The 140,397-nt window shown below is 42.2% G+C and overlaps 13 protein-coding genes and 1 long non-coding RNA gene across 14 annotated transcripts; 5 read left to right on the plus strand and 9 right to left on the minus strand.

Moving 5' to 3' along the window:
- Positions 1-1,249: 1,249 nt before the first annotated feature.
- Positions 1,250-2,780, minus strand: LOC116702488 (integrin alpha-V-like). The gene is made up of 3 exons (XM_032536713.1): positions 2,769-2,780; positions 2,181-2,659; positions 1,250-1,424 (listed from the first exon to the last, which is right to left on the minus strand). The coding sequence occupies exons 2-3, from the start codon at positions 2,345-2,347 to the stop codon at positions 1,250-1,252; spliced, it is 342 nt and encodes a 113-aa protein (XP_032392604.1). The 5' UTR covers positions 2,348-2,659; positions 2,769-2,780.
- A 4,578-nt stretch (positions 2,781-7,358) lies between these two features.
- Positions 7,359-11,070, minus strand: LOC116703677 (galactose-specific lectin nattectin). The gene is made up of 7 exons (XM_032538587.1): positions 11,022-11,070; positions 10,754-10,816; positions 9,955-10,047; positions 9,428-9,562; positions 7,961-8,072; positions 7,760-7,862; positions 7,359-7,524 (listed from the first exon to the last, which is right to left on the minus strand). The coding sequence occupies exons 2-6, from the start codon at positions 10,814-10,816 to the stop codon at positions 7,792-7,794; spliced, it is 474 nt and encodes a 157-aa protein (XP_032394478.1). The 5' UTR covers positions 11,022-11,070; the 3' UTR covers positions 7,359-7,524; positions 7,760-7,791.
- A 2,077-nt stretch (positions 11,071-13,147) lies between these two features.
- LOC116702496 (scavenger receptor cysteine-rich type 1 protein M130-like) lies at positions 13,148-25,585 on the plus strand. Its single transcript, XM_032536722.1, has 9 exons — positions 13,148-14,313; positions 16,960-17,082; positions 17,350-17,462; positions 21,433-21,465; positions 21,569-21,862; positions 22,939-23,253; positions 23,344-23,631; positions 24,864-25,178; positions 25,272-25,585. The coding sequence occupies exons 1-9, from the start codon at positions 13,148-13,150 to the stop codon at positions 25,583-25,585; spliced, it is 2,961 nt and encodes a 986-aa protein (XP_032392613.1).
- Positions 25,586-32,513: 6,928 nt separating this feature from the next.
- Positions 32,514-54,030, plus strand: LOC116703660 (coagulation factor XIII A chain). Its single transcript, XM_032538548.1, has 18 exons — positions 32,514-32,542; positions 33,920-33,990; positions 34,438-34,534; positions 35,356-35,532; positions 36,738-36,986; positions 38,063-38,181; positions 39,087-39,194; positions 39,356-39,530; positions 40,835-40,973; positions 42,589-42,692; positions 42,773-42,861; positions 43,781-43,934; positions 44,757-44,866; positions 45,608-45,773; positions 47,428-47,582; positions 51,618-51,754; positions 52,947-53,052; positions 53,629-54,030. The coding sequence occupies exons 2-18, from the start codon at positions 33,937-33,939 to the stop codon at positions 53,662-53,664; spliced, it is 2,175 nt and encodes a 724-aa protein (XP_032394439.1). The 5' UTR covers positions 32,514-32,542; positions 33,920-33,936; the 3' UTR covers positions 53,665-54,030.
- A 3,332-nt stretch (positions 54,031-57,362) lies between these two features.
- Positions 57,363-64,330, minus strand: LOC116703671 (interferon-induced protein 44). Its single transcript, XM_032538573.1, has 5 exons — positions 64,100-64,330; positions 62,944-63,096; positions 60,976-61,144; positions 60,106-60,206; positions 57,363-57,525 (listed from the first exon to the last, which is right to left on the minus strand). The coding sequence occupies exons 1-5, from the start codon at positions 64,166-64,168 to the stop codon at positions 57,367-57,369; spliced, it is 651 nt and encodes a 216-aa protein (XP_032394464.1). The 5' UTR covers positions 64,169-64,330; the 3' UTR covers positions 57,363-57,366.
- An 8,132-nt stretch (positions 64,331-72,462) lies between these two features.
- LOC116702510 (olfactory receptor 56A4-like) lies at positions 72,463-73,731 on the plus strand. Its single transcript, XM_032536749.1, is given in 2 exon segments — positions 72,463-73,553; positions 73,556-73,731. Coding segments are annotated over 2 exon segments (939 nt in total). The 5' UTR covers positions 72,463-72,790.
- A 5,602-nt stretch (positions 73,732-79,333) lies between these two features.
- LOC116702516 (olfactory receptor 56A4-like) lies at positions 79,334-80,284 on the minus strand. The gene has a single exon (XM_032536761.1). It carries the CDS (start codon positions 80,282-80,284, stop codon positions 79,334-79,336), a length of 951 nt encoding a protein of 316 aa, XP_032392652.1.
- Positions 80,285-86,036: 5,752 nt separating this feature from the next.
- LOC116703665 (olfactory receptor 10J5-like) lies at positions 86,037-86,981 on the minus strand. Its single transcript, XM_032538562.1, has one exon. The coding sequence runs from the start codon at positions 86,979-86,981 to the stop codon at positions 86,037-86,039; it is 945 nt and encodes a 314-aa protein (XP_032394453.1).
- Positions 86,982-96,178: 9,197 nt separating this feature from the next.
- Positions 96,179-97,874, minus strand: LOC116704915 (olfactory receptor 6N1-like). Its single transcript, XM_032540671.1, has one exon. It carries the CDS (start codon positions 97,156-97,158, stop codon positions 96,214-96,216), a length of 945 nt encoding a protein of 314 aa, XP_032396562.1. The 5' UTR covers positions 97,159-97,874; the 3' UTR covers positions 96,179-96,213.
- Positions 97,875-107,140: 9,266 nt separating this feature from the next.
- Positions 107,141-108,327, minus strand: LOC116705285 (olfactory receptor 51I2). Its single transcript, XM_032541358.1, has one exon. It carries the CDS (start codon positions 108,083-108,085, stop codon positions 107,141-107,143), a length of 945 nt encoding a protein of 314 aa, XP_032397249.1. The 5' UTR covers positions 108,086-108,327.
- A 9,237-nt stretch (positions 108,328-117,564) lies between these two features.
- LOC116703749 (uncharacterized) lies at positions 117,565-117,909 on the plus strand. The gene is made up of 3 exons (XR_004335497.1): positions 117,565-117,634; positions 117,776-117,802; positions 117,879-117,909. It is a non-coding gene; the product is annotated as an uncharacterized LOC116703749 (long non-coding RNA).
- A 3,931-nt stretch (positions 117,910-121,840) lies between these two features.
- LOC116706678 (olfactory receptor 6N2-like) lies at positions 121,841-122,311 on the minus strand. Its single transcript, XM_032543627.1, has one exon. It carries the CDS (start codon positions 122,309-122,311, stop codon positions 121,841-121,843), a length of 471 nt encoding a protein of 156 aa, XP_032399518.1.
- Positions 122,312-130,618: 8,307 nt separating this feature from the next.
- On the minus strand, positions 130,619-131,564 carry LOC116704381 (olfactory receptor 52A5-like). Its single transcript, XM_032539819.1, has one exon. The coding sequence runs from the start codon at positions 131,365-131,367 to the stop codon at positions 130,624-130,626; it is 744 nt and encodes a 247-aa protein (XP_032395710.1). The 5' UTR covers positions 131,368-131,564; the 3' UTR covers positions 130,619-130,623.
- A 6,476-nt stretch (positions 131,565-138,040) lies between these two features.
- Positions 138,041-138,985, plus strand: LOC116706445 (olfactory receptor 51I2-like). Its single transcript, XM_032543294.1, has one exon. The coding sequence runs from the start codon at positions 138,041-138,043 to the stop codon at positions 138,983-138,985; it is 945 nt and encodes a 314-aa protein (XP_032399185.1).
- Positions 138,986-140,397: the final 1,412 nt, after the last annotated feature.

Consider the following 140,397-nt stretch of genomic DNA (forward strand, 5'->3'; position numbering starts at 1 on the left):
AAGAGAGAGAGAGAGATAGATAGAGAGAGAGAGAGACAGAGAGAGACAGACAGAAAGAGAGAGACAGACAGACAGACATAGAGAGAGAGAGGAGAACCATGGAACCAAACTGTGGTCCGCGGCCCACCAGGAAGTATTATTACAGCCTAACGTTGTCCAACTCCACATTGTAACTTCCCACGAAGACAACGTGTCTCACGGCGTCCAACACGTCCCCGAGAGACAATCAGCTGCTCGCACGTGCACATATCTCACGTGCACGGCTTATTTTTAGCGTCCTTTTCCCCAGTAGACCGTTGTGTCCTCTTATCACGCAGGAAACAGACGGAGACGTCAGAAGAAAACATGTCCCGTTCCATGTGGGTCTCCTAAATGTCGTTAAAGTAGTTAAGGCTGCACAATTAATCCCAACTTGGATTAGTGTACTTTCCAAATTGCAGACGGGAATACAAGTACTGATACTAATATATATATGTATATATATATATATAGAAGTTTTGAAACCACCTTCTCCTCCAATCAGATTCCTTTATTTATCTCCAGGACTGTTTCCATTGGAGATTATCTCTGAAGCATCAGAACTAGGAATGAACACATGTTCTTAACAACTAAGTTAAATAAGTGAAAACAGGTCTTATGTTCTAGTTTCTTCAGACTACCCCCCCACACCCCCCCTTGTTGATCTCTCACTGAGCTTCATGGGTAGTCCCTGAGATGGTCCCCCCCCCCCCCCAGGTGGGCCTGGTCAGGTTTCTTTGGAGTTTTCTTCCTTATTAATGGAGGTTTCTCCACTTCCTTTCTCTCTTCTACCTGTTCTTTCTTTCTTCCCTCAAGGTGAAACGATAAATCCCTCGTTAAATTACCTTCGCTGTTGGATTCAGGTTCAAACAGAAAAGGGGGCCACGCCCCCCCACCAAACCCCCCCCCCCACCCCCACCTCCACATTCCTGAATGTGTCCCGACACGAGACAACACAGCTGTCTGACTATCCCTTCACTAATAGTCTGCTACCGGGGGGGGGAGAGAGACCAGGCCTCATCCTGGTCCAGTCCTAGATACAAGACTGAGGCCTCTACTCCTAGAAGCAGGACTGAGGCCTCATCCTGGTCCAGTCCCAGAAGCAGGACAGAGGCCTCACCCTGATCTAGTCCTAGAAGCAGGACTGAGGCCTCATCCTGGTTCAGTCCCAGAAGCAGGACTGAGGCCTCCAGTCCTAGAAGCAAGACTGAGGCCTCACCCTGATCTAGTCCTAGAAGCAGGACTGAGACCTCATCCTGGTCCAGTTTTTGGTACCTGTGGTGTCGAACTCCAGCTTCTGGCAGGCGGAGGAGGTCTTCCAGGGACAGCTGTAGACCGCCCCCCTCTCCACCACGCTGCCGGTGGACGAGGCGTTGGCCCGCGGCGCGCCCACCAGGACGTCTGAGCTGGGGGGGAGAGGGGGGGGGGGTTAGCGGTTCGATTCCACATACAGGTCTCACTCGGTCTGGTTTCCCTTAACCCTCATGCTGTCCTCATGTTGTCCCCAATTTGACCAAATTTGACCCAGTTTGACCCAATTTGAGAATAAGAGGGGTAAAAATAAAGTCAAATAAGATCGGGAAAGGCTCTCCTATAAAAGTATGTTTTAAGAAGACTCACTGACTCAGCTGACCTGATTTCCTCGGGCAGGCTGTTCCAGAGCTTTATATCTTTATGTCTTTATACCCTTCTGTCTGTCTTTCTATTTTTGTCTGTCTGTCTATTCTTCTGTCTTTATGTCTGTCTTTATGTCTGTCTTTACGTCTGTCTTTCTATCTTTATGTCTTTGTCTGTCTGTCTCATGTCTGTCTCATGTCTGTATACTTTCTTTTCTTTCTATCTATCCTTCTTTATGTCTTTCTATCTTTCTGTCTTTCTATTTTTGTCTGTATGTCTATTCTTCTGTCTTTCTGTCTGTCTGTCTGTATTTCTGTCTTTCTATCTTTACATCTGTCTGTCTCTCTCTCTCTCTCTGTCTTTTTGTCTTTCTTTATGTTTGTCTTTCTATCTTTACGTCTGTCTGTCTCTCTCTCTGTCTTTTTGTCTTTCTTTATGTCTTTCTGTCTGTCTTCCTGTCCTGTTATAGCCCGACCTGCATGCCCCAGATCAGACCCCCCACCCCCGTCCCTGTCCCCATCCATCCCCCCCGTCCCCCGTCTTACTTCAGGTTGTTGGAGGTCTTGAAGAAGTCCACCGAGAAGCCGAAGTAGCTCCTCTCGGGACCGGAGAACACGGAGGGTTTCTCCGCGTCCAGGTTAAAGGACCCGCACCGCTGGAGACCGAGCCCCAGCAGAACCACTAGTCCCAGACCCGTCCGTCCCCCCACCATGGCTGCTAACACCGAACCCTCCGCGGTTAACCGACCAAAACAACCCCCAAAAAGACGCTGTCCGTTGCGTTAGCTAGCGACCGTTACCACGGAGTCCCTTCAAACTGCTTTTAACTGCTTTCTTTTAAATGCAACTGACGCTCCGCGAGCACAAGTGGGTCATAAACCGCTACTTCCGGTGGTACCGAAGCCGTTAGTGACCGTGAAGTCGAGCCCGAGTCCGGTCCGGTTCTGGCCGGCGGTCCGTGCGCTTGTTTCAGCCGATGAAAGCTGGAGAAACACGGGAACGAGCCCGGGGAGGGGCCGCGGCAGCTATGGGGGGAAAGTATGTCAAGTTACGGTAACACACTATAGGGCTTCCGGTTCGTTCCCTTCAAAATAAAAGCATCGAATATTCTGCTAGCTCTGCATACATACATACTGTATGTGTGTATAAACATGTATAAATACACACATACATATATACATATATACACATATAGCCTACACATATATATATACATTAAATACACATATATACATACATACACATATATACACATATATACATAAATACACATATATACATTAAACACACATATATACACAACATATACATTGGGTACAGATATATACATATAGACACTATAGACATTAAATACACCTATAACATATACATTAAGTACAGATATATACATATATACTCATATGTACATTAAATACACATAATACATAAACATATACATCAGTACAGATATATACATTTAATACCATATATACATTAATACACATATATACATTAAATACACATATATACAAACATATACATTAAGTACAGATATATACATATATACACACACACATATAACTTAAATACCATACCATACATACATATATACACAAATATAGGCTACATTAAATACATATACTATAAACACATAAATACATTTATGTATAAATGCATATATATATATATATAATATATATTGTGTTTGTTTAATTGGACAAACTTAAATATATCAGAATCTGGATGGATTTTTACATGGTTGTGTTATGGGTTTTATGTAATGCTTTTATTCTGAAGGTCAAATTGGCTTCCTGTGTTTTCCTCATCAACTTGACAGCAGATTTCTGACCCACAACAGGAAGTTATTTCCGCCACGCCGGACAGGAACACACAACCAGACATGGGACAGGGTATTTTATCTTTCACGGGTCAGTCTCACATGAAGAAGAAGGGACGTCCTACGAGTCAATCACGCGCGCCCTTTGAGTCCTAAATCAAGACAGACCGGTCCAGAATTCAGAATAAAGTCCAACAACTCCCAAGTCAGGAAGAACAAGTCCTGAGGCGACGTTTATAATCACGTTACACAACGTTTTAACACTTTAAGCGGAGTTTTGAGCCAAAAGTGTTTTTATCTCCAGTAGAAGAAGAACTGATCTCAGTTAAAGCCCCCAAACCCCATGTCTACATCCTGGTACTCTGGACATAGACAAGAGGCAGTTACCATGGTAACCTCATGTCTCATCAACATCCTGGTATACTGGACATAGACAGTAGGCACACCAGAGCAGGCGGAATGAGAGGGGAAAGGCCCAGTGTGTTGTGTGTTAGTTGTGTGTGGTGTGTGAGAGTATGTGTGTGTGGTTGAGTGTGTGTGTGAGAGTATGTGTTGATGTATGTTGTGTGTGCATGTGTGTGTGTATGTGTGGAAGTATTTGTGTGTATGTGTGTGTGCATATGTGAGAGTGTGTGTCCCTGTGTGAGAGTGTGTTGTGTGTGTGTCTGTGGGAGTTGTGTGTGTGTGTGTGTCCTGTGTGGACGAGTGTGTGTGTGCTGTGTGTGTCTGTGTGAGAGTGTGTGTGTGTGTATATATGAGAATGTGTGTGTGTTTCTGTGTGATAGTTAGTGTGTGTGTGGTGTGTGTTGTGTCTGTGTGAGAGATGGTCTGTGTGAGAGTGTGTGTGTCTGTGTGTGAGAGTGTGTGTGTGTGTATATATGAGAGTGTGTGTGTGTGTGTATATATGAGAGTGTGTGTGTGGGTGTCTGTGTGAGAGTGTGTGTGTTGTGTGTGTTTCATGCCTGTGTTGTGTGTAAATGAGGATTCTTTGTAACCAACCTTAAATTCCTGGGTATTTTGGGTTATAACTCTTCCTCCTCTCTGATGTTATACATTTGCAAAACTTGTCCACAGTTGTCTTAACCCACATATTTCTCAATGAATCCAGTTCACACGGAGTCCCACCTCCGGGTTTTGGGTTTTTAACTGTTTACAGTATAAATGCAGACCGTCGTGTGTGTGTACAGCAGCGAGCTGAGAGCTTTTCGTCTTATTTGGACATGAGCGGCTCTGAATCACGGCTACAATGAAGTTTGCACTCAAGAATGTGTGGCAACACTCCCCTGAGATCCCCAGGAGGGGGAGGTGTGTGTGTGTGTGTGTGTGTGTGTGTGGACTACAAAGAGTGGGTGGTGTAACACACACAGTGTGTAGTTATGTAGATTCTGTAAAGCATCAAGATAAACATGGTTAACACACTGTGGTTATAATGTGTGTCTGTGTGCGAGTGTGTGTGTGTCTGTTTGTGTGTGTGAGTGTTAGTGTGTGTGTGTGTGTGTGTGTGTGTGTGCAAGTGTGTGTGTCTGAGTGTTTGAGTGTGTGTATGAGTGTGTGTGTCTGTGCGAGGATGTGTGTGTATCAAATTTTGTGTGTGTGTGAATGTGTGTATCTCAGTTTGTCTGTGTGCGTGTGTGTGTGCGTGTGTGTATTCATGTCAGTTTCCTTGTGTGCATGTGTGTGTGTATGTTGTGTGTGAGTGTGTGTGTATGTGATGTGTGCGTGTATATGTGTGTGTGTGTGTGTGTGTATATGTGTGTGTGTGTGTGTGTGTATATGTGTGTGAGTGTATGTGTGTGTGTATGTGTGTGTGTATATGTGTGTGTATATGTGTGTGTATATGTGTGTCCGTTTGCGTGCGTGGTTTCAAGGCCAAGCTTGGTCCTGGTCTAAGTATCTGTGCACTTAAGGAATTTGTAGAAACCTCCAGAAGACACAAATCCTCTGTTTTTAACGTTTTGTTGGTTTGTTGGTTTCTCCGAGGCTTTTGACCGAGTTAACACCACAAGCTGTTTTTAAACTTGAGCCAAAGAGAGGACCGAATGGTCTAATCTGGATCCTGGTCTGGGGATCCAATCAGAGCCTACAGATCTAATGGGGGGGGGGGGTGGACTGTCTTCTCTAATCCGTTTGGTGTTGTAATGGCGTCCGTCGTGGGGTGGGGGGGGGTGGGGGGTGTGGGGGGGATACTATCACCGGCCCTCTTTAATATTTACACGGATGACCTGTCTGACCAGCGGAGACAGTGTAAGACAGGATGCATGATGGGTAACATGCTAGTGATCCATCTCATGTATGCAGATGACTTGGCTAGACAAGTGCTAACTGTTGGTTGCAAAATTAAGTATTTGGGTCACGTCTGAACGGATCAGATGTCAGATGATGAGGACATGTATAGGCAGCGTCGCATGTTGTATGTGCACGCTAACATGCTAACAGGCTAACACGCTAACACGCTAACAGGCTAACATGGTGGCCAGGAAGTCCTCCTGGTGGTCTGACACTGTCAAGATAAACCTATTTAAAGCGTATTGTTCTGCTTTTTACACAGCGTCCCTTTTTTATTATTCTTTTTGATATTTTGCCTTATGGCCTTATTTTGGGATAATAAAAACATCCCATCTTCATTCAAAACCTCATCTCTGACTCCTCTACTGGCAACGTCAACCCACAACAGGGGACTTTTGTCCCTTATAGAAAAGAACAACAGGACCAGACACCGTTTAAGACTATATGTCTTTTATTTTTGAATGCTCAGTTGATTATATAGTAAAGGAAATCAGATGAATAAAGAACCCAACACATCAGTTTTAAGAATTAAAAGAAACCAGTTCATTAAACCTTAAATATTAAAATTCTCCTCTTAGATCACAGAAAGCTCTGATAAAATATACACTTTAATTTCTATCGGGACATTTTGGATAGTCAGGCTAGCTGTTTCCAGTCGTTATGCTAAGCTAAGCCAGCTGTTTCCCCTTGTTTCTAGTCTATATGCTAAGCTAAGCCAGCTGTTTCCCCTTGTTTCCAGTCTTTATGCTAAGATAAACCAGCTGTTTCCCCTTGTTTCCAGTCTATATGCTAAGCTAAGCCAGCTGTTTCCCCTTGTTTCCAGTCTTTATGCTAAGCTAAGCCAGCTGTTTCCCCTTGTTTCCAGTCTTTATGCTAAGCTAAGCCAGCTGTTTCCCCTTGTTTCCAGTCTTTATGCTAAGATAAACCAGCTGTTTCCCCTTGTTTCCAGTCTTTATGCTAAGCTAAGCCAGCTGTTTCCCCTTGTTTCTAGCATATGCTAAGTCTTTTCCCCTTGTTTCCAGTCTTTATGCTAAGCTAAGCCAGCTGTTTCCCCTTGTTTCCAGTCTTTATGCTAAGCTAAGCCAGCTGTTTCCCCCTTGTTTCCAGTCTTTATGCTAAGCTAAGCCAGCTGTTTCCCCTTGTTTCCAGTCTTTATGCTAAGATAAACCAGCTGTTTCCCCTTGTTTCCAGTCTTTATGCTAAGCTAAGCCAGCTGTTTCCCCTTGTTTCCAGTCTTATGCTAAGCTAAGCCATCTGTTTCCCCTTGTTTCCAGTCTTTATGCTAAGCTAAGCCAGCTGTTTCCCCTTGTTTCCAGTCTTTATGCTAAGCTAAGCCAGCTGTTTCCCCTTGTTTCCAGTCTTTATGCTAAGCTAAGCCAGCTGTTTCCCCTTGTTTCCAGTCTTTATGCTAAGCTAAGCCAGCTGTTTCCCCTTGTTTCCAGTCTATATGCTAAGCTAAGCCAGCTGTTTCCCCTTGTTTCCAGTCTTTATGCTAAGCTAAGCCAGCTGTTTCCCCTTGTTTCCAGTCTTTATGCTAAGCTAAGCCAGCTGTTTCCCCTTGTTTCCAGTCTTTATGCTAAGCTAAGCCAGCTGTTTCCCCTTGTTTCCAGTCTTTATGCTAATTGTCCAGCTCAGTGAGCCAGTTTCTGTCTGATTTTAAAACCAAATGTGAACCGTTCCCTTAACTCTTCAGATAATTAACAAGTGAAAGTAAGTCATCTGTCAGCAGAGAAATGTTTCTGTCTGCAGAACAAACTGAAAGTTAATCAATGCTAGAGATTAGAGATGCATCAATGCTAGAGATTAGAGATGGATCAATGATAGAGATTAGAGATGAATCAATGCTAGAGATTAGAGATGCATCAATGAGAGAGATTAGAGATGAATCAATGATAGAGATTAGAGATGAATCAATGAGAGAGATTAGAGATGAATCAATGAGAGAGATTAGAGATGAATCAATGAGAGAGATTAGAGATGAATCAATGAGAGAGATTAGAGATGAATCAATGATAGAGATTAGAGATGTAGAGACATCATGATGGTGTGTCACAGTCACACAAACACGTTCTTGGAGCATACGAAAGAAGCCAGGTTGTTACAGCCCCAGTCGTTCCAGGTGTTTCCTGTGGAGAGAGTTAACAACCAACGGAACTGATTACATTTAACCTTTGTATTTTAAAAAGCAACAAAGAACAATATGTTTTAAATGTGTTTTTTTTACCTTGAGGCCAGTTCATCAAAAGACAGTTCTCTCCAAACCAGTTGTCAGGTTGCCCCACATTCCAGCTTTTGTACTTGAATCTGGATCCATCAGACCACAACCACGTACCCTCCTGGAGGAGAAAGACTGGTTTAAGTCAAAGTGAAATCAAGAGTTCTTGTTGTTGTTGTGTGGAATCAATCGTGTTATTTTAATTACAAAGAACATTGATGTAGGACAACATGAGGACAACATAACGGACAACATGAAGACAACATGTGGGCAACATGAGGACAACATGAAGACAACATGTGGGCAACATGAGGACAACATGAAGACAACATGAGGGCAACATGAGGACAACATAACGGACAACATGAAGACAACATGTGGGCAACATGAGGACAACATGAAGACAACATGAGGGCAACATGAAGACAACATGAGGGCAACATGAGGGCAACATGAAGACAACATGAAGACAACATGAGGGACAACATGAAGACAACATGAGGGCAACATGAAGACAACATGAAGACAACATGAGGGCAACATGAAGACAACATGAAGACAACATGAAGACAACATGAAGACAACATGTGGGCAACATGAGGACAACATGAAGACAACATGAGGGCAACATGAAGACAACATGAGGGCAACATGAGGGCAACATGAAGACAACATGAAGACAACATGAGGGACAACATGAAGACAACATGAGGGCAACATGAAGACAACATGAAGACAACATGAGGGCAACATGAAGACAACATGAAGACAACATGAGGGCAACATGAAGACAACATGAAGACAACATGAGGGCAACATGAAGACAACATGAGGGACAACATGAAGACAACATGAGGGCAACATAAGGGCAACATGAGGGCAGCATGAGGGCAACATGAAGACATCATGAGGGACAACACGAAGACAACATGAGGGCAACATGAGGACAACATGAGGACAACATGAAGACAACATGAGGACAACATGAGGACAACATGAAGACAACATGAGGGACAACATGAAGACAACATGAGGGCAACATGAAGACAACATGAAGACAACATGAGGGCAACATGAAGACAACATGAGGGCAACATGAGGGCAACATGAAGACAACATGAAGACAACATGAGGACAACATGAGGACAACATGAGGACAACATGAAGACAACATGAGGACAACATGAGGACAACATGAAGACAACATGAGGGACAACATGAAGACAACATGAGGGCAACATGAAGACAACATGAGGGCAACATGAGGACAACATGAGGACAACATGAAGACAACATGAGGGACAACATGAAGACAACATGAGGGCAACATGAGGGCAACATGAAGACAACATGAAGACAACATGAAGACAATATGAAGACAACATGAGGACAACATGAGGATATATATGAATGCATTCATGACGACCGGCTGAGAGACGAGTGACATCACTTCCTGTGTGATGATTACAGTCTCACCTTCACTGCGTCACTGCCTCCGATCCAGGTGGTTTTGTGGGTACCGGACACTTTGTTGATGAACTCTTTGAGGAATGCATGTTCTGCAGCTGAGCGGATGGACGCCAGATTCCCTCCAGCAGCGATGCAGGCGGTCTAATGGAGACAATGTCATCAGGTTAAAATGTCAAACAAAACATAATCACATTGTTAACAGATCTCAGGACAGTTACACAGTCACAGGGGACATGTCTATACTTTTAATCAGTGGTGGAAGAAGTAGTCAAATCCTGTACTGCAGTAGAACTACCAATACCACTCTGTAAGAATACTATGTTACAGTAAGAGTAAATATAGGCTACTTAGTTACTGGTTTTAATACTTTAACTAGCTATATTTTATTAATGATTAATGACGTAGTTTCAATGCAGGACATTTACTCTAACAGAGTATTTTTACAGTGTGGTATTAATACTTAAACTGCAGTAAAGTATTAGAGTTCACTGGTATTTAGCATGCATATGTTATGATAGATAGAAGTGCTGTACCTCTGCATCGAGCCAGGACTTTGGCTCGATGTAGAATTCAAAACAGCGAGAGCCAAACTGAGTCCAATCAGGAGGGCAGGCGGGGGGGGCACCCTGTGTGAACAAACACACCAGAACCAATCAGACTAGTCTATATGGACAACTGTTCATTTAATAATGTTTAATTTATGGGATTGTTCCTCTGCAGCACTGTGGAGATAGAGCTGGCAATGCAAGACTCCAATCAGCAACGCAATGAGTCACAGATCCTGTCCTGACCTGGGCCCCACGATCTGTTATCATCACAATAATATAAATTTATTATAACACAAGACTTTAACAGCCAATGACATTTAATTTTGGGGAGACTGGACTGATGTTCTACTGTTTAGGGTTAATCACATCTAACTCACGTTTAGCGTTGATGGTATAAGATTATGGTTCCTGGAGAACAGGTTTGATCAGCACACAAATGTCAATTCACATTCAATGAGTGCAACTACATTAACAAAAATGGAAAGCTGAGAGTTATTAGTAGCAGAATTAACAATGAACAGCTGTGCAGTTGACTTTAATGTGCTTCAAACAACACAACCAGGGAGTTAACATAACCACGAGTAACTAGCATCATTATACGAGCGTCTGTATCTATATGTGCTGAACAGGGCCAAGAGTTCCTCAAAAGGGAAGATTGTAAATTATTGTAAAATGTATCTTTACAGTAACTACACACCAAATTTCCATGTTTAATTATGGGACAAAGTCCAGGCAATGAGCTGCCTGAACATTTTCTATATTTATGTTTTAAGAGTGGACTTACATATGCAGCCAGCAGTCCGCTGGACAGACAGAGACACACAGCCAATGGAAGGACTGATGCCATCTGTGGAAAGATGTTAAAGAAAGTCAACAAACTGCATGCTGGGAGATAATGGCAGACACTGAATGAGTGCAATGAGTCATTCATCAAATTAAAATATCCAACTAGTTATATGTGTATTATATATTAAAGGTATATGATTTAGTATTTGTGACGAGTCCTCTCCATAAAGACAACACTACTTATTAAAATATTAAAATATGAATACCTTTGCTGAGGTGTTGACACGAAGGAGAAGATCAAGCTGATGACTGTCACTGAAAAAATGTCACAGATATGAACCGCATTATACATTCAATAACTACAAATTAAGTTCAGGTTGACCTGATTTACATCATTAATGCATTCTCAATCTGCAGTCCAGTTGTTGTTACTCAACAGGAAGAAACTCTGCAATCTAACATTAATAAAATATACCAACCAATCAGAATAAACAGTCAATGATAATGATGAGAACACAGGGAGAAATGTCCTTTAAACTCACATCAATCCTGTCTTTGATCGGCCTGGTGTGTTTGGTGTTGGAGGGAAAGGAGAGTCCCTTATATACCTTGGAAAGGGGCGGGGTCTTAATCATGATTGACAGTCCATGCGGTGGTGCAGGTAGGTTTTTGATATTTTACCAATATTTAACAGGGTGTAAATGTCAGGATCAGATGGTGTCTGGGTGTAATGAACACTGGGTTTAACTGCGTTGGGTTTATTTTATTCACCACACCGTGACCCAGGATCTCATCATGATGATTTATTCTCTCTGGGGAAAAACATTAATAAACACGAGCTCGTTACTGATCAGAACACCCTGCTCCAGCTTCTACAATACCAACAGTAACACGTCTACAGAACAATCTCAAAATTAAACTGGCTATACTAACCCTAACCCTCATGTTGTCCTATATTTTTTTTTTTTTAATTCCCCAAAATAACATGATTGATTCCACACAACGCTCTTTGCCAAGTACACATCTCTACTTTCATTAATTTTGGGGTGTCTTATTAAATTTTTAACAAAGTGAAGTGTTGTTGAAATAGTGTTGAGTAAAAGTTGACATATTCCAGTCTGTGATTATCATCATCGTCTCGATAATTCCTAATTTCTGCTTTTCTAACTCAAACATATAATTTCCTATAAATGAGGTTTATTGACCATAAATTCGAAAAATAACGGTAAAACTAAAGTTAATAAGTTAGTTTTGTGTAGCGTTCAAACGTAACAAAAAGTGACAAAACGTTGAAAAAAGTGTCAAAAAAGTGTTCATTTTCAATTTTGATGGGAAGACAACACAAGGGTTAATACTTGGAAAACAATCCAGTGGCATTAAGCTGTTGATATCAATGGGTAGAGAAGTTAGGACAGACATTAGAACATTGTAGGGAAAGTAAATATAAATTATACAAGAAATAATGGGGTGAATTCAGATAATGAATGAGCCACAAATAAATTACTTTCACCTCTCCCAAACGAGAAAACAAAAAGGGGAGAGTCTACTAGACTAGAGTCTAAGTCAAGTCTCAAGTCTCTGAGCTAGAGTCTAAGTCAAGTCTCTGAGCTAGAGTCTAAGTCAAGTCTCTGAGCTAGAGTCTAAGTCAAGTCTCTGAGCTAGAGTCTAAGTCAAGTCTCTGAGCTAGAGTCTGAGTCAAGTCTCAGGTCTCTGAGCTTCTGGCTTTTTTCCTTTCCTTACTTGTGTTATATATCTTTTTTGTGCATACAATAGGTTTACAAAGTGAAAAAGCCAAAGTCCCCCCCAAAGGTACTACTACTACTACTAGGGAGTTTCATTATTTATTCAAGGGGCAAACAGAGGAGTTTTGGGATGCTTTGTCAAAATAGACCTGACCCCCCCATTTGCCAGCGATTCATTTTTCAATGACCCTCTAAAGTCATTCAGAAATAAGACATGACCCCCCCCCCCCAAACAATTTCTTGATGCCTTATGTCCTGGTTTGTGCTTAGCAAAGACGTCCAGACAACCATTGTTTTTTACAACCATGAACTACATGACTTCACCACTACTTTCTCCTCTCACACCCCCCCCCCCCCCCCCCCCGTTATGTTGGCATTTCAGTAGATTTACTAACCCACGTTGTTGTGAAAACACAATAAAAACAGAAACTAAATGCACAGTTCCTGCTTTACTGCATTACTTCAATACTAAGTTTCTTCTCTAGAGAAAACTCAGATTCCAGTGTGCAAATTGTTGTCCATTACCACGGACGATGGTTGGCCACTCAAATGGATTTATTGCCAAATGCAGGGAGAATGATGCCTTCCCCGACTTCCTCAATTACCACCGCATAATACACCAACAAGCATTATGCACAAAAATACTCAACATGAAAGTTGCAACACTGTTTCACCTCAACGCGTCTGGAGTGGAGGATGAGATCCTGACACTGTTCCACCTGAACGCGTCTGGAGTGGAGGATGAGATCCTGACACTGTTTCACCTGAACGCGTCTGGAGTGGATGATGAGATCCTGACACTGTTCCACCTGAACTGGTCTGGAGTGGAGGATGAGATCCTGACACTGTTCCACCTGAACGCGTCTGGAGTGGAGGATGAGATCCTGACACTGTTTCACCTGAACGCGTCTGGAGTGGAGGATGAGATCCTGACACTGTTTCACCTGAACGCGTCTGGAGTGGAGGATGAGATCCTGACACTGTTCCACCTGAACGCGTCTGGAGTGGAGGATGAGATCCTGACACTGTTTCACCTGAACGCGTCTGGAGTGGAGGATGAGATCCTGACACTGTTTCACCTGAACTGGTCTGGAGTGGAGGATGAGATCCTGACACTGTTTCACCTGAACGCGTCTGGAGTGGAGGATGAGATCCTGACACTGTTTCACCTGAACGCGTCTGGAGTGGAGGATGAGATCCTGACACTGTTTCACCTGAACTGGTCTGGAGTGGAGGATGAGATCCTGACACTGTTCCACCTCAACGCGTCTGGAGTGGAGGATGAGATCCTGACACTGTTTCACCTGAACTGGTCTGGAGTGGAGGATGAGATCCTGACACTGTTCCACCTCAACGCGTCTGGAGTGGAGGATGAGATCCTGACACTGTTTCACCTGAACTCGTCTGGAGTGGAAGATGAGATCCTGACACTGTTCCACCTCAACGCGTCTGGAGTGGAGGATGAGATCCTGACACTGTTCCACCTGAACTGGTCTGGAGTGGAGGATGAGATCCTGACACTGTTTCACCTGAACGCTTCTGGAGTGGAGGATGAGATCCTGACACTGTTCCACCTGAACTGGTCTGGAGTGGAGGATGAGATCCTGACACTGCAAGCTGACATTGAACTCAAGTCTAGGGCTCATGGCCAGTTTTTGGACTTACTGACAGAGGCAAAGTACCCCAACATGAGGAAATCTGCTACCTCCTTGACCGCATTGTTCGGCTCCACTTATTTATGCGAGTTAGCCTTTTCCTACACGAAGATTATCAAGTCCAAATACCGTTCCACCATGACTGATGATCATTTGGAAATGTACTTGAGGCTGGCTGTCAGCAGCTCCTGTGCATATGGGTCAATGCAGTTATGCAAGGTACACCAACTTATATTGTACGTATAATTGTCAATATATTTATATATAAATATATGTTTTTGCATTTTTATAGTAGGTAGATCATTTCAACTTGGTAATTTTAAAAGTAGCTCGCAAGCTGAAAAAGTGTGGTCACCCCTGTTCTACACAGACAGCATGTAGTTATCTTTGTAATTAGTCTAAATTATTTTACACACACGGCCACGATATAATCCAACACTCCGTCAGGTCCTCGCCAGCCTCCTGCAGATACAACACAAACAAGTGGGGCGTTTGAGCTCGTTGAACCTGAAAAAGACTCAAGTAGAAGCCTGTGCTGCTTGTTTATGTCTAATTTCTGCATGCACAGAATTCAACACAGAGCTAAAGACCAGGAAACAAAGACATAAAAACTTGGCCAGGACACACTTACGCTCTGTAGTTGGAACAGTGCCAACTTGTCCTCAATGGAGGTTTACTTTGACAGCTTTGATGTTAAAACACACCAACGCGCATATCATATCCTTGTTCATATATAATATCTGTGTTGGCATGTTTCAACACGCCAACACGGAAATCATGTCCAATATCATATCCAATATCATATCTAATATCATATCCGTGTTGGCCAGACAAAAGTCGTAAATGTGTCCCTGCTGAACACATGACTGGTTGGAGGGGTTTGCCAGCTGAGGTGAAGGAAGGTGGATTCTACACACACACACACACACACACACACACACACACACACACACACACACACACACACACACACACACACACCACACACACATAGATAAAAGAAGCACTTTGAGGGTTTTAGGGTGGATGGGTCAAACAACACAGGACTTTCCCCCAGGAGACCGGGGTTCTGGTCCCATTTGTCCCATCTCCCCATCCAGAACCCTAACTAAGTGTTTTTACTCTGCATAATGAACAATGAGACCAGAGGTGTGTGCATACGCTCATATACGTAGAGGTTCATGCCTCTATGCAAAGGTCCAGGGTTCGATTCCAACCTGGGACTGTGTCCTGCAGGTCTTCCCCCTCTTTTTCCCTTTCTCCCCTAACATTCCTGTCCATTAAAGGCTGAAAACCCCCCAAAAAATCTTTAAAAAAGGGCTATGCAGAGGCTTAAATACTTTTGAGGATGGGATATCCTAACCCAAATTAGTTGGAAGCCCCTGAGAATGACCCAAAAGGAAGAAAGATGCAAAAGAGCTCAACAATTACCAGTAAGACACAAAACAACAGCATAGAGACACAAGTTGAATATAAGTTGTTGTCTATCACAATAACAATATATCTTGCAATAAATAAAAGTGTTATCCATTCTTCTGCTTTCAGTATTCTGTTAACATATCACAAATTGCTAGTTGAATTTAAAGCAAGTGAAAGGAGACAAGTTCCAACTTTCTTTCATTTTTCAAATTGAACATTGAATTGAAAATATAAAGCACAAATAAAAAGAGAATGACACTTCAGATCAGTGTATATGATGGTATAGAAAGTGCTTGAGGCCAACAGATTTGGACTATTACGCCAAAACTTCCTCTGGGCAGGCGTGCCCCAGACCCCCCCTTCACTAGTCAAATGTGCCCCAGACCCCCCTACACTAAGTAAATGTGCCCAGACCCCCCCAACACTAGTCAAATGTGCCCCAGACCCCCCTACACTAAGTAAATGTGCCCAGACCCCCCCAACACTAGTCAAATGTGCCCCAGACCCCCCTACACTAAGTAAATGTGCCCCAGACCCCCCCACACTAGTCAAATGTGCCCCAGACCCCCCTACACTAAGTAAATGTGCCCCAGACCCCCCTACACTAGACAAATGTACGCAGGTCTCCCATTGGGCGAGGTGCAGCAGTTAAGCACTATGGAACGAATTAAGTGTTTTCATTAGTCATAAATAACAAATAGAAAGAGGTTAGAAATTGAGGGCAAAAGAGGATGAATTTTATCTCTAATTGTTATAATTTTATCATTAAAGAAACTCACAAAGTCGTCACATTCAGAGTTATACAGTATTTACATACTAATATATCTATATACTTGTATGTATATGTGTGTGTGTATGTATGTGTGTGTATATGTGTTCGTATGTATGTGTGTGTATGTGTGTGTGTGTGTATGTGTGTGTATATGTGTGTGTTTGTGCATGTTTGTGTATGTGTGTGTGTGTGTGTGTATGTGTATGTATGTATGTGTGTGTGTGTGTGTATTTGTATGTATGTGTGTGTGTATGCACTTGTTTGTGTATGTGTGTGTGTATGTGTGTGTGTGTATGTGTATGTATGTGTGCGCGTGTGTGTGTGTGTATGTGTATGTATGTGTGTGCGTGTGTGTGTGCGTGCATGTGTGTGTGTGTGTATATGTATGTATATGTGTGTATGTATGTATGTGTGTGTGTGTGTGTGTGTGTGTGTGTGTGTGTATGTATGTGTGTGTGTGAATCAATGTTTTGATCACAAAACAATATAATGTTAAGTCCAGCTGGAGCATGTGAAAGACAGTCTGATGATGTTCCCACGGCAACAAGACGGTGCTAGCGTTAATCTGATGAAGATGTCAGAAACCACAGTCCTACAATCTGTCGTGTGTGTGCAGCTTCTTATCAGAGCATCAGTTCAGAGACAATCAGTTCAGAGACGTTCAGTTCAGAGACGTTCAGTTCAGAGACACAACAGCCTACAACCAAGATGGCCGCCAGTCTAAAACTACAACACCCAGGTGAGTGTCAGTGAGATCCAGCTGCCAGCAATCCAGCCGGTGACTGGAGTTTAACGAGGCAGAGCCCAAGACAGATGTGTAGTACTTTTATTTAGTTGTGTCTCGTGTCCACACAAGAGAAGGTGTGTGTGTGTCCAACAGGTGAGATGCTGTAGGACCGGGTTCATTCAGCACTCACATTACATCACACTACAGGACATGGATCCAGTAAAGCTCCGCCTCTTCCTGTACGAGACCCAACCTGAGGACATAACATGTGATGATCAGAGCAGAGAGCCGACAGACGGGGAAGACGGACACAGAGAGAGACCACGTCCACCTGGACATAGATCACCTGGACATGGATCACCTGCTGCAGCTGCTGCTGCTGTGGAGCTCAGGTACCGCTCTGCTTTAACCTTTATGTTGTCCTCGGGTCAAATTGTCCCATTTTCCTATATCAATGTTCTTCTTAATTCCCCAAAATATCATGATTGATTCCAACGCTCTTTGCCAAGTACAAATCTCTACTTTCATTAATTTTAGGGCGTCTTATTCAATTTTATAGTGGTTTCAAAATAGTATTGAGTAAAAGTTGACATATTCCAGTCTGTGATTATCCATCAACATCCATTCCTTTAATTTTAGTCTCAATAATTCCTAATTTCTGCTTTTCTAACTCAAACATCAGGTATAATTTCCTATAAATGAGGTTTATTGACCATAAATTCCAAAAATAACTGTGAACTTAAATTTATAATTTAGTGTTACGTGGATTTGAAAAGGTCCAAAAAGTGACAAACATTGAAAAAAAAGGGACAAAAACATAAGAAAAAGTTAAAAACATCGATGAAAAGCATCAACAAAAGTGATGATTTTCAATTTGACGAGAAGACAACACTTGAAAATCCATGCTTTTCTCGCCTAAATTTGTACCCCAAAAATCAGTGCTGCAGTTTCCACATCCTTCGGCCCTCTGGGGTGACCCTGAGGTCGTTGGGAAGTTAACACTCTCAGGTTTTTAGTTTCTAGTGGCAGTGTGGCACCAGGCCTTACTGACACAGAGCTACAGAGGTTAGAACACAGAATCTCTATTTCCGTCCAAGTAAAGCATCTGTAAAATTAATAAAAAAAACTACTGTGACCATAATACATGGTCTATATACAAATCTAGTACCTTGACAACATGTCTCAACTTAAAACAGAAAAAATCCAGAAGGAAAACACTAAAAAAATGGATATTTTATGAAGTTATTTCTCCAGATATTGATTGATTGATTGATTGATATCTTTATTTCGAACGTGCAAGAGAAAGTGTATAAAAATAAAAATAATAATAAAAAGAAATAATAAAACAAAAAAATTGGAGAGAAACATAACAAACAAAGTATCCTTCTTTAACATCCCTCTATTACATGTGCGAAAAGGAGTAGGAAGAAGTAAAACTTATGTACTCCTACCCCTTTAATTCTTGCATTGCTTTACAATATTTATAATTATGTTTACATATTACATATACACATACACACACACACATACATATATATATATATATATATATATACACACACATATACATACATATACACACACACACATACCCTCATATATATATATATATATAAATAAATAAACAAAACAAAAAACACAAACAAAACTTTCTACAGTGCTTCTTTATACTTTCTAAAACTAATTTCTTTGTACATTTTTTTGAAAAGGAATATGTTTGGGCATTGCTTTAGGTTCTCATCTAGTTTGTTCCACAATTTAACTCCGCACATTGATAAACATAATTTTTTTCTTGATGTTCTACATCTATTAATCTTAAAATGTCCTCTTCCCCTTAAATCGTACCCTCCCTCCCTTTCAGTGAACATCTTTTGAATATTCCCAGGCAATAGGCTATTTCTTGCTTTGAACATGAATACTGCAGTTTGATATTTAATTAAATCATGATATTTTAGCAATTTAGACATTAGAAATAATGAATTTGTATGATCCCGAAATCCGGTGTTGTGAATGATTCTTATTGCTCTTTTTTGCATAATGACTAGTGGCTGTAGTGAGTGTTGATAAGTGTTTCCCCAAACCTCTACACAGTAATTAAAATAAGGTAACAGTAGTGAGCAGTATAGGATGTGAAGTGATTTGGGTTCCAGAATGTGCTCAGCTCTTGCTAGGACTGAAATATATATGTCCGTGCATTTTTCTTATTTCTTATTTCCAAAAAAGTGCAAAATACAAAACCTCTCAAGTGAAAAAACACATCCACATACCTAGAATAACTCTAACTTATAGAATTAAACATCATCTCTTCTTATCATTCATTGATTCTTTACTCAAACGTTTTCATATTCACATTTCAATCTTTAAATCAGAGACGGAAAAGACAAAAAAAGAGAAAATGGATTCAGTCGAATCGTTAGAATCCTTCAGATTTTCATCAAATCAAACCAGGTTTCTGACTGGATTCTGAGTCCGTTGTTATTTCTGCAACATCCAACCTTAACGCTAATTACTTAACCAACCACTGAACTAATGATGACATAAAGTATGTATAAGTATAGTATGATAAGTTTCCGTTTGGGGACGTCATTTGAAATCGGGAAAAAATTAGCAGTTGAAAAAAAAAAGTTATAAAATGCAACATATCGCAGAATATTGCAATAGGTTTAAAATCGCAATAATTTCATATCGTGGCGTAAATATTGTGATGATATCGTATCGGGAGGCGTCTGGTGATCCCCCCCCTCCCATTCTGGACTAGGGGGGGGGGGGGGGGGGATTTAATATTTGGAGTTTAGGTTTTATGTTTTAAATGTGTTTAAGTCTGTGTGAAACTCTGCAGAGTGACATCCTGTCGTCCTGCTGATAATCAGTAATCATCCGCGTGGTTTTTATCGATAAGCGGGAATTTCTGCAGAAAGTTTCGCGGTGACCCCCCCCCCCCCCCCATGCATCATGTGATTGGTGTTGATCAGGTTGATATCTGTGTCTCCTGTTCTCTCTCCTGCAGCCGGATCTCAGCTGATTGTTAGCTGAATGCTAACGCTAACACAGCACTTCCTGCTGCTGCTCCACATTAAAACAACCTCAACTGGACAAACACAGGAGGCTTTTATTGTGAAGTAAAACAGGAAACAGTCTGGTCTAAACACATCTTTAGTTTGTTCAGCTGTGTATGTGTGTGTGTGTATGTGTGGTATGTATAGTGTGTGTGTTTGTGTGTGTGGTATGTTTAATGTGTGTGTGTGTGTGTGTGTGTGTGTGTGTGTGGTATGTTTAATGTGTGTGTTATGCATAGTGTGTGTGTGTGTGGTATGTATAGTGTGTGTGTGTGTATAGTGTGTGTGGTGTGTATAGTGTGTGGTATGTTTAATGTGTGTGTAATATGTATAGTGTGTGTGTGTGTGAGTGTGGTATGTATAGTGTGTATGTGTGTGTGTGTGGTATGTATAGTGTGTGTGTTATGCATAGTGTGTGTGTGTGGTATGTATAGTGTGTGTGTGGCATGTATAGTGTGTGTGTGTGTGTGTATAGTGTGTGTGTGGTATGTATAGTGTGTGTGTGTTATGTATAGTGTGTGTGTGTGTGTGTGTGTGGTATGTGTAGTGTGTGTGTGTTATGTATAGTGTGTGTGTGTGTGTGTGTGTGTTTGTGTGCGCGCGTTATGTGTCTAGAGTGTGTGTAATACCAACACCAATATTCTTACTTTCATACATGATTAAATAATGTGTTTATATCTGAAGTGACTTTTACCAAAACATATATGGAGGAATGAGCCATGAGGGAGAACAGGTGACTACATTATTAGGACCATGTGTAAAAGTAGCAATATTATGGGACAATTGCACGGCATTAAAATCAATAACCTGAAATACCCCACCCACACCAACCCAGATAAGTTATCTTACCCCCCCCTACAGTCTCTGGAGCCTATTGCTTTTAAAGGCAGTAATGTCTGTCAGTGTTTTCTTCTTCAAAGATGTACTGTAATGATGAGCACGGCTCGTTTTAGGGTCCATAACTGGGTCCATGTGCAGTGATGTCCCTGCAGCTGATGTAGTGCCTCAGGTGTTGTGGCCCTAGAGTCGGTGGACCAGATTAAAGTCTCCTCCAATCAAAATGACTCATTTCCCTTGTGTCATCATTACTTCCATCAGTGGAGACACCACTCGTTTTTAATCCAACCCAGTTGTCATAATGCTTTCCTTTACTAGTCTTAGTTCACTGAGGAGGTTCTGAGCTGCTAGAATGTTCTGAGCTGCTAGAAGGTTCTTCATAGAACAACCTGAGTGAGGTTGTTGTGTCCACGGCTGTGATCCAATCACGCTGCCTCATACTGATGTTTACCTTCTGGTTTCTCCTCAGGACTCCAGGCTGAAGGAGAACTCACCTCAACAGGTACACAAGGACAGAAAAGACTCAGACAGAATCAGCATTTACAGTTTCAGCTTTTTAAATTGAATTAACTAATTTTGCTGATGACTCTCTGGTTTCTGTTCAGAGTCTGTCAGGTTGGTGGGGGGGGCCAGTCGCTGTGCAGGGACACTGGAGTTGAAAAAAAGCAGAAATTGGGTTCCAGTGAGTTCCTCTGCCTGGACCCTGAAGGCAGCAGCTGCTGTCTGTAGAGAGTTAGACTGTGGCTCTGCTGTTTCCGTAGAGAGAGAAGAGTCCTCATACAGTTCTGGTTGGGAGATCAGGCCTGACTGTGTTGAGTCTGCATCTGCTCTGAAGGAGTGTACAACATCAATTTCCACTTCCACTTCCTTTTTGCCCGTCCTTAATCTCACCTGCTCAGGTAAGCCCGTCCCCATGGTGGGATAACTTACAGCTGTAATTTTTTTAACGTTAAATGAAGTTAGCAAACAGCAGTAAAACCCAGAGCAGAGCTAGACCCTGACCTCATGGCAGTGGAAGTTCCCGTTAGGTAGTCTATATTCTTGATGTTCCACTTCCAGGATTGCTTCGGTGCTGCAGGACATTCAGCCGGAGGCATGTATATTCTGTTTCCTTCCTTTTTCTTTCTGTTTAAATTTAAATAACAGTGGATTTCTGAGGACTATGGTTACCTGGTCCTCAGATCTCTGCAGGGTAAATCCAGACAGCTGCTAGACTATCTGTTCAATCTGAGGACTATGGTTACCTGGTCCTCAGATCTCTGCAGGGTAAATCCAGACAGCTAGCTAGACTATCTGTCCAATCTGAGGACTATGGTTACCTGGTCCTCAGATCTCTGCAGGGTAAATCCAGACAGCTAGCTAGACTATCGGTCCAATCTGAGGACTATGGTTACCTGGTCCTCAGATCTCTGCAGGGTAAATCCAGACAGCTAGCTAGACTATCTGTCCAATCTGAGGACTATGGTTACCTGGTCCTCAGATCTCTGCCAATCAGTTTTCTGTTTGGCATGACTAGCAGCAGCTCTGTGCTGAGTTTTGCAATTGTGCAACTTGTATTTACCTTCATGTCAGCAGCAACAACAGAACATTTAGTGGACACAATGACGATGCCCGGTAACCCTCAAACGTCCTGGTGGACACCGGTGGTCAGGGAAGCCGTCCGACTGAAGAAGGAGTCGTTTTCGGGATACGTAATCCCCGAGGACTCTGGAGGCAGTTGGAGGCAGTACACAGCGCCGGCTTGACTGACACAAATGTTGTGTCTATTTGCATATTTCTATTGACTTTAAATGTTATTGAGTCCCCTAATTCCCACTTTCCCCGGGCGGTATAAAGATGAGTTCTGGTGTTAGTGATGATCTTCTGTTGGAGCGGTGCTGAGTCCAGTCTGAATCAGTGAGTTGTTGTTTGATGTCCTCTTGTTCTGGGTCTGGGGTCTTTTCTCTTTCACTGTTATCTTCTATCATCTCTCCAGACTCTGTCAGGCTGGTGAACGGGACCAGTCTGTGCTCAGGCAGACTGGAGGTGAAGACAAACCAGTCTACCCAGTGCTGGTCCTCCGTGTGTGAACAGGACTTTGACCAAACAGATGCAGAGGTGGTTTGTAGGGAGCTTGGCTGTGGGGCTCCTTCAGTCCTCCAGGGGGCGCTCTATGGAGACGTGGAGCCTCCAATGAAGACCAAAGAGTTCCAGTGTGGAGGCAATGAGTCTGCTCTCCTGGACTGTAGAAGCTCAGGCTCAGATAGAAACACCTGCTCACCTGGAAAAGCTGTTGGACTCACCTGCTCAGGTAGAAGAGGAGCTGCAGCACTGATTGGTTCATGTCTCTTCTAATAATACTCACTTTGTTCATTTGCTGATGACTCTGCTTTCTGTTCAGAGCCTGTCAGGTTGGTGGGGGGAGCCGGTCGCTGTGCAGGGACTCTGGAGGTAAAACATGAAGGAGAATGGAGACCAGTGAGAAGCTATGAATCTACCTGGAGCCTGAAGACAGCAGCTGCTGCCTGCAGACAGATGGACTGTGGCTCTGCTGTTTCTGTAGAGAGAGAAGAGTCTTCACACAGATCTGTTTGGTGGATCAGGTCTGAATGTGTTAAGTCTGGATCTGCTCTGAGGGAGTGTGTAACATCAGAGTCCTTTTCCTCCTTCCTTAATCTCACCTGCTCAGGTAAGCCCGTCCCCTTGGTGGGATAATTTACAGCTGTAATTTTGTAACGTTAAATGAAGTTAGCAAACAGCAGTAAAACCCAGAGCAGAGCTAGACCCTGACCTCATGGCAGTGGATGTTACCCGTTAGCTAGTCCATATTCTTGACGTTCCACTTCCAGGATTGCTCCGGTGCTGCAGGACATTCAGCCAGAGGCATGTACCTTCTGTTTCCTTCCTCTTTCTTTCTGTTTAAATTAAACAACAGTGGATAACTGAGGACTATGGTTACCTGGTCCTCAGATTTTTGCAGGGTAAATCCAGACAGCTAGCTAGACTATCTGTCTAATCTGAGTTTTCTGTCACACAACTATTTTGAAGTGGATCTGTGCTGAGTTTAGCAATTGTCCAGCTTGTATTTATCTTCACAAAACTTCTGTTGTTGCTGCTGACAGACTCAGATTAATATTCTAAGTGTCTGACAACATTATGGAAAGGATTTTTGTTAAAGAGTAAGATTCATCCATCCACCTTCATCCGCTTACCTGGCATCAGGTTGCGGCGGGAGCAGCTCCAGCAGAGGACTCCTAACTCCCCCTTCCAGAGCCACATCAACCAGTTCCGACTGGGGGATCCTGAGGCGTTCCCAGGCCAGGTTGGAGATATAATCCCTCCACCTAGTCCTGGCTTCCCCGAGGCCTCCTCCCAGCTGGACGTCCCTCCACCTACTCTTGGGTCTTTCCCGAGGCCTCTTTCCAGCTGGATGTGCATGGAGCACCTCCCTAGGGGGGCCCCCCAGGAGGCATCCTTACCGGATGCCCGAACCACCTCAACTGGATCCTCCAGGATCCCTCCAGGATCCTTGCAAGAGTGAAGACCTGATCTGTTTTTCCACGACCAGGACGGAATCCGCATTGTTCCTTTTCAACTTGAGGTTCGACCATCAGCCCGGACCCTCCTTTCCAGCACCAGGGAGGCTGAGAAGTGTGATACCCCTGTAATTGGCACACACCCTCTGAATCAGAATCAGAAATATATGTATTTACGTATATAATTCTATTGACTTTGAATGTTAACGCGTCCCCAAATTCCCACTTTCCCCGGGCGGTATAAAGATGAGTTCTGGTGTTAGTGATGATCTTCTGTTGGAGCGGTGCTGAGTCCAGTCTGAATCAGTGAGTTGTGTTTTGATGTCCTCTTGTTCTGGGTCTGGGGTCTTTTCTCTTTCTCTGTTATCTTCTATCATCTCTCCAGACTCTGTCAGACTAGTGAATGGGACCAGTCTGTGCTCAGGCAGACTGGAGGTGAAGACTAACCAGTCTACCCAGCGCTGGTCCTCAGTGTGTGAACAGGACTTTGACCAAACAGATGCAGAGGTGGTTTGTAGGGAGCTTGGCTGTGGGGATCCTTCAGTCCTCCAGGGGGTGCTCTATGGAGACGTGGAGCCTCCAATGAAGACCAAAGAGTTCCAGTGTGGAGGCAATGAGTCTGCTCTCCTGGACTGTAGAAGCTCAGGCTCAGATAGAAACACCTGCTCACCTGGAAAAGCTGTTGGACTCACCTGCTCAGGTAGAAGAGGAGCTGCAGCTCTGATTTGGTTAATTTCTTTTCTAATAATACTCACTTTGTTATTTCGCTGATGACTCTCTGCTTTCTGTTCAGAGCCTGTCAGGTTGGTGGGGGGGGGCAGTCGCTGTGCAGGGACACTGGAGGTGAAACATGAAGGAGAATGGAGACCAGTGAGATACTCTGACAAGATCCTAAAGACATCAGCTGCTGCATGCAGCGAGTCAGACTGTGGCTCTGCTGTTTCTGTAGGAGAGAGACTAAATAGCCCAAGCAAAGCTATGTGGATGATCAGGTCTGACTGTGTTGAGTCTGGATCTGCTCTGAGGGAGTGTGCAGAATCAGTTTCCTCTTCCTCCTTGGTTAATCTCTCCTGCTCAGGTAAGCCCGTCATAGAGGTGAATAAATGAATAGATGAATGCTTTTCTTTTAACAATATACAAGAAAATATACATTTTATTTATATATATATATTTATATATATACTTCCGATTGGCAGGCAACCGCTCTAACACTGAACATTGATCTACTGGCGTGTTCTCCCGTTGACCTCCATGATATACTGGCGTGAACTGGACAGTTATCCAGGACAAAGAGTAGAAAAGTGGACTTGTTTCTGGAAGTTTCAAACTGTCTCTCTAACATGTCTATCTGTCTGTCTGTCTGTTTCTGTGTTTCCAGACCTGCTCCTGCAGCCGAACATCTCTGTGTCCTCCTTCATCGTCGGGGTCTACAAGGAGGACCAGAAGCAGGGGTTCCAGGTGTTCTGGGGCTCCACCTTCACCATCAGCTGCTCCATCCAGCCACAGTACCCAGGAGGCTCCTTCCAGCTCAGCTACACCTCCTCCGACTCAGCACACAACACCACACAGGCAGCTGTCAATCACTATGCCCACTTCCTGTTCCCTGCTGCAGAACACGCCCACCAAGGAAACTACAGCTGTATTTATCAGCTCGATGTTTTCTCTCATAACTTCTCCTCTGAGAGCCGGGTGCTCTCTCTCTGCATCATGGGTAAGCTGTTTACAGGATGGAGAAGATGATTGGTCCAAATGAGTGAAAATGATCAGCTGACAACATGTTGTTTCTCTGTGACGACTGTCAGTGTGTTCTACTTGTCAGATAGGAACTAGACTCATACCAATCAGCTCCCAATTAACTGAAGGACAGAGGTGTGTGGTTACGAGGATAACTCGGGTTCTCTGAGAACTGAGCAAGGTGTTTTACTAGGAGAATGACTTTCTGCTGTGACCAATCACAGAGCTCTGATCATGCTATGATATAAAGTCAACATGAAGCGTACTAAGTATGAGAGCTATGCGTCCCTGTTGAAGTGATCTTAGACTTCAGGTCAGTTTCAGCTGTTTAATGGGAGCTGTTGGACTCATGGTGTTGTGTGATGTGTTTACTGTCTATGTGTTCCATCAGATCTAAGGCCTTTAATAATCAGAGCGACCGTCCTGCTGCTGGTTCTGCTGGTGGAGAACATTGTTCTTTACTTCTACTGTAGGGTACGGACTCTCTCTCTCTCTCTGTTGTCTCCACCACTGAAGAGAGGAGTGATGCAGGAAGTCACGTCTGTGTTCTGTCATGTCTCTCCAGGCCAGCAGGGGGCAGCGGCCGTGCAGGCAGAAGAAGACTGATCTCCAGGCCAGCAGGGGGCCGCTGCAATGCAGACCGAAGAAGATTGATCTCCAGGCCAGCTGGGGGCCGCTGCCGTGCAGACCGAAGAAGACTGAGCCAGATTATTATAACTGGGGTGTCCCTGCAGCTGAAGGAGGGCCGACTGAAGAGGAAGAAGCTCAGGGAGTAGAGTAGCACCTCCAAGGACCTCATGGAGGTTTAGCATTTATGCCCCTTTTCATTCCCACTTGGAATAAGTCCATTTATTTACCCTTACAAAACTTAAATTCATTGTGAATGGCACATGTTGGGTACTTGTGTACAAAGTCTGGGGTCTCTGGGGCCCATCTGGGAGGAAATATGAATTTTAAAAAGTACATTTTACTTACAAAGTCTTATTCTTGCCACATGTCCAGACCCTGTTTTAGGGACCCAGTAGGGGTCCTTAGGATGGACCCAGAATCACCAGAATTGGGTCACATGTACTACAGAACACCTTGATTTGGAAAAGCTTCCAACTTATTTTTATGTTCTTTTATTTCCACCGAAACTCCCTGGTAGTCCCAACATGTGTAAAGAGCTTTGCTATTCACAAGCACAACTAATGGGTAACTATTGTTTCTTTCAACCTGGACCATCTGTTCCTGTGTTTTTGAGTCTAAGTGACCGATGGGAACAACAATCTCTGACATTGGTCCAGTATCAACCCTCCTAACCCAAAAACGGGTTTAAAGGATACTTATCCTAGAAAGAAGCTGTAAAGAACGGTAGTTTCCCTTTAAGGTATAACAAGGAAGAGTGGTCGAGAACCTTAAAACCTTAAAACCGCCGATATTTAGGATCCGCCCAGGCCAAACCGTCACATGCGGCCATCTCCATTTCTTTGGCTTGTCCAGCAAGTCGTAACTGGGATAAAGAAAAGAGTCTTTTGAATGTCAAGTTGAGTTTCCCAGCCCTTCCAGATTGTTCTTCCCGGTTGATGCATGTATTATTGATGTCACAACCACCACTTGAGCTTTAAAAACTCAAAAACATCCCTTTAAAGTACATTTAGAACAGATTAAAAATAAAGAAAACTATAGACAATCATGTGATTAATCCCAATCAGATGCCCTTAAAATTCATCTTTTGTAATTTGGATTTTGTAATGAGATCCCAGAAAGCACCAAGCCCCCTGCGGTTTGTAGATCCAGGTTGGGGACCAACATCTGTTGCTATGGTGACGATGTGTTGGTGTCTGGGATTAAAGAAATGCAATGAAGGACTCAGAGTCATGTAGCTCGCACACACAAGACCACATGAAAACCAGAAGCTGGTTTCACACACATTTCATCTCATTTCATAACAACTGGTTGTTTTTGGAGTTCAGGAATTTATAGTGATAGATTTTACTTACTTTTGTAATGTAATTAAATTTTACTATTTCATAAAATCCAGTTCAGCCCAAAGACAAAAAACGATACCGTTTAAGAACATTAAAGGAAATGTTGAAGCGGTCTGAACCGGCCCGTCGCCACTCGACTCAAGTCAGCTGGTCCAGTCTCCAGAGGCTGGTTTTAGGACGGAAGAGACGTCTCCTGTTCAACAGCCAATAGAGACGTCAGCTGGTGGAGTCTCCAGAGGCTGGTTTTAGGACATAAGAGACGTCTCCTGTCCAACAGCCAATATAGAAGTCAACTGGTCCAGTCTCCAGAGGCTGGTTTTAGGACGTAAGAGACGTCTCCTGTTCAACAGCCAATAGAGAGTCAGCTGGTGGAGTCTCCAGAGGCTGGTTTTAGGACGTAAGAGACCTCTCGTCCTCTATCTTTGGTCTGAACTGGACGTTAGATTTGTGGAATGTACTTATTGTGTTATGGTGGATTTTTCTTCTTTTCCTTTAATAAATGATTTTCTTATTTCATAACTGTTTTGCTGATATTAGTTATCAGGGTTTTGACTATTTTGTAATTAGCATAGTGATTAACTATGTGCTTAAAGCAACATTGTGTAACATTTGTATTCTTTGTAAGTTCCACAGTGTGAGGACAGGCGATCAGATGCAGAGGAGACAACCAGTGTTGCCAGATCTCGCCAAACAAACAACCAGGCCTGTAAAAACGAGCCCAAAACAAGAGACTTTTTCTACGGAGCCCCCCCTAAGCTCCTGGAAGAAAAAAATAAATAAACTGTGCACCCGGTTTTACAATCCGTGGGGACGGGTCGGTAAACTGTACACACAATAGAGTTTATTTATTTTCTCCCCCTGAGCTTCAGGACAATGACCACAAGAGGGAGTTAAACCACCTTTTAACATTAGAGAACTGATGGGATATCTAGTATGCACTTTTTCACTGGTTTTTAATCATTCTTTTCCTCCTTTCTCTTTCTCCCAGCCTTTGTTATATTTCTTCCTGTATTTCACCTACTTTATCCCGGGCATTTATTCCTCCAAAAACTCTCCTACAGTCCACTCACCAGCATTTTCCTAACCAGAAAAACACCAGACTGCGCTACTCTGCCTCTGATTGGCTAGGACTCGTTGCCATTTGTGTCAGAGCAAATAAGAAGCAGGAAGTGGGCGGGGAAAAAGAACTCCGCTGTCTCCACTGGAGAAAACTTTCTCCCTGTTACAGTTAGATTTTTGATTAAGTAATACATTGTTGTGGTTGTAACAGGATTTTTATTTTTATAATGAATGAATTTTCTTATTTTGTAAAAATTGTGGTTTCATTCGTTTTCAGGATTTTGGCCAATTTCTGTAGTTAATCCTTCTGATTAATGTTGCGTAACATTGGTATTTCCAGTGATATAATGCCAGCATTAGAGTAATCTCTTTATTCTCTTCTTATTTCTAGGTTCTTTATTTCATTGTTTCTATTTGTATAAGTTGACACCAGTGTCCTTATGCATCCATGTCTTGTTATTTGTGTGTAATGATGTCTAAATGTGTAGAATTATAAGTCACACCAAAAAAAATAAATAAATAAAATCATCTGAAAATCCAAACATTATCATTTGAAGTGGCCGTTTTTCTTCTGTGCTGTCAGACTTCATCTAAGAAGAGGCCGAGTGTGGGGTGACTTCAAGCGGTCTAGACCTGCTCTATCTGTAAATTATAGAGCGGTCTAGACCTGCTCTATCTGTAAATTATAGAGAGGTCTAGACCTGCTCTATCTGTAAATTATAGAGAGGTCTAGACCTGCTCTATCTGTAAATTATAGAAAGGTCTAGACCTGCTCTATCTGTAGATTATAGAGTGGTCTAGACCTGCTCTATCTGTAAATTATAGAGCGGTCTAGACCTGCTCTATCTGTAAATTATAGAGTGGTCTAGACCTGCTCTATCTGTAAATTATAGAGAGGTGTAGACCTGCTCTATCTGTGAATTATAGAGTGGTCTAGACCTGCTCTATCTGTAAATTATAGAGTGGTCTAGACCTGCTCTATCTGTAAATTATAGAGCGGTCTAGACCTGCTCTATCTGTGAATTATAGAGCGATCTAGACCTGCTCTATCTGTAAATTATAGAGCAGTCTAGACCTGCTCTATCTGTAAATTATAGAGAGGTCTAGACCTGCTCTATCTGTAAATTATAGAGCGATCTAGACCTGCTCTATCTGTAAATTATAGAGAGGTGTAGACCTGCTCTATCTGTAAATTATAGAGCGGTCTAGACCTGCTCTATCTGTAAATTATAGAGTGGTCTAGACCTGCTCTATCTGTAAATTATAGAGCGGTCTAGACCTGCTCTATCTGTAAATTATAGAGCAGTCTAGACCTGCTCTATCTGTAAATTATAGAGAGGTCTAGACTTGCTCTATGTGTAAATTATAGAGAGGTCTAGACCTGCTCTATCTGTAAATTATAGAGCGATCTAGACCGCTCTATAATTTACAGATAGATGCCGGTTTGAATCCCAAATGAGTCTTCGTCCGCTTATCTGGTATCGGGTTGTGGGGGGAGCAGCAGGAGCTTCTCTTCATGTCACACTTTCCTAATCCCTTTTGTTGCTGAGTTCAGAGATGCCAGTCAGCAAACAGGAAGTGGAACATATAGTCCCCTGACCAATCAGCAGCAGCGTGTCAGGATGACCTAACCGCCCAGCGGTCGAGGTCAGAGGAAGTTCCTGCAGAGGAAACAGCTTTCCAACATGTCAGTTCATCTTTTTGACTAAACCTCCACCAGGAGGAGAGCATCAGGACCTTTAACATTTTAACATGATGAAACAGCGGGGTTCGAAGGTTTTGGGCACCCCAGGTAAAAATGTGTATTAATGAGCATAAAGAAGCCAAGAAAAGATGGAAAAATCTCCAAAGGCATCAAATGACAGATTAGACATTTGTATAATGAGTCACAAAAAGTTAGATTAAACTTTCAAACCCCACTGTATATACACGTTGATGCTTGGAATTAAAAAAAAACCATTTTAAATGTCATGAAGTAATTCCACGTCATGGAAAAGATTTCTAGGGAGGTCGACCTTTCGCTAGACCCACCAGACTCCACGTGATAAAACAGAAATGTTAACATCGTAAAAGAAACGTCCTTCAAACCAGGAACTTTGGGTAAATCTTCCACTTTTCCAACCATCACAACTCAACTCGTCTACCAAGGTCTCGAAGAGGTTTTAAAAACAGCCTATTTCTGTGGGGATCTTTTCTACTTTGTCGTCAGACCAAAATGGACGATGCACATTTTTCGCATACGGTTACGCTGCCGCTCGGTCCGGGGCTCAGCGTTCATGTCAACCCTCGTGTCGACCTCCTGGGTCAAAAAACAACACAAATCTGACATTTTCGTCCCTTTTTCAGACTTTATTTTAGTTTTCACCAACACCACCTTACTAGTTTTATACTTTTTGGAATTCACGGTCAATGACCCTCATTTATATGGAATTATATATATATATATATATTATATTAGAGTTAAAAAAGCTGACAATATGAATTATTTTGACTGTTAGTTAGGATCAGAGGAATGAAAGTGATCAGTTGTGTTGGGGAAGAGCGTTGTGGTAATTTGGTTAAAAGTGTGGTTTAAAAGAAACCCATAATTCAGATACAGACATTTTTTAAAGGAGGACAACAGGAGGGTTAGTACTGGACCAGTTTCAAAGATTGTCGTTCTTTTCAATTTTTTTAGAGACAAAAACATAAGAAAATAGGGATTAGGTTGAAAAAAAACACACTAGTTACCTTTTTAATGTCACTGCTGATGAGCAACAGGTCAGAGTGTCTGTTTGGGTCGAGGTCACACACACACACACACACACACACACACACACACACACACACACTTCCCTGTTCTGATGATGTAATAATACCCAGGCTATTCTCATGAACCATTCGTACATTTAGCTATGAAAAGTAACTGTCATTGAATACATTTGTCGTTTATATATTTAACTGTAAAGAGAAAAGAAGCTTTCGTAGGATATAATTTCAATTGTTGTGCAGAACTTTTTGTAAGATATCAAATGAATCTGCTTACGAGAATGTGCTGCTGGAAAATATCAAAATAGAATAAAAAAGCGCACAACAACAAGAGAAAATCTCACACAGCATCAGAAAAGCATAAAAAATACTACAGTAAGAACAAAGGGATTTATAATTAGTGAGTAGTATTTAATGATGTACTTGTGTGTGTGTGTCTGTGTGTGTGTGTGTAAAAAGGGGAAGTAGTGTGTGCATATAAACTGATGCTGATGTCAATCTCATCATCATTTGATCTGATTCTCAACAGACCAAGTTCTCCTTCATCTGAGCGGTGAGACTCACACACACACACACACACACACACACACACACACACACACACACACACACACACACACACACACACACACACACATATGCACACACACGCAGACACACACTCACTCACACACACACAGTGTTGAAAATGTTAAAAAAAGCGACAAAAATTGAAAAAAAGCGTCAAAAGTGACAAGACAACACGGGGTGCCCAAACCTTCGAACCCCGCTGTATATCCATTATTAACTGATTAACCACGCATTGGTACATCCTGCATTTCACTAGCATGGACCACGCCACAACCATGTGTTAGTTAAAGATTTAATGAACGTTATGAATGTATAGGGGAACATTATGAATGTATAGAGGAGCATTATGAATGTGTAGAGGAACATTATGAATGTATAGAGGAACATTATGAATGTATAGAGGAGCATTATGAATGTGTAGAGGAACATTATGAATGTATAGAGGAGCATTATGAATGTGTAGAGGAACATTGTGAATGTGTAGAGGAACATTATGAATGTATAGAGGAACATTATGAATGTGTAGAGGAACATTATGAATGTGTAGAGGAACATTATGAATGTATAGAGGAGCATTATGAATGTGTAGAGGAACATTGTGAATGTGTAGAGGAACATTATGAATGTATAGAGGAACATTATGAATGTGTAGAGGAACATTATGAATGTATAGAGGAACATTATGAATGTATAGAGGAGCATTATGAATGTGTAGAGGAACATTATGAATGTGTAGAGGAACATTATGAATGTGTAGAGGAACATTATGAATGTGTAGAGGAACATTATGAATGTGTAGAGGAGCATTATGAATGTGTAGAGGAACATTATGAATGTGTAGAAGAACATTGTGAATGTGTAGAGGAACATTATGAATGTGTAGAGGAACATTATGAATGTATAGAGGAACATTATGAATGTGTAGAGGAACATTATGAATGTGTAGAGGAACATTATGAATGTGTAGATGAACATTATGAATGTGCAGATAGATGAACTGGTGTGGATGTGGTCTGATGGTCTGGGAGGATGTGTGATGACCAGGTGGAGGAGACTCAGAGTGGGGGTTCAGTCTCAGAAGCAGAGTTTCCAGACCCCCAGACGGTCCCTAGAGGAGACATGAGAGAGATGTGCAGCAGGAAGGGAAGAGGGGGAAGATGGATGAAGGAGAGGGAAAGGGAGGGGGGGTCAAGCAATCAGAGACCCTGGTGTATGGAGGTCTGTCTGGGGATTAGAGGTGTGGTTTAGGCGTGGCCCGGCTCCCGAACCTCAGTTAACAAATTGACAACATTTCAACATTCAAAGTTTCATATTCATGTTTCCGGCATTAAATCTTTCTCCTTCTGTGCGGGGACTTCAGTTAAACCTCCGGCCGTCATGTCTCCATCAAAGAACAAGTTCGACCACCACAAGGGGCGCTTTGTGGAGAAGGTACCGCACCACTGACAACAAACACATTACACATTCAAAACAAAGAAAGGACCAAGGCATTCTTCTTGCAAAAAGTTAAACAGCTAAAATTATGAATTATTTGGTCAAATGTGTAAGATAAGAGGAACGTATGATGATGGGTTATCACACACTGGTACATGTCAACGTTTTGAAAGCTTTGTTCTTGAATTATAATAATAATAGAAACTTCAATAGAAACTTTGAAAACGGATCAAGTTTGACCCGAGGAACACCTGAGGGTTAATTGGATGGTTGATTGGTCTGTAAAATGGTTAAAAAAGAAAGAAAGAAAGAAAGAAATCTAAAAATGTCTCCATTTAAAATTTGCTCCACGTTGATGGACTACCACAATAAAATGTACTTATATTGAATCATTCCTCTCTTTCTTTTATTATTTCTAATTTAATTTAATTAAATAATTCTCAGGTGTCAACCTCCAACCGTGTGGGTTTAGAAGAAGATTTTCCAGAGTTTGAGGCGTTTCCTGACGCTCCCACGGCCAGAGCACCTGCACCTGCAGCCGGTAAGATCCACTTCATTTATGATTGTTGTATCTGTCGGATTCAATTCAAATTCATTTAATTAATTAATTGTATCAAAGCATAACAAGAGTTATTTAAAAAAACTTTACAGATAGATCAGGTATAGAGGTGCAGTACACACTGTAATTTACAAAGACTCAACAAGTCCAGTTATTCCCCTGAGGGCAAGCATTTAGTGAGACAGTGGTGAGGAAAATCTCCTTTTAGGAAGAAACCTGGGACAGACCCGGACCCAGACCCAGACCCAGACCCAGGCTCTTGATGGGCGGTGTCGGCCGGTGCCCATTGGGTGACGAACAGTGGCGATAACAGTTACAATAAAGATAATGGACTTAGACTAGAAATAATAGTTGTAGCAGTTCAGGCTGGAGGGCAAAGCAGGTCACAGCAGAGTGTAGCAGGGCACTGAAGGGTGAATTAGGGCACTGAAGGGCGTAGCAGGAATTAGCAGGGCACTGAAGGGTGTAGCAGGGCATAGCAGGGTGTAGCAGGGCGCGGCGCAGGACCACAGCGACAGCTGCAACCATGATTTAGGTCCCACCCTAATCCAAGGAAAACTGCTGGCAGAGAAAACAAGGACTCAGGGGAACAATGAATGGGACATGAATGCACTCAGAGGGAAAGAGAGAGGAGAGAGAAGCTCAGTGTGTCAAAGAAAGTTCCCCAGCAACTAGGAGCTGGTCTAAGGCAAACCTGAGCCAGCTCTATCAGGGTTGGTAGATGAATCTAAAATAACTTCACTGATCAGTGATCAGTACACGTGCAAATATGACGTGCTCTCCCCTTCTTCATCTCCTCTCAGCATCTCTGTCGGTGCTGAAGGTCAACATGGGTCAGCAGATAAATGAACCGCAACACCGCACAGGCTTCTACGACACCCCCAACCTGGTGGTCCGCCGCGGTCAGGAGTTCCTGGTGAAAGTCACCTTCAACCGCCCGCTGGCGCAGAGCGACGACTTCCAGCTCGAGTTCCTGATTGGTGAGTTTAAATTCTGGGATAGGAAACGGATGGACAGGTTTTCCTGTAAATTAACATCAAGAACATAAAAAACCCATATTTCCATTTTTTAAAGAAAGGCTGTTCTCATGAACCATTCATATATATATATATGGCTCCGAAAAGTACTGCATGGTAATTGCTATGTACTCCACGTATTTCTTACTGTATGCAGCACTGCGTGCAAAAAGAAATCTTTGAAATTGGTCCAGTATTGAGTGACAACAATATGATCAGCAGCCGCGAACTGGTGCTGCTATATAACCCTAGGGGGCAAATGTGCATCGTCAATTTTGTCCATTGAAATTGCCACTGACAGGCTCGTTTTGTTATTAAAACTGTCTGACGACATTATGGAAAGGATCTCTACAAAGATAGACCTCTTCTAAAAGAGTGAAATCCTCTTCGTACCGAGCAATCCTGGAAGTGGAACGTCGAGAAACTAGACTAACTGTCATGTGTCGAGTCGTCACGCGACCAGCTGGCGGTCCGCGTATTTTTGTAGGATATACAAACTGTTGTACATACGTTAGGATATCGTACCGACCCAGTTAATTAGAGTGTTTGGATCTGTAACACCTGAACACTACATGTTGCATTTACTGTATGTAAGAGTGAAGATTTACATCAGAATCCGAATCAGAAATACTTTATTGATCCCCGAAGGGGAACTCTGTGTTGCAGTTGCACAAATAGTATAAATATCAGAGTAGAAATATAAATAAAGAAATATAAGGAGTGTGAATATGTTTGGTATTTACATAGTTAAGGGAATGTTATGATATAGTATTTACATAATTAACATAATTAAGGAATTGAAATGGTGAAAAGTAATAATAATAATAACAATAATAACAATTGTAGTAGTTGAGTATTGCACAAATGTCAGGGCAGTGTTATTGCACAAAACAGATAATACAGATAATAACTGCTGTGTGACAGATGTTATTTTATTTAATTATGAATATGAGTTATAAATGTTAACAACTTTACACACAGCTGCTGTGTGACAGATGTTCACGGTGTGTTTGGTCTTTCCTCGATCAAAGGAACACATTTCTTTCACATGATTAAGTACAGTACGCTCTTAATGCTTTTTTGAGCCTTTTTTTAAAATACCGCTTTCTGGAGTTTCCCTTTCTTTCCTTTCATTACTAATACTCTTCCTCCTCCTCTTCTCCCTCCAGGTAAAGGCCCTACTCCCACCAGGGGCTCCCTGGTGGTGGTTACCTTTAATTCCCGTGTTGGAGGCCCGTGGTCGGGTCGGATTGTGGGGAGTCAGGGTGTAACCGTGGCTCTGGGCATCACACCGACGCCCAACGCCATCGTTGGGAGGTATCGTACGTACGTGGCCGTCGTGATGGGAACCGGCATGCTGCGAACCAAGAGGAACGCCGCCACCGACCTGTACGTGCTGTTCAACGCCTGGTGTAAAGGTAGGAACTCCTCTGATGTTTTTCTCCTGTCTAGAAAAGCAACAGTTGTCAACTCTTAAATGAGTTGCCGTTTACTTTTGGTTAGTTGATTAATCATTTTGGGTCATTTTTAATGAAAAACAAAAAAACTTCTCTAGATTGCAGCTTGTTCTCTCCTCTGTGACAGTGAACTGAATATGTTTGAGTTATGGGCAAAGCTAGAAGTTTGAGGATGTCATCTTGAGTTTTGGGAAACACTGATCAACATTTTTAACTATTTTCAGACATTTTAGAGACCAAACACCTAGGCAATGAATCGAGAAAGAAATCGACAGATTAATCAGCGATGAAATCGTTAATTGCAGCCCAGGTCCTTTCAGATAGACAGTGTTGTAACGTAACAAAGTACAAATACTTTGTTGCTAAAAAAATCATTCTGTAACTATGTAGAGACTATCTGTATTTTAATTTGTTAATAAAATCTGCTAAATGAAATGTACAGCATATTTTACTCCGATATATTTCCCTAAAAGAACTTGTATACTTCACCCAGCAAAGTCTTATAAGTCTTAAGTCTTTGTGCTAAGTAGGTTCAGTACATCGCAGGGGAGTCTTAGAGAAACGACAGAGTGGGGGAGCAGGTTCGGGTCCGAACCACTTGGGAAAATCAGGGAACAACAACTTACACATCAACTTTGAAACATTAGAGTTGAAAGCAGGAACTGTGAGAGAGATGCACCAGAGTTCTTCATTTTACAAGTTTAGTGAGAGTTTTAGTCCAGGAGTTATTCGGGGAGATCGAGGACGACTTTTAGTGTGGTTGTTTTAACTGGGGTAAAAGCGTTAGGGTTGCTTTAATAAAAGCGTTCCTTTTGTGTTTAGAAAATTGTTGTACTGTTTAAGCTGAATGAAAAGTCTTTAAAAACATGGCCGTTTTTCTGGGATAGGTGCTTCTCACAGGAAAGTGACGCTTCAAAGACATGATGCAACATAATACTCTTCTTAAATCTTCCTTCAAGTAGCTTTAATGTTTCAGAGAAGTTCTTTTTGTTTCTTATAATGTATAATGAAAACTCTCCGTCTGTCTCTCTTTGCAGATGATGATGTGTTTCTTCCTAATGAAGCAGAGCGCAACGAGTACGTCCTCAACGACCATGGTGTGATGTATCAGGGGTCATATGACGATGTGAACTTTAAGGACTGGGTTTATGGACAGGTTAGTCTGGATCAACAGAGCACACTCCCACACTAAGCCTGAAAAGCCAGGAACTGTGGTGTGCAGCTTGTTAGAGGTGTATCACCCGTATGTCCACAGCTCACTTGAAAACCTCTGTGTTACTGGTTGTATAGACCCTATAAAAAAGCCCAGTTGGCTCTGATTGGTCAGCGTTTCCCCATCTGCTCTCTCGGAGTCTCTGCACCATCATTGCAGCCGAGGAAAGCTGGACCAGCACTGGGTAGCGGTACTTTTTTACCTATTCACATGGAGCTATATACCTATCTTTATTCAAGAGTGCATTCTTTCAATTTGAGAGCATTTGTCACTGATATTAGCTTCAGATTTTGTAATAATTTCCATCAAAACTGTGCTCTCACACTCAAATAGTCACTGCTCGTGGTTGGATTTGCTCTGCTTGTGCTCAAACGTTCTGCTTGGACTCAGATACGTTGTTGATTGGACAGACTTCTTGGTCTCAGCTTTGGCCCTTCTCCTCGCGCCTATCTTATCAAAATAGAAAACCAACAGAAGGTGTAAATGTAAAGGGGTAACGAAATGATCTCTGCCCTATTGTGTGTGTGTCTTGTGCATCCTTCTGTAGTACGCCCAGACCGCAAAGCATGCACTGTTTCGATGGTACTGTACCTCCACGGCTCCTCCACTCCCGCCATCCAGACATTTATTTATATATATATATATCATATATATCACAATATATATGGTTCTAGGCACAGTTTCTAATATGGGCTGTGTGCAATTCTTTGTGGATTGAGTGTTTTGGACCTTGCTTTATAATTAAAGAAGAAATCTTACTTTACAAATTGGGAACTTTAAAGAAATACTAACAGCCCAGAGCTTTTTTCCCTCCTATCCCCGAGTATATCTGTGTTTTCTTACTACAGTTTGAGCGTGGCGTTTTGGACGCCTGTATTTACATCCTGGATGCGGCAAACACGCCGATCGGCGACCGAGGCGACATCATCAAAATGGTCAGGATGGGAGCCGCAATGGTGAGAAAACATTTTGCAGTTTTAGTGCAGCTAGCTTGGTCCAGAGTGAAATACCTCAACAGCTGTATGATGGATTCTTAAAAATCTTAATCTTGGTTCAGAAATTTCTGATCAACAAGAGAATGAAGCTGATGATTTCCTGACCTTTCTCTTCCCCTCAGATTAACTCTCAGGACGATAATGGCGTGTGCGTTGGGAACTGGAGTGACAACTTCTCGATGGGCAGGTCCCCGACATCTTGGACGGGCAGCGTCGAGATCCTTCTGCAGTACGCTCAAACCGGAGTCCCGGTCAGCTTCGCCCAGTGCTGGGTGTTTGCTGGAGTCTTCAACACCTGTAAGAACATGCACTGTTTCCAGGATGCACTTGTCAAGGTGCCGTTTCAAGACTTACAGATAACTTCAAGTGTGGATAGCCTACTGGGCCAAGGCCACAACCACATACAGTAGAGACCCAAAACAAAGGCTACAAACAACTGCAATGAGACAAAACTGCCAAACACTGACAACAAAATGACCACAAAGTATTTCAAAACAACCCCAAACAGACCCAAACCCACCACAAAGATACAAGAAACAACTACAAAGTTAAACAGATGACTACAAGGGGTAACCCTAACTACAACTGAAAAAAATGCAGTAAACTTAAGACTACAATATTAAATATTTTGGAAATTGATCTTAATGCCAAAATTAAAAAAAAGGTAGGAAAATCAAACCTTTAATGACACCAATTTTCTTTGTGGTTGACTAATGTTTCATAAATAAATATATTTTCTTCCTTATAATACAGGGGGCATAAAGATACACCCCCCTATGTTAAAATACAGGGGGAATAAGTATATGTGCCCCTGTATTTTAACATAGGGGGGTGTATACTTATGCCCCCTGTATTTTAACATAGGGGGGTGTATACTTATGCCCCTGTATTTTAACATGGGGGGTGTATACTTATGCCCCCTGTATTTTAACATAGGGGGGTGTATACTTATGCCCCTGTATTTTAACATAGGGGGGTGTATACTTATGCCCCTGTATTTTAACATAGGGGGGTGTATACTTATGCCCCCTGTATTTTAACATAGGGGGGTGTATACTTATCCCCCAGTATTTTAACATAGGGGGGTGTATACTTATACCCCTGTATTTTAACATAGGGGGGTGTATACTTATACCCCTGTATTTTAACATAGGGGGGTGTATACTTATACCCCCTGTATTTTAACATAGGGGGGTGTATACTTATGCCCCTGTATTTTAACATAGGGGGTGTATACTTATGCCCCTGTATTTTAAGGAAGAACATTTATTTATTTATGAAACATTATTCATTCACAAAGAATATTTGTGTTGTGTCCTTTGGATTGGATTTTCTTTAGTTGTTTAAATTTAAGGCATTAAGATCAATTTTTAGAAAGTTGTTTTTTATTCCTCTTTTTAATCAACTTCAGCCGTGTGTACATTTTCTAAAGCCACTGTACATGTATATATCATTATTATTAACTGTATATATCATTATTATTAACTATATTTCAATGGAACGGAGGCATGAATGTGTGAAAAAGTGACACGCCATTAACCATGTTATATTTGCTGATAGCATGAAATATTTAATAATTTGAATATTTCATATCTCTGCAGTCCTACGCGCCCTCGGCATACCGGCGAGAACCATCACCAACTTCAATTCAGCTCACGACAGCAACGGCAACCTGAAGACCGACCTCATCTTCCTGCCTGACGGCTCGCCGGACACAGTCAACACCAGGGACTCCATCTGGTCAGTCATGCCTGTTGCTAGGAGATCGCCAGGACAGAAACAAGACTTCATATGCTCCAATGCAATATTACTCAAATTTGTACTTAATCAAATTCTTAAGTATTTTGGTACTCTCCACCCCACAGACACAAAAGTTCTACAAAGAGATGCAAAGAGACACAAAGACAGAAATGTACCAGGACGGGACACAAAGACAGAAACGTACCAGGACAAGACACAAAGACAGAAAAGACAGAAATGTACCAGGACGAGACACAAAGACAGAAACGTACCAGGACGGGAGACAAAGACAGAAACATACCAGGATGAGACACAAAGACAGGAACGTACAAGGATGAGACACAAAGACAGGAACGTACCAGGATGAGACACAAAGACAGGAACGTACCAGGACGAGACACAAAGACAGAAACGTACATGGATGAGACACAAAGACAGGAACGTACCAGGATGAGGCACAAAGACAGGAACGTACCAGGACGAGACACAAAGACAAAAACGTATCAGGACGAGATACAAAGACAGGAGCGTACAAGGATGAGACACAAAGACAGAAACGTACCAGGACGAGACACAAAGACAGAAACGTACAAGGATGAGACAAAAAGACAGAAACGTACCAGGATGAGACACAAAGACACAAAGACAGAAACGTACAAGGATAAGACAAAAAGACAGAAACGTACCAGGACGAGACACAAAGACAGGGACGTACCAGGACAAGACATGACAAAAAGCGTATCAGGACAAGACAAAAATGACTATAATGAGACGCAACATACCTAAAAAGTGATGCTTACTTCTAGTGATAACTGGATGTATACAAGTCACCATTACAGCGGTGGTACCTTCAAAGTAGCAAAACATGGGAATCCATCCATCCATCTATCCATACATCAAGTGTGGTCCACTTATCCAGGGTTGGGTCGCGAGGGCGGTAGCTTAAGCGGGCTAACCAAATTTTTCTTTCCCGAGCCACATGAACCAGTTCTAACTGGGGAAAATACCTTGAATTTGTATCTAAGCACAGTACTTGAGTAAATGTTCTTTCCACCACTGGTGAGAACCTTTCTTTATTCAAGAGCGCATTCATTCAAACAAGTAGCTTGCAAGCTACCGGTAGCTCACCAACAGGTGTCCAGTAGCTTGCCAATAGGTTGACAAACTGAGACACAAAATTACCAGGATGTTAAAAGTGAGCTAGCTGACTTTGTGGGCCGTAGACGTGTCATTTTTTCTTGGACTCTGATGGGAATGTTTTGGGGAATGTCATGAACCTGGATGTGAAGTTAAGATTTATCATAAGCTTTGGGTATTGCAATTTCATCAAACAATAGCTTCATTCAGCATCTGTGTGTAAATCAATGTAGGCAATTTGATGCGAGTAGCACTTGGCCACTTTTGTTTTTTTGAAGTAGCCGTTAGATGAGGAAAGTTTGGAGAGCCCTGCCTTAGATGGTCCGAATACTTCAATTTCTTTACTGTGTAAGGTCTGTGACAATGACGGATGGGTGGGTAATCAGACATGACTTTAAGGTATTAGAACGTGTCTAATCTGTGGTTTGGCCGACTAAACACATGCACAGAAAGGTGTACTGACAGCCCGTCTCTGTAGGAACTACCACTGCTGGAACGAGGTGTTCATTAGGCGCTACGATCTGCCGCCCGGCCTCGGAGGATGGCAGGCGGTGGACGCCACGCCCCAGGAGACCAGTGATGGTAGGACAGACAGACACAGACAGAGAAAGACGGAGGGATCAACAGATAGCTGGATGCTAAACATGATGTTTGTTTCACAGGATATTATCGCTGCGGTCCAGCTTCAATCATCAGCATCAAGGAAGGTTTGATCTATCACTCGTATGACGCAAGGTTCGTCTTCTCTGAGGTTAGTTTCCTTGTTTCTTTAAAGGCCTCATGAAGGGAAAAAGGCATTTTTCATGTATCGATTGTTGTTTTATATTTGTAAAAAAAAAATCACATGATAACCATGGTCTGTTCTCTTCCTGTGAGAACTTTTAAATGTTTGATGAGTCGTCCTGCAACAGTGTAACCCCATAGGGCAAGTATCAGGCATCCTCACCAGATGCCCGAACCACCTCAACTGGCTCCTTTCGAGCCGCTGCTCCTTCACGTCGAAAGGAGCCAGCCTCTCGGATGACTGAGCTTCTCATCTTACCCCTAAGGGAGACGCCAGCCACCCCCCCCCCGAGAAAACCCAATTTACCCTGGAACACAAGCTCTTTTGTGAAAGTAAATACAAGCTGCACAATTGCCTATTAACTTATACTATAGCAACGATCTTGCCGGACCAATGTTAAAGATTGTTGGTCCCATCAGTCTATAAGACAATTCAATTAAATTTTATCCATAGTTTCAAATCATAACAAGAGTTATCTTGAGATGCTTTGATTAAGCCATAGCTCATTTCAGGCTGAGGTATGTTGTGATTTTATCACAGCTAAGGGGCGTTGTTCAGCCCGACGCAAAGCAATCACATATGGCAGCATGAATTAATATTCCTATTCTAATACAAAATATTTTAACAACAAACAATGATTTCACAATGGAGCAGGGCTGCCTGCACATACCAAGGCAGCTGCTGTGGGGCGGAGGTAATGCTAGCAGCTAGCAGAGGCTATTTTTCAAAGATTCTCCATCACTAAAGAGACATTTCTTCCCCCTCTCTCCTCTTTCTCACCTAGCTGTCCTGTCAATAATTAAAGGCAGAAAGGCCTAAAAAATGATCTTAAACAGAACGCATTGCATGCTGATGAAACGTTGCACACTGACGGTGTTTCCTCCAGGTGAACAGTGACATTATCTTCTCCAAGCGGGATCGCTACGGAACCCTGACTCCGTACAGGGTGGAAAGGGATTACATCGGAAGGGCTATTTACACCAAATCTTTGGGCAGCGACTCACCGGTTAACATCACACAGACGTACAAGTACCCTATAGGTAACACACACACACGCACACATTTCAAAAAACAACAACAATAAGACAAGACTTATCTTACTGGTTTAAACAAACAAGAGAGAATCAAGATCTTTATTACGTGGAAACACTGCCGTTGTTGTCCACAGAACTAACACAGAACTAACACAAAATTAACACAAAATTAACACAAAAGGAAGCGCACACACAGAAATGCATGAGACCCTTCCAAAAAGCTAAAATCTCCCCCCAAAAACTGTCGTGCATGGTTCCCAACAACGCTCAAGTTGAATGACTAATCAGTTCACTACTTTCATTGAATTTGGGAGTTTTTTGTCGTATTTACATATTTTTATATTATTTGGAGAAAAAGCAATTGGTAAAAGAACTTTAAAAAAGGTGTAAAAAAGAGAGAAAAAAGTCAATAAAAGTGACTAAAATGTGAACAAATGTCAATTAAAGTGACAAATGTAAAATAATATATATATATATTTTGGTAAAAACCCACAAAAAGTTCAAAAGGCTCAGAAAAAGTCAACAAATCATGAAAAAGTGATAAAATCATCGGGGGAAAGACAGAAAAGGGTTGAAAAAGACGACCAGAATATTGATAAAAGGGTTTCTTCATTTTACATTTTGACTCAGAAAAACAGTAATTTCCAGGTTGGCGGGAAGACAACCCGAGGGTTAATGGCACGGTTTGTCATGTTGAAAAGCTAGAAAGATATGAAAGTAGCATCTCCAATCATCTTGTAGATGCTGTGTCTTTTAATGTGACTTGATTTAAGACTTGAGGGACTTGGGAGACATTGGAGTTGGTGGTGAAGGGACATCTGTCTGCAGGTAGTGCAGAGGACCACAGGACCATGGCCCGAGCAGATGAATACGGCTTAGAGAGGGATCAATCTGAGCTGCCTGAGACCACACTGTCTGTCTTCATTAACGCCAGTCAGGTAACACACCGGTCTACATGTCTGTCTCTCAGTACTGAACCTGATGGGTGTCTCGATTTCAATTTGAAAATTGATCGAAATTAACTTTTTTTTGGATTAACAATGTCAAGGAAGGATCAGCGATTCCCCGTCATTGTTTCACGTCTAGAAAAAACAGACATTGCGTCGGGAATCCAGCTGGTAGCATGCAGACACTAAAGACACAAGCTATATATGCTCCAGCTTTAGAACTGCGATGACAACAAACAAGAACCTTAGATATTTAGGCTGCTTACGCATTCAGTCAGTCCGCGATCATGTGCCACACTTTCTCTCGCTGTTTCATTACAGCGCCCATGTTTCTTGTTTCATTCTTTTTTTACAAAAAAGGGTTTCACGTTATCATACTTCCACAAGAAGCTGCTGCTCCCTCTGTATAAAGTATGAACAATGCGTATTCTCTGTTTAAGCATCAATAAATCTGTGATTGACCTCGAGGTCTGTTGAGGAAAAGCCGCGAACGCGTGTCTAGCCGGACTACTTGAGCCTGGCTCCACTTAGTCGCTCTTCCTCAGCCTGGCTCGACCTTCGCACCAAGCCAAGATGCACAGATCAGATTAGGTCAAGCCTCGCTTTGTTGGTTATCCTGGATTTATAAAATCTGCTTTCGTGAAACAGCCCTCAGGTTGAAAAGAAATTTACCACAAAGTTACTCTTTATGAACAAATTCAATGTTTTTGCGCTCTCCTCCCTTCTCTCCAGGTCAACCTGGGCAAGGACGTCATCGTACAGGTGGATTTCCTCAACCAGAGTAATGTCCCCACAACCATCCAAGCCAACCTGACCGGGTCTGTCATCTTCTACACCGGAATCAGAGCCAGTTACTTGAAAAATCACAACTTCACCATCACCGTGCCAGCCAATCAGAGTGAGCGATATCAGAGAGGAAATAGTATTTGCAGTTATTAGGCAAGGCAAGGCAGCTTTATTTGTAGAGTACATTTCAGCAACAGGGCAATTCAAAGTGCTTTGCACAAAATTAGTTAAAAAACAGTTAATAAATAAATTCAGATAAAACACAAGAGTAAAAAGTTACAGTGCAGTATAAGAAATTAAACATTAAAGAAATGAACATCAAAAAGAAAGGTCTTCAGCCTTGATTTAAAAGAACTGAGAGCAGCAGCGGATCTGCAGGTTTCTGGGAGCTTGTTCCAGATATGAGGAACATAGAAACTGAACGCTGCCCCCCCGTTTAGTTCTGAGTCTGGGGACAGAAAGTAGACCTGTGGGCGGCTGTGGCTCAGTGGTAGAGCGGTTGCCTGCCAATCGGAAGGTTGGTGGTTCGATCCCCAGCCCTGCAGTCATTGTCGAAGTGTCCTTGGGCAAGACACTGAACCCCAAGTTGCCCCCGGTGCTGCGCATCGGAGTGTGAATGTGTGTGAATGTTTATCTGATGAGCAGGTGGCACCTTGTACGGCAGCCCCGGCCACAGTGTATGAATGTGTGTGAATGGTGAATGTTTCCTGTAGATGTAAAAAGCGCTTTGAGCAGTTGTTAAGACTGGAAAAGCGCTATATAAATACAGCACATTTACCTGTCCCAGATGACCTGAGAGGTCTGGGGGGGTCATAGTGTAGTAGTAGACCTGTCCCGGATGACCTGAGAGGTCTGGGGGGGTCATAGTGTAGTAGTAGACCTGTCCCGGATGACCTGAGAGGTCTGGGGGGGTCATAGTGTAGTAGCAGATCAGAAATGTATTTTGGACCTAAACCGTTAAGTGATTTATAAACTAGCAAAATTACTTTGAAATCAATTCTTTGAGACACAGGAAGCCCGTGTAAAGACTTCAGAACTGGAGTGATGTGATCCAGTCTCTTGGTCCTAGTTAGGACTGGAGTGATGTGATCCAGTCTCTTGGTCCTAGTGAGAACTGGAGTGATGTGATCCAGTCTCTTGGTCTTAGTGAGGACTGGAGTGATGTGATCCAGTCTCTTGGTCCTAGATAGGACTAGAGTGATGTGATCCAGTCTCTTGGTTTTAGTGAGGACTGGAGTGATGTGATCCAGTCTTTTGGTCCTAGATAGGACTGGAGTGATGTGATCCAGTCTCTTGGTCCTAGATAGGACTGGAGTGATGTGATCCAGTCTCTTGGTCTTAGTAAGGACTGGAGTGATGTGATCCAGTCTCTTGGTCCTAGTTAGGACTGGAGTGATGTGATCCAGTCTCTTGGTCTTAGTGAGGACTGGAGGGATGTGATCCAGTCTCCCGGTCCTAGATCGGACTGGAGTGATGTGATCCAGTCTCTTGGTTTTAGTGAGGACTGGAGTGATGTGATCCAGTCTCTTGGTCTTAGTGAGGACTGGAGTGATGTGATCCAGTCTCTTGGTCTTAGTGAGGACTGGAGTGATGTGATCCAGTCTCTTGGTCTTAGTGAGGACTGGAGTGATGTGATCCAGTCTTTTGGTCTTAGTGAGGACTCGAGCAGCAGCGTTCTGAATCAGCTGCAGCTGTCTGATTGATTAGAGACAACCTCTGCTACAATCTCTCTTTGTGTGTGTGTGTGTGTGTGTGTGTGTTTGCAGGGAAGAGTGAGATGATGAAGATCACAGCTGCTGAGTACGTCCACTTGTTGGGCACTCAGCGTTGCCTGCACTTCGTTGTGAGTGGACAGGCTGAGGACGAAGCCGTGGCTGCCATCAAGGTGCTCATGCTGCAGATCCCGACGCTCACCGTGACGGTAAGACTCGTGTCAGGGTTGAACATCGTCCACGTTCCCTCTTTAAGATTTAGCTTGGTTTATTTTGTTCTATTACCTCTGTTAGTCGTTAAGAGGAAGTTAAGACGTAGAGCTTTTATTGTGACGGGAAAACCAGAAGTGGTAAAATGGTGTGGTGAGTTGCTCTTGACTGCAGAGGTGGAAAAAATACAAAAGTATTGTACTCAAGTAAAAGTAACAATACTCTCATGAAATGTACTGAAGTACAAGGGAAATTACCTATCTTAAACATAATTCAAGTAAAAGTAATAAGTAATTTATTTAAATGTACTTTAAGTACAAGTTACTTAGTTACATTTAAAAAAAAATAAAACTGAGCGGGGGTATCTGCCCCATGTAGTGAAAATAGATCAAAGGGTCATAAATCCAAAAGTATTTTGTTTTCAATGAAATCTATACAAACGTATAAACACATATAGTATACAAATGAGCACATACAATATTAAAATGTAACACATGTTACAGAATTTAGCCAGTGTCCTACATATGTTGTCTTACGGGTTGCTAGTGCTAGACAAAAATTAGTAATGACATGAAACATATTGAGATGAGATGAGATTCAACTTTATTGTCATTACACATGTACAGGTACATTGCAACGAAATGCAGTTTTGAGAGAGTTTAGGTAGAGCTTCAGTGCCGCAGCTATTTAAAGCGCCGCCACACACACTCTGAAAAGGATTTATGCAGACAGCAACAAATGATATACAATACACAACATAATGCACAAGACAACACACAGCTCATGTGGTCACATGAGGAATTTTGTGAGGTGACTTGGGAGGGTGTGAGAAACACAAGAAACTGTTATTTTGCTAATTGGGAATTTGTTATTTATTAGTCATGAAAACTTTGTTTAAAGTACCAATGCACAAATACTTACCAAAACATGCTTCCGCAGATTAGTGTTAATTTTGTCACCTATTTGTAATTTAGTCTTAGTCTTGTGCCAAATGTCCTTGTCAGTTTTAGTCATATTTTGTCATTCACATGTGTTAGATGAGAGCCAGGGCTCCTGGGCTCTACAGCACCTTGTTACCCAGACACATGTTAGATAAGAGCCAGGGCTCCTGGGCTCTACAGCACCTTGTTACCCAGACACATGTTAGATAAGAGCCAGGGCTCCTGGGCTCTACAGCACCTTGTTACACAGACACATGTTAGATAAGAGCCAGGGCTCCTGGGCTCTACAGCACCTTGTTACCCAGACACATGTTAGATAAGAGCCAGGGCTCCTGGGCTCTACAGCACCTTGTTACCCAGACACATGTTAGATAAGAGCCAGGGCTCCTGGGCTCTACAGCACCTTGTTACACAGACACATGTTAGATAAGAGCCAGGGCTCCTGGGCTCTACAGCACCTTGTTACACAGACACATGTTAGATGAGAGCCAGGGCTCCTGGGCTCTACAACACCTTGTTACCCAGACACATGTTAGATAAGAGCCAGGGCTCCTGGGCTCTACAGCACCTTGTTACCCAGACACATGTTAGATAAGAGCCAGGGCTCCTGGGCTCTACAGCACCTTGTTACACAGACACATGTTAGATGAGAGCCAGGGCTCCTGGGCTCTACAACACCTTGTTACCCAGACACATGTTAGATAAGAGCCAGGGCTCCTGGGCTCTACAGCACCTTGTTACCCAGACACATGTTAGATGAGAGCCAGGGCTCCTGGGCTCTACAGCACCTTGTTACACAGACCCATGTAAGTTAAGATTTCATGATGAAAAAGTAGAGACGATTGTAGACAAAAATGTAGAGAGATTTGATCTTAGTTTTTATTTTAGACAACAATTTAGTCTTATCTTTTTTCGAACAACAATAATGCATGTTAGTTTAGTATTAGTCAGTGTTTTTGGACAATGGTACAGTCTTCGCTCCTCAGAGTGAAGATGGAGAGTGCCGGAGTGGACCAACATCTGGCTGCATGGACTACGGACTACCTCACCAACAGACCACAGTATGTGAGGCTCCATCACTGTGTGTCTGACGTGGTGCACTGCAGCACAGGTGCCCCTCAGGGTACGGTGCTCTCCCCCTTCCTTTTCACCCTCTACACCTCGGACTTCACACACAACACCACCCACTGCCACATCCAGAAGTTCTCTGATGACACAGCCGTTGTTGGTTGTGTCTCTGAGGGGAACGATCTGGAATACAGGTCGGTTATCAAGGACTTTGTCAGCTGGTGTGAGCTCAACCAGCTTCAGCTTAACACCAGCAAGACAAAGGAGATGATAGTCGACTTCAGGAGGAAAACATCCCCCTTCTCACCGGTGAGCATCCAGGGATTGGACATTGATGTAGTGGAGAGCTACAAATTCCTGGGTGTTCACCTAAACAATAAACTGAACTGGACTGATAACACCCAAGCACTCTACAAGAAGGCCAGAGTCGCCTCCATCTGCTGAGGAGACTCAGGTCCTTTGGAGTGTGTAGGACTCTCCTCAGGACCTTCTATGACTCTGTGGTGGCCTCTGCCATCCTCTACGCTGTGGTCTGCTGGAGGCGGGGCAGCTCGGACCGGGACAGGAGCAGACTCAATAGACTGATCCGGAGAGCGAGCTCTGTCCTGGACTGTCCTCTGGACCCCATAGAGGAAGTAGGGGAGAGGAGGATGTTAGCCAAGCTGACATCCATCATGGACAACACCTCTCACCCCCTACATGACACTGTGGGGTCCCTGAGCAGCTCCTTCAGCAGCAGACTGATACCCCCACGGTGTAAGAAGGAGAGGTACCGCAGGTCCTTCATCCCGCCCGCTGTCAGACTCTACAACACCTGCTCTACCTGATAGTTTGTAGTTTCTGTTCCTGTTTTTCTCCCATCTACATCACACACTTTCTGTTTATCTTTAATTTGGTATTTATATTATTTTATTACAAGTACTTACTTTTCAATATTTATGGTCTCAGGTTAATATAATTTAAATTATGCTACCGACTCTTGCTTCTTTGCTCTAATTACACATTCAACTTAACTTATTTTTAACGTCACTTACACCGCAATATTGTTTCTCTTATCATGGCAACCGCACTTTAAAATTCCTTTTGTTTGACGGCATTTTACTTACTCAGTCTACCATATTTTCATTGTCTATTTCTTGCCTTGTATTTCTTGCCTTGTATTTCTTGCCTTGTATTTCTTTCGTGCTATTTGTTTGTGTGTTATTGTTTTGTTTTTCTGTTTTTTGCTGTTGCTGCTACTTGTAACGACAGAATTTCCCCGTCGTGGGATAAATAAAGTATAATCTAATCTAATCTCATCATCATTTTGTCTTCGTCATGGACAAAAAGGTTATTGATGAACATATTTAGTCTCGTCTCGACTGATGAAAACAAAACTATACCTCAGATTAGATGTGGAGTTTTGAGTATTGAATGCTGCCAGTTCAGTCACCTCTGGCATGAGTTATGATACTATTGGCCCTCTTAAATTCAAATGAAATGTGGCCAATCATTTTTGTGGTTTTGGCCGGCAGGATTCACAGTTTCAGCTGGTATTTCTCCTTAAACAGTCTCTGAGCAGTCATCGCTCGCCTGATCCACCTCCATCTCGTTCTCCTACAGAAAGACGCCTAGATGCTGATTCATCACTGTAGTGGATCCTGGCGGGACTTATTTTCTTCCTTTTGGTTGTTGTTAGTCAAAGTGTTATTTTTACTCTTGAACGGGTGGAATTTGTAATGGAGCTTAATACAATACTTCACTCAAAATGTAATCAACTGCATTTTAAATTACTAGTTTTAAAAACTATTTGAAAAATACAAAGTACACAACAAAACAAAAATACTACTACTGAATTTGTTCCTTACTTTCCACCTCTGGTTGTCTGTGTTGTTCTTCTCTGGGCGATGCGATAAACCCTCGGTTCCATTAGTGCAACGCCTTCAAAACCAGAGGGACACTGGCATTAGGTTTTTACAGGAGATGTTCTTGACTTGTGTTGTCGTTGCTCTTCTTTTTCTACTACATCTTCTTCTGTGTTCCCAGCTGAGCGGCGTGCCCAAGGTGCAGCAGGAGATGTTTGCCAAAGTTACCTTCACCAACCCCTTCAACTTCGCCTTGCAGGCCTGTAGCCTGTCCATGGAAGGAGCAGGAGTCATGCGTGAGAAGACACGTTTCTACAGGTACACACACACAAACACACACACACACAAATAGGCACAAACGTGGGAGTGCTAGGGATGCTGGAGCACCCCTTGGTGGCCCAGCTTTAAAACTGCAATGACAATAAAATGATATTTTACACTTGAGGTTCGTGGAGAGTCGAACCACTGCTGAAAATGTGAAGCAGAAACGCTTCATGTCAAATAAAGTCCATGATAATTGGACTTTGGGTTGTCTGTAGAATACAGAGCCAACATGGTATCTTTAGACTCTACGTGGACAGTGCCCCCCCCAGCACTCCCTGCCGAAAATGACTCCTCATGCATCTGCACACACACACACACGTGATATAAACTGTAAGTGAAGTCAAAACAGCTCGATCATCCCCCGGGGATGGGTCATAAGTCCCGCCCCCTCTATGTTAGCGGATTGGACATGGGCCAAACTACAAAATCAACGTGCACGTCAAATACTTTTTCCTAGAGCTGCAAAGGTTAACTGATTAGTTGTCAACTATTAAATTAACCAGCAACTATTTTCCCAATTGATAAATTGGTTTGAGCTTCTCCAGATTCCAGTTTCTAAAAAGTGAACGTTGTCTAGTTTGACCACTCCTTTGAAGTGATGGAGCATGGGGCTAAAAACAATCAACAAAGAAAACTAAGTAAACGTCAAATAATGTTTTTCCTAAAGATGGTTTCTGTAGCATTTTTTGTAGCAAAGCAAAATGCTTAAAATGTAGCGAGAAATTAGGATTTTAATTGTGGATTGACTTCCTGCCTTGAAACATGCCAAAATGGTTGATGCATCTACGTATTGCTCTATATAGTATATATACTATAGGTATATATATGTATATGGCAGCACCTGGATATTTTGGCTTCCCATTTGTACAGTGAGAAGAAGTGGAGACGCGTTGTCCATCTTCATATACAGTGTATGATCTTAAGCAAGCAGCCCACAATTAAGGCAACCCAAAATATTTTTTTAATGTACTATATTTAAAATAAATTACACAAATAGACTGAATTTACACAAAATCTGTAAGTGTGAATCATTTTTGAATTTTTCCCTTTCCGTAATATTTTGCCTAAACTTTTGTACAGTGGAAGGAAGTGGAGACTCGTTGTTCATCTTTATATACCGTCCATGGTGATGGCATGTGGTTGGTTGGCTCGTGTGTATTGATACCCGTACACCTGTGTGTTTCAGAGTCATTGAGCCTCAGACTTCCATCTCCTGGAAGGAGTCGTTCAACCCTCAGCGGGCCGGAAAGCGCTGCCTTGTGGCGGTGATGGACTGCAGCAACCTCTGCGAGGTAACCTCCACCCCTTCCTGTCTCGCATTACCTGCAGTATCAAAGTAATACATCACCAATAGACTCGGCTCACACGTCACCAAAGAACACCTCGCTGTACACAGTTTTCAGATGATGGGAAACAGAACAGAAATTTAGGTGCAATGCAAAATGTATTTCTCACAGCAGCACGTTCTCTACAGCGAGTTCATTGTGTTTCTATTTCTAAATCTCAACAAAGTACACCGCTGCCATACGATGTGTGTTTAATGTATACAGCCATTCACCAAAATGGAGAGACAGCGATTGGCAGAACAGGCGGCAAAGTGATCCAACAGAAATGTCATCTGTCAGACTGATAGCGCTCTAGCCCAATGGCTTGGGCCCAATAATATCTCAGGGGATGGGGGTGCCCCCCGTGGTGCCCCCCTACCCCCCCCCCCAGAGCACCACTACTGTGCGTAGTCACAGACATACTTCTATTGAGCACAAATTTAAAGTACTCGTACTCTGAGTATTTTCCGTTTCATGCTGCTTTGTACTTCTTCTCCACTACATCTTAGAGAGAGACAAGCTTGCCCTGTTGTGTTTTTTCAGTTGAGGGGAGTCGCTCGTGTCCACGTCACGCCCTGAGATGATTGGTCCACAGAGCTGTGTGACCCCGCCCCGCTCCAGTTCTACTACGCCTCCACCAATCACAGACGCTCCAGACTGAGTGGGCGGAGCCGACAAACCACGCAATCAATGTCTTTGATGATTTGTATTTACAACAATTAATTTACACAAATCATTGGAAATTCCAAGCTTTGACATTTTTGCTCCTCAGACGGAGGCAGGACGGGACATTTTAAAATGACTTTAGTTTAGTAAGGAAGCTTGAGGGTTAAAGGACAAATAGAGGAATAATAATAGATCCTTTTAACATAAAATAGCTGAAGTGGGGAAATTTGAGAAATTATTGATAAAATGAGATTTAAGAACTAAAATATGATAATTATTGATCAATGCTTTTAAATCAATAAACGTCAAACCGTGTGGGATTGTACTGTACTCTTTTTTTTTTTTTTCCTTTTCACTGCCAAAGCTTATCTACTAACAATAAAAAGCATTTTCAAAACCACAGAAGGTGTCACAGAACAGTATTTCCAAATCCATCAAAACCATTGATGACAGGACAAACTGCCGTTCAGTTTCAGTGTTTTTGCTGAGTCGCTCCCCTCATTGCCAGGATGAAGACCACCACAGCGGACCCGCTGTGTGTGAGCCAGATGGTGTGGACTTGAGGGTCAGGGTCCTAAGATTACATTTACAATGATTCCCTTTTTGCCAATTTATTATTCATTTCAATGCTTTGACATGCTTATGGACATATTGGATGTTGCTTTTATCCAACAGTTTTAAGAACAACCAAATTATGGGGGGGGGGGGGGGGGGGGGCTGTAGATCCGTCCCTGGTTGGCAGGCCGGCAGAGATTATATGGCACGGAAAAGAAGGTTAGAAGCAAATCAGACGGATCACACAAGGAAATAAACTGGAATGCACAATTCCAGTTACTGCGATATACCCCAACCAAACCAATGGGCTGAGGCTACGTTACGTGGCCGGCTATTTTCATAAAAGGACATTTCAACCTCTCCGTTTTCAGAAATAACATCAGTTTTTAGAAAAGTGTTCAGTTACACGTACCCGCGTGACCGAAGAGCACGCCAAACTGGTGTCAGTGTAACAAGAAGATCAAGCCCACGTTAGCCAATCAGAATCCTGAAAATAGCAGCAACAAATCATTTCCTCTCTCTTCTCTTCCTCGTTCGTCTCAGTTTACATGCACAAGAAAGAATTCCAAAATCTCCACTCTGGCCTCAAATTCTCAGTTTGCGTGTAACTAAAGGGAAATGTCTCTGTTTTTCATGCTAACCATGTATGTGTAAACAGGGCCTGAGACGAGGGTCTGGCCAGCAGCGAGTGGTTGCCAAGGAGCAGTGTTGATTAGTGGATGGGTTGCAGGTGGGCAGCTGGGAGCAGGTGAACCAGCTTGGCAAAAATTAGGAGCCGGAAGAGTGAGGGAATCACCACGGCAACAACACAGACAACACACCTACTGCTGACATACCTACTACCTGTAACCGCATAGTTTAACGTCACATGTGAATGTGAAATGTGATCAAAACACGTTCTCCAACCGTGGTTATTACATCATAATCATCCTTTCAGTTGGATTTAGAAAGCATCACAGCACAGAGACGATACTGGTGAAAATGACTAATAACCTAACTGCTAGAGGACAAAGGACGTGTCTCTGGACTGGTTTTATTAGATCTTAGTGTGTGTGTGTGTGTGTGTGTGTGTGTGTGCTGTCTCTGGACTGGTTTTATTAGATCTTAGTGTGTGTGTGTGTGTGTGTGTGTGTGCTGTCTCTGGACTGGTTTTATTAGATCTTAGTGTGTGTGTGTGTGTGTGTGTGTGTGTGTGTGCTGTCTCTGGACTGGTTTTATTAGATCTTAGTGTGTGGTGTGTGTGTGTGTGTGTGTGTGTGTGTGTGTGTGTGTGTGGATGTGTGTGTGTGTGTGTTGTCTCTGTACTTGTTTTTACTAGATCTTAGTATGTGAGTGTGTGTATGTGTGTGTGTGTTGTCTCTGGACTAGTTTACTAGATCTTAGTGGTGTGTGTGTGTGTGTGTGTGTGTGTGTTTCTCTGGACTGGTTTACTAGATCTTAGTGTGTGTGGTGTGTGGTGTGGTGTGTGTGTGTGTGTGTGTGTGTTGTCTCTGGACTGGTTTACTAGATCTTAGTGTGTGTGTGTGTGTGTGTGTTGTCTCTGGACTGGTTTACTAGATCTTAGTGTGTGTGTGTGTGTGTGTGTGTGTGTTGTCTCTGGACTGGTTTACTAGATCTTAGTGTGTGTGTGTGTGTGTGTGTGTGTGTGTTGTCTCGGACTGGTTTACTAGATCTTAGTGTGTGTGGTGTAGGGTTAGGGTGGTGTTGAAGTCACAACCTCCCAGTATGACGGAATGGAGAGAAAGGGTAAAAAATGTGTTCATCGTGGAGTATTATTGGTTCCCATATATAATCAATAATACTCCACGACGAATAATACCGACAATGTCAGAACTCTAATTACTTCTTTTATTTGTTTATTTATTTTAGTTTTAGAGAGATGCTGAGAAACTACAGTGGACACGGAGAAAAGGCTCTTAATTCTTTATTCTTTATATACCATTGGCCACATTTTAAATGTCTGCCAATAGGCCTAAAACGTACATAAAACATACATAAAACATACATAAAACACACATAAACATACATACATACATAAAACATATGTAAAACATACAGCTTATTTTTTGTGACAGAGACTCCAGGTTAATAAGAGTCTGACTGAGCAGCAAGATATAAATTCAGTTGTGATTTTGTGAGAAGTCTGTGTGTGTTCCCATCCAATTAGATTCAATTTGGTACTGATGATTAAACAATAATAACTAACTCTTGTGAAATGATTGGAAACTTGTTAGTGAGCACTAGATTAGGACTGGATTTAAAGCTGATTCTGGTTTCCAACGTCCCCCAGGTGTGTCTGTTAAAACACGGACGGAGAAAACTTCTCTCTGTTGATGCTTTATTACAGTCAAAAACAGGATGAATATGGGGGGGGGGGGGGGTTAGCTCTGCCATGGCTGTGTGTGTGCATGTGTGTGTGGTTCTGCAGAGAAATAAATAACATTGTAAAGGCTACAATACACAATGCACAGGAATCATATGTGTTAGTAAATAACAATAAACCCACTGTTAATTACATTATCTTAATGCAGTGTAACTGTAGCATGTAAATAAGGCACCTAAAATACAAACATGAACAAGGGCGTTCAATAGTGTGTGTGTGTGTGTGTACGTTGGTTTAAATCATATTTATCTGATCGATCTCAATTTGTTAATATTAACGATCCTCCAAGTACGCTAAAGTTATCCATGGCGTTCCACAAGGCTCAGTGCTGGGACCAATTTTATTCTTCTTATATATTATTTATTCTCCTGCTTCTTGGCAATATTATTAGGAAACGCTCTTTTAATTTAAGAGCGTTATGCGGTTGACACCCAAATAAATCTATCAATCAAGCCAGACAAAACCAGACAGCTAGCTAAACTTCAAGCATGCATGAATGATATAAAATCAAGGATAAATACAATTTTCTGATGTTGAATTTAAAATCTTTCTCCTGACCTACAAAGCTCTAAATGGTCAAGGTCCTGCATTAAGTCAAGCATGAGATACTATTAATCCTTTTATATGTTACCCCACTATAACATCTTATTACCATGCTGTAATGAGTGCGTCCAAATTCATTTGTCAATAAAGTCGTCTCCAAAGTCGATCATTTTTCTCAGAGCACTCAGGATCAGAGTGTTGATATCTTCATTCATGGCGATTTCATCACTGTAGTTCTTCACAGGAAAGATGCAGTTCATCGGGATTCCCACTGCAGCGCTGAAGTCATTCATCTGCGTGGTAAACAATGGGAGATATGTGTGTTTCTCTGCTCATATAATGAAAATATTTGGAAGTTAAAACTTAACCCTTGTGTTGTCTTCCCGTCAATATTAAAAATCAACACTTTTGTTGACGCTTGGTATCGATGTTTTTAACTTTTTCTCACTTTTTTGTCCCTTTTTCAACACTTTTGATGCTTTTTTCAATATTTGTCACTTTTCTTGACGTTTTCAACACTACATAACACTAACTTATTAACTTTACTTTTACAGTTATTTTTTGGAATTTATGGTCAATAAACCTCATTTTATATACAAAATGTTTGAGTTGGAAAAGCAGAAATTAAGAATTATTTAGACTAAAATTAAAGGAATGGATGTTGATGGATAATCACAGACTGGAATATGTCAACTTTTACTCAATACTATTCTAAACCACTCTTTCAAAGCTATAAAATTGAACAAGATACCGCAACATAAATGAAAGTGGAGATTTGTGTGGAATCAATCATGTTATCTTGGGTAATTACAACTGGGTAGTTTAAAAAGAACAATGATATAGGAAAATGGGTCAACTTGAACTGAGGACAACACAAGGGTTAAAACTGCATTAGCTGCTTATTTGTTTGATATTAATGAACATCCCTTACGTTCAAGCCATTATTAAATGAGGTGATACAAAGCTAATTAAAGCTGCAAGCAGCGTTGAACGGACCCTCGCTCCTCCATGCGGGTCGGGGTTACTGCTGAATGCGACTCCATGTGGCCATGCATTTACGATGTCGGACACAGCACGCATGTTGGAGTGTGCAGCGTTGGAAATGGTGCATGTGAATGCTGGACTGAGCATAGGGGCGGGGCAAATGACAAAGGAACTTTGAGCTGAGTTCATTGACAACTCACACAAGACCACCTTAAACGGTTCAAATCGTTTGAAGGGGGCGTGTGGGCGTGGTTAAAGTATAGGGGGGCGGCTCAGTATCACATGTGGCCCACACATTCTAAGTTTCATGTAAATCGGGTGTTTGTCATATAAGGCTTCCTGTTGTACCCTGGACTCGTGTGGATCATAAGTCGGGACACCGGGGATGGTTTTGACTCAGCTCCTACACAGTAACAGCTTTCTCGTTCATCGCCAAATGCTCAAACTGGCCGCCACGCCACTCCCACACCATTAGACGTAAAGTTTTTCCGCAAAGCTTGTTGTGTTTCTCAGTGTAAGAAGAAGGAACTTTCTGCTGAGTTCAATGACACCTCACACAAGACTCTACCTTTAACGGTTCAAATGGTATGGAAGGGGGCGTGGCCTGAGTGCATGGTTAACGTATAGGGGGCGGATCAGTATCACTGTGTCACTGTGTCCAGGGGTGACTATGCACTATAGCTTTATATCTCGTGTTGTGGAAGTTTCTGTACAACGAGGGAGGAATTTGAGCGCCAGAAGAGACCTTGTTGAAACAAAATGAAGACAGGCTGAAAACTGGATTAAAGGTTTAGGTAATCGGTGGAAGGGTTTAATTATTTTCTCGAGAGAACAATCAAAATGACAAGAACTGCATTCACCATAAACAGAGATACAAAGTGACCCCACAGTGCTGTGTCCCGCATAGCATATGACAGTTCCTTATATCCCGTTTGCCCCAGCAGAAACCAGACCATGTTTGGAAAATATTCTAATCTTAAACAACACACTTCATCTTCTTCCTCAGACTTCTAGGAGCCACAGTTGTCCCCGTGCATCTGTCTAGTGCGTCAAAAATGACTGTAGCGGTCATTCAATGACCACCCTCTCCACCCCACACTGGTCCAACAGAGGAGCAGCTTCTCTAAGAGGCTCCGACAGTTTAAATGCCGCACGGACCGCTACAGGAAATCATTCCTACCACAGGCAATAAAACTCTTCAACACGTCATCCCTGAGGGGTAGATGAGACTCTGAGACACCACAATACTACAATAAGGGCAACCGGCACGATTGGTTCATTTACATTTTAGCAACTTAAACAGTTGCACATTTTGTTTTTCCCACCTTGTATATATTTAAATATTGTTCTTATATTCTTATATTTTAGTCTTATATTTTGTTGTTATTATTATTATTATTATTATTATTATTTCATGTATATTGTATGTATGTATATTTTGTGTGCTGCTGTAATTTCCCATTTTTTGGGATCAATAAATATCTATCTATCTATCTATCTATCTATCTATCTATCTATCTATCTATCTATCGATCTTAGAAGTCAGAGATTTATCTTGTTTGTAGATTGGTTCAGACTTTACCCTACAGTTTGGGCAAGCTGACCCCTGCATGTCTCTTGCGGCGACCGCTTATCGTTACCATTTGCTTCCAGTGGAGAAATGCAGAGTCATAACATTTTTAGCTGTCTCCAACACTGGAGGACTTACTTTGGGAGATATCTTAGGAGGCACATATTTCAGAGGCATATTCGAAGGATTTTCTTATATTTATAATGAAAAATCTCTTAATAAATGAACAATTATTGAATGAAAATCATTGTCTATGTAATTTTCCCATTACACACGTCAGGTTATATTTCTGTTTGGACTCAGAAAGACAGAAACTCACCTTTTTCTTCAGGTACTTGCTCTTGTACACATTCCTCAGATCCTTTTCAGTTTCAGGACAGGCTAAATCAATGTTGGTGCCTATTGCCATTTGGGGAATCCCTGCAGACAGAAACACACTCAGGATTTAGCTTTTTCAGAAAGTTTCTGTTCATTAAATCCAATAAAAAACTGAACAATCTGTTGGTCCTACTAGAAAGATGGTTGACAAACAAGTCTGTCAAACCCTAACCCACCTAAAAAAGGCACACAAGGCAGGAAAAAACTTGAAGCAACGCTATGTAACTTCTCCCTCTTTGGTCCCTAGGTTGTCTCATTGGAACTACAGCTGTGCGGCGTGGAACATTTTAGATTTTATAGTCCTGATCTTTGTTGTGTGGGCTGTATCTAACTGACAACTTGTTGATGAAATGACTTATGGACTCAGTGGACTTGACACGATGGGTTTTGGTTTGGTTTTTACTGTGACTAACCTGTGTTTGTTTGTTCTCTTTAATGTATGTGGGTGTATTTATATATATAAATATATATAATCATAATATATATACATATAATAAGATTTCCCATGTTCCAATTGTTGTTTGTTCTATTTAATGCATGAGATCTATGTGAAGCACTTTTGTGCAAACTTGTTTGCTTTTGAAGTGGTATATACATGAAATAAATAAAATAAACTTAAACTTCATAAACTTAAACATATCTGTAATTGCTCTACAAGGGGATGAGTGATTTCAGTTTTCTTTTATGAGTTTGAGCCTAAAAAACATTTGTTCACTTAGTCATTGTGTCTTATTTAGCGTAGGTAGATGGACACAAAATGGTAATTTTATCCACTTCAAATGACTTTGAATAAAATATATTATATTCTTACCCATGTCACTAGCTACCTCTCTGATTGCCGACATCTTCTTCAGAACTGAGTCTGTAATTTCTGCTGAGTTAGCAGAAAGCACACAAACCAGAACATGAACTCTGTCATCTGCTGAGGGACTTGGGTTGTAGCCTGGATCCTTAGTAGTCAGAGGAGATGCAGGGTTGAACTAGAAAACATAATTACATTATGACATGTTCATTTAAAAAGTGTTAAATAAATAAGTGTCAAATTCTTGAGAACCAATACAACAAAACATCAGCTTAAGAGAAACCAAAATCACTTAGTGTTCTATCTTAAAACCAGGCCATCCCTGACCAATATGGCTGGTTTTAGTGATGAACAGTCACAATAAAGGTAACGGAACAGTGACAACAAATGGTATTCGTAGTAGTTCATGTCATAGCAGGGCGCTGCAGGGCGTTACAAGGTGTAACGTGGCACAGCAGGACATAGGTGGGTATAGCAGGACGGAGCGGAGTCTTCAGTTGGCAGCTGTCTTTGAATGTCTGGTGGTTGGTGTTGTGGTGCCGCTCGAGATTTCCTTTTTTACATAGTGCCATTCTGATTGGCCAATACATACATACTTTTCTCGTATCTCATTGGACGCTCAGCGCCGCTGAAAGAGACGCCATTAAACAGCAAGGGGTTCAAGAGTCACCATACCTTATTTAAAACAGTGTCACCATATGTGAAAAGGGCCACAGCAAAAAGACAGAGCAGAACAATGCAGCTTGTTCAGGGTTTTCATGTGTACACCTGTAGGTCTACACTTCGCATCAGACGTTAACACCAACTGTACCAAAACACCAAAGTGGACTACTATCACATGTGACTATAACCGGTCATGAAATGGTCTACCGTGCGGACAGACAGCAGTCGGAGCTCAGAAGGAGAGCTCTGCGTCCGTTAGCAGCGGCTTCTCGCTGCGCAGCCAGTACCCGGAGCAGCATGATCACAGGGTTCAGCGTTATTTCACAGCGGAGCGTTCAGTTCCAGTCAAAACAATGCAGCTACGCTGTCTTTTCAGCGCCAGACGCACACGTGAAATATCAGCTGAGGATGAGAGGGAGGCTGGCTGCTGAAAATCTGAAGTTTTGGTGCCTGGGATTTTTCTTTGTCGATGGCTACAAACCTCTTTTGGCCGCGCCAAAACTTTCTCTTTGCAGGAAAAGCCCTGCCTGACCCTGCTGCGTATTGTTAATGTTTAACGTTGTCATGACTAAAACAACAATTCAAAAGAAATATACTGATATGTGAATAAATCACAGGAAAATAAACACCCCAGTGTGTGAAGACCTTTAACCCTAGTTCACACCAAAGATTCACAACAAGACCAGTGTAGCCGTCCAGCCGTTCTGCAGCGTTCTGAAAGCCAGTTCACACCAACGCCACCACGTTCTAACGCCACCAGCTAACTTCTCTATTGGCTGTTGAACAGGAGACGTCTCTCATGTCCTAAAACCAGCCTCTGGAGACGCCACCATCTGACTTCTCTATTGGCGGAAGCAGGAGACATCTCCTGAAGACTTGACCAGCTGAGTTGCAGCGACACCATCAGCTGGTTTGAGCTGAATTGGACTGAGGCCTCTGAACTGGGCTTAAGACTAAAAAAGTAAGTATGATGGTTTTAGTACTGCTGAAGTTCTTCTACAGCCTATCTTCTATCCATTTCTTGGGCATGTGCACACACCGGACCTTATACAGTGTTTACAGGGCGTAACCAATCCTAATAAATATTTTGGGTGAAGTGGTTAAAAACAGATCTGCTTTGTTAAGAAGGTTTAATGTTGACTTCTCTTATTTTTCTCCTAACAGGAAATTAGGAGAATGAAGGTAATAGCAAGTAGATATGAAAAATATAAAAACTTTTGTTGTTAGGGAAGGATCCAGGCGGAATTATGTTTCCTTTAAAACATGTTTGATGTTGTCCATCATGTCAAAAGTTCAATGATAAGAGAATTGTACCTTGTAGCCTTCCTTCACATGTCCTTTCAGGGCCAGTTTGATGTCTTCAGCATGAACTCCGCCCTCTTTCTCCAGACCCATGATGTCATTGAAGACAAAATTACAATATGTCTTTGACTGGCCTCTTCCACTCCGGATTTTATGAGTTTCATACTGTAACACAAAAAGATAAAATTATTGTGTTAATAACAATGATTATCGCAAAGATTGTGTGCCCATCCCATCTTCTGGCAGGTGCAGGAAAATTAATAACAATAATACATTGCTTTATGCTCCAAAGATTTAATACAAAAGGCAAATGTTGCATTTTTTTCACAATGCTACAGACTTTTGATTCTGCAGTGTTTATTTTGTTAAACATCCCTGGAAGAAAGAACCGATACAATTAATCAGTAAACTTCAACATTAAAAAATGTATTTCCTGCAGAAAATGCATGTGAATGCTGAATAGAGAAATTGCTAAAACTAAACTGGATTACCGTTAATTGCTTAAATGTGAAAGAAGTAGTGAGAATGGTTAGAAAACTGGGAATGGTTTTAATTAGTATGAATTTCATTGAAGTTGAAAATAACCACTAATGTATAAAATAGGTGGAATAATAAAGTTTAAAAAAAAATGCTAATACTGAAGACAAACTGAATTTCTGGACTCACAGTGTCTGAAATATGAGACCTGCTGTCTAGTCTCCACTGTGTGTGTATGTGCTTTGCTCAACCAATCAGCACGCAGTTCATCTATTTATTCATAAGAATACCATATTTGGAAGAAAAGCACCCAATTAGAATAGCAGCCAGGTCATTTTTAGCCCAACCAATGTTACATTAGTAGCAGACCTTAAGGAACAGAAATACTAATCATTCTATCAGCCCTTTAATCTCACTAATGGTAAGGCTCTTTGTCTCCCTCACAAATAAATAGTCTCTTTTAACAGCAGTGCAAACACTGCAGAATCTTTATTGCATTGACAGCAAATGTTAGAATCAGGCCATCTGCCAAATCTGGGTCCATTTAGACCAATGCAGGGGTCCATGTAGCGATGTCTGATGTAATACAACTGGATACAGATTCATATCTGTCAGTATTTACACCCCTAGTCTGAATGCTTCATTATGACAGCCTGCTGTGTGACTCAACACAAATCTAAAGTGTTCCTACTTTTTTGGAACAACTTTGTTCAGAGGTAGTTGAACTGGCCAAAGCAGGAATAGCCATTCTGCCTCGCATGACGCTGCTGACAGAGTTGATGAAGCTGGACTTCCCAGCTCCGACGGGTCCGTACAGAAGAATTCGTACATATTTGATGTCATCGCGTTCAGGCTTATAGTCCTTCAAATACTGGAGATCCCTCGCATTGTCTCTGTTAAAACAAGATTAAAATTTATATATACAGTTGGGTTTGAAAGTTCGGGCCCCCCAAGTAAAAATTTGTATGTGCATAAAGAAGCCACGAAAAGATGGAAAAATCTCCCAAAGGCATCAAATGACAGATTAGACATTCGTATAATATCTCACTAAATATGTCACTAAAAGTTAGATTTTATTTCCATCATTTACAGTTTAAAAATAACAGAAAACAAAAAAAGGTGTCTGCAAAAGTTTGGGCATCCTGCAGAGTTAAAACCTTGTACTGCCCTCGTACATCAAGAGGCGTGAACTGCAGGTTCTGCCATGGCCTTCACGATCTCCTGACCTCAACATAATGTAAATCAATGGATAGACCTTAAAGGAGCAGAAACCTCAAAGAACTGGAAGACTTCTGGAAGGAAGAATGGGTGAAGATACCTCAAACAAGGGGGGGGGTTCAAGGTATTAACTCTGCAGGGGGGCCTGAACGTTGCAGATGCCATTTTTTTGTTTTCTGTTATTTTGAAAGTGTAAATGATGAAATAAAATCTAACTTTATGTGACATATTATACGAATGTCTAATCTGTCATCTGATGACTTTTGGAGATTTTTTTATATTTTCTTGGCTTCTTTATGCACATTAATACACATTTTTACCTGGGGTGCCCAAACTTTCAAACCCCACTGTAAGTCATTATAGTTTTTAAATTTTTTTTTAAATAATTGAAGATATTTATAATTTTTTATTATTTGCGTATTTCAAGGAGAAAGTGGTACATACATCTAAATATAGGTTTGTATGAAAGCTAAAGTGTGTATGCTGGATGAGGTGAAGGTAGTTCACATCTAGGTGGAAGGCTTACTCAAAAGTTTTAATTTATAATTAATCAGGTTAATGTAATATTCAGTTCATGAAATTCAAGTTTAATATAGTGAAGGATAAACTTACCCCCAGGCAATATGTCTCCATGGTTCATTAAAAGCTGAAGAGGAAGTATAATTCTTTAAGAAATAAGCAAATATTTGAATGCACAAATCAATAATATATTATTATAATAAAAGTGTAATTTCAGAAAGAAACTTAATATCTTACTGAGAGAAGGCACTTCTGAAAAGAAAAATGATTTAGGAAACATACGTTAGTACTAGAGGTGCATAAAATAAATAAATATTCCAATGTACAACTTCAAAAATATAAATAGAGAAATTTTAAGCTCAACAACATGAAATGTCTTTCTATAAATCATCAAAACATAATTTACTGAAAAAGGAGAAATATCCTTACCAGGTTGACTGTTTCCATTACCCATCCTGTAGCTGTTGTAGATCTGCAGCAAAGAGAAGGAAGAGTGTCTTTATATCCCCCCTTCTTGTTTCATATACCCCGAGAAAGAAATCCACCAGCTTCTAATACATCAGCACTGGAGCTGTTCTTGGCTCAAAGATCCCAGTCAGGTTTTAGTTATCCTCAATATGCAATGTTTCTAAAAAGCTGGTGTATTTCTTTTAAATCATGTGATCCAGGAGACAGGGAAGGGGGGGATTAATGGTTTCTAAGAAGCAAGTGTATTTCATTTAAATCACGTGGTCGATGAAACAAGGAGGGGGGGGGGGGGGGCAGGGCGTCTTATGAAGAGACTCTGTCTTCTTTTTGCTGCAGAGCAACATCAGCTACAGGATGGGTGAGCAGCAGGACAGTCAAGGTAAGCATATTACTCCTCTCTCAGTAAATGGTGTGCTGATTAACTGAATGTGTAAATGTGGTTTCTGTAAAACTATCAATACACCGAGTATCTGGATTCAGACTAAATAAATAAAACACCGCTTCTAGTTTCTCTGTCAGACGAAACACATATCCTCATGTCGTCGTTCCTCCAATCAGTCTCAACATCAGAATCTAAATCCTAGTTGGATTTTAGAAAGGAGTAACTGTTGACCTGCTAGCTGCTAACAGCCCACTATCCTAAAATTAATGAGATGCTAAAACTGAGTTGTTCAATCATACCTTGTTTTTATTACCTTTCCTACATTTTCGGATGTCATTTTTACCTGTTTGCTTATTTTCTTTGTAATTGGATGTAAGTGCTTTCATTTTTTGAAGTGGTGAGTTTACAATGTAATGTCTGCAACTTTAGTTAGACTTTTTGATTTGTTCTATTGTAACTAGCATATGTTGAGAGTAGTTAGGTCTAGAGCTATGTGTTGCTGATCCCAATTCTTAGAACGTTATTAGCTACTTTAGCTTAGCCATTAGCATTGGCTAACTCTTGTCCCTCTCCTGCTCTCTCTTGCTCTGTGTGTCAGATGTTTAGCTATTCCTCTGCCTCCTTTAGTGATGACGATACATGTAATAAATTGTTAAATGGACTATATTTGCTTCCCTGGAGGCGGGGCTTAGTTAGTCTGAGGCACGGCTCCGCACCATGGAATCAGGATCATATGCTTCCAGTGCCAGCATCCCAAAGCCAACATACTGCAGCTTCTGTTAGCAGCATTCATCCCACTTTGGACGGAGCCGCTCTCACATCAAAAAATATGACTGAGTCTCTTATCGGCCATAAACCATGACAACCCGAGTCTGATCTAGTAATCAGTAGGAATAACTCCTCTGTGCTTACACTGGAGCAGTCACCCACTCATAGTCTAATAACCACGGTGTCCTTACCCCGACTCAGATCGGTTTATCAAAGGTAAACAAAAGAGGGCTATACTTAGTTAGGGTTCAACGTGGAGAGTATGACCTAGGGCCACTCCTGACAATTATAATTTGGTTTTGAGTGGTTACAAAGGTGAGTGTAATTTTACTACCAGGTTTTTTTTTCCTTTTAAAATGAATAATGTTAACAAGTTTGTTCATCTTTCAGAAAGTTCATCATCTTTATGGCATAAAAGCACAGTGAAGGTGTTCCAGGTCGTCACTGGTCAGACCTTTGGTGCTGATCAGGACATACTCAAACAGGTGAAGAACTTGGGATGGTTCACATGGACGGTGAACACCACAAGAAACCTGCAGGAATGTGATGTCATCATCCTCTTCTGTCCAATAATGTCTCGTGTTGGATCAGATGTGGAGGCAGCCATGAGAGAGGATTCAGGTAACAGATTAACGGTCAGATGATTCTGTAGCTCACGTTCTGTTTCTTCATCTGAACGTGAACAGGACCAGTTTTTCCTTTACATTACATACTGTACATATGAACAAACCCTTCCTGACAGGAGGAGAATAAGCTTGTTTGACATGCAGGACGTTCCAGCAGTAAAGGATATTACAGCAGGGCTGCAGTCCAAAAGTCCTTCAAGTGCCTTACCAAACCACGTTTCCTTAACCCTGATGGTAATGGTCATGAGATCAAAGGAACGTGTGAAGGAGAATTCAAAATCAACCAGGAAAAGACAAGCGTGGTGACATAACCACGGGACGGTGGATGTTAGTAACGTAGGTCTGCAGGCGCATCTGGATACTTCACCCCGTGCGTTCCAAATGTGATGTTTCACGCAGGCTTAAAGCCTAAAAGAAGGTTTTGTTGTTTGTTGTTGTTTCCGGGCGTTACCATCTCCCCTGTCAAAAATAGTTGATCTCCAAATGCAACTAACAAAGAGGAGAGTAAAAAGAGTTCCAAAAGCTCAGTTCCATATAAATGCACGGATAATGTGTTGTTTTGTTGTTAGTGAGACACCATATTGACCTTGTAGTTGAAAAAGGAGCATCATATAAGAATCATATTTCCTCCTGTGAAGTCCAATCATCTGCAATCAGAGATGGACTCGTTATGACTGGCGAGATGGACGACGACTGGAAAAAAAACAACAGATAAAGTAGGTTGATCAAAATCTCTATTTTTACTGCACACCTTATAATGATTATGATTGGCAAAATGATGATGCGTCGCTTTAGATTTGGCTGCCACAAGGACGGCATCCTCTCCTTCCTTTAGTAAAGGATGGTCCAGTGTATGCTATGCTAAAGGAGGGAACAAAGGCAGTATTGAAGCATCTTTTTCTTATGTGGTGGAAGTTTCTGTTCAGCGAGGGAGGAATTGTGTTGAAGAAGAGACCTTGTTGAGACTAAATAAAGACAGGCTGCAAACTGGACTAAAGGTTTAGGTATTCGGTGGAAGGGTTTAATTCTTTTCTGCAGAAACAATCAAATTACGAGAACAGCTTTCACAATGCACAGAGTAACAAAGTGGCAACAGTTCTGGTCCATACAATCAGTAATACACCTCCTTATATCACCGTGCATCTGCGTCAAGAATGACTTTAGCCGTCATTCTGTCTGAGAAAAGAGATTTATCTCGTCTGTCGGATGCTTCATGGCTCCAACCTGGTTTACAGTGGAGAAATATAGAGTCATAACATTTTCAGCTGTCTCCAACCTTGGAGGACTTACTTTAGGAGACACATATCTCAGAGGCACATTTGAAGGATTTACCCACAAGAAAAAATCACTTTATAAATCAACAATTATTTAAAGAAAATCATTGTCTATGTAATTTTCCCATTACATTCCTCACTTTTAATCACAACACAATTGAAAATTACTAAAAGGCATGCATATTTATATGTCCCCACAAAGAAACATTTTTGTGAGGGATTTAAACCTCTGGGTTCAAGCTATCCCTACAAACATTCAAAGAAAACATGAGAATTCGAATGGATTATATGACTCTAAATCCTACGGGATTTCAGAGGCTGAGTCTAAATTGAATTCGTCCTCTTTGTAAGAGGGCAAATCAAACAGATCAGAATTATCTTCATTTACTTGCAAAGCCTGATACTGGACCCTTTCAAAAGTAAACACAGATGAAATCATGTTCTTAATTAATGGAACAATGCTGCAAATAGCAATCAGACAGAAAATCATTACAGAAATCACTGGAATAACAATCTTCCACATCGAAGCCTGACTGTTTATCTGTGATAGATTTTTTTTTTGCGAAAAATCCTGATAAACAGCTATGAAGACGGTTTATCTGTAAAGATTTCAAAATCTATTCGTCACCCCGTTCTCGCCAGTATTAGATGAAATGATGTCAATTCTCTTTTTATCTGTTATACATAACAACCTGGGTGCCAAAGAAAACCCTTTTTTTTTTTTTTTTTTTTTTTTTGTACACAACCCAAAGTTTCCCAAAACAAAAGATAGACTTTCACCGAATACCCCCAGTGGAACCACGGTCAGTATCTGTCTCACAAACTGTCTCAATATCCAATTCAAATTATTTGTAAGTGAAACTTCAACTTACCCCCGCTGTTTGAAATTGCTTCCTTTTCGTTTGGATTTCAGAGTGGAGTCAGCGAGCCCTCCGTGGTTTCTGACCCTCTTTCTCTCAAAGATGTTTTGGCGAGGTTTAGAGGCAGGTGATCATCAGATCCCTGGATGATCTGTCATCAGTCACCAGCAGAGTCCCGGACTGATCCCTCTTTGAAATCCTGCCGACAACGCCAAGTTTGTGGTGGAAGTTTCTGTTCAGCGAGGGAGGAATTTGTGTTGAAGAATTGACCTTGTTGAAACAAAATAAAGACAGGCTGCATACTGGACTAAAGGTTTAGGTATTCGGTGGAAGGGTTTAATTCTTTTCTGCAGAAACAATCAAATGACGAGAACAGCTTTCACAATGCACAGAGTAACAAAGTGGCAACAGTTCGGGTCCATACAATCAGTAATACACCTCCTTATATCACCGTGCATCTGCGTCAAGAATGACTTTAGCCGTCATTCTGTCTGAGAAAAGAGATTTATCTCGTCTGTCGGATGCTTCATGGCTCCAACCTGGTTTACAGTGGAGAAATATAGAGTCATAACATTTTCAGCTGTCTCCAACCTTGGAGGACTTACTTTAGGAGACACATATCTCAGAGGCACATTTGAAGGATTTACCCACAAGAAAAAAATCACTTAATAAATGAACAATTATTTAAAGAAAATCATTGTCTATGTAATTTTCCCATTGCACTTATCACTTGGATAATTCCAACGACTCTTATCATGGCGGCCACTGCTATAAATATCTATTTTCGGGTCATTTCACTCCATCAGCAAACTAGACCATTGGACCTGAGCCCAGCTCTGTGCCCTGGGCTTTACAGGAAGTCTCTAATCTTTCTCTCCTGTTTCTCCTGTTTCAGTATCCTCTGGAAGTAAGCCAGTCATTCTAGTGCTGCTGCATCACACCAGAGACCCCGACTACTCAACCGATGTCAGGAGATGGTCTGAGACCTTTCCGAACGTCGTGTTGGATGTTCACGTTCTCTTCCACGAGACTCAGCCGGGGTTACTGCACTGTCCAAGAAATGACCAGGCCATCAATCAAATACAAAAAGAGTTAAGGAAACATAGTGGCTAAATTTGTAGCATCAAGCAACAGAACAGCCCTTATTAATTATTCAGTCAATCATTTTCAATAATTATTGAAGCCAGAGAAGTTATTTTTTAGTTAGAATATAGAGAATGATCCCAGATGCCAAATGTTCTTCATGAATCGTCTGCTGTAAAAAACTTCCTCCAGGAGGTTCCGCAGGTTGTAAAAATCCTTCAGTTCATGTCATTAACAGAGAATCATGTTCATCTGTCTGTAGTCCGTGTCACTGTCGTACAAGAAAAGTAATATAAATAAATGCTTTAAATATTTAAAATATCAGCTTCATAACAGGTCATATTAACGTGATTTCTTAATCAATCAATTAATGTGCAAATGCCACAGCACTACTAAGGCAATACCACGGCGCTACCAGGGCAATACCACGGCGCTACCACAGGACTACCACAGCATTACCAAGGCAATACCACGGCATTACCGGGGCATTTCCATGGCACTACTGTGGTAGTCCCGTGGTAATGCAGTGGTAGTGCCGTGATAGTCCCGCAGTAGTGGGGTGGAAATGTCCCGGTAGTGCCGTGGTTGTGCTGTGGTAGTAACACGGTAGTGCCGTGATAGACTCCATGTAAACAAACAGTAATTTTAGCATCGTAAAACAAACTTCATTCAAAGTTGACTGAAACCAAATAAAACTATGAACATCTGTTTTTGGTCTTCTTTACTCTTTTCCAACCATGAAAAACTCTAGTGTTGGTTGAAATATGTGAATTGAAACCGTGCTTGATATCTGAATGCCCATTCAGCCCAATAAACGGCAAAGTCATGTCTTTGGTTTAAAGTTTTAATCACGTTTCTACTTTAAAGTATGGCAACACAGCATGGCCCCCAAAGGCGATGAGCGATGTTTTGCCTATTTTGTGAAAACCGTGCAGAAAATCTCTTAGAAAAGTCATAGCACACCATTTCCGATCATTACACACGTTTTGATGCATTTTGTGTGCACGCATCATTGTTATTGCAGCAATCAGCACAATGAATAAACACCTAAAATACTTTTTGACTGAAGCTTTATTTCACAAATCACCTATTATCCTTTACAATTTCTACCACAAACTTGGTGTCAGAAGTGGGATGGCCTGTGTAATTTGTGTCTGGAGCCCAGTTCAACTGTGAGTGATCATCCTGGGACAGAACATCTCCAGCCTCTACCTCATTGATGTTTCAGAAAGGAGAGGACCCAGTCAGTCACCACCATCATCTCAAGAGACTCCGTCCACTCTATCGTAAGCAGTGAGAAATCTGAAATAATTCAACTTGGACCGATTTGTCTATGACCACTTTATAAGGTTTTGGGTTTTGATCTATTCTCCCACTTCCGCTTTTTGGTCCGGGCATTAAGGCCTCTTCACTCCCACATCTTCCCCCTCTCCCCACTTTCATGCTGTCCTGGTGATTAAAGGCGGAAATGCCCAAAAAACAATCTTAAAAGAATGAAATAGTATCTCCTTGGTCTTGGCAGTCTGGGCTCTGTCATAGTAACACAGCACACACACACACACACACACACACACACACACACACACCGTCCCTCCCTGTGGACCCTGTGTGGACAGGTTGCTGGTCTCAGTGTGACAGCAAAACAGGATAAAGGTTCAGCTGCTGCCTCAGTCTGCTGTAGTCAGGGGAGGGTGCTGTGTATTATTCTAAATGTTCACATACACTGATGCAAAGCCTTTTTCTGAATGTCTTTATGAATGTATTAACTGAAAAGACAACATGATTAACATAAACACTATATACAGTATTAATGGCTGATAACCACTGATTTCTCAGCTTTTAGAAGACAAAAAACTTTCATTAGCTTTGAAAGCTTTTCAGATTGCAATTCACTTGCGGAAAAGGAGTTTTTTGTTAAGTTGATTGTGCATTTAGTTTATGTAACACTGACCTTTTTCCACCCATTTGTATTTTTGAACTATTTGAGATGGGTTAATTATGCTGAATATTATCGCGCCCAATTGTTAGAAATGTGCACTTTATGAAAATTACATGAATGCAGGTTTATTCTAAGTGTTGCGTCTACTGTTAAAATAGGACATTTTGCTGTGAACATTTTAATCTCATTTACTGTATCTCCATCTGTTCTCACTTGTCTTCTTCCAGCTCTGCTGCTGTGCAGACATGATGAGCAACAACAGCCTGAATCCTTTGTATTTTCGGTTCACTCTGTTTGCAGACTTTGGGCCCCTCAGATATCTGTTCTTCAGTCTGTGTCTGTTGCTCTACATGACTATTGTCTCTGCTAACGTTGTCATTATTCTGACAGTCTGTCTGGAGAAGTCTCTGCATCAGCCCATGTATATTTTTATCAGCTGTCTGTCTTTTAACTCTCTGTACGGCTCAGCCGGCTTCTTCCCCAGGTTTCTGATGGACATTCTGTCTGACACTCATTTAATCTCACGTCCGTCATGTTTCATTCAGATATATGTTATTAACACCTATTTATCATGTGAGATGACTTTCCTCAGCATCATGGCCTATGATAGATTTGTTGCTATTTGCCAGCCTTTACACTATCACAGTAAAATGACATTTAAGATGGTAACACATCTTGTGATGTTTGCCGTGCTCATCCCTGCATTTGGTGTGGGTTTTGTGATTTATCTTAGTGTCCGATTACCGCTGTGTGGCAATAACCTGAATAGGCTGTTCTGTTCCAACTGGCCTGTGGTTCAGCTCTCCTGTGTGGACACAACTCTGAACAACATAGTAGGTCAGTATCTTGTGGTGACAACCACCTTTGTCCCTCTCTTCTTCGTCCTGTACACCTATCTCCGTATTCTGCTTGTCTGCAGGAGAAGCTCGTCTGAATTCAGAGGAAAGGCGTTCCAGACCTGCCTCCCTCACATCATCACATTCATCACCTATTCTCTCTCTGTCTTCTGTCTGTCTTGACTCGATTTGATCCTGATAAAAAGAATCCTTTCATCACAGTTGTTTTATCTTTACAGTATTTGATGGTCCCCCCCATTAATAACCCTCTAGTTTACGGCCTGAGTCTGCCTCAAATCAAAGGAGTGATTGTTAGATCTTTGAAGAAGGACCCTTCTGTGAAAGTTTAAGACTCAGCGTTGCACTATTTTTAACAATGAAGCTCTAAATCACAACATATGCTTCTGTAAATGTTTACTGTATCTGTCCATCGATTTTGTTCATCAAGGTTAAATTATATGTTTGAAACTCACGTTGTCGGTTTCTACAAGGTAATAGAATATTAAATTAATCACAAATAAATGTTAAAGCACGTGTTGAATATATGTTAAATATACTATGTGATGCTTTTTCATGCAGATTGAACTGTCAATAAATATTGTGCCTTTGAAATCATAACCTAGAAAAGTGGTTTCTGTTTTTTTTTTTACTTCAAGGATCCCTAAACTGACACAAATTAGGTTGTTTCCTTTGGATGTTTTATTATAGAAAGGCTATAAAATTCATGAAGTAGATAGTCATGTCACAGTGTCAACATGAAATATAAAACTATGAAATATAGGAATATAAAATATAAAAATATAAAGTGTAGGTAGTGCAGACAATTAAAAGAGGGGGGGGGGGGTACCTGGTGCACAGTCCTGAGTCCTGAGAGCAATTATATACATATATAAAATAGATTTGCATACACATTATGTGAAAAGTAGATACATATTGACAATTAATTAAATATTGCACTGTAATGAAATGAAATGGTTAAATATTAACTATTGCTCTGTATGAAATTGCACAGATTCCAGTGTCCTTGAAGGTATTACATAACTCTATTGCACAGTAAGGCAAGGCAAGGCAAGGCAAGGCAGCTTTATTTGTATAACACATTTCAGCAACAAATTCAATGCAATTCAAAGTGCTTCAGTTAAACAGATAAAACACAAGTAAAAACAGTTAAAATCATAAGCATTAAAAACCGATAAAACACATGATTAGACAGTTAAAAATAAAATAGAAACATTAGGACACATAAAACACAAGAATAAAAGTTAAAGTGCAGCATTAGAAATTTAAAGAAATGAGCATTCATTTAAAGAAATGCAGCATCAAAAAGAAAGGTCTTCAGCCTTGATTTAAAGAACTGAGAGTAGCAGCGGATCTGCAGGTTTCTGGGAGTTTATTCCAGATAAGAGGATCTTAGAAACTGAAAGCTGCTTCACCCTGTTTAGTTCTGACTCTGGGGACAGAAAGTAGACCTGTCCCAGATGACCTGAGAGGTCTGGGGGGGTCACAGTGTAGTAGCAGATCAGAAATGTATTTTGGACCTAAACCGTTAAGTGATTTATAAACTAGCAAGAGTACTTTGAAATCAATTCTTTGAGACACAGGAAGCCAGTATAAAGACTTCAGAACTGGAGTGATGTGATCCAGTCTCTTGGTCTTAGTGAGGACTCGAGTAGCAGCATTCTGAGTCAGCTGCAGCTGTCTGATGGATTTTTTAGGGAGACCTGTGAACACCCCGTTACAGTAGTCCAGTCTACTGAAGATGAAAGCATGGACAAGCTTTTCCAAGTCCTGTTGACACATAAGTCCTTTAACCCTTGATATATTCTTAAGGTGATAATAGGCTGACTTTGTAATTGTCTTAATGTGGCTGTTAAAATTCAGGTCTGCGTCCATGACTAAGATTTCTGGCTTTGTCTGTTGTTTTTAACATTGTTGTTTGAAGCTGAGCGCAGACTTTTAATCGTTCCTCTTTTGCTCCAAAAACAACCACCTCAGTTTTTCCTTAATTTAAATTCAGAAAGTTCTGGCACATCCAGCCGTTAATTTGTTCGATGCACTTAGTCAGTTTTTGTATTGGACTATAGTTCCCTGGCGATAAGGTTATGTAAATTTGTGTGTCGTCCTCATAACTATGGTAACTTATTTTGTTGTTTTCCATAATCTGAGCCAGTGGAAGCATGTAGATGTTAAACAGAAGAGGCCCCAGAATAGAGCCTTGGGGAACTCCGCACGTCATATTTGTACGCTCAGATGTAAAATTACCTATTGACACAAAGTAATCCCTATTCTGTAAGTAGGATTCAAACCAGTTTAGTACTGAGCCAGAAAGGCCAACCCAGTTATCCAATCGGTCTAGTAATATGTCGTGGTCGACCGTGTCAAATGCAGCACTGAGATCAAGTAATAGGAAGACAATTATTTTGCCAATATCTGTGTTAAAATGAGTCATGGAGAGAACAGCAAAGCAATTGACAGAGACAGAGTGAGACAGAGACAGAGACTGAAATGGTTGCTAATGGGTATGAATTAGTGACCATGTTTTTAAACACAGCAAGGAAGTCTTTCATCTCTGTGATGTCATCTCTTTGATCTGTAATCAGTTAACGACTGTACTTGTCAGCTGTGTCACCAGCTATTCAGACGCTGAACAAGCTCTCAAACAAATGATCATATCACCAAAAGGATACGAGATATCAATAAAATAAGCACCAGAAGGCCTTTGTGAACGTATTGATATAAAATTCATGTGGCTGAACTTGAAAATGTGGGTGGATCAGCGATTTAAAAAGCGCTTTGGGCTGCGTTTTGCTCAGAAATGTGGACGATGTTTAACAAGGCAGTGAATGGAAAAAGATTTGGAACTCTTGTCATTTTAAAGCTTGTTGAGCAAAAAGTATAATTCATATCATATGAAACTTATTAAACTGATCCGGCGGGCTGGCTCTGTTGTCGGCATGAAGCTGGACTCACTGGTGATGGTGGCAGAGAGGAGGACATTGGACAAACTGCTGGACATTACTGAAAATGGTCTTTTCTTTGTTTATCTGACGAATGTTCTTATTGTTGTTATTATTACTATCATTGTTATTTTGTTGTCTTGTCTTTATACTGTCTTTTTTTATCTATTTTGTTTATTTCTTTGTTCTTGCTAAAACTGCTGCTGGAACTTTCAATTTCCTTGCGGGAGTCATCCCAAAAGGATCAATAAAGAGAAGTCTAAGTCTAGACACGAATACCTACGTTTTGATGTATAAATTGGCCATGACAAGTTAGAATTGTTGGGTTGGGAGCAAGTTATAGAGAGAGAACCAAGAGGATTTTTTTGACTCTCTCCACTCTAGTGACACCACTCCTCACTCTACTTCACGCAATACACACTCATTATAAATGCAGAAAAATCCTAAAATGTACACTATAGTTAAAAAGCTTTTTCACAAAAACTGTAAAACATGTCAATCTGGAAAGTTATAGCCTGATAGCTGAATATGATTTGAACGTTTTAGAGTTTGAACCACGTCTGTAGGTAAAAGTATGAAGGAGCTGAAACTTTTGGGAGCAGAAGAAGATTTGAAGGATTTGAATCTTGCTCTCATTGACTTTACTGTTAAAATAAAATGTTTAAAAGCTTAACATTTGAAAAAGTATAAATAGTAGAAAAATAGTTGAAGAAGTCCCTTCATCTGTTGAAAGAGCTGAAGACTTGAAAAGTTGAATGGTTTAAATAGCTGAAAGTATGCAGAAGTTAGAAGGATACAATAGTGGAAGACACCGGATTCAACGAGCTACTCCATCTGCTTGAGCCACGTTACGAACCCCCCTCCAGGCAGTTTTATACTGATATAATCTTGATTTTATCTTGAGATAAACATGTGTCTTGTCAATAGTTTATCTCATTTGTGTGCCAGGCATAATGTTGCCTATTCTTTTTGATACAGTTAAAATAAAACGAAAAATGCACTGCTGTGAACATTGTTTACTTCATTAATGGACTGAGGGTAGGAGTAGGATTTGGTTTGGTTTGGTTCTGAGTTTTTTTTTGGGGGGGGTTCGGGCTTTATATTTGACAGCACAGCTGAGGACATGAAATGGGAGAGAGAGAGAATGACCAGCGGCTACCGTGGTGGCTCGTATTTGCAGCCTGACCCCAGAACTTTATTTTCAAGTTTTATTTTTCAGACGACATTTCATGCTTGAGTTTTTTTGACTCTTAAATTCTCATTTTTGTTTGATATTTACTAACTTTTTTTGATTTTATTGACTCAAATCTGATTCCATACTCATGGGCTGTCTTGTTTATTTGATATCCTACATCATTATAATCTTATTATTTAAAAAAAGGGCAACAAATACAAAATAATATTAAAAAAGAATGAACAGTGTAACATACAAGCTCAAATGTTGTGAGACCAAATTCCTATTAAACGCACCTGAAATCCTATAAACTCTAGTTCAGTGGTTCCCAAAGTGGGGTCTGGGGATCCAAAGGGGTCCCTGAGGGGGTCCATGGGGTCCCCAGCAAAAGGGAGAATGACTATTTTCCCTATAATTCAATCCATTAGTTAAATCATAATCAGAATGTATGACTATTTTAATCATGGATTTCATACACCTATTCTGTCAGAGGGGGTCCCCTGGGCCTAATTTATTAGATCTATTAGATTAGAGTCCGTTTAGGTGTCCTTTACTGGACAGGAAAAAGTTTGGAAACCACAGTTCTAGGTTATGATATCACTGGCCCAAGTTTTAGTGGCGTCCAATCGACCTAAACAATCAATATTCAATATTCTAACATGTGCTTTAACATTTACTGTGTGAGAAATACATTTTCTTTTATGACTAGTTGAGACTAACACACACCCACAATGTGAGCTTCACAGCCCCCACCCCCCTTAACATGTATGTAATAGTATTTTTTTTGTGAGGATAACTTACAAAATGATTAAAACTAAATGCATGATATTGGAACTCATACTACAAATACAGATGTTAAATTTGTAATTGATAAACAATCAAAGAGTCTATAAATTACATTTCTGGGGTTCTACTTGAATACAAACTGTGCTGGAAGCCCCTTATTAAATATGCGTGCATGAAGATGGCCAGGAGTAATAGTATACTGAATACAACTAATACATATCAACCCAAAATACATTACACACTCTGTACTGCACACTTTTTACCATATGTGAGATATTGTGTAGGAGTTTGGGGAAATATCTAGAAAAGTAACTTACTAAATATTTGTACATTGCAAAAAAGAGCAATCAGGAAAATAAATCACACGCATGAGCACACTAATCATCTGTTTTTTAATTTACATTTGTTGAAATTTATGGACATTGTTTCATTCAAAAGTGCACAATTTATGTTTAAAGTTAAAGAAAACAATTATCATGTAACATACGAGCAATGTTGAAGGAAAGAGCCGGGGGATATCATCTTAGAGGACGTTATGAACTACTGTTAAAGCATGTGTTTGTGGGGCAAGATTATGTTAAAAGCATGTGAACAAGACTGAACAATGACATCAAAAAGAGCCACAATATCATTTAGATCAAAAAGTGGTTATAAAATTCGTTACTGGACCAATACAGAAAAAAACAAAACATAGGAAATGTAATGCAAAGGTATTGTTGTATGGAGTTGTAAGTTATTGGGAGATCTGATACTCTATATTTGCATATCTTTTTACTTTGGCATAAGATGATTTTGTGAAATAGGGGTCATTTCAAATTGCTTCCCCCTGCTACTTCTTAAACTAATCTTTATATACATGTATATATAAATGATTTTGTTGTATTTGTTAATTTTGTATTGTTTTAATTTTTTGTTTTCACTGTTGTTGTGCAACACTGTTGATTTAATGGATTAAATTAAATGGATGAATACATTTCACATATTCTAGAAGCATATTTTGTAGCTTTGCAATACATGGTTTGCTATATGTAAATTTTAAGTTTTAATTTTTGCAGCAGGAATCTCCTTCAAAAATCTAACAATCACTCCTTTGATTTGAGGCAGACTCAGGCCGTAAACTAGAGGATTATTAATGGGGGGGATCATCAAATACTGTAAAGATAAAACAACTGTGATGATAGGATTCATTTTATCAGCCTCAAATCGACTTAATGACATCTCACAGAAGACAGAGAGAGAATAGGTGATGAATGTGATGATGTGAGGCAGGCAGGTCTGGAACGCCTTTCCTCTGAATTCAGACGAGCTTCTCCTGCAGACAAGCAGAATACGGAGATAGGTGTACAGGACAAAGAACAGGGGGATGAAGGTGGTTGTTACCAAGAGGGACTGACCTACTATGTTGTTCAGAGTTGTGTCCACACAGGAGAGCTGAACCACAGGCCAGTTGGAACAGAACAGCCTATTCAGGTTATTGCCACAAAGTGGTAATCGGATACTAAGATAGATCAGGAAGCCCATAGCAAATACAGGGTAGAGCACGGCAAAAATCACAAGATGTGTTACCATCTTAAATGTCATTTTACTGTGATAGTGTAAAGGCTGGCAAATAGCAACAAATCTATCATAGGCCATGATGCTGAAGAAAGTCATCTCACATGATAAATAGGTGTAAATAACATATATCTGAATGAAACATAATGGACGTGAGATTAAATGAGTGTCAGACACAATGTCCATCAGAAACCTGGGGAAGAAGCCGGCTGAGCCGTACAGAGAGTTAAAAGACAGACAGCTGATAAAAATATACATGGGCTGATGCAGAGACTTCTCCAGACAGACCGTCAGAATAATGACAACGTTAGCAGAGACAATAGTCATGTAGAGCAACAGACACAGACTGAAGAACAGATATCTGAGGGGCCCAAAGTCTGCAAACAGAGTGAACCGAAAATACAGAGGATTCAGGCTGTTGTTGCTCATCATGTCTGAACAACAGCAGAGCTGGAAGAAGAGAAGTGAGAACAGATGGAGATACAGTGATTGAGATTAAAGTTCTCACAGAAAAATGTCCTATTTTAACAGTGGACTCAACACTTAGAATATCTGCATTCATGTAAGTTGCATAAAGTGCACATTTCTAACAATTGTGATAGTTCAGAAAGACAAAACATGGACATGGAAGAAAAAGGTCAGTGTCACATGAACTAAATGCATAAGCAACCTCACATTTTTCATTGAACAATATTAGAGTTGAATGACTGAAAAAGAGATGTCTCCAGGTTAACAAGGCTCATACATGACAGACATTCATAAGGTTCTTTTCCACAAGTGATATATTTGCAATTAAATTCAAACTTTGGTAAAAGCTTTTAGCGTAGTGAAGTCCTCCACTTTTGTGTCTTATAACAGCTGATATGATCAGCTGAAACAATATACTGTATACAGTGTTCACATGTGTCCTGTGGTCTGTCCAGCAGGTAAAAGACATTCAGAAAAAGTCTTTGCATCAGTGTATGTGAACATTTAGAATAATACACAGCACCCTCCCCTGACTACAGCAGACTGAGGCAGCAGCTGAACCTTTATCCTGTTTTGCTGTCACACTGAGACCAGCAACCTGTCCACACAGGGTCCAAAGGGAGGGACGCAAACAACCCCAAATCAGGAGGGACAGACCATGAGACAGATCTAGCAGATAGATAGATAGATAGATAGATAGATAGATAGATAGATAGATAGATAGATAGATAGATAGATAGATCAAAAGATAGCTATTTATTTATCCCAATTAAATGGGAAACTACAGTGTTGCAGCAGCAAAATCAGTCACACATCCCAGAACATAAATATAAATGAAATACTAGGATACAATATACTGGAATGAGCTGAGTTAAGGTGTCCCTGTTATTAAGAGTTAATCCGTTAAGCAATGTGTTAGTGTTATGCACTAATCTTACCAGCAGAGGTCAACGTGGTTCTATTGAGGGGGGGATGGGGGCTTCCTGCCGTTGTTGTTGTGGTCTGAATGTGTGGCGTGGTCACGGCCAACAGTGACCGGAGTTAAGCTGTGTTTCTTAAATAAAATGCACAGAAGTTGCAAGCCAGTCATCTCCTCCTATTTCAGCGCTGCAGCCCAGGGAGGAGCATTACATTGGTGTCAGAAGTTCAAAGTGACGGACTAGTAACTTCTCCAGTGTTGGCCTAGCCGGCTAGCGGACCTACCGAGCGGAGCGGCTGTTGGAGCCTGCCGTCGATGGACATGGTGCACGAGGGAGGAGCTCGGATGAAAATTAAGGAGGAAGGGGTTAGCTATGGTTATGCCCGAGCGGAGGGTCTGGCGGCGGAGTTTAAATGTGCTGCGGAGACCAAAGACTGCTTGAAACTGGCGGCGGCGCCCCCCAACATGGCTAAATGGTGGTGCCCATGCTTGCTGGGCCCCATGTAAAACACCAAAGTAAGGCGGACTGGCAGGCATTTCATGCCCAATTGGAACTGCTATCACAAGCTGTGGGCTGGTCAGATAATGATAAAGCACTACAGTTAGCCTCATGCCTTAGAGGATGATGCACTAGCGTGCCTGTTACTGCTCAGCCCGGGGGAAAAAAAAGGATTTTATCTGGTTGGAGCCCTACAGAGGCGTTTTGGACACTGTGATCCCGGTCTTCTGCGCTCTGAACTGTCCAACAGACACAGGCGACTTGGGGAGCCCTTCTGCGTCTCAGCTAACGACATTGAAACTCTAGCCTGGAGGGCTCATGCCCACATGCCCCCTGCAGTACAAATGGAGCTTGCCAAGAACCAGTTAATTCAAGCCTTAACCCCCAGGGGGCTGCGTATTCAGACCCAGCTCGTCCATCCCCGTTCCATACAAGAGGCTTTGGAGCTGGCTCTAGAAAGGGAGGTTGTGGAGGGCGACGCCATGGAAAGCAGCCCTGCACAAAGTGGTCCTACAGTGAGAGCCGCTGCATGTACTGACACAGCCCAAGAAAAGCCTGCATGGGCGGCTGAACTGACTGAACTGATCCGGGCTGTGTCTATGCATTTGCCACAAAGTGCCGCATTCTCTCGCCATCACCCCTGGGGGCTGGGGATGCGGACAGCATTGCCATCTCCTCACACAGTGCCCCAAGCATTCCAATGATCAGGGAAATGGACCAGGGCACAGATAGATGGGACGGTACGAGCTCCTGACAATATGTCCCATGCTGCATCATCTGGAGAAGGGGAGGCCAACCAGCACAGGCAAGGGAGAGGGGCTGCACTTCCCCCTGAAACAGACGAGAACACAGAATCCACGATGATGGTGAGTTGGACTCATGCTGGTTATTTCTGCCACCATTGTCACCATATGTGGGATCTCATGTACCGCCATTGTGGACACAGGCTCCACAGCGACACTGATGTGGCCAGATGTGGTTCCAGATGGGACGCAGACTACTTGGAGCAGACTACAGTGCAGACGAGGACTGTGACGGGTGAGCTGGCCCCTAAGCTTGGTAGGGTGAGGTTGACGTTGAATGTGGGAGGTCAGCTAGGGGATTTTACAGGGTGGCCCAGGTGCAAGACCCCTGTATTCTGTGCCTGGCTGACTTTTTGAGGTCAGCGCGCTGCCTGCTGAACCTACGGGAGAACACATTGACCTTCCCCTGGGGCCCCACTGTCAGAATGATGCCACCCACACACTCCTCAAAGCTGCAACCCCTGGTCAGGACAGCCATGGAGACACACTGCCATGACACAAAAGCCCCAGAAGAGAACAACAACAACAACAAATGTTTAGCAGGTTCGAGGTGGCTGAAATCATCCACAGTGACCAAGGGAGGAATTTTGAATCACAGGTCTTTGCCCCCCTGTGTGAGCGTATGGGCGTGCATAAGACCCAGACCACAGCGCTGCACCCCCAGAGCGACGGCCTCATCGAGAAGTTCAACAAGACCCTGGCAAAGCAGCTCCTCACCGCAGAGCATCAACGTGACTGGGACACGCACCTTCCCCTCGTCCTCATTGCCTACGGGTCTGCTGTTCAGGAGTCCACCTCATGCACGCCTACCCTCCTCATGCTGGGGAGGGAATTAAGGACACCAGTGGAGGTGGCCTTTGGCAAACCCCCTGGAACCTCTGCTGTTCCTCCGGGGAGAGAGCATGCCAGAAGGATCCGGGATTGGATGGAGTCTGCCCACATCTTTGCCCGAGATCAGCTGGAGAAAGCGGGCATGAGACAACAAAGGAACTACAAAATAAGGTCAAAGGGGAGACACTTCCAAGCCGGGGAGCTGGTTTTGGTGTATAGCCCACGTAGGAAGAAGGGCCGGTGCCCCAAGTTGGACTGTCATTGGGTGGGGCCATGTCAGGTTGTGGAGACAGTGACTGACCCCCCTGTTCACAACCCTCCTTCCACCTTCCCACCCCATGCACCTTTCACTGCATAGGAGCGCAGCACCCCCCACAAGGCAGTGGCGCCCGCGTCCCCTACGCGGCTGCAGAGACAGAGGCGTTTGCCGGGCCATATCAGAGACTTTGTGTAGTCCCTCGCGACAAGAGACTTTGTTGAGGGGGAGCTGTGTAGTGAACTAAGTTATGGTGTCCCTGTTATTAAGAGTTAATCAGTTAAGCAATGTGATAGTGTTATGTGTTAGTGTTATGTTAATAGTACCAGCAGAGGTCAATGTGGTTTTATTGGGGGGGGGTTTGCTGTCACACTGAGAGCAGCAACCTGTACACACAGGGTCCAAAGGGAGGTATGGCAGGAGTTAAGCTGCATTTCTTAAGAAAAAATGAATAGTGTGAAAGATGGGGAATTATTTACACGTGATGTATAACAAAATCAATAAATGATATGTCATATTGAAATTACCCAAGTCTGCAATCAGGAAAATGTATTCATGGGGCAGATACCTAAATTTGTTGTTTTAGCATTTGTAGATAATGAAGCATACACAGGGTCTTATGCCCGTTATCCTTTAATTTTGGACACTTTAATACAGAGTTCATGAGTCTGCATGCAGACGGACAATCGCACCCTGACCGTCCTTTTCAGCCCCATTTCAAAGGGGGAAATAGGCCATGTGACCAACTGGCTGTAGACTGTCTTGTTGATTCCAAATCCTACATCATTATAATATTGTGTAAATATATTTACAAAGGGCAACAGTTTTACCTCAAAATCATATTAAAACAGAATAAACACAGTGGAACAGACAGAGCTAAAACACTGACACCACATTCCCACCAAACACACCTGAGTGTGTGTGAACTTAGCTTTTAGGATAATACCCAGCACCCTCCCCTGACTACAGCAGACTGAGGCAGCAGCTGAACTTTAATCCTGTTTTGCTGTCACATTGAGAGCTGCAACCTGTACACACGGGGTCTAAAGGGAGGTAAAGTGTGTCACACACTGCTAAACTATGTGTGTGTGAGTGATGCATCAGTATACCCAAGCCCAGACTTCCAAAGCCAGGGAGATATTCTTCCTTTTTAACCAATAATAGACAATCTGCTGCATTGTGAAAGGAAATGGTGACATCCTTGCCCATGTACTACGCTTGCTACTGGAGGGTTCCACTAGAGGGCTCACCAGAGAACTCAGACCAGATTTGCATGATGTAAACAAAAGACAGGGTGGCAAATTCAAAGAGGCCACGATATTTGTGACAGGTGGGGGCTCGTCCGGGATTAACACAAACCGGCCCAAAGTACTGTATGTCACAAAGGGGGGAGAGAGTTCAGATTAAAGTGCCAATGAAAGTTTTATTGCTAAACACATCAGATATCGATTTGCAAATGCATGATGTGTGGTGAGTTATTGAATCAGTTGTGAGTAGAGTGGATGGATGAGTGAAGAATGTGTGGATTGATGTTGACTGCAACAAAAGGGCACAACAAACCCAAACCAGGGGAGATGTGGACCGTAGGAGACATGTAGATATAGACTAGGTCGAGGCCTAGATTCAGGTCTATGGACGAGTCAGCCTATTACGTCATCGACCTTCCCAGACTGCCAGCTCCTGAAGGAGGAGGCCATTGAAGCTACAGCAGGCAGAAAGGGAGGGGGTCGTAATAGTTGCTGTTTGGAAAATACCGTCGCTATTGGAGACAAACTATCAAGCTACAAGCTGAACAGGGCAGGTTTTGAGGAACAGTTGTAGCGTGCAATGATGCAGGCCTGCCTGTATATTTTGGGGATTGAGCACGGACTAAAAGACTCAAGAACAGTTTCTTCCCAAAGGCTATAACCACCCCATAAGTAACACTAAAACAAATGTATGACTATCTAGTTCATGGATTTTATAGCCTTTCTATAACAAAACATCCAAAGGAAACAACCAAATTTGTGTCAGTTTAGGGATCCTTGAAGTAAAAAAAACAAACAGGAACCACTTTTCTAGGTTATGATTTCAAAGGCACAATATTTATTGACAGTTCAATCTGCATGAAAAAGCATCACATAGTATATTTTATATATATTTATCATGTGCTTTAACATTTATTTGTGATTAATATAATATTCTATTAACATTGTAGAAACCGACGTGAGTTTCACATATATAAGTTAAATTAGATGAAGCATACAACTTGTGCAATGATAATATCACGGTTGTAGTTCAGGTGGAGGACATCTTTTCATTGAGTCCTTGAAAATGTGATGAACAAAATCGATGGAAAGTTACAATAAATATTTACAGAAGCATATGTTGTGACTTAGAGCTTCATTGTTAACAATAGTGAAATGCTGTTAAACTTTCACAGAAGGGTTCTTCTTTAAAGATCTAACAATCACTCCTTTGATTTGAGGAAGACTCAGGCCGTAAACTAGAGGGTTATTAATGGGGGGGACCATCAAATATTCTAAAGATAAAACAACTGTGATGAAAGGATTCTTTTTATCAGCCTCAAATCGAGTCAAAGACAGCTCACAGAAGACAGAGAGAGAATAGGTGATGAATGTGATGATGTGAGGCAGGCAAGTCTGGAACGCCTTTCCTCTGAATTCAGACGAGCTTCTCCTGCAAACAAGCAGAATACGGAGATAGGTGTACAGGACGAAGAACAGGGGGATGAAGACGGTTGTCACCACAAGATACTGACCTACTATGTTGTTCAGAGTTGTGTCCACACAGGAGAGCTGAACCACAGGCCAGTTGGAACAGAACAGCCTATTCAGTTTATTGTCACACAGCGGTAATCGGATATTAAGATAGAGACCTAAACCCATAGCAAATACAGGGTAGAGTACGGCAAAAAACACAAGCTGTGTTACCATCTTAAATGTCATTTTACTGTGATAGTGTAAAGGCTGGCAAATAGCAACAAATCTATCATAGGCCATGATGCTGAGGACAGTCATCTCACATGATAAATAGGTGTTAATAACATATATCTGAATGAAACATAATGGACGTGAGATTAAATGAGTGTCAGACACAATGTCCATCAGAAACCTGGGGAAGAAGCCGGCTGAGCCGTACAGAGAGTTAAAAGACAGACAGCTGATAAAAATATACATGGGCTGATGCAGAGACTTCTCCAGACAGACTGTCAGAATAATGACAACGTTAGCAGAGACAATAGTCATGTAGAGCAACAGACACAGACTGAAGAACAGATATCTGAGGGGCCCAAAGTCTGCAAACAGAGTGAACTGAAAATACAAAGGATTCAGGCTGTTGTTGCTCATCATGTCTGCAGAGCAGCAGAGCTGGAAGAAGAGAAGTGAGAGCAATGGAGAAAAAGAAAGAGGGTAAAAAAACAGATTGAGGTACAGTAAATGGGATTATAATAATTCAGCAAAATGTTCTATTTCAACACTTCAAAAGACACAAAATATCCAATAAACCTGCATGTAAGTTGCATCAACTGCACATTTCTAACAATTGTGTCTAATATTCTGCATGACCACAACATTTGAGTTAGTTAAAAAAGACATGTTAAAAAAATGAAAAAATAGATATGGGTGGAAAAGGTTAGGGTCACATCAACTAAATCAACACGCAATCTCACATTTGTCAATGAATCTGTCAACGCAATGAAGAAGAGATTTTGTTGTAATCAGCCTGTCTAAAAAGAGCGTCCTCTGAAAGCTGAGAAATCAGTACATATACCAGACAACAGAATAAACTGTATAGAGCTTTCATGTTATTTATGTGGTCTTTTCAGTTAATACATTCATGGAGACATTCAGAAAACGTCTTTGCATCAGTGTATGTGAACATTTAGAATAATACACAGCACCCTCCCCTGACTACAGCAGACTGAGGCAGCAGCTGAACCTTTATCCTGTTTTGCTGTCACACTGAGAGCAGCAACCTGTCCACACAGGGTCCACAGGGAGGGACACAAACAAACCCAAATCAGGAGGGACAGACAATGAGACAGATCTGGCAGATAGATAGATAGATAGATAGATAGATAGATAGATAGATAGACAGATAGATAGACAGATATTTATTGATACCAATAAAATGGGAAATCACAGTGTTGCAGCAGCAAAATCAGTCACACAGCACAGAATATAAATATAAATGAAATACTCGGATACAATATACTGGAATGAGCTGAGTTAAAGTGTCCCTGTTATTAAGAGTTAATCAGTTAAGCAATGTGTTAGTGTTATGCACTAATCTTACCAGCAGAGGTCAATGTGGTTCTATTGAGGGGGGGGGATGGGGGCTTCCTGCCGTTGTTGTTGTGGTCTGAATGTGTGGCGTGGTCACGGCCAACAGTGACCGGAGTTAAGCTGTGTTTCTTAAATAAAATGCACAGAAGTTGCAAGCCAGTCATCTCCTCCTATTTCAGCGCTGCAGCCCAGGGAGGAGCATTACATTGGTGTCAGAAGTTTAAAGTGACGGACTAGTTACTTCTCAGATGTTAGCCTAGCCGGCTAGCGGACCTACCGAGCGGAGCCGCTGTTGGAGCCTGCTGTCGATGGACATGGCGCATGAGGGAGGAGCTCGGCCGAAAATTAAGGAGGAAGGGATTAGCTACGGTTATGCCCGAGTAGAGGGTCTGGCCTGCTTAAATCTGGCGGCGAGGAGCATTGCCAACAACGCGGGAATGGGCTCAGCTGTCCCCCAACAGATGAGAGGGGAGGACGTGTGGAAGGCTTCCTCACTGGCACGTCAGCGCCTGTATGGCAAAATGGTGGTTCCCATGCTTGCCACCACCACGGGAAGCAGACGGGAACACAGAATCCACGATGGTGGTGGGTTGGACTCATGCTGGTTATTTCTGCCACGTTCCCGTCACCATATGTGGGATCTCATGTACCGCCCTTGTGGACACGGGCTCCACAGCGACAGTGATGCGGACAGATGTGGTTCCTTGAGGGGATGCAGTTGGAGCAGACTACAGTGCAGCTGAGGACACTGACGGGTGAGCTGGCCACTCAGCTTGGTAGGGGGAGGTTGACGTTGAATGTGGCAGGTCAGCTAGCGGATTTTACAGTGTGGGTGGTGCAGGTGCAGGACCCCTGTATACTGGGGCTGGACTTTTTAAGGTCTGAGCGCTGCCTGCTGGACCTAGGGGAGAACACATTGACCTACCCCGGGGGCCCCACTGTCAGAAGGATACCACCCACACAGTTCTGGTCAGGACAGCCATGGAGACAAACTGCCATGACACAAAAGCCCCAGAAGAGAGCAACAACTCCCCAATCAGAAGTGCCCTGCCAGTGGTGCCCCATGCCCCCAGCAACGGTCATCCCATCTCTGCACACTCCATCTTCCACCAACTACGGTGGAGGGGATGGACTGGTTGACAGCGGTGAGAGAGATACGGAGACTAAATTGTGACCAATTAGAGCAATGGCAGAATAAAGAGCTGTGGGAGGTGTTGTCTGACTTTACAGACGTTACAGACAATAAAGTGGGCCTGACACACCTGGTGCAGCACGAAATAGACACCAGGGACGCACAGCCCATCAAGACGTGTCCCCGGCGCCTCCCCATCGCTCACCGTGAGGCTGCAGATAGAGAAGTGGAAGAGATGCAAAGAGTCGAACCGTCAGACAGCCCATGGGCCTCGGGAGTGGTGATGGTTTGGAGAAAGAGGAGCCCCAAAATGAGATTCTGCGTGGACTACAGGCCACTGAACAGTGTGACCAAAAAGGATGCATATCCATTAGATTAGATTAGATTCAACTTTATTGTCATTACACAGGTACAGGTTCAAGGCAATGAAATGCAGTTTAGGTCTAACCAGAAGTGCAATAGCAGCAAGTGCAGGATATACAATGGTTCCATAAGTGCAAGACATGGATAAGTACTGAATAAATATAGAGATGAGTACTATTATAAACAGAATTTTACGGATAGATTTGTCCTATGAATATAAAATATAGATAACTAGTATTGAGAACAAGGGTCCCAAGGGTTACCCAGGGTCAATGAGTCACTGGACTTGGTGTCTGGCTCCTCCTGGTTCCCCTCACTCGACCTGCGAAGCGTATACTGGCAGGTGCCACTCAGCCCTGAAGCAAGACCAAAGACTGCCTTCTGTATGGACAGGGGGTTGTGGAAGTTCCGGGTCCTCAGTTTTGGCCCGTGTAACGCCCCAGCCACCTTTGACAAACTCATGGACCGGGTGCTGGCTGGAATCCCCCGTCAGAGATGTCTGGTGCATTTGGATGACATCCTGGCCCATGGGAGCTCCTTCCAAACAGCTTTGGAGTTGCTGAACCTGGTGCTGCAGAGAGGGTCTGCAGCAGGCATTAAATTACACCCACAAAAGTGCCGCTTTATGAGGAAGGAGGTGGAGTTTTTGAATCACAGGCTGGGGGGAAACAGCATCAGCACATTGGAAGAGAAAGTGCATGCAGTGAGAGACTGGCCCACAACCACTGACCAACAACAACCGAAGAGCTTCCTTGGCCTGGCTTCATATTACAGGAAGTTTCTACAAGGTTTTGTCTGCACAGTCACCCCCCTGTACCACCTGCTGCAGAAAGGCAGGGGCTTCACCTGGATGCCACAGTTCCAGCAAGCCTTCAATTCCCTCCACCTGAGAGGAATGGTGGCAGGTAATAGTCCCCAGTTCACTACCAAATATACCAAATCAGGAAGTATGTATACTTTGGATGTTACAAAAAAAGGAAATGTCGATTTGAAGGAGGCCTTTGTATATGGTGGGGGGGGGGGGGGGGGGTATACTGTCTGTTGACGATGGGTTCAGAGTTTGATTGTATATTTATATGTGTATGAAGAAATAAAAACTTTAATGACAAAAAGAATGGATCCAAATAGAAAGAACGTCAAAAACGACTTTTGGAGAGGGTATCTTATGTTGTCTAATTTAAGACATTTGCATAACTAATCTAATAATTTGATTCTCTGAGGATCCAAAGGGGCTAGAAGGTCTTCCCATTACTTTCCGCCTTGACACCTGCCCCCATTAGGTTAAAACCAACCCTGGAGCATTTGGTCCAATGGTCCGGTTGGTCCCGGGCGGTGGGAGAGCTCATCCCAACCCTGGAGCGGATCAACGGTGTAATGCAGGGGTCTCCAACGGCTTCTTGGCCGAGGACCCCCCCAAGTGTATCGACCTTACCTTACAGGCTGATGAGCCGGTTGTCAATGTTGTGTATATTATAATCAAATCACAAATAGGCCGATTTATCTTTGCTAATATGTTGGACTCATGTTTATGAATATTGTCAGACATTTTAATAATAATTTGGGCTCCCCCCTTGCAGTAACTCTTTTAATTTACAATGGTGTTAATAAACCTTTGTAATGTTATAGGAGATCAAAGTATAACAAAGTCCTCAGAAAGTGAATCTATAAAGTAAAGTTGGGATTGTTTTTTGGTGTGTGTGTGTGCGCGCCTCCAGTTAGTATGATGCAATCTATTTCAACAACACCAACATGGCGTCCACAGAAGCCCACGGCTGATGTAAGGAGACTGTAATGAGTGTCATTAGCGTGGATGGACACCATGCCAGGCCTGGGGGGGGGGGGTCTGACTGCAGCCAGATAATTATCACCCAGTGGTCACAGGGTTTAGCCTCAGGGGACAACTGGGAAACAACAGTTAACACAACCACACATACCTTTTCTCCTACCAATGTGAAGCTTATTTAAAGTATTGAGTAAAATCCTTAATAGAATAGAATTTAAAATCCTTCTCCTGACCCACAAAGCTCTTAACGGTCAGGCACCATCTTATCTTAAAGAGCTCATAGTACCTTACAACCCTACAAGAGCGCTGCGCTCCCAGAATGCAGGGTTACTTGTGGTTCCTAGAGTCTCTAAAAGTAGAACGGGAGCCAGAGCGTTCAGCTATCAGGCTCCTCTCCTGTGGAACCAGGTTCCAGTTTGGGTTCGGGAGGCAGACACCGTCTCCATATTTAAGAGTAGGCTTAAGACTTTCCTTTTTGATAAAGCTTATAGTTAGGGCTGGCTCAGGAGAGTCCTGAACCATCCCTTAGTTATGCTGCTATAGGCAAAGAGATAACTGTTGTTGTAATTAAGCACTATATAAATAAAATTGAATTCTCTCTCTCTCTCTCATAGCCACCTCCGCTAGACAGTGGGATGGTCATGTCTCTCTCTCTCTCTCTCATAGCCACCTCCGCTAGACAGTGGGATGGTCATGTCTCTCTCTCTCTCTCTCATAGCACCTCTCTCTCTCTCTCTCATAGCCACCTCCGCTAGACAGTGGGATGGTCATGTCTCTCTCTCTCTCTCTCTCTCTCTCTCTTTCTCTCTCATAGCCACCTCCGCTAGACAGTGGGATGGTCATGTCTCTCTCTCTCTCTCTCTCATAGCCACCTCCGCTAGACAGTGGGATGGTCATGTCTCTCTCTCTCTCTCTCTCTCTCTCTCTCTCTCTCTCTCTCTCTCTATAGCCACTTCCGCTAGACAGTGGGATGGTCATGTCTTTCTCTCTCTCTCACTCTCTCATAGCCACCTCCGCTAGACAGTGGGATGGTCATGTCTCTCTCTCTCTCTCATAGCCTCCACTCTGTCTCTCTCTCTCTCTCATTGCCACCTCCGCTAGACAGTGGGATGGTCATGTCTCTCTCTCTCTCTCTCTCTCTCTCTCTCTCATAGCCACCTCCGCTAGACAGTGGGATGGTCATGTCTCTCTCTCTCTCTCTCTCTCTCTCTCATAGCCACCTCCGCTAGACAGTGGGATGGTCATGTCTCTCTCTCTCTCTCTCTCTCTCTCTCATAGCCACCTCCGCTAGACAGTGGGATGGTCATGTCTCTCTCTCTCTCTTTCTCTCTCTCTCTCATAGCCACCTCCGCTAGACAGTGGGATGGTCATGTCTCTCTCTCTCTCTCTCTCTCTCTCTCTCTCTCATAGCCACCTCCGCTAGACAGTGGGATGGTCATGTCTCTCTCTCTCTCTCACTCTCACATGGCCACCTCTGCTAGACAGTGGGATGGTCATGTCTCTCTCTCATAGCCACCTCCGCTAGACAGTGGGATGGTCATGTTTCTCTCTCTCACTCTCTCATAGCCACCTCCGCTAGACAGTGGGATGGTCATGTCTCTCTCTCTCTCTCTCTTTTAGACTGCTGGGGGACTTCCTTTGACACACTGAGCTCCTCTCTCATCTATCTTTCTATCTTTCCATTTGTGTGCATCTATGTTCCAGAAATGCTTGTTACTAATCTAGTTCCGGGGAGTCATTCCCCGGAGTCCTTATGTTCTTTTCCCCCCCAGCATGTTTCCTCGGATCAGGGAGGCGCCAAAAAATCAGGGTAGCAGCTGTCCATGGTCCCGCTACATGTCCTGCGATGCCATGTTACATCCTGCTACGCTCTGCGGTGCCCAGCTACGTCCTGCTGTGCCTTGTAACGCCCACAGTGCCCTGCTATGCTACAAAGAACTACTACAAACAAACTCTTCATTCTAATCCCAACCGGTCGTCAGACACCGCCTCCCAAGAGCCTGGGTCTGACCGAGGTTTCTGCCTAAAAGGAAGTTTTTCCTCGCCACTGTCGCACCATTGCTTGCTCTGGAGGAAAAAAACTGGAACTGTTGGGTCCTTGTGGAATCTGGAGTGTGGTCTAGACCTGCTCTATCTGTAAAGTGTCTTGAGATAACTCTTGTTGTGATTTGATACTATAAATAAATTGAATTGAATTGAATTGAGTAAAAGTTGACATATTCCAGTCTGTGATTATCCATCAACATCCATTCCTTTAATTTTAGTCTAAATAGTTCCTAATTTCTGCTTTTCTAACTCGAACATTAGGTATAATTTCCTATAAATTAGGTTTGTTGACCATAAATTCAAAAAATAACTGTAAAACTAAAGTTAATAAGTTAGTGTTAGGTAGCGCTAAAAACGTCTTCTCCAGACAGACTATCAGAATAATAACAACGTTAGCAGAGACAATGTGCTGTGCTGTTGTTTACCTTTGTAATTTCCAGATTCCCTATGGTCTCCACGGTAAACGTTTTAAACAACGCTTTAAACTGTGGGTAATTCCTTTTGGTGAAGTCTGCATCGATGCAGACTCATTTAAAAGGCTCAGTAAGTGTGTACTCAAACACTCACCGCCTTTCACATTTGACACTGGGGCAGCCCTAAGCTTTACGAATTACGCAAGAACGTGCACCAAAGTCCGTGAGTCTGAGTCCAGACTTTGCACCATAGTGTGTTTACGCTTCTTTCAGTGTTTAGTCCCTCACAGCAGCACTTGGTTGGACTGCTTACAGCTGCAACATTTCCCTTTACTTTTGAGATTACAAATTTTCACTCGAGACACTACTGAGATTTCACCCTCATGGCTGTAGACTGTCTTGCTGATTCCAAATCCTACATCATTATAATATTGTGTAAATATATTTACAAAGGGGAACTGTTTCATCTCAAAGTCATGTTAAAAAAGAATAAACACAGTGGAACCGACAGAGCTAAAACACTGACACCACATTCCCTCCAAACACACCTGAGTGTGTGTGAACTTAGCTTTTAGGATAATACCCAGCACCCTCCCCTGACTACAGCAGAGTGAGGCAGCAGCTGAACTTTAATCCTGTTTTACTGTCACATTGAGAGCTGCAACCTGTACACACAGGGTCCAAAGGGAGGTACAGTGTGTCACACACTGCTAAACCATGTCTGTGAGTGATGCATCAGTACATACCCAAGCCCAGACTTCTATAGCCAGGGAGATATTCTTCCTTTTTAACCAATTATAGACAATCTGCTGCATTGTGAAACGAAATGGTGACATCCTTGCCCATGTTCTACGCTTGTTACTGGAGGATTCCACTAGAGGGCACACCAGAGAACTCAGACCAGATTTGCATGATGTAAACAAAAGACAGGGTGGCAAATTCAAGGAGGCCACGATATTTGTTACAAGTGGGGGCTCGTCCGGGATTGTCACAAACCAGCCCAAAGTACTGTATGTCACAAAGAGGGGAGAGAGTTCAGATTAAAGTGCCAATGAAAGTTTTATTGCTAAACACATCAGATATCTATTTGCAAATGCATGAGGTGTGGTGAGTTATTGAATCAGTTGTGAGTGGAGTGGATGGATGAGTGAAGAATGTGTGGATTGATGTTGACTGCAACAAAAGGGCACAACAAACCCAAACCAGGGGAGATGTGGACCGTAGGAGACAGGTAGCTATAGACTAGGTCGAGGCCTAGATACAGACATATGGCAGAGTAAGCCTATTACCTCATCAACGCTCCCAGCTCCTGCAGGAGGAGGCCATTGAAGCCAGAAAGGGAGGGGGTCATAATAGTTGAAAAATCCCGTTGCTATGGGAGATCCCCATCTCTCTACTTTCTCTTGACTTTTAAGATAAAAATATTTTGCTTGAGTTTGTCGTATTTTCTCACATTTGTATTTTTGTTTGATATTTAAGATGATATTGAATATCACAGTCTGGTACGGCAGCTGCAGCTTGGGAGACAGGGAGTGGTGCAGAGGGCTGGAAGCTCAGCACAGAAGATCATTGGCTGCCCTCTCCCCTCTCTGATGGACATCGACACCCCCCCTGCTGCCTCAGCACCAAGGCCTCCACCCCCCCAGCTCTGATCTGTTTGACCTGTTGCCCTCAGGAAGACGCTACAGTTGCATCAGAGCACGGACCAACAGACTTAAGAACCGTTTCTTCCCGAAGGCCACAACCACCCTGAACTCACCATGCACTGACTCCACTCCACAGCCTCCCTCCCCCCCCGGCCCCCAGACGGTCTTCTCCCCTCCTACTGTGCAATACAGTTATATAATACCTTAAAGGACACGGTAAATCCATAATTTCATACAGAGCAATAGTTACTTATTTAATACATATCTACTTTTCACATTATGTTTATATATGTATATAATGGCTCTCAAGACTCAGGACTGTCCACCAGGTCCCCCCCCCCTCCTTTTTCTCTGCACTACCTATACTTCATATTTTTGTATTTTAAATTCTTATATTTTATATTTTTAGATTTCATGTTGACAATAAAGACTTTCTATTCTCTACCCTATGTCATTATAATCTTCCATGGGGTCCCCAGAAAAAGGGAGTGCAATTATTGTATTATAATAAATATCAGTTTAGGGGTCCTTGAAGTAAAAAAAAAACGGGAACCACTTTTCTAGGTTATGATTTCAAAGGCACAATATTTATTGACAGTTCAATCTGCATGAAAAAGCATCACTTAGTATATTTTCTATATGTATCATGTGCTTTAACATTCATTTGTGATTATTATAATATTCTTTTAACATTGTAGAAACCGACGTGAGTTTCACATATATAAGTTAAATTAGATGAAGTATACAACTTGTGCAATGGTATTATCACAGTTGTAGTTCAGGTGGAGGACATCTTTCCATTGAGTCTTTGAAAATGTGATTAACATAATCAAGGGACAGATATATTAAACATTTACAGAAGCATATGTTATGACTTAGAGCTTCATTGTTAACAATAGTGCAATGCTGACTCTTAAACTTTCACAGAAGGATTCTTCTTCAAAAATCTAACAATCACTCCTTTGATTTGAGGCAGACTCAGGCCGTAAACTAGAGGGTTATTAATGGGGGGGACCATCAAATACTGTAAAGATAAAACAACTGTGATGAAAGGATTCATGTTATCAGGATCAAATCGAGTCAATGACAGCTCACAGAAGAGAGAGAGAGAATAGGTGATGAATGTGATGATGTGAGGCAGGCAGGTCTGCAACGCCTTTCCTCTGAATTCAGACGAGCTTCTCCTGCAGACAAGCAGAATACGGAGATAGGTGTACAGGACAAAGAACAGGAGGGTTAAGATGGTTGTGACCACAAGGGACTGACCTACTATGTTGTTCAGAGTTGTGTCCACACAGGAGAGCTGAACCACAGGCCAGTTGGAACAGAACAGCCTATTCAGGTTATTGCCACACAGCGGTAATCGGACAGTAAGATACAGCATGAAACCCACAAAAAATGCAGGGATGAGCACTGCAAAAATCACAAGCTGTGTTACCATCTTAAATGTCATTTTACTGTGATAGTGTAAAGGCTGGCAAATAGCAACAAGTCTATCATAGGCCATGATGCTGAGGAGAGTCAGCTCAAATGATGTATAGGTGTAAACAACATATATCTGAATGAAACATAATGGACGTGAGATTAAATGAGTGTCAGACACAATGTCCATCAGAAACCTGGGGAAGAAGCCGGCTGAGCCGTACAGAGAGTTAAAAGACAGACAGCTGATAAAAATATACATGGGATGATGCAGAGACTTCTCCAGACAGACTGTCAGAATAATGACAACATTAGCAGAGACAATAGTCATGCAGAGCAACAGACACAGACTGAAGAACAGATATCTGAGGGGCCCAAAGTCTGCAAACAGAGTGAACCGAAAATACAGAGGATTCAGGCTGTTGTTGCTCTTCATGTCTGCACAACAGCAGAGCTGGAAGAAGAGAAGTGAGAGCAATGGAGAAAAAGAAAGAGGGTAAAAAAACAGATTGAGGTACAGTAAATGGGATTATAATAATTCAGCAAAATGTTCTATTTCAACACTTCAAAAGACACAAAACATCCAATAAACCTGCATGTAAGTTGCATCAACTGCACATTTCTAACAATTGTGTCTAATATTCTGCATAACCACAACATTTGAGTTAGTTAAAAAAGACATGTTCAAAAAACAGACATGGGTGGAAAAGGTTAGGGTTGCATGAACTAAATCAACAAGCAATCTCACATTTATCACTGAATATGTCAGCGCAATGAAGAAGATATCAGCAATGTTGCAATCAGCCTGTCTAAAAAGAAGCTGAGAAATCTATATACCAGACAACAGAATATACTCTATAAGGCGTTCATGTCATTTATGTGGTCTTTTCAGTTAATACATTCATGAAGATATTCAGAAAACAGTCTTTGCATCAGTGTATGTGAACATTTAGAATAATACACAGCACCCTCCCCTGACTACAGCAGACTGAGGCAGCAGCTGAACCTTTATCCTGTTTTGCTGTCACACTGAGAGCAGCAACCTGTACACACAGGGTCCAAAGGGAGGGACGGTGTGTCACACACTGATTATGCATTTTTGTGTTATGTTGCATCAGTATACCCAAGCCCAGACTTCCAAGGCCAGAGATATACTTGCATTCAGATCACTATGAGGACAACAAGTATAATATAAAAAATATTGAAGAGGGGGTATGTCTATCTTAGAAATGCTTTCTACTCTGCACAAATCCAACCACTGATGGACCTATGTAACAAAAACTACGATGCTAGGTGGAAAGACATTGAAGTACTTCTTTTGTCAGAACCACCTTTACAGGCAATACTGGGAAATAAAGACTTAGAAAAGACTCTACCCAAGATTAAAAGCCCTTGGATTAAATAACAATTAAAAATCTGGTCGGACGCTGAAGATGAATATAAATTGCATGGTAATCTGAAGATAATAAGGTGGTGTGCCCATGACCCTGATTTCAAGCCCAATCAAACAGATGTTGGATTCCAGAACTGGGTGTCTAAGGGTATAACACATTTCTCATTAACAGATAAAGGTAAAGTGAAAGATTTTGAAAACACTTAAAACCAGTCATAATCTGAAAAAACAGGATTTTTATAGATATTTACAGATACGTCATTATCTCAATCAAGAAGTTATTTGGGATGTGCAGGAACCAGCTCGTCAGGAAATACTGATGGCATACCAGGCAAAAGTTAAAAAGGGTATTATCTCACGGCTGTACAAGGGATTTATGAATAAACAAACAAAATCAACATTGTGTGTGGAAACGAAATGGGAAAGGGAAAGTAACATGAAAAGAACTGATGAGGAGTGGAATGGTTGCTGCACATCACAGTGGAAATGCACAAACTCACATTCATGGTGGGAATTTGGTTTCAAATGTTTCAATGTTTGATCAGGTTTTTTATTTATCCAAAACAGAGTCTCTGGTCTCGGGGAGGAGACTAAGTGCTGGAGGCAGTGTGGAAGTAAAGATGCCAACCATTGGCATATATTCTGGGATTGTACAGTAGTAAAACACTATTGGATAGAGATAAACAAAGAAATCAAAAATATTTTCAACAGAAACTACCCTTCAAGTTTACCAAATTCATTTTGGGTGACACAGACTCCTTACCTGATAATGCAAAGTATCTGCTCAGAATTATTGCTTGTAAGAAAACTTGCACCATACACTGGCTCCTCCCTGATCCCCCTATTCAGGAAAAATGGATAGAATGTGATAATGAAATCTACCAGATGTCAGTCAAGTTAGAGATCCAAGAATTAGAGTTCTGGGCAGTGAGACATCGGACTGGCAACCTCTAGAGTTTGGTTTGCTCTCTCAGCTTGTCCATTTGTCTGAGGGTGGAAACCAGATGACAGAGGTGCCCAGAGACTGACAAAACTCACTCCATACCTTGGAAACAAACTGTGGGCGTCTATCCGACACTATATCTTGGAGAATTCCATGAAGGCGGAACACATGCTGGACGAGGAGGTCAGCGGTCTCACGAGCTGTGGGCGACTTGGGTAGCGCAACGAAGGCGACAGACTTGGAAAAACGGTCTACACTGGTGAGTATGGTGTCATTATCTTGGGATGGGTGCAGGCATGGGTTCTTTGGGCCTCCATTATAAATGACTCAATATCCCAGGAAATGGCCGCCACCACACAACTGGGAGGAAGGATTGTGTCAGAGCTGGGAACATCCATGAACGAGTGATATATCCTGGAGAGGGCGTCTGGTTTTGTGTTCCTAAAACTGGGTCTGTAGGTCCGGGAAAAGTTAAATCAACCAGAAAACAATGCCCAACATGTCTGGCGAGAGTTGAGCCTCTTGGGGGTCTGAATGTAGGCAAGGTTTTTATGATCAGTCCATTCACTGAAGGGCTGGTCTGTGCCTTCAAGCTATCGCCAACTTCACCACCAGAAGTTCCTGGTTTTCTACATCATACTTCCTCTCCACGGGGGTTAGTCAGAATGAGAAGAAGGCACAAGGGTGCATCTTCTGATTGGGGCCAGAGCGCTGGGAAAGCCTGGCCTCTACCCCGCTGTCCAACTCGCCAAAGTTGACGATTAACTGCTGGAATTTGGATTCCCTAGGATGGGGGCTGATGTGAACAGGGTCTTTAAACCGCAATCAAAGGCAATCTTGGCCTCTAACAGCCAGGAGAAAGGTGATTTGGTGGGGAATAGTCTGGTTAGGGGGGCTGCGACTTTACTGTATTCCCTAATAAACCTGCGGTAGAAGCTGGCAAATCCCAAAAATTGTTGTAACTGTTTGCGGGAACCCGGAGCTGGCCATTCTACCACTGCATGGATCTTAGCTGTGTCTGCATTCATCTGCCCTCGCCCAATGATGTAGCCCAAAAAAACTCACGGAACTGGAGTGAATTCACACTTCTTGGCCTTGACATAAAGCCTGTTCTCCAGCAGCCGCTGAAGAAGCTGGCGGACATGGGAAACATGTTCCACGGGATCTCTGGAAAAAAAATCTAAATATTGTCCCGGTATACAAAAACAAAACGGTTCCAGAAGTCACAAAGTACATAGTTCACCAGGTTTTGGAATTCTGCAGGTGCATTAGTCAAACCAAATGGTGTTACCTGGTACTCAAAATGGCCAAGTGGGATGTTGAAAGTAGTCTTCCATTCGTCTCCCTCCTTTATATGCACCAGGTGGTAGGCGTTTTAACTATCCAGTTTGGAGAAGACCATGGCCTGCTGCAGGGGTTCAAATGTAGAGTTATTACAGAATATTTGCTTTTAACAGTTATGTTTTTGAAGCCACGGTAATCGATACAGGGATGAAGGGACTCATCTTTCTAAGAAACAAAAAAGAAACCTGCACCAAAGGGAGATGAAGAGGGGCAGATCAAAACAGTCTTTATGGAGTCACTCATGTGTGTCTCCACGGCCTCACTCTCAGGGCAAGAGAGGTTGTAGAGCCTGCTGGATGGAAATGGGGCTCAGAAATGGCACATTGGGGAGCAGTTTGATCTTGCAATTGTAAGTTCTGTGAGGTGGGAGAGACAACGCTAGATCCTTGCTGAACACTCTTTTCAGGTCCAAATATTCAGGGGGAACTCCAGTTAAATCAGGGGACTCAGAGACTCGTGGGGTGTGGCGCCCTCCGCTGGGGGTAATGTGCATTGCAGGCAAGAGGAAGAGCAGTAAGGGCTCTAGCCCAGAATCTTGCCGGTGACCCAGTCAATATGAGGATTGTGAAGTTTGAGGCAAGGAAAACCTAAAATAGGGGTCTGAGGGACAGCAATAACATTAAATTAAGTGATGTAATCTCTTAATTTAATAGCATTGCATTGTTGGAGCTAAACCCAGTCACACAAGTGTCAGGAAGCAGCAAAAGGAGGGCAGGAAAGTTGACATCACCCGTAAACCCCGCGCCCTGCACACACACACCTCCCACCAACGCCCACACTCCCTGGCTGACTTTAAGATGTACAGTGATGTCATAGACTGTCCAGACTAGGCATGATTGGGACAAACGGCATCCCTGATCTAAACCCGAGTTATACATTTTTGTTATACTTCTGTGCTAGTAATGGATTGTCTATAATGCCACACCATGTTCGGGCATAATGATGCTCATAAGTGTACGTGATACCCGAGCACTAAAGACTAAATGTTGATTTTCCTTAGGAGTGGGAGACCGGGGTTGTGGTTCCCCTCTTCAAAAAGGGACATCAGAGAGCGTGTACTCCAAGGTGCTGGAAAGGATGGCTGCTTTTTTTTAACAAACAGGACAATAGAGAAATGGTGAACAGAGCTCTGTCTGTCTTCTACAGGTGCACCACAGGGCTGCGTACTAGGACCCCTTCTGTTAATTTTATATACAAACGTATGTAAAAATATAAATATATATCCTTAAATATGCGGATGACTCCGTCATAGTGAGCCTGCTCCACAAAAATGACAGAGGCCATGGACCAATAATTAAAGACTTTATCCACTACCACACCTTCAATTGAAGGTGTGAGGAGTCACACCTTCAATTGAAAATATAAAACAAAGGTAAAAGTCCAGGATATGAGGCCAAAGTTATAAATGGTCAACTAGTGGATCATGTAGAATTATACAGATATTTAGGGACAATTGTCAACTAAACTTAGAATAGACTTACATTTCCAGGAGAATTGTGAAGCTGTCTGTAAAAAAGGACAACAGCGTCTATACTGCTTGAGAAAAGGTTACCATTTTTATATCGACAAGACCATGATGACATTCTTTTATCATGCCTTTATCAAATTCCTCTTACCTTTCTCCTCAGTGTCATGGTTTGGGTGTGTTTCAGTTAAGCACAAGAACAGTCTAAACCATATTGTAAAATGGTCAACTAAGCTGACTGGGGAGTCCCAGTTGCACCCCCAATCCCTGTACGCTAAACTACTACAGTGGATAGCTGTTGCCTTCTTAGGATATAGCCTTCACCCTTTGAATAGGAAATTCTAGTATCTCCCTTCTGGACGGAGGCTAAGAGTCCGTGGTTGCAGAACTACAGGATTCAAGAGCAGTTTTGTCCAATCAACAATCTCTCTGTTAAACAAACTGTAGAATTACTTGCACAAAAGGCACAAGCACTTTGGAGATGAACTGTTTTCGATTATTTTTATCCATGTTTTACTGTCTGTTTTATGTTTTAATGTTTTGTGTGTTGCACATTATGTGATTGCCTACACAGTTTTAAGGATGTCCTGCCTCTCAGACTGTAAACCTAGTTAACCCATTGGTACCAATAAAGAACCCTGAACCTGATACAGTGACTGGAAGAGTAGTGCAACAGGCCAAATCACGCCACAGCCAACCAGACTGATTAACACACAACACATGCATCCTCACACACAGTTTTCATACCTGGTAAAAATAATAGTCATATCTGTAGTGGGCACCTCCCTAGGGAGGTGTTCCAGGCACGTCCAGCTGGGAGGAGGCCTCGGGGAAGACCCAGGACTAGGTGGAGGGATTATATCTCCAACCTGGCCTGGGAACGCCTCGGGATCCCCCAGTCGGAGTTGGTTGATGTGGCTCGGGAAAGGGAAGTTTGGGGTCCCCTACTGGAGCTGCTGCCCCCGCGACCCGATACCGGATAAGCGGATGAAGATGGATGGATGGATGGATATCTGTAGTGACTTATTATATCTAAATATGCCACTGAGGAAAAATGGCTGAACGTGTTTCAAACACGTTTTCTGGGCTAAAAATAAAGCCATGTCCAGTGCGCTGTAAAACCTGCGATTTGGTGAACCATTTTTCTCAAAGTTCTGTAAACACATGTCCATTGTAATGTTCTACTACGAGATAAGAGTAAAGTTCTAGCATGGGCCCCTATCAGATGACTCCTCGAGCCCTGTGGCCTTGCTGTGCGATCCCCTGGTCTGATGTCATTTACAGCAAGGTGACGTTAAGCCTCCTCAGCAGCAATCACGCTGCGTCGGGTCATCTTCCGTCTGCTGCTTTTCTTTGTCCTGGTTGAAGATCTCTGTGAAGACCCCAAGAACTCTGGATTCTGAACATTCAGAACGTTTAACAACAAAACAACAACAACAAAAAGAACAGTCAGGAACTCTTAGTTTTGTATTTCAAATTTCACTATGTTTATCTTCAATATTTTTTGTTGTTGTACTTGTTGTCCTTATTGCACCATTTTCAATTGATCTGTATGCATGTATTTCTCTGGCCTTAGAAATCTGGCCTTGGGTATACTGATGCATCACTCACACACATGGTTTGGCAGTGTGTGAAACACCGTCCCTCCCTGTGGACCCTGTATGTACAGGTTGCTGCTCTAAAAACAGGATAAAGGTTCAGTTGCTGCCTCAGTCTGCTGTAGTCAGAGGAGGGTGCTGTATATTATTCTAAATGTTCACATACACTGATGAAAAGACTGTTTTCTGATTATCTTCATGAATGTATTAACTGAAAAGACCACATGAATAACATAAATGCTATGTTCAGTATATTCTGTTGTTTGATACATGTACTGATTTCTCAGCTTCAGGCCACTCTTTAGACAGGCTGATTGCAACAAAATCTCTTCTTCATTGCGTTGACATATTCATTAACAAATGTGAGATTGCGTGTTGATTTAGTTGATGTGACCCTAACCTTTTCCACCCATATCTATTTTTTCATTTTTTTTTTCATTTCATATATTTATTATACAGGAAAGTTAGAAAAAAGTAACATTACATTACAATATTAAAAACGGGCCTGACTCAGTTTAAAAACTGGTTTTCAGCAGGTTCCTGTTCTGCAGAAACACAAAACACGGTTACAGCACGTCAGGACAAACACCAATACAAGACATCGACATAGAAAAATAGACCTCAAGAAATGAAATCCACAATACAGTTACATAAGGACAAAGACATTTATACAAAACATCAGCAGGGCTGAACAGATACGGTCAGTGCAAACAAGGCTTGGACAACACACAAACAAATTTTTTAATGTGTGCAAGTGTAACTGTTAAAAAGGAGCTGTTTGAGCCTTTTTAAAATATGTGATAGATGATAGTGTTCTGATGTGATACGGAATATCATGCCAAATCTTTGTATATGTATAAAAAAAAGATTTCTGACCAAAGTTGTTTTTGCATGGGGGAACTGGGATAAGTGCCTGTGAGTCCGACCTAGTGAGGCGACCTGGTCTCACGTGGGTCGGAAAAGGTGCAGCAAGTGCTGGTAAGGCGGTATTTTGAATCTGAAAATAAAATGCAATTGCGTGGCTATTTCTAAAGTTTTCAAAAGTCAGAGCCTTTGAGCGTTCAATAGCGTTTTTGAACTTGTCTTTTTTAACTAACTCAAATGTTGTGGTTATGCAGAATGTTAGACACAATTGTTAGAAATGTGCAGTTGATGCAACTTACATGCAGGTTTATTGGATGTTTTGTGTCTTTTGAAGTGTTGAAATAGAACATTTTGCTGAAATATTATAATCCCATTTACTGTACCTCAATCTGTTTTTTTACCCTCTTTCTTTTTCTCCATCTGTTCTCACTTCTCTTCTTCCGGCTCTGCTGCTCTGCAGACATGATGAGCAACAACAGCCTGAATCCTTTGTATTTTCGGTTCACTCTGTTTGCAGACTTTGGGCCCCTCAGATATCTGTTCTTCAGTCTGTGTCTGTTGCTCTACATGACTATTGTCTCTGCTAACGTTGTCATTATTCTGACACTCTGTCAACCTGAAGTACAACAGTGATATTACCACTGGACAAGTTGTATGCTTCAACTCATTAAACAAGGTTAAATTATATGTTTGAAACTCACGTTGTCGGTTTCTACAACGTTAACAGAATATTATATTTATCACAAATAAATGTTAAAGCACATGTTGAATATATGTTAAATATACTATATGATGCTTTTTCATGCAAATTGAACTGTCAATAAGTATTTTGCCTTTGAAATCAAAACTTAGAAAAGTGGTTCCTGTTTCTTTTTTTCTTTAAGGACCCCTAAACCGACACAAATTAGGTTGTTTCCTTTGGATGTTTTATTACAGAAAGGCTATAAAATCCATTAAGTAGATATTCATACATTAGTTTTTCTGTTACTTATGGATTTGATTATACTGACAATAATTACATTCCCTTTTTCTGGGGACTACGTGGAAGATTATAATGACATAGAACAGAGAAGAGAAAGTCTTTATTGTCATTATACACAGTGCACTACCTGTGCAACGAGATTGAAGCAAAACCTTTATAGTGTCAACATGAAATATAAAAACATAAAATATAAGAATATAAAATATAAAGTGTAGGTAGTGCAGAGAAAAAAGAGAGGGGGGGAGGGGACCTGGTGCACATATAAACATTATGTGAAAAGGAATCCCATTTGTGTGCCAGGCATAATGTTGCCTATTCTTTTTGCTACAGTTAAAATAAAATTAAAAAAAAAAATGGGCCTTCAAAATAAGCGCTGAAATGTCAACATTAAAAATATCAAAAAACTTTTGAAAAACACCAAAAACATAAAAATGCACCCACAACATTGAAAAAGTAACAAAAAAGTTGAAAAAAACTTTTATTTTTTCGTGGTTGACGGGAAGACAACACAAGGGTTAACTGGTGGGTTCGGTAGTCAGCAGAACCCCAGAAATCTGGGTTCGGAGCAACATGTGCGTTAACATGTAATGTGTGAGAAATAATTTTTTTTTTATCAACAGTTGAGACTAATCCACACCCACAATGTGAGCTTCAAAGCCCCCCCAATATGTACATAAGAGCATTTTGTTGTGAGGATAACTTACAAAATGAATAAACTAAAACTCTGATTTGATTCCAATAAGTTATCTTTAAACTTAACTTTAAACTAAACTAAATGCATATTTGGAAATCATACTACAAATACAGATGTTAAATTAGTAATTGATAATAAAACAATCAAAAGTGTCTAAAATTACATTTCTGGGGTTTTACTTGAATACAACCTGTGCTGGAAGCCCCTCATTAAATATGTGTGCATGAAGATGGCCAGGAGTAATAGTATACTGAATACAACTAGATACATATTAACCCAAAATACATTACACACTCTGTACTGCACACTTTTTACCATATGTCATATATTGTGTGGGAGTTTGGGGAAATATCTAGAAAAGTAACTTACTAAATATTTGCACACTGCAAAAAAGAGCAATCATGATAATAAATCACACACATGAGCACAACAATCATCTGTTTTTTTAATTTACATTTGTTGAAATTTATGGACATTGTTACATTCAAAAGTGCACAATTTATATTTAAAGTTAAAGAAAACAATTATCATGTAACATACGTGCAATGTTGAAGGAAAGAGCCGGGGGATATCATCTTAGAGGACGTTATGAACTACTGTTAAAGCATGTGTTTGTGGGGCAAGATTATGTTAAAAGCATGTGTTTATGAGGCGAGATTATGGGATGGACTGAACAATGACATCAAAAAGAGTCATAATATCATTTAGTTCAAAAAGTGGTTATAAAATTTGTTACTGGAACAATACAGAAAAAAACGAAACATAGGAAATGTAATGCAAAGGTATTGTTGTATGGAGTTGTAAGTTATTGGGAGATCTGATACTCTATATTTGCATATCTTTTTACTTTGGCATAAGATGATTTTGTGAAATAGGGGTCATTTCAAATTGCTTCCCCCTGCTCCTTCTTAAACTAATCCTTATGTACATGTATATATATATATATATATATATATTATATATATATATATATGATTTTTGTTATATTTGTTAATATTTTTGTTTTAATTTTTTGTTTTCACTGTTGTTGTGCAACACTGTTGATTTTTTGAGATAAACCACTGAAATGAAACAAATTCTAGAAGCATATTTTGTAGCTTTGCAATACATTGTTCGCTAGATGTAAATTTTAAGTTTAAATTTTTTCAGCAGGAATCTTCTTCAAAAATCTAACAATCACTCCTTTGATTTGAGGCAGACTCAGGCCGTAAACTAGAGGGTTATTAATGGGGGGGATCATCAAATACTCTAAAGAAAAAACAACTGTGATGAAAGGATTCATTATATCAGCCTCAAATCGACTCAATGACATCTCACAGAAGACAGAGAGAGAATAGGTGATGAATGTGATGATGTGAGGCAGGCAGGTCTGGAACGCCTTTCCTCTGAATTCAGACGAGCTTCTCCTGCAGACAAGCAGAATACGGAGATAGGTGTACAGGACGAAGAACAGGGGGGTGAAGACGGTTGTGACCAAAATAGACTGACCTACTATGTTGTTCAGAGTTGTGTCCACACAGGAGAGCTGAACCACAGGCCAGTTGGAACAGAACAGCCTATTCAGGTTATTGCCACACAGCGGTAATCGGATACTAAGATAGATCAGGAAGCCAATAGCAAATACAGGGTAGAGCACGGCAAAAATCACAAGATGTGTTACCATCTTAAATGTCATTTTACTGTGATAGTGTAAAGGCTGGCAAATAGCAACAAATCTATCATAGGCCATGATGCTGAGGAGAGTCATCTCACATGATAAATAGGTGTAAATAACATATATCTGAATGAAACATAATGGACGTGAGATTAAATGAGTGTCAGACACAATGTCCATCAGAAACCTGGGGAAGAAGCCGGCTGAGCCGTACAGAGAGTTAAAAGACAGACAGCTGATAAAAATATACATGGGCTGATGCAGAGACTTCTCCAGATAGACTGTCAGAATAATGACAACGTTAGCAGAGACAATAGTCATGTAGAGCAACAGACACAGACTGAAGAACAGATATCTGAGGGGCCCAAAGTCTGCAAACAGAGTGAACCGAAAATACAAAGGATTCAGGCTGTTGTTGCTCATCATGTCTGCACAACAGCAGAGCTGGAAGAAGAGAAGTGAGAGCAATGGAGAAAAAGAAAGAGGGTAAAAAAACAGATTGAGTTACAGTAAACAGGATTATAATATATCAGCAAAATTTCAACACTTCAAAAGACACAAAACATCCAATAAACTGCATGTAACTGCACATTTCTAACAATTGTGTCTAATATTTTGCATAACCACAACATTTGAGTTAGTTAAAAAAGACATGTTCGAAAACCAGACATGGGTGGAAAAAGATTAGGGTCACATCAACTAAATCAACACGCAATCTCACATTTGTCAATGAATAAGTCAGCTCAATGAAGAAGAGATTTTCTTGCAATCAGCCTGTCTAAAGAGTGTCCTGAAGCTGAGAAATCAGTACATATACCAAACAACAGAATATACTGTATATAACGTTCATGTTATTCATGTGGTCTTTTCAGTTAATACATTCATGAAGATGCTCAGTAAACAGTCTTTGCATCAGTGTATGTGAACATTTAGAATAATACACAGCACCCTCCCCTGACTACAGCAGACTGAGGCAGCAGCTCAACCTTTATCCTGTTTTGCTGTCACACTGAGACCAGCAACCTGTCCACACAGGGTCCACAGGGAGGGACGGTGTGTCCCACACTAATTATGCATTTTTGTGTTATGTTGCATCAGTATACCCAAGCCCAGACTTCCAAGGCCAGAGATATACTTGCATACAGATCACTATAAGGACAACAAGTATAATATAAAAAATATTGAACGGCTGTACCTCATCTTAGAAATGATTTCTACTCGGCACAAATCAAACCCCTGATGAACCTATGTAATACAAACTACGATGCTAGGTGGAAAGACATTGAAGTTGAACTTCTTTTGTCAGAACCATCTTTACAGGCACCACTGGGAAATAAAGACTTAGAAAGGACCTCGGATAAAATCACAATTAAAAATATGGTCGGAGGCTAAACATGAATATAAATTGCACGGTAATCTGAAGATGATAAGGTGGTGTGCCCATGACCTTGATTTCAAGCCAAATCAAACAGATGTTGGATTCCAGAACTGGGTGTCTAAGGGTATAACACATTTCTCATTAACAGATAAAGGTAAAGTGAAAGATTTCCAAACACTTACAACCAGTCATAATCTGAAAAAACAGGATTTTTATAGATATTTACAGATACGTCATTATCTCAATCAAGAAGTTATTTGGGATGTGCAGGAACCAGTACGCCATGAAATATAGATGGCGTACCAAGAAAAAGTTAAAAAGGGTTTTATCTCACGGCTGTACAAGGGATTTATGAATAAACAAACAAAATCAATATTGCATGTGAAAACAAAATGGGAAAGTAACATGAAAAGAACTGATGAGGATTGGAATGGTTGCTGCACATCACAGTGGAAATGCACAAACTCACATTCATGGAGGGAATTTGGTTGAAAATGTTTGATCAGGTTTTTTATTACTCCAAAACAGAAAATTCTGAAAAAAAGCTGAGAGGTTTGCTCTCTCAGCTTGTCCATTTGTCTGAGGGTGGAAACCGGATGGTAGAGGTGCCCAGATACTGACAAAACCAACTCCATACCTTGGAAACAAACTGTGGGCGTCTATCCGAACTATATTTTGGAGAATTCCATGAAGGCGGAACACATGCTGGACGAGGAGGTCAGCGGTCTCACGAGCTGTGGGCGACTTGGGTAGAGCAACGAAGTGGACAGACTTGGAAAAATGTCTACACTGGTGAGTATGGTGTCATTATCTTGGTATGGGTGCAGGCTAGGTTAATGTGAGACCACGGTCGACCAGGCACAGGTAACGGACGGAGTTCACCAAAGGGGGATGTGATGATTTCTCCCGGGCGCAGACTAGACAGGCTGACACAAACTCCCGCGGATCGGCCTACATTGTGGACCACCAGAAAGTTCTCTTCAGCAAAGAGGACAAGGTCCTCCGGTAGCCAGGGTGGGAGGCAAAACGTGAGTTGTGGACCTACTGCAGGTCCTGAGAACGTACTGGATCAAGAGCAAACAGTTAGCATTACCGTTACCGGAGTCCGGGTGGGTTCTTTGGGCCTCCATTATAAATGACTCAATCTCCCAGGAAATGGCCGCCACCACACAACTTGGAGGAAGGATTGTGTCAGAGCTGGCAGCATCCGTGGACGAGTGATACATCCTGGAGAGGGCATCTGGTTTTGTGTTCCTAAAACTGGGTCTGTAGCTCCGGCCCAGAAGCTTGCCGGTGACCCAGTCAATAAGGAAGGGAAACCCGAAAATAGGGGTCTGAGGGGCGGCAATAATATTAAATAAGATGTCATCATGGTGGTTTTCAGATAACACTAGTCTGAGGGGTTTGGTAGACTCAGCTTGGATGTGGCCATCTACGGCCCGGGCAGTACGGGGCTCAGGGAGTGGTTCTAGAGGGAAATTAGACTGAAAGGCCAGACTTCTATCAATAAAATTACCCTCAGCACCAGAATCAATATAAGGGCTTGGAGTGGCAGAGAAATCGAGGGCGTGCATAAAGTGGTAGGGATTACCAGACGGAGGGGTTTGTTTGTGGGGCCAAGGTGTTGACCCCTCAGTACGCCCACGCCTACTGAAGAGCCAGGCTGAAAGTGACCCTTGCCGCCACAATAGAGGCACTCACCCTGATAGCTCCAGCGTGAGTGTTCCTCCAGTGTCAGCCAAGCCCGACTCAACTGCACGGGTTCTGATAGAGAGCTGGAAGTGAATTGTCGCACAGTGGTAGAGACCGGGAACAGGGTAGAATCGTAGGTTTGTGGGCGACGTGGATGAGGCTCTGAGGTGGGCTGGTTAGCACACTCCCTCCATCGCTCAAGCAGCCGGTTGTCAAGCCGGATAGACATAGATTAAAGGGTTCAAACTGGAAGGTTCATCCCATGACGCTAATTCATCCTTAATCACTTTACTTAGTCCCTTCCTGAATGCACCCCGCAGCGCCACATCTTTCTGGCCTGCATCAGTGGCCAGGGTTCTGAATTCCACAGAGAAGTCAGCCACAGTACGAGCTCCCTGCCAGGGCTTCAACAGGCGGCGGGATACGTCACAGCAGTGATCGGGGTGATCAAAAACTTCTTGGAGCATTGCCTCAAACTGGAGCAGAGACAGGGTTGTAATCGGGGCAAGGACGCTTACTGCTTCAGCTAAAGCTAGTGCTCTCCCTCTCAGACCTCATAGTCTGTGTAAAGTCCTGTAATGTATGGGCCGTGTGTGACCACCACCTTCTAGATAACTAGTCCATTTACACAAAAAAGAGTGGAGAATTTATTTTTAATTTCACGGACATGGAGGTTGAAGCAAGAAAGAAATGTTTTGTCTGGAGGGTTGTGATCTTGGATAAGCAATAAAAGAGTTTTGGTCAATGCACTGAACTATGGGAGAAATAAAAAAATGGTCCAATGTTTAAGGGGAAATCAAGAAAAGGGTTTGCCACGGTTACCAAACAACATGCATGTCAGTGTCAGTCCAAATGACGCACAACAAGCAGTTTTAACCCACTTGTGTAATGCCATTGACTCAGTGAAACTAAGTCCAGCACACTGCAGTTCCAGGTTTGTTGCGGAGTAGCCATGACTGACAGCTGAAGTCCCGAGGACCAACGAAATCTCGCAAATTCACGTGTGATCGCGCAATCTAACAGGATGTAGTTTCTATTAACAGAACCACAAATCCTCTGATCCATTGAGGCCTGTCTCCGCCCATTATGACGCTTTCAAAGTGGAGTGCAGGGATACAGGATCTGCCGTGAGCATGGTGTATTTTATTTTGAAAATTAACCGGATGTTTTTATTTTGTGTCTTTGCTAGACTTCCTTGCCGTGTGCTGAGTTGCCGTAGAGCTCTTCGGCGTCCAGCAACAACAGAAGCTCTCTGGGGGGCTGGGGACCCCCGGAGCTGGGACGGAGTTGGGACCCAGCCACTCTGCAGTCATTGGAAAAACACACCTTGACTTTTATGGAAACCAAGGGACTCCGCCGCCGTTGTTGCAGTTGGTGGAAATTGAAGTTTGGGAGAAGGAGAGGCCAGCGTCTCCACGGCAGGGGACAGTGTGCACGGATCAGCTGCGCCACACATGAATGAAATAATAAAATAGTAATTAATACAGTAACAGAAAAATTTGCAGAATTAAGACAAATAGACGTAGTTCTACGCAACATAAGTGTAAAAAGTGGTTTTATTGTATTGGCTATACCAAGTCTCCTATACATTCTGTAAAGCTGCTGCAGTCGGCCCGGTGTTGGGTGGACCGGGTTGCGTTTATTTCTTATCCAACGCTGGATTTGTTCATAGAAAGATGGATCCCTGCATCCCAGAGGTCTGAGCCTCAGCAACTACAGACTCACAGAAACAAGTGTTGCACAGTGAGAGAGATATTCCATCTGTGGGAAATACATATATTTAAAAGCAGCCTTTTTTCTAAGTGGAGTTTTCATTCATTTGAATCCCTCATGTGTAACAGAAGTTAAGTAGCCTGCGAATTAAACAATAGTATGAAATATGTGAAACATCCCCATAAATGATCCAAATTTTATTGAGTATCAGCAGATATCTAAAAATGTTTTCATAGTCAACGTAATTGACCTGACAGTAACTGATGTGGACGTTTTATTTTGCGTTGTTTGGTGAGTAACTTTTCAGTTAGAATTCACCACATTACAGAGCCAGACAAGACTCAAATTCACAAGTCTGCTCAAGGTTTTTGTGACGTCCCGGACATTGTCACGCCAAGAACATTTTTGAGTATGTCACACCGTGCATGAAAACTGCAAACTTTTCATGTGTCTATGCAACGTTGATACATAAGGCCCCTGGACTGTTCTGGGGAAAAAAACTTAAATAGTTTTTAATGTGTAGTGGTGAATTGTCTTCAGATTGAACAAAACAAACTAAAAATGTTTAACAGCCACTGAGGCACCGAAGGAGTGAATCTTACGCAGAGATTAAAACTGTCATTGTCCAGGCAGAGATGCATTCTGGGAGGTTTATTAATTCTATTTCTCAGCATACAAACATATTATATATTTCACAAGAAGGATCAATGGCGTCTCTAGGCTCTGGGAAAAAAAACATCAGCCCCCCCGGTGTCTACCTCCCACATACCTGTTCATCTCTATATGGAGACTACACCTGGTGGCTAAGGCTGCCTGGCACCTTCAAAATAAAAGCACTCACAGATACTAAAAATAACCCAACTAAAACACTAATGATAAACAAATTTGAAATGTGAAACTAGGTTGAACCCAAATACAAACAATACAGAGACAAAATGATAGTTTAACAGGTTTATTCCAATGTCCAATAGGGGATGCAACAGGGAAAATACAAGACCAAATCCCATGGGAATCCGGGGTACCGTGTTTCTGAGGAACTGTGTCTGACTATCCAGAGATCCAGTGTGGAGAGCAGGAGTGAAATGGCTGCAGGAGGCAGGTTCACAGAACTGTGACTGACAACGAATAATCAGAACACGCAAGTATCACCAAAAATTAGACCAACCAGGTAAGGTCAGCATAGAGACTAACGTGGTCGTCTTGACAATGATCTGACGAAGAGCGGTAGGTTGACCGGGTATTTGAAGCAGAGGTCATTAGAGGAGACGAGCTGCAGCTGGAACCCTGAACCCTGCACACCAGGCTTCACTCCTGCAATCAGGACAGAAAGGGGGGGGGAGGGGAGCAGAGACAGAGAGCTACCAGCAGCAGACCTAACACTGTAGAATTCAAGCAAAACTGAAATTAAATAAATCAAATATTAACTATTATATATATATATATAACAAAAATAATGAATAGCTCCAACAGTGTTATTCACAGTGTTCATGTTTGTTTCCTCTGACTGGGAGAACAGTTTTAAAAATACAAAAGTCATATTCATCATTGTTCTCTTCTCTCTGATTAAAATGCTTTACTCTTTTCTTTTGTCTTTAACAAGTTATACATTTAGGAGACATCCCTGCAGCATACTGTACATACCCTGAGAGTCCAGGATGTCCTGAAAACATGTCTAGAACTTGATTGTGCATCACAGGGTTGAGGTTACAAACAAGGGTTTTCATACAAGTAAAACCAGGCCAAACAAAGTTTGAGATTAGACCTCAGAGGGCATCTGGTATTAATATGAATGGCAATGTGATGAGAGACACTTTCTGTTTTGTTGACCATATCAATTTGACCTATTATTGCATTAATTTCTGTATACAATCAGTCAAAACCGTCATACATTATTTTAGATTTAGTAGCATTAAAATTTACGTTAAATAGTTTTTTAAAGGAAACCTGATCTCTTTATCAAATATAATGTAAGTACATTGATCAGTAATTGCATTGTTCAAGTTAAAATATTCTTTACTTTGCATTCATCGTAAACATATTTCAAAATACAGTTAAAATATCCTTCATTATCAAATCATTAAAGAAATGTCTGAACATGTGTTTTCAAGTGAAAATACATCACGTGCATTTGGCTCGACAGAACAACTTTTTGAGGTGTTTTGATATTTCTTTCATCTTTAGTCCGTACATGATTGGATTAAAGAGAGGGTGATACATTACTATTTGTAAAGACATTATTAAATTTACAGTTTTTGGAAAGTCAGAATCCAGCTGAACTATAATCACATCATATGCACACAGACAGGAAAAGTTGATCAAAACTATCAGATGAGGTAAACACGTCTGTGCAGCTTTTCTCCTGACTTCTCTACTACTTTGATAGGTTATTATAAATATCCTGGTGTATGTAAAGAGTATGAAGAGTACAGGGACAAGTGCAACATTAAGCAAAATTACCATATCATGTATGATTTGTGCTCCTGAGATCACACACTGAAGTTTATAAACTGTGTTGTTACAAAATACTCCTTTTAAAAGAAATCTACAAAGCTTTTGTTCAGCACTTAAACCAGCTGGTACTGCCACCTGAGAGGCCGGCAGAATCCAAGCCAAACCCAAGAAAACACTGACTGTTGTTTTTGTCATGATAGTGTGATATTGCAGAGGTTTACATATAGACACATATCTGTCATACGACATGGCTGCCAACAGTAAGAACTCTGAACCACCTAAAGAGTAAAATAAGTGAAATTGAAAGAGACAGGCTGAATAAGATATGATCTGTTTTTCAGATAAAAAGTCAACCAAAAGCTTTGGGTAGACAGCAGTGCTGAAAATAATTGAGTTGATTAACAAAGCTGCAATGAAAATGTACATAGGCTCATGGAGGTTAGGGTGAACCCAGATAAGGTACACAATAACAGAATTACTGCAGATTATTAGCAAATATACTATGAAGATAATAAAAAAATAAACATATCTGTATTTGTTAACTTCCACATGACCACCAAGAGTTATATATGTTACATTGAATTCATCATCCATTGAGATTGTTGAACTGAATAAAACAGGAAGATATTATGCAAGGAAATAACATTTACAGAATAAACATGACCTTAAAACACACTTACTTTGAGAGTGTGTTCAGCTCCAGAATTGAACTGAAGTAAACTGTTTGAGTCTGTGAATGGTTTTTTATCAGTTTGTTTCAGCCTCCATGGATCTCATTAAAACTCTTCACCAAGAACAACTAACTTACAAACAACTTCATCAAACTCTAGAGATCTGAACTTCTGGGCAGAGTACCTCAGTGGTTGGGAAACTCGGAGGGCCCTAGTTTGATGATCTAAGCACACGGCGGGAAGCGCATGGCGCAGGTGCGTTTAGGGCATGTCCAAAATCCCTTTTTTAGTTTGAAGGTGGAAAAAAAGCTATTATGCTATCATGATGGAAGATTTGCACCCTAATATTTTTATTTTTAATCTTTTGCATGTGTGTGTGCGGCTGCGCATCCCTGTGTGTGTAACAAGCATAGTGTGTGTCCCTGTGTGTGTAACAAGCATAGCGTGTGTACCTGTGTGTGTAACAAGCACAGTGTGCGTCCCTGTGTGTGTAACAAGCATAGTGTGTGTCCCTGTGTGAGTAACAAGCATAGTGTGCGTCCCTGTGTGTGCAACAAGCATAGTGTGCGTCCCTATTGTGTGTAGCAAGCATAGTGTGCGTCCCTGTGCGCGCAACAAGCACAGTGTGTGTCCCTGTGTGTAACAAGCATAGTGTGCAACCCTGTGTGAAACGAGCATAGTTTGCGTCCATATGTGTGTAACAAGCATAGTGTGCGTCCCTGTGTGTGCAACAAGCATAGAGTGTGTCCCTGTGTTTGTAACAAGCATAGAGTGTGTCCCTGTGTGTGTAACAAGCATAGTGTGTGTCCCTGTTTGTGTAACAAGCATAGTGTGTGCGCTTTGCTCAAGCCTGTTGAAGTTCAATGAAATGCTGAGCTACTGACTTTAGTCCAGGTTTTTGTTTCTGCTGCCGCAAGATACCAATACACCCAGAATTTTACAGTCGGGCCCAATATGCCTGATGTTGCAGGAGCTTTTGTAAAAAAATGACGATTAAAGTTGCAAAGTCTTTTTTATTTTGGTTGCAATGAAGTTGCAAAAGACAGCTGAAATCGCAAAAAAAAGTTGTGTTTTTTTGTATAGTTGTTTTAGGGTATAATAATAAAACTACTCTAGGCTGAGTTTTCCTAGGACTTTGCCAAAAAGGCTCAGGATACTGTAATTGTTGGCATGACATGACAATGGCTGGTGGATTTATGGCAAAAATAATAATTTATTGAATGAATTTGTTGATCTTTCCATTGTTAGTTAGTTTCCTATCCTGGGCTGGGACACACATTCATACGGTTTAATAAAGGACTTACCTTTGGACTTACAATAACGGGTGTAGCTGTCCTCAATTTAGGTTTTTCTGTATGTCTTATCTCCGGACTTTGACGTTAAAATGGACACAGGTTGGCAAGACATGTTTTGCACCGTCTTTCGCTCTATGTTTTTATGGTAAATCTGAGATGTTCGAGTCACACACGTCTTGTCTTCATATCAGAAACAAGGAAATTAAAATGGCCACGTGTGTGTGACGTCAACCTGTTCTCAATCCCACTCGGAGTGGAGGTTCTGGACGACTGGACGTCCGCTGACACTCTGGACGGCTGGATGTCAGTGGAGGTTCTGGACATCAGTGGAGGTTCTGGATGGCTGGTCGTCAGTTTAGACTCTGGATGGCAGGACATTAGCGGAGGTTCTGGACGTCAAGGAAGGTTCTGGACGGCTGGAAGTCAATAGAGGTTCTGGACGGCTGGACGGCAGTGGAGGTTCTGGACATCAGCGGAGGTTCTGCACATCAGCGGAGGTTCTGCACATCAGCGGAGGTTCTGGACGGCTGACGTCAGCAGAGGTACTGGATGTACGCGGAGATTCTGGATATCAGTGGAGGTTCTGGATGTCAGCGGAGGTTCTGGATGTCAGCAGATGGTCTGGATGTCAGAGGAGGTTCTGGATGTCAGTGGAGGTTCTGGATGGCTGGACATCAGCGGAGGTTCTGGATGTCAGTGGAGGTTCTGGATGTCAGCGGAGGTTCTGGATGGCTGGACGTCAGTGGAGGTTCTGGACGGCTGGACGTCAACAGAGGTTCTGGATGACAGCAGAGGTTCTGGATGTCAGTGGAGGTTCTGGGTGGCTGAACATCAGCGGAGGTTCTGGACTTCAGCGGAGGTTCTGGATGTCAATGGAGGTTCTGGATGTCAGCAGAGGTTCTGGATTTCAGTGGAGGTTCTGGATGGCTGGACGTCAGCGGACGTTCTGGACATCAGCTGAGGTTCTGGATGTCAGCGGAGGTTCTGGATGTCAGCGGAGGTTCTGGATGTCAGCGGAGGTTCTGGACGGCTGGACGTCAGCAGAGGTTCTGGATGTCAGCAGAGGTTCTGGATGTCAGTGGAGGTTCTGGATGGCTGGACGTCAGTGGATAGGCAGCCTTCTCTGATGGAGCTGCAGGATGGCCACGTACCGCCATCTTGCCACTGTGGGGAACAGATCTTAGGTTCTCCACTACCATCAATGGACTCCCTATACAACACAATGCATAATCAAATGACCAGGTAAACTTACATCTGATCCATTCACCATGCTCACGATCTGTTTCAGCCTCAGCCTTCTGGAAGGTGCTTCAGGTGCCTGTCCAACAAAACAACAGCTTTTTCCTGATGATATACGGACACAGAATTATGCCTTTGTTAGGCCCGACAAACCCCGTACACTGGTATTACTTTTCTGGGATGGTGAAAGCTTGTCCGGCCCTAATTTTAGACGGGGAGCAATTGACATGCCTTGTTATACGTTTTCAATGAGAGGAGAGTGGAGAGTGTGCTCCAGTTATCGGGGTATTGCACAACAAAGCCTCCTAGTGATGGACTCTGCTGGGTGCTAGAAATTGAGGCTCTGCTGATTGTTGAACCTCAGATTTAAGAGAAACAATTCAGATTCAGTTCTGGCCGTGGAACCGTAAACCATCGCTTCAACTTTGCAAGACTACTTGAAGGGGCTTTGTAGTCTGCCCATCCAGTCTACATGTGCTTTGTTGACTTGCAGAAGGCTTACAATCGAATTCCTTGGGTGGTAGCATGTGTTCAGTGGGCATTGTCCCTCCTCACAGATCTCGTTTGTGATTTTCATGGACAGGATATTAAGGCGCTGACGGGGGAGGAGAGTGTCAAGTTTTGGGGACTTGAGAACTACTTTGTAGCCGAGTGTAAAGCGGTTGGGATGAGGGCCAGCACCTACAAATCTGAGGCCATTGTTCTTTGCCAGAACATAATGAATTCCCCACTTCAGATAAACACAGATTGTCTGCCTGTCCATTCACGAGGAGTGCGGTGGGACGAATCCAAGTGGGTACGCAGTCAAAGTGTTGCTTATCGACTGAAAAGACGTTTACTCGGCCTCTGATTGGGTTACACTGACATTCTTACCCTAACCCAAACATCTCAATCCTCTTGCTTAAAGCTAACCAACTTAGTCAGTGAGTACTAGCCAATGCCTTTGGTTTGCCCTTGTCATGTATTTACAAAATGTTGCAATGGAAGATATGAATGTTTTGCAACTTTAAAAATATTAGGGATTCAGCTTTCAGAATCAGTAACCCAATTGTATGTTGTCCATAATTTGTCTGCATTACAATGTATTTTAACAAAGCCATACAAATGTAATATGTGTCAACATAAGAGCAAGTTGTGTACAAGTTGTGTAATAGTTGTGTACTACATGTGTGGTATTGCCTGAAACTAGTGACAACTCTTCCAAAGATACTAAACCCACTCCGATTAGAAGAAAACAAGTCACTGCTATTTCCATGTAAACCTAGAAGTCCAAATTCCCTCTTGAAGTCACAGTATCATAAATCTATTTCTTGTCAAAATATTTCAACAGCAGATGTAGTTACTTACGTGTCTGCAGCCAGTATAACAACCAATTTAATCACTTAAAGGGAATTATAAATGTATTTAAGTGTATTTTTTATCGCATTTACAGTTGTAGTTGTTCTACTCTTGTCATTGTCCGCTCAAAATTGGTTGTAATGGTGACATTGCCTTTGAAATTTAGATTGTTATACTAGGAAAGGATAAAAATCTTTTTTTTCCTTCATTGTATCTTCATTTACTTGAGAATGGTAATAGAGATAGGGATGTATTTATGTCAGCATTATGGTTGAGCAGCTATTCTTGATTCATTTTCTTAATTTGAGGAGGTTTTGTCTGAAGGATATAGCTAACTATAGCTAAGATGTTTCATTGTCATCGCACACATTTTACGCTTTTATGGAAAAACCTAATATTTCCTCAAGATAGGAGCCCTAAAACCCCCCCACCAAATGGACGTAAGGGGAGGTTCTGGACGGCTGGACGTCAGCTGAGGTTCTGGACATCAGTGGAGGTTCTGGACGTCAGTGGAGGTTCTGGATGGCTGGACGTCAGCTGAGGTTCTGGACATCAGTGGAGGTTCTGAATGTCAGCGGATGTTCTGGACGTCAGTGGAGGTTCTGGACGTCAGCGGAGGTTCTGGACGTCAGCGGAGTTCCTGGACTTTTATTGAAAAACCTAATATTTCCTTGTGATAAGAGACCTAACCCCCCCACCAAATGCATGCACCTCTTCCACTGCCTTAGGGAAACACTGGTCGTAGCAATAAGCTCTTTATTGGGATTGTTTATTGTGTAATATGTTGGGCTGTTGACACTGTATCCTGAGTGTTTTTTTTTCACACTGTACCTAATACAAATTTCATTTACCATCACCACATCTGGAACCATGAAAGAGAAAATGCTAGCTAGACCCCTTTCTAAAGTGCAGGAGGTGTTAAAAATTAACATGGACAAAGTAAAATAAGTATAGTGGAAATCTCTGCCAATTGTAGCAAAGTTGTTTGTTTGATAATATGTTCATAATGAACAATATCCAATATCTGGCTTGTTTTGACATCACTAGAATTTCATGTGTTCACATCAAGAGTGGAGTTTCTTACATTTTCTCAGCTAATGCCTAACATACACTAGGAGAATCTGACCCCATCTCACATCTTTTTATGTATTTCACTTGGTAATTTTTGGGGCATTTTTAGGCCTTTATTGACAAGCCAGCTGAAGAAATGAAAGGAGGGGGGGGGGGGATGACATGCAGCAAGGGGCCACAAGTCGGTGTCGCAGCAAACATCCACACATGGGCACCCTCTCCACCAACTGAGACATCCGGGCGCCCCCCCCCATCTCACATTTAACGTGATCTGTTATAATGTCACAGAGTTTTTATTCAACATTTTATGACCAAGACTTAAAAATTGCATAAACATCAAACAAGATTGATTTTGTTGGAACGTCAAGATGGGAAAAACACTGGGGACTGAGTTTAATGAGCTTCCACAAACACTAGCTCCGACTCTAGCAAGGCTCTCATTCTGATATTGAAATTTGTGGAATCTCTTGAAAAGTAATTTGGTGTAAGAAAAAGTGAAATAAGCACATTCATGAGTGGTATAAAATCCAATAAAACATTTCTCTCAACAAAAACACACATTTTAAAGACATTGTCAGATATTTATAAAGGCATGTGTAACTGTTACAGAAGGTACTTGAGGGGATTCAAACACATCTTTAGTAAAAAAGGCTGATGACATGACCCGATACCTCAGGGGACGTTACTGCCCTGTGGTGGTTGGGGTAAACAGTTCATTTGCAAAAACAGATGAAAGACATTCTTAAACAGTGGAAACCAACACGGTTTGGTTGTTATTCCCGTAAGTGCACACATAAAGACATGATTTCTGCAAATACACAAAAACAGATATCTGTTTTTGAAAATAGACCTTTCATTCATATTGTGTGTGTGTGTGTGTAATATTGAAAGATTCAGAATAAAACTACAGAATTAAAAATTATCTGTGAGAAAATGAATTGATCAGCTGTTACACAGTAGATGCTGAGATTACTCTTTGCTGTGTTTCAGCCACAGAAAATAATTCCTACATTGGATGCCATAAAATGATCATGACATTTCACTTATCCTCAGCATTGTTACAGAAGAAATGAAAAACTGATCAATGTTCAAACATCACTTCATTTTGGCAGGGCTGAAAAACGCCTTCAGGTGTTTAGAAATTTCTTTCATTTTTAGTCCGTACATTATTGGATTAAACAGAGGATGGTACAAAATGACTTGTAAAGTCATTATTAAATTTACAGTTTTCGGAAAATCCGGCTCCAGTCCAACTATGATCACATCGTATGCACACAAACAGGAAAAGTTGATCAAAACTATCAGATGAGGTAAACAGGTCTGTGCAGCTTTTCTAAAAAAGAATAAAAAGTACAGGGACAAGCGCAACATTAAGCATTATGATCATATCTCGTACAACACGTGCTCCTGAGATCACACACTGAAGTTTATAAACTGTATTGTTACAAAAAATACCTTTTAAAATAAAGCTACAGAGTTTTTCCTTGGCACTTAAACCAGCCGGTACTGCAATCTGACAAGCAGGCACAATCCAAGCCAAACCCAAGAAAACACTGACCGTTGTTTTTGTCATGATAGTGTGATATTGCAGAGGTTTACATATAGACACATATCTGTCATACGACATGGCTGCCAACAGTAAGAACTCAGAACCACCTAAAGAGTAAAATAAGTGAAATTGTAATAGACAGGCTGAATAAGATATGGTCTGTTTTTCAGATAAAAAGTCATTTAAAAGCTTTGGATAGACAGCAGTGCTAAAAAGAACAGAGTTCACTGACAACGCTGCAATGAAAATGTACATAGGCTCATGGAGGTTAGGGTGAACCCAGATAAGGTACACAATAATAGAATTACTGCAGATTATTAGAATATATACAATGAACATACTAAAAAAATAAACATATCTGTATTTGTCCACTTCAACATATCCACCAAGCGTTATATATGTTACATTTTTCTCATCATCCATTAAGATTGTCAAAAACTGAATTAAAAATTAGATTATATACAGGGAAATAACAGCAAAGAGCAGTCACACAATATACACGTTACTTGTACTGGTGTCTTCATTCATTTACCTGACCTTAAAACACACTTAGACAGAGAATTCACAAAGTGAACTGTTCAAGTTTGTGGACTCTCTTTTTATCATTTCATTTCACTCTCCATGGATCTCATTAAAACTCCTAACCTCAACAACTAACTTGTAAAGACCTGGGAACTCTAGAGGCCTGACCTTGTAGGCAGAGTTGCTCTGTGGTTGGGGACGAGACCCAAAGGCCAGAGGTGGACATTGTTGTTGCAAATCCTTTGACTAATTTGTCAAAGGTTTGGCTGAGGATGTTTTTACATGTTTCAGGAGACCCAGAGTGGAAAAGGGACTTTGAACATATTTAAAAGTTACAACTAAAAGGAATAAAGAAATGTTTATTGATGCTTTCACATGTCAACACTTTAGCAAAGCAACACTACAGTGAAGATGTGTTTCATTTAATATCTTTTAACGTTACAGTCACGACTTAAAATGACAATTTTTGGCTGATTTCACCTATTTCCACAATTTAAAATCACGTGTCAAACTCAACGCCTGTGGGCAAAATCCTGCCCCTCGCAGATTCTGATCCAGCCCGAAAATGAATTTAGGTTCACAATACATTTTGGTCCATCTAGTTTTTGACATTCTTTTCTGACGTGGTTGTCATTTTTTTTGACGATTTCTAATGTTTTTTTTTTAGTTTTTTTAAAATCAATGGCCATTTGTCTGCCTGGAAGTGATTTTTGTCTTAGGGTGACGTCACTGTGATTCCCTGTATTAGGACTGAACCTAGTAAAGTTTAACGAACTGATTGGTTCATCTGCCAAACAGTAAAGGTTTTTAGAGCGTTTCCTATTAATATTGCTTAGAGGATGCATATATAAGTTGAATGGAATAGGTCTGAGCATAGAGCCTTGTGGAATACCAACTATTTAAACTGTCATAGTTTCATGAACATCTGGCAAGTAGTAGAAAAACCAAGCCAAACACATATCCTTTCAGCAGATGTATAAACATGAAAATTGTATTTGCTTGCAAAGTTAATAATTTCCCTTCTTTGATAACTGTGGTGAATTTCCCAATGGCATTTGTTTTTTCTTGTCAGTGAAGGATGGTGAAATGCGGATCCAAATGCAGGTGGAAACTGAAGAGAGTTTAGATGATTTAATAAAAACTGAAAAATGCACAAAAAAAAAGTAAAGGAGTCCTGGGAACAAGCAGGCAAAAACAGGTAAAACAAAAATAAAGTACAAGTAAAATAGAATGCACAAGAACGTCTCGGGTTACGTATGTAACCCTTGTTCCCCGAGATAGGGGAACGAGACAGGGCGTCGGTAACGACACTATGGGAACGCCTTTAGGCATGACAGGGCTGAATGCGAATGAAAACTACTCCAATCCTATTGGTCCTAGTGAGAATGGTAGCATGTGACGGCATAACCGTAGGGGCATATAAGCACGCCGGCACATAGCTCATTAGCTCTTTCTATGAAGCAAGGCACTCCAGGCGGGGCGAGGTGCGGTGAACCGACGCAGTGTCTCGTTCCCCTATCTCTGGGAACAAGGGTTACATACGTAACCTGAGACGTTCCCCTTCGAGGGTAACTCGAACTGCGTTGGTAACGACACTATGGGAACGAGATACCCACTAACCGGCGCTGAACCCCCGCCTGCCCAAGCGTGCAAGCAACCCGTGGGCACGACTAGGAGGAGAGCACCCGGGTGCCGGGTGCAGAGGGAAGGTCCAGACTATAAAACCTGAAGAAGGTGTGAGGAGTGGCCCAGCCAGCCGCATCACAAACCCCCTGGAGAGATGCTCCAGAGAGGAGAGCCGTAGAGGCCACCACACCTCTCGTGGAGTGAGCCCGTACAGCCATAGGTGAAGGCAAACCGCGCACCTGATAGAACAGGGAGATAGTCTGAACGATCCAGTTGTTGATTGTATGTTTGGAAGCGGGGAGCCCAGCCTTGGGGGACCCGAAACACACCAGCAACTGGTCCGTCTTCCTCCACCGGGAGGACCTCAGAGTGAAGACACCCAGTGCCCTGACAGGGTAGAGCAAATGGAGCCTCCCGTCCTCCGCCGTCACATGAGGTGGAGGATGAAACGCCTGCAGTACCACGGGCCCCGTGACAGTGGACTGCACCTTGGGAACATAGCCCGGAACGGGGTGCAGGATGGCCCTCAAATTACCCGGGGCAAACTCCAGGCATCTGGGAGCAACCGAAAGAGCCTAGAGGTCCCCCACCCTCCTCAGAGAGGTGATAGCAAGGAAGAAGGCCATCTTCAGGGTCAGGTACTTGGCCTCAGCCGACTCCAAGGGCTCGAAGGGGGCCTCAGCCAAAGCTTCGAGAACCACCGCCAAATCCCAGGAGGGAATCCTAGGGCGAGCCACAGGTCGCATCCTCCGGGACCCACGGAGGAACCGTACGACCAGGGGAAGCCTCCCCAGAGACCCATCCCTCGAAGGGGCGTTGAAAGCCGAAATGGCTGCCACGTAAACCTTGAGGGTGGATGGGGAAAGGCCCGTAGAGAAGCGGTCCTGCAGAAACTCCAGCACCTGAACCACCGGGCAGGTAACTGGGTCCAGCATGCGTCCACCGCACCAGGCAGAGAAGACGTTCCACTTCAGGCCATACATCCTCCATGTTGATGTTTCCCCTCGGGGAGAACCCCCTGGATTTCAGCCACCACTGCAGGGCCCTCATGTGCAGAAGACCAGACGGTATCACGCTGGAAGCAGCCGCCATGAGGCCCAACACCCTTTGGAAGTGTCTCAAAGTGATGGCGCGGCCCAGCCTCACACTCTTCACCGTGGCCAGAACGGACTCGACACGAGCCGGAGACAAACGTGCCATCATCGACAACGAGTCCCAGTCCCATACCACCCCTAAGAACACAGTCCTTTGGGCGGGTGCTAGCACACTCTTTCCCTCGTTGAGCCTCAGCCCCAAACGAAGAAGATGAGCAAGGACGACATCTCAATGCCGAACTGCCAACTCCCGAGATCGAGCCAGGACAAGCCTGTCGTTGATGTAATTGAGGACCCGGATGCCCTGGAGCCGCAGAGGGGCCAGCGCCGCATCCATACACTTGGTGAAAGTGCGAGGGGAGAGTGCCAGGCCGAAGGGAAGAACCCGATATTGGTACGCCACGCCCCCAAAGGCAAACCTCAGGAACTTCCTGTGGGAAGGACGAATGGAGATGTGGAAGTAAACGTCCCTCAGATCCACGGTGACAAACCAGTCCTCGGTCCGGACGTGACACACGATGGCGGGGATGGTGAGCATCTTGAACCTGTATCTCCTCAGAGACCGGTTCAGAACCCGCAGATCCAGAATAGGGCGCAGGCCTCCGTCCTTCTTGGGAACCAGGAAGTACCAGCTGTAGAAACCGGACCTGCTGGCCGGCGGGGGAACGAGCTCCACGGCCCCCTTCTCCAGCAGCGAGCGCACTTCCTGTCCTAGAAACCAGGCCCTGGTCCGGGCGCACCACAGTCCGGACCACCCCAGCGAAGCCGGGGGGGCGAACCCGGAACTGCAGCCTGTACCCCTCGATGACGGTGCGCAGAACACATGGGGACATGTTCTCCAAACCGCGCCAAGCATCCGCAAAATCCGCCAGCGGAACCAACCCCTCGGGGCTGGTGGCCGGTGCAATGAGCCGATCGCGGAAGAGCCCCTGAAGCGGGCCGCCAGGAAGAATCCGCCGACGACCCACAGTCCGGGAGCCGAACCTCCGGCCCACAGCCACCCCTCGGGGAAGGCAGAGCGGAGAAGGCTCGGCGGCATCAAGCGCGTCCCGAGTGCCTCGGCGGCGGGACAACAATGCAAGCGGCCGCCCTGGAGGGGACCTCAGTCGGCCTCCGGGGGCTAAACACACAGTCAGCGCCGGCTCGCTGAAAGGCGACGTCATCTGGGGAGAGAAGTAACTCGCCAGAGCCTCTTCAACCCGCGGCATCGTCCCGTAGCCGCAGTCCTTAATTCCAGCCACATTGCCGAACTCCAGCAGCTGGGGAGTAGAAAGCCGGGCAGAGTAAGGTTTATCCCATGATTTACACAACTCACCGTGCAAATCAGGAAAAAACGGCATGGACCGGCGCGGGGGCACGGAGTGGCTCCGCAGGAAGCGATCATCCAGCCTGCCACCAGAGTTAAGCTCCCTTACAGCCTGTGGCCAATCCAGTCCGAGTTTTGCCACAGCCCGAGTCACCACCTCCAACAGCTCATCATAGTCCGGCGCGGCGCCTTTCTGGTGACGTCGGGCCGACGCCTGGAAGTCCTCACCCTCTTTCACAGCGGCAAGCACATCCAGCTCCTCAGAGCCAGAGCGCGGCCGCCTCTCCAGCCTGCGTCCCCGAACAGAAGAAGCCGAGTAACGGGGACCAGGGGAGTCGGAATCGGCAGACGAAGGACAAGAAAAGGCCTCAGCCGTCTCGGAACCCTCCAACAGATCTTGCTGCAAGCCCCACGACTGGACCCGACGAGCCGCCTCAGCGACCGCAGGGCCCGAGCCACGGGGAGAGCGTATCTGGCCGTCACTGGAAAAGAGGGCCACGCGGGACCTCAGTACCCGCATGGGCAGAGCCTTGCAATGGTCACAAACAGCCCCCTCGAGAGCTGCCGTGGCGTGCGACAGGCCCAAACAAGCAACACACAGTTCGTGAGAATCACCTACCGTGATGAAACGCGGGCAGGGAGACACACATCTCCGGAACCGGTACAAGCGCTCGGACATTATTCCAGGTGAGTAGGATACAGGAGCTTTCCAAAACAAACATCAACCAACGTGCCTGCTGAATAGAAAAAAGCTAATGAGCTATGTGCCGGCGTGCTTATATGCCCCTACAGTTATGCCGTCACATGCTACCATTCTCACTAGGACCAATAGGATTGGAGTAGTTTTCATTCGCATTCAGCCCTGTCATGCCTAAAGGCGTTCCCATAGTGTCGTTACCGACGCAGTTCCCCTCGAAGGGGAACACGAAGACCAACCAGGAAGACTAACAAACTGTAGACAAAAACACAATGATCTGACACAGGACCAGGGGAACACAAGGACTAAATACAGAGGGTAACGACGTAACGAGAGGCAGGAGACACAGGGTCTGGGAAACAGGTGGAAGACAACAGGTAATCACTAGGGCGGGAAAAAACAAAAAAACAAAACAAGACAGAAAACCCACTTTCCATAAAGAGCAGGGGCCTGTTGCACGAAAGTAGCATAAAGATATCCAGGATGAATGAAAAAGCGCAGCTTGACTTAGTGTGATCTGCTCATCGCGGCTTAATCGGTTACACGTTTGCCGAGCCAGGATAAACAGGTGGAGCTATGTCAAGCCAGGTGTAGATAGCCAGGATAAGTGCACGTTCATGGCTTTCTCAAATAGACCACGGTATCGATCACAGATTTACTGATGCAGAGATGAGAAGACGCATGCGCCAAATGTTTCACCCAATGAGCAGCAGCTTCTAATGGAAAGTAACGAGGAGGGAAGAATATGGAAAAAGGGAAATACGGCTCTTATCAAACGGAGAGAAAAAGCCCAACATAGCGGACCCGACTGAATGTGTGAGGGTGTAAAAAAATCTACCTAGCCTCTAGTCACTCCACATTTTCACAAAGTTGTAGGCTACACTTTGTTTTAATAGCTTTAAATATACTAGTTTCATGTTTATGTTTTTATGAGATAAATGTGCTGGTTTTACTGTAGTAGGGTTTAAATCAAACTCACTACAACAATAGTGACAAGTAGCTAATGCGTGTTAATAAAAATAAAGCAGAACACATGCAGAAGACAACGCAATAACTGGTAAACACGTTTATTTCGGATCAGACGGCAGCTGATTTGACACATGAGACTCCAGGATTAATCTTAGCCCGGCTGTTGGCCCGGCTGCTAGCCTGGCTGTTGGCCCGCCTGTTAGCCTGCTCTTGACCAGGCTAGCCGCAAAGACTAAATCTCCATGGTTACTTGGCTAGGTTTAATTCAATCTGGTTTCGTGCAACCGAGTCCAAGCTAAATTCATCCAGGATAACTTGAATATCCCGGCTTAATCCCTTATCCTGGTTTCGTGCAACAGGCCCCAAGTCTAGACCGGACTCTGGGATGTTATTTATCTCCCAGGTCTTTCCATAAAGAGCAGGTCTAGACCGGACTCTGGGATGTTATTTATCTCCCAGGTCTTTCCATAAAGAGCAGGTCTAGACCGGACTCTGGGATGTTATTTATCTCCCAGGTCTTTCATAAAGAGCAGGTCTAGACCGGACTCTGGGATGTTATTTATCTCCCAGGTCTTTCCATAAAGAGCAGGTCTAGACCAGACTCTGGGATGTTATTTTTCTCCCAGGTCTTTCCATAAAGAGCAGGTCTAGACCAGGACTCTGGGATGTTATTTATCTCCCAGGTCTTTCCATAAAGAGTAGGTCTAGACCGGACTCTGGGATGTTATTTATCTCCCAGGTCTTTCCATAAAGAGCAGGTCTAGACCGGACTCTGGGAGATTTTTCTTTCTTACAGAAACCCAACAATTATCTATCTTTAAACTTACAGTATTTGAATTAAAACAAAGAAATGATTTCTTTTGTGACCATTTTAAAGATGTAAATCATCCCTGTAAAAATAATTTATTTGTGTCATCTGCAAAAACAATATATTTAAGTAAATCTGATACTTTACAATTTTCGTTAAGTTGGAGGATAAACCGTTTGGGGCCAAATACTGACCCTGTGGGACGCCACGGGAAATGTTAATGCTCACCAACCAGTGATGACCCATTTGTACATACTGACTCCAGTTTTCCACTAAGCTTTTTTGTAAGAATCGACTGTATCAAATGCTTTTTAATGATTGTATTGTTTGTTGCTTTTTACTTTTCAATTATTTTGAAAGAGTGTGCTGAGAAGTACATGACCTTATTTACCTGTTATTTTAATTATTCAGTTTATATGTATGCATGAATGTATGTACAAACACATTTCATTTAAAAGTTTTAAATGTTCAAATAAACTACTACTACAACAAAAATACATCAAATTTGACCACAAAAAAGAAATCTCTATCGCAGAGTTTTCAATACAATTTGTTAATCTTTTTATTTTGACAATTTATTTTTTGGGCATTTTAAGACTTTATCTCTATAGGACAGTTGAATACATGAAGGGGGGGGGGGGCGACATTCAGCAAATGGTCACAGGTCACAGTCGAACAAGCGGCTGCTGAAACCGGTCTTGGAGCCCTCTAGGATGTGTTGGTATGCTGTTGGAGTCTGTTTTTTTGGAGGGAAGGCAAGACATCATAGATAGTATTATATCGTCTTTTGTTGTTTAAAACTGATTTTAGAAGTGTTACTTGGTTTCTGTTAGGGTGAGCGTCTCCATAGTTTTTCCAGGCTGACAGTCATAATGAATTCCCAGCCCTGCTTAGGAAAACAAAGGAAAAACCCTGGGAGAGGATATTCAAGAGGAGATCCACACCTCCATGGACGGCTGTGTGCTTCTAAAGGGAAATAACAATAATGTCAAAAAGTCCAAGAATATAAACACTTCCATGAATCCAAAATCAGTTCTGCAGTTCACGATTTACAAAATACAACTAAGGCTGTTAGAAACCTCACAGGGCTGGTTTTCTTGTTAGTCACCAGGTAATCTATAGTCTACAAATAGTGATAATGAATAAAACATATCACAGCAAAAATAATATGGTATCTTTTTAATTGTTCTTTCTCCGCTATGAAAAAAAACTCATTACAATTATAACTCCTTACGTACTTTATTTTGCTAAATCAGACACTAAATACAAGTTGCACTCATGTTCTAGGTTCCTGAAACAGAAAATACTGATAAAATTGTCCACAATGGTAACAACATTTAATTTTAACACAGAAACTTCAGTTTGCATTTTGTGATTACATAATAAGATAAAAAATAAGATGTTGTTAAAATGTCATTTAATGCTTTAATGCAATGCTTTTTATTATCTTTAAGTCTATAAGAAACAAATCTTTAAATACTTTCCAATAATCCTTTTATTATTATGTTGTAATTAGTGTAAAACAGTGGATATATTTAATTTGTCTCAACTGAACAACCTCTTGAGGTGTTTATAAATTTCTTTCATTTTCAGTCCATATATGATCGGATTAAAGAGAGGATGACACAAAATCATTTGTAAAGACATTATTAAATAAACAATTTGGGAAAAATTAGTGTTCAGTCGAGCTAGAAGTACATCATATGTACTCAGACAGGAAAAGTTGATCAGAACCAACAGATGAGGTAAACAGGTCTGTGCAGCTTTTCTCCTGACTTCTCTACTACTTCGATAGGTTATTATAAATATCCTGGTGTATGTAAAGAGTATGAAGAGTACAGGGAGAGGTACATATCCTACAAAAAGAATCAATCCATATATATTGTAGACTGTTGAAGGAACACAGTGGAGTTTCTGAACTGTGCTGTTGCAAATTATTCCTTTCAAAATAAAGTAACAGAGTTTTTTATAAGCAATCAGTAACAGTCCCACTGAAAACTGACAAGCAGGCAGAAGCCAAGCTAAAATCAGGAGAATATTAACAGTTGTTTTTCTCATTATAGTGTGATATTGTAGAGGTTTACATATAGACACATATCTATCATAGGCCATGACTGACAACAGGAAGTATTCTGAACAGGCTAGAGTGTAACTTATAAACCACTGAAAGAGACAGGCTGAATAAGATATGATCTGTCGTTCAGATAAAAAGTCAATCAAAAGCTTTGGGTAGATAGCAGTGCTGTAAAGAACAGAGTTGATTAACAAAGCTGCAATGAAAATGTACATCGGCTCATGAGGGATTTGTTCATCACTATGATGCACACAATGGTAGAATTACTGCAAATTATAAGAATATATGCTGTAAACATGATCACAAAATAAAGATATCTGTATTTCTGCACTTCCACATGTCCATCAAAAGTTATATATGTTACATTAAATACATTATCCATTAAGATCGTCTGAAACAAAATGTTAATGAATAAAACAGGTATATTACTAGAAGTCTGATATAACCTGAGATTGTCTCATCCAGTCATCAGTACCTGACCTTGATACACACTGGTGTGGTCCGGCAAACACAGAACTGGATCTGGGACCTGTTTGAGGTTTTTATCAGACTGCATCAGCCTCCATGGATCTCATTAATTTATCCAAAGGAAAAGCTACTAACATGTAAACAACTTGATCAGACTCTAGAGGCCTGAACTCATACATGTTGTTAAACTTTGTTTGCTCAGATTACATCACTCTGTCATATTAAGAATTAAACTCTTAGGACCTGTTCGGATCAAAGATTTTCAAAGTGATGCGTTGAATTTTGCTACTACTTGCAACGCAGCAGTCTGCGATGTTCTGAAACGAGCCAGTTTACACCACTAAGACATGACCAGACAGTGTATCATCCTCATAGCAATGACTCTTTGTACTTTTGTTCTAAGTTCCGACTTTTAGTCTTTTTGTAACTGGATATCATTTGTTGCATCTAAATATTAATGTGGGTACCGTTAGTGATAGTGAGATTCTTACTACAGCTGCATTTCTAGTGATAAAACATTTTATTTCTCTAACTCACTGATGTGTTTAAACACCGCTGGCTCTCTTAAGTCACTCTCTAGCTAGCATCACCATATACTGTTCTGGACTTGCGAGCGCTTGTTGTTAAAACAACTGACATCCCATTGACATGTTGCAAGTTGGTGAATAAGGACGCTATAGTGTTGGCGCTGTGGCAGAAGGATGTCTCTCCAGTAGCTCTCCAGTTTTTAGCTCTTTTTACTTATTTAAACCTATTTTTTCTATCTTTTTTAACGCTTCTTGAGAAGATAGTGTGTTTTCTATTCATCCTATGGATATTTCCAACATTAAAATGCAACCAGCCGCCAGCTTTCTCACTTACTCAAGAGAGGAATTGCTGGCTCTGCACACAAAGGGACGTGCCGGGATACGGCACCCTATCCCAACGGAGCTGAGGAGGAGACCCAGGGGCTGCAAGGCCGGGGCTAAGCAGAAGGCCGAGCTAGCGGAGAATCTGAGGCGCTACAAGCCATCGATTCCTTCCTTTGTTTATTTGACGAATGTTCTTATTGTTGTCATTATTGTTATTTTGTTGTCTTTATACTGTCTTTTTTATCTATTTTTTATTTCTTTTTATTTCATTTTTCTTGCTAAAACTGCTGCTGAAACTTTACATTTTCTCGCGGGAGTCATCCCAAAAGGATCAATAAAGAGAAGTCTAAATCTATACAAAGTGTGTATTAAGATCAATGTATTGACATAATGCACAACTGACAAGCACACAGGTAGCACACAACACTGCTGATTTCCTGTTACATTTTACATAACTAATTGCCCCACAGGGTGGAGCGGTTGCCTAAGCAATGCAACAGGATACCCTGTAACACACCATCAGCTGGCTTGAGTTGAGCTGAGACGGGCTGGTTCAGACCACTCAGGTGAGGGGCCAGACAAAGAATGGTTCAAAAACCCTATGAGTAAGCGAGGCAGAGAGGGAGGGACCCTGCCCGGAGGAGGCCCGGGGCCCCCAACTTTCGCCAGGCCCAGACGGAGGGCTTGTCAGCGAGCGAGAGGAAATACGAGAGTTTGCCACGGAGCCCGGTCGGGCACAGCCCGAAAAAGCTATGTGGCACCCTTCTCTCAATCCCATGTCTCCACCACCTGGGGGAGGAACCGCTGGGTTCGGGTTGTAAACATACTCCTGGATAGTGGTTGGACTCTGTCCTATTCCGGAGTTGCCCCGGGTGTAATGCGCAGGGCGGGTGTGTGGATACTCACAAGCACCCTGCTGAGCGCCGCCGTGTTGGAGTTTACACCGGTGGACGAGAGGTTCGCCTCCCTATACCCGCGGGTCATGGGGGGGGGGACTCTGACTGCTGTTTGCGCACATGCACCAAACAAGAGTTCAGAGTTTTCGGCCTTCTTGGAGACCTTGAATGGAGTCCTGTATGGGGCTCCAGTAGGGGACTCCATAGTTCTGCTGGGGGGCTTCAACACACACGTGGGCAATGATGGAGATACTTGGAGAGGCGTGATTGGGAGGAACAGCCTCCGTGGTCTAAACCAGAGTGGTGGTCTGTTGTTGGACTTCTGTGCTAGTCATGACAAACACCATGTTCGAACTTAAGGATGCTCACAAGTATCCGTGGTACCAGAGCACCCTAGGCCAAAGGTCAAAGATAGATTTTAGTGGTGAGTTGGGTCAGGGGATGGGGGACGACTCTGGACAGACCTGGGAAGCCCACACGGGTAGTGTCGGTTAATTGGGGACATCTGGAGGAGGCCCTTGTCCGACGCACTTTCAACTTGAGTCTCCGGTGGAGCTTTTTGTGCATCCCTTTGGAGGCTGGGGCATTGAACCTGAGTGGACAATGTTCAAAGTTTCCATTACTGAAGCTGCGGCGGGGAGCTGTGGTCTAAGGGTCTTAGGTGCCTCAAAGGGCAGTAACCCACGAACACCCTGGTGGACACCAGTGGTCAGGGAAGCCGACTGACTGAAGCAGGAGTTTTTCCGGGACATGTTATCCCAGAGGACTCCAGAGGCTGTTACAAGGCACCTACAGGCCCAAAGGGCGGCATCCTCTGCCGTGACAGAGGCAAAGCAGCAGGTATGGTAGAAGTTTGGAAAAGACGTGGAGATGTACTTTCGGTCGCCACCAAGGTGCTTCTGGAAAACCCTCTGCCACCTCAGGAGGGGGAAGCGAGGAATCATCCAAGCTGTATAGAGTAAGGATAGGACGTTGTTGACCTCAACTGAGGAGGTAATAGAGTGGTGGAAGAACTTTGAGGAACTCCTAAATACAGCTGACACGTCCTTTGTGGTAGAGGCAGAGCAGGAGGATGATGGGGGATTGTCACAATTTCCCTGGTGGAGGTTGCTGAGGTAGTCAAACAACTCCACAGCGGCAAGGCTCCAGGGATTGATGAGATCCGTCCAGAAATGCTGAAAGCTCTGGGTGCAGAGGAGGTGTCTTGGTTAACACGCCTCTTTAACATTGTGTGGAAGTCTGGGACAGTGCCGAAGGAGTGGCAGACCAGGGTGGTGGTTCCCCTCTTAAAACATCGGGGACCAGAGGGTGTGTGCCAATTACAGGAATATCACACTTCTCAACCTACCTGGTAAAGTCTACTCCAAGGTGCTGGAAAGGAGGGTTCGGCCGAAAGTCAAAGATCTGTCTGTGGTGAATGGCAATAGCAAATTTCATATTCATTGTGTAAAAGGCCAAAACACTTGAAGTTGCTCACATTCGTGTAAGTGGTGAATCCACACCCACTTTAACATGCTCTCATTGGATGGATTAACCTCATCTACAAACTCACATTGTGGATAAGGAACAGTGAGTACCTGCGCCGTGGTGAAACGTTCCTTTAGGCACCGGAAAGCTTTTTCGGCCTGGAGGGTACACGGAAATTATATTTTGGAAAAGGTGAGTGCATGCAGGGATGTGGCCAGGAATTGCTGTACCTTTTTCCTGCTGTTTGGAACAGCACTGACCTAACAGAGTCCACGTGCACCTGGTTAGCAGAGATGAGGGAGCACAGGAAGAAGATAGTAGCTGTAAGAAAGTCCCATTTTACAGCTTTGACATACATACAGACAGATGGTTTTCCAACAGCTTCAGAAGGACCTGAAGTATATAAACTTCATGAGTAACTGGTGAGAAAATCAAAATATTGTTGAGGTACATAAACACAAAAACATTAAAAAAAACTCCCCCAAAACATCATTCTCAAATGTCTGAAATACCACTGGAGCATTACAAAGTACAAAAGGCATGACAAGGTCCTCATAATGTCCACTTGGTGTGTCTTCCACTCGTCTCCTTCTCTGATGAGGGGATAAGCATTTCTGAGTTCTAGCTTAGTGAAGACTGTGGCAGTTTGAATTAGTTCAAAAGCAGAGGAGAAATGGGAGTGGGGTTCTTTACAGTAATGTAACTCGGTACACATATGTTATTAACAGCCAGGGTAATTTGCGTTGGAATTGTCCTTTAGGTTGCGTCTGCCAACCCACAATGACAGTCGTTCTCTAACCTTAACCAAAATGCCTTTGTTGCGTAACCATATTGCCAGACATATCTCCACAGTGCTGCAAAATAAGGTCTGGCTACACAACAGCTACATTCTTGGATAGAAGTAAATATGTTTTTATATTTTTCTTTAAAACAATGACAATGGTCTTGGGCAGCTTTTTTTTGGTGGAACATTTGGACACCACAAAAGAAAAGACCACATTAAATATCAAATTAACTGTTGACACAGTTACGTGAGCTATTTAAATTAGCTGATACATGGTTAAACCTTATTATCTCTTACCAGTTAATTGCCTTGTGTATTTTGTCCAAAGCAGTTCCCGCCAATAGGTCCCATAACGTCCCAGTTAGATAGTAAATGTCATGTATATATTCTTTGTGAACCTTAACAATCATTTCCTGGAATAACCATGCAGACCTGCCTTAGTGCACCATCTAAATCTTCTTGAAAGAAGGTTCTTGCACGTTTCCCGTATCCTCAAGATTTTTAAACAGCAACTATTATGAACCCTCCCTTTCTGCCTGCTGTGACTTCATTGGCCTCCTCCATCAGGAGCCTGTAGTCTAGGAGGGTCAATCAGGTAATAGACTGACACCTATGTATTCCTCAATCAAGGCCTTTACCTAGTTGATATCCACCAGCCCTGTCTCATTGTCTGTCTCTCTGATTTGGGTTTGTTTTACCATTTTTGTTGCAGTCAAAATTAATACACACATTCTTCACCTGTCTATACACCAAACTTACCACTGATTCCATGTATCACAACAACTTATTATTTTGTAACTAGTTATCTTCTTTGTTTAGCAAAGAACACTTAATTAGTACTTAAAGCTGAATAGTTTCTCCTCTCTATCACATGCTTTGGACCGGTTTGTGACAGTTTTGGACGAGCCCCCACTTGTCACAAATATAATACTCTTCCTGAAGTTGTCACCATGTTTTTATTTACATCAGGCAAATCTGGTCTGAGTTCTCTGGTGTGCCGTCAAGTGGAATCCTCCTGTAGCAAGCGCGGTACATGTGCAAATATGTGAGCAATTTAATTTACAATGCAGCAGATTGTCTATGTGAATGTTTTGGTTAAAAAGCAAGAATATCTCCTCTGCCTTACCAGTCTGGTCTCAGCTGTAGCAATACAACACACTGCAATACCAACACTCACACACACACACACACACACACACACACACACACACACACACACACACACACACACACACACACACACACACACACACACACACACACACCTCCCTTCTGACCCTGTGTGTACAGGTTGCTGCTCTCAATGTGACAGCAAAACAGGATTAAAGTTCATCAGTGGCCTCAGTCTGCTGTGGTCAGGGGAGGGTGCTGGGTATTATTCATAAGCTAAGTTCACACACACTGATGCAAAGACTTCTGAATAACTTTCTGACTGCATCAGCTGGACAAAACAGAGGACTTACAGAACACCATATTTTCATTTGGCTGATATGTGTATTGATTTACTCAGCTATTGCAAAGTTTGTGCTTATGGAAAAAGGACATTTTAACCTCTGTTATTTGTGAGCCTTGTTAACCTGGATACATCTCTTCCCTTGTTGAAGTTTGTTCAATGACAAATGTTAGGTTGCTTGTACATTTAATTAAGGTGACACTGACCTTTTTATACCCACGTCTATATATTGAACATGTCTTAATAAACTCCCTGAAATGTGTTATTCATGCTGAATATTTTCAAGCAGAATTGTTAGAGATGTGCAGTTTAAGCAATTTACATGCATGCAAGGTTAGTGTATGTATTGTGTCTTGTTAAATTGTGAAAATAGGACAATGTGGTAAAGACATTTTAATGTAATTTGGTGTACTTTGATTAGTTTAACCCTCCTTTCCCTTCAACACTCACTTCTCTTCATCCATCTCTGCTGTTGTGCAGACATGATGAGCAACAGATTTGCATATATGTTCTGATTTTCCCAGCTAGTAGAGGTCCCAAGTAAACAATGTCCATACATTGTAAAAGCTTTTGAGTCAGTTTTATTTCAATTGCAAAGTTTTCACTTGTGGAAAAGGACATTTGATTTTCTATACTGAGCCTTTTTAACCTGGATACATCTCGTCTTCATTCCACTGACATTTCTTTCAATGATAAATGTGAGGTTGCTTTTTAATTTAGTTCATGTGACGCTGACCTATTCCCACTCATGTCTATTTGTTGGACATGTCTTTTTTAATTGTTAGAAATGGGCAGTTTATGCAACATGCATGCAGGCTTATTGTATGTTTTGTGTCTTGCTAAACTGTTAAAATAGGACATTCAGCTGAGAACATACAATATGAATCTAATTTAATGTACATTAAACTGTTTATTGAACATTTCCTTCATCACTCACTTCTCTTCTTCCAGCTCTGCTGCTCTGTAGACATGATGAGCAACAACAGCCTGACTCCTTTGTATTTTCAGTTCACTCTGTTTGCAGACTTTGGGCCCCTCAGATATCTGTTCTTCAGTCTGTGTCTGTTGCTCTACATGACTATTGTCTCTGCTAATGTTGTCATTATTCTGACGGTCTGTCTGGAGAAGTCTCTGCATCAGCCCATGTATATTTTTATCAGCTGTCTGTCTTTTAACTCTCTGTACGGCTCAGCCGGCTTCTTCCCCAGGTTTCTGATGGACATTGTGTCTGACACTCATTTAATCTCACGTCCATTATGTTTCATTCAGATATATGTTATTTACACGTATTTATCATGTGAGATGACTTTCCTCAGCATCATGGCCTATGATAGATTTGTTGCTATTTGCCAGCCTTTACACTATCACAGTAAAATGACATTTAAGATGGTAACACATCTTGTGATGTTTGCCGTGCTCTACCCTGTATTTGCTATGGGCTTCCTGATCTATCTTACTGTCCGATTACCGCTGTGTGGCAATAACCTGAATAGGCTTTTCTGTATCAACTGGCCTGTGGTTCAGCTCTCCTGTGTGGACACAACTCTGAACAACATAGCAGGTCAGTCTATTTTGGTAACAACCACCTTCATCCCTCTCTTCTTCGTCCTGTACACCTATCTCCGTATTCTGCTTGTCTGCAGGAGAAGCTCGTCTGAATTCAGAGGAAAGGCGTTCCAGACCTGCCTGCCTCACATCATCACATTCATCACCTATTCTCTCTCTGTCTTCTGTGAGATGTCATTGACTCGATTTGAGGCTGATAAAGAGAATCCTATCATCACAGTTGTTTTATCTTTACAGTATTTGATGGTCCCCCCCATTAATAACCCTCTAGTTTACGGCCTGAGTCTGCCTCAAATCAAAGGAGTGATTGTTAGATTTTTGAAGAAGAACCCTTCTGTGAAACTTTGACTCAGCATTGCACTTTTTTTAACAATGAAGCTCTAAGTCACAATATATGCTTCTGTAAATGTTTAATGTATCTCTCCATCGATTTTGTTCATCACATTTTCAAGGACACAATAAAAAGATGTCCTCAACCTGAACTACAACAGTGATATTACCATTTCACAAGTTTCATGCTTCAACTCATTCAACAAGGTTAAATTATATGTTTGAAACTCCCGTTGTCAGTTTCTACAATGTTAATAGAATATTATATTAATCAAACATAAATGTTAAAGCACGTGTTAAATATGTTAAATATACTATGTGATGCTTTTTTTTGTGATGCTGAACTGTCAATAAATATTGTGCCTTTGAAATCATAACCTAGAGAAGTGGTTCCCGTTTTTTTTTTATTTCAAGGACCCCTAAACTGACACAAATTGGGTTGTTTCCTTTGGGTGTTTTATTATAGACATGCTATAAAATCCATTAACTAGATAGTCATTCATTTTTTTTTGTTACTTATCACATCTCTCCTGGTTTGGGTTTGTTGTGCCCTTTTTGTTGCAGTCAACATCAATACACACATTCTTCACTCATCCATACACTCTACTCACAACTGATTCAATTGCTCACCACACCTCATGCATTTGCAAATAGATATCTGATGTGTTTAGCAATAAAACTTTCATTGGCACTTTAATCTGAATGCTCGCCCCTCTATGTGACATATAGTACTTTGGGCCGGTTTGTGACAATCCCGGACGAGCCCCCATTTGTCACAAATATCGTGACCTGCTTAAATTTCTTAAATCATGCAAATCTGGTCTGAGTTCTCTGGTGAGCCCTCTAGTGTAATCCTCCAGTAACAAGCATAGAACATGGGCAAGGATGTCACCATTTTGTTTCACAATACAGGAGATTGTCTATGCTTGGTCAAAAGGAAGAATATCACCCTGGCTATAGAAGTCTGGGCTTGGGTATATACTGAAACACACATAGTTTAGCAGTGTGTGACACACCGTCCCTCCCTGTGGACCCTGTGTGTACAGGTTTCTGCTCTCAGTGTGACAGTAAAACGGGACTAAAGTTCAGCTGCTGCCTCAGTCTGCTGTAGTCAGGGGAGGGTGCTGGGTATTATCCTAAAAGCTAAGTTAACACACAGGTGTGTTTGGTGGGAATGTGATGTCAGTGTTTTAACTCTGAATGTTCTACTGTGTTTATTCTGTTTTAATATGACTTTGTGGCGAAACAGTTATTTACACAATATTATAATGATGTTGGATTTGGAATAAAAAAGACAGCCATGAGTGTGATATCTCATTTGTGTCAATATAATCAAACAAAATATTTTAAATATTAAACAAAAATACAAATGTGAGAAAATAAGACAAACTCAAGCAAAACATTTTTATCTTAAAAGTCAAGAGAAAGTA

This window comes from Etheostoma spectabile, chromosome 2 (assembly GCF_008692095.1).
Source record: "Etheostoma spectabile isolate EspeVRDwgs_2016 chromosome 2, UIUC_Espe_1.0, whole genome shotgun sequence".
NCBI classification, from domain to species: Eukaryota; Metazoa; Chordata; class Actinopteri; order Perciformes; family Percidae; genus Etheostoma; species Etheostoma spectabile.

Coding starts and splice junctions, on each gene's coding strand:
- LOC116702488 (XM_032536713.1), bottom strand. CDS start 2,347: ATGGTGGGGGGACGGACGGGTCTGGGACTAGTGGTTCTGCTGGGGCTC. Junction 1,425..2,180: donor AAGACCTCCAACAACCTGAA/GTAAGACGGGGG, acceptor TCTCCCCCCCAG/CTCAGACGTCCTGGTGGGCG.
- LOC116703677 (XM_032538587.1), bottom strand. CDS start 10,816: ATGGCATCAGTCCTTCCATTGGCTGTGTGTCTCTGTCTGTCCAGCGGA. Junction 10,048..10,753: donor GCGGACTGCTGGCTGCATAT/GTAAGTCCACTC, acceptor TTGTTCACACAG/GGTGCCCCCCCCGCCTGCCC. Junction 8,073..9,427: donor GAGGCAGTGACGCAGTGAAG/GTGAGACTGTAA, acceptor TTTCTCCTCCAG/GAGGGTACGTGGTTGTGGTC.
- LOC116702496 (XM_032536722.1), top strand. CDS start 13,148: ATGAAAGTTGCAACACTGTTTCACCTCAACGCGTCTGGAGTGGAGGAT. Junction 23,254..23,343: donor TGTTGGACTCACCTGCTCAG/GTAGAAGAGGAG, acceptor CTTTCTGTTCAG/AGCCTGTCAGGTTGGTGGGG. Junction 25,179..25,271: donor TGTTGGACTCACCTGCTCAG/GTAGAAGAGGAG, acceptor CTTTCTGTTCAG/AGCCTGTCAGGTTGGTGGGG.
- LOC116703660 (XM_032538548.1), top strand. CDS start 33,937: ATGTCTCCATCAAAGAACAAGTTCGACCACCACAAGGGGCGCTTTGTG. Junction 36,987..38,062: donor GTTCAACGCCTGGTGTAAAG/GTAGGAACTCCT, acceptor CTCTCTTTGCAG/ATGATGATGTGTTTCTTCCT. Junction 53,053..53,628: donor ACTGCAGCAACCTCTGCGAG/GTAACCTCCACC, acceptor GTGTTTTTTCAG/TTGAGGGGAGTCGCTCGTGT.
- LOC116703671 (XM_032538573.1), bottom strand. CDS start 64,168: ATGCGAGGCAGAATGGCTATTCCTGCTTTGGCCAGTTCAACTACCTCT. Junction 63,097..64,099: donor AACAAAGTTGTTCCAAAAAA/GTAGGAACACTT, acceptor TTTGTGTTACAG/TATGAAACTCATAAAATCCG. Junction 57,526..60,105: donor GCAAGTACCTGAAGAAAAAG/GTGAGTTTCTGT, acceptor TTTACCACGCAG/ATGAATGACTTCAGCGCTGC.
- LOC116702516 (XM_032536761.1), bottom strand. CDS start 80,284: ATGATGAGCAACAACAGCCTGAATCCTCTGTATTTTCGGTTCACTCTG.
- LOC116703665 (XM_032538562.1), bottom strand. CDS start 86,981: ATGATGAGCAACAACAGCCTGAATCCTTTGTATTTTCAGTTCACTCTG.
- LOC116704915 (XM_032540671.1), bottom strand. CDS start 97,158: ATGAAGAGCAACAACAGCCTGAATCCTCTGTATTTTCGGTTCACTCTG.
- LOC116705285 (XM_032541358.1), bottom strand. CDS start 108,085: ATGATGAGCAACAACAGCCTGAATCCTTTGTATTTTCGGTTCACTCTG.
- LOC116706678 (XM_032543627.1), bottom strand. CDS start 122,311: ATGTACATTTTCATTGCAGCGTTGTCAGTGAACTCTGTTCTTTTTAGC.
- LOC116704381 (XM_032539819.1), bottom strand. CDS start 131,367: ATGTACATTTTCATTGCAGCTTTGTTAATCAACTCTGTTCTTTACAGC.
- LOC116706445 (XM_032543294.1), top strand. CDS start 138,041: ATGATGAGCAACAACAGCCTGACTCCTTTGTATTTTCAGTTCACTCTG.